The 135,266-nt window shown below is 49.8% G+C and overlaps 14 protein-coding genes across 20 annotated transcripts; 7 read left to right on the forward strand and 7 right to left on the reverse strand.

Moving 5' to 3' along the window:
• Positions 1-396: 396 nt before the first annotated feature.
• Arl2 (ADP ribosylation factor like GTPase 2) lies at positions 397-6,083 on the forward strand. The gene is made up of 5 exons (XM_028855927.2): positions 397-556; positions 2,471-2,581; positions 2,671-2,833; positions 4,199-4,279; positions 5,655-6,083. Exons 1-5 carry the CDS (start codon positions 492-494, stop codon positions 5,787-5,789), a joined length of 555 nt encoding a protein of 184 aa, XP_028711760.1. The 5' UTR covers positions 397-491; the 3' UTR covers positions 5,790-6,083.
• A 2,507-nt stretch (positions 6,084-8,590) lies between these two features.
• Positions 8,591-18,710, forward strand: Snx15 (sorting nexin 15). Its single transcript, XM_028855917.2, has 8 exons — positions 8,591-9,467; positions 13,046-13,081; positions 13,287-13,407; positions 15,072-15,187; positions 15,291-15,438; positions 15,703-15,846; positions 17,470-17,727; positions 18,202-18,710. The coding sequence occupies exons 1-8, from the start codon at positions 9,369-9,371 to the stop codon at positions 18,291-18,293; spliced, it is 1,014 nt and encodes a 337-aa protein (XP_028711750.1). The 5' UTR covers positions 8,591-9,368; the 3' UTR covers positions 18,294-18,710.
• A 135-nt stretch (positions 18,711-18,845) lies between these two features.
• Positions 18,846-23,692, forward strand: Sac3d1 (SAC3 domain containing 1). The gene is given in 3 exon segments (XM_028855916.2): positions 18,846-19,903; positions 23,106-23,225; positions 23,228-23,692. Coding segments are annotated over 3 exon segments (1,308 nt in total). The 5' UTR covers positions 18,846-19,089; the 3' UTR covers positions 23,602-23,692.
• On the reverse strand, positions 23,693-36,510 carry Naaladl1 (N-acetylated alpha-linked acidic dipeptidase like 1). The gene is made up of 18 exons (XM_028855918.2): positions 36,156-36,510; positions 35,903-36,075; positions 35,705-35,826; positions 35,218-35,340; positions 30,768-31,051; positions 30,589-30,693; positions 30,035-30,120; positions 29,797-29,916; positions 27,207-27,292; positions 27,062-27,125; positions 26,913-26,980; positions 26,680-26,771; positions 26,500-26,590; positions 25,010-25,091; positions 24,758-24,931; positions 24,594-24,681; positions 24,398-24,490; positions 23,693-24,168 (listed from the first exon to the last, which is right to left on the reverse strand). Exons 1-18 carry the CDS (start codon positions 36,353-36,355, stop codon positions 23,982-23,984), a joined length of 2,238 nt encoding a protein of 745 aa, XP_028711751.1. The 5' UTR covers positions 36,356-36,510; the 3' UTR covers positions 23,693-23,981.
• Positions 36,511-46,351: 9,841 nt separating this feature from the next.
• Positions 46,352-55,925, reverse strand: LOC119088375. Of its 2 annotated transcripts, none has more exons than XM_037208027.1 (6): positions 55,842-55,925; positions 49,954-50,063; positions 49,505-49,599; positions 49,097-49,195; positions 46,807-46,873; positions 46,352-46,673 (listed from the first exon to the last, which is right to left on the reverse strand). In XM_037208027.1, exons 2-6 carry the CDS (start codon positions 50,011-50,013, stop codon positions 46,365-46,367), a joined length of 630 nt encoding a protein of 209 aa, XP_037063922.1. In that variant the 5' UTR covers positions 50,014-50,063; positions 55,842-55,925; the 3' UTR covers positions 46,352-46,364. The 2 variants fall into 2 exon arrangements, with proteins under 2 accessions (XP_037063922.1, XP_037063918.1); XM_037208023.1 differs by lacking the exon at positions 55,842-55,925 and adding an exon at positions 50,173-50,301.
• LOC114682110 (sororin) lies at positions 54,499-59,493 on the reverse strand. The gene is made up of 6 exons (XM_028855926.2): positions 59,318-59,493; positions 59,024-59,115; positions 58,874-58,939; positions 58,754-58,789; positions 55,842-56,270; positions 54,499-55,710 (listed from the first exon to the last, which is right to left on the reverse strand). Exons 1-6 carry the CDS (start codon positions 59,361-59,363, stop codon positions 55,630-55,632), a joined length of 750 nt encoding a protein of 249 aa, XP_028711759.1. The 5' UTR covers positions 59,364-59,493; the 3' UTR covers positions 54,499-55,629.
• Positions 59,494-59,557: 64 nt separating this feature from the next.
• On the forward strand, positions 59,558-63,405 carry Zfpl1 (zinc finger protein like 1). Of its 5 annotated transcripts, none has more exons than XM_028855935.2 (8): positions 59,558-59,733; positions 60,059-60,168; positions 60,448-60,559; positions 61,719-61,912; positions 62,027-62,099; positions 62,173-62,319; positions 62,406-62,523; positions 62,952-63,405. In XM_028855935.2, the coding sequence occupies exons 2-8, from the start codon at positions 60,067-60,069 to the stop codon at positions 63,136-63,138; spliced, it is 933 nt and encodes a 310-aa protein (XP_028711768.1). In that variant the 5' UTR covers positions 59,558-59,733; positions 60,059-60,066; the 3' UTR covers positions 63,139-63,405. The 5 variants fall into 5 exon arrangements, with proteins under 5 accessions (XP_028711768.1, XP_028711767.1, XP_028711769.1 ...); XM_028855934.2 differs by having other exon boundaries at positions 59,585-59,702; XM_028855936.2 differs by having other exon boundaries at positions 59,646-59,722.
• Tmem262 (transmembrane protein 262) lies at positions 63,378-64,415 on the reverse strand. 2 transcript variants are annotated; one of them, XM_028855939.2, is made up of 3 exons: positions 63,836-64,415; positions 63,667-63,734; positions 63,378-63,536 (listed from the first exon to the last, which is right to left on the reverse strand). In XM_028855939.2, the coding sequence occupies exons 1-3, from the start codon at positions 64,007-64,009 to the stop codon at positions 63,434-63,436; spliced, it is 345 nt and encodes a 114-aa protein (XP_028711772.1). In that variant the 5' UTR covers positions 64,010-64,415; the 3' UTR covers positions 63,378-63,433. The 2 variants fall into 2 exon arrangements, with proteins under 2 accessions (XP_028711772.1, XP_028711771.1); XM_028855938.2 differs by having other exon boundaries at positions 63,635-63,734.
• Positions 64,416-66,790: 2,375 nt separating this feature from the next.
• Vps51 (VPS51 subunit of GARP complex) lies at positions 66,791-81,188 on the forward strand. The gene is made up of 10 exons (XM_028855884.2): positions 66,791-67,087; positions 67,576-67,705; positions 77,057-77,203; positions 77,278-77,497; positions 77,607-78,324; positions 78,697-78,912; positions 79,111-79,329; positions 79,664-79,785; positions 79,873-79,960; positions 80,811-81,188. Exons 1-10 carry the CDS (start codon positions 66,872-66,874, stop codon positions 81,069-81,071), a joined length of 2,337 nt encoding a protein of 778 aa, XP_028711717.1. The 5' UTR covers positions 66,791-66,871; the 3' UTR covers positions 81,072-81,188.
• Positions 81,189-81,284: 96 nt separating this feature from the next.
• On the forward strand, positions 81,285-85,704 carry Tm7sf2 (transmembrane 7 superfamily member 2). The gene is made up of 10 exons (XM_028855886.2): positions 81,285-81,512; positions 81,834-82,030; positions 82,130-82,184; positions 82,454-82,648; positions 82,726-82,829; positions 84,289-84,408; positions 84,498-84,666; positions 84,873-84,953; positions 85,070-85,192; positions 85,371-85,704. Exons 1-10 carry the CDS (start codon positions 81,419-81,421, stop codon positions 85,529-85,531), a joined length of 1,299 nt encoding a protein of 432 aa, XP_028711719.1. The 5' UTR covers positions 81,285-81,418; the 3' UTR covers positions 85,532-85,704.
• Positions 85,705-86,058: 354 nt separating this feature from the next.
• On the reverse strand, positions 86,059-87,410 carry Znhit2 (zinc finger HIT-type containing 2). The gene is given in 2 exon segments (XM_028855885.2): positions 86,059-86,409; positions 86,412-87,410. Coding segments are annotated over 2 exon segments (1,197 nt in total). The 5' UTR covers positions 87,304-87,410; the 3' UTR covers positions 86,059-86,104.
• A 1,356-nt stretch (positions 87,411-88,766) lies between these two features.
• On the reverse strand, positions 88,767-90,594 carry Fau (FAU ubiquitin like and ribosomal protein S30 fusion). Its single transcript, XM_028855889.2, has 5 exons — positions 90,484-90,594; positions 90,159-90,241; positions 89,907-90,051; positions 89,103-89,158; positions 88,767-88,937 (listed from the first exon to the last, which is right to left on the reverse strand). Exons 2-5 carry the CDS (start codon positions 90,231-90,233, stop codon positions 88,812-88,814), a joined length of 402 nt encoding a protein of 133 aa, XP_028711722.1. The 5' UTR covers positions 90,234-90,241; positions 90,484-90,594; the 3' UTR covers positions 88,767-88,811.
• Positions 90,595-90,700: 106 nt separating this feature from the next.
• On the forward strand, positions 90,701-94,201 carry Mrpl49 (mitochondrial ribosomal protein L49). The gene is made up of 4 exons (XM_028855888.2): positions 90,701-90,831; positions 91,412-91,562; positions 93,122-93,246; positions 93,339-94,201. The coding sequence occupies exons 1-4, from the start codon at positions 90,727-90,729 to the stop codon at positions 93,483-93,485; spliced, it is 528 nt and encodes a 175-aa protein (XP_028711721.1). The 5' UTR covers positions 90,701-90,726; the 3' UTR covers positions 93,486-94,201.
• An 824-nt stretch (positions 94,202-95,025) lies between these two features.
• Positions 95,026-100,921, reverse strand: Syvn1 (synoviolin 1). The gene is given in 17 exon segments (XM_028855887.2): positions 95,026-95,195; positions 95,198-95,230; positions 95,302-95,453; positions 96,208-96,394; positions 96,475-96,633; positions 96,721-96,849; positions 97,125-97,288; positions 97,369-97,485; positions 97,581-97,646; positions 97,728-97,827; positions 97,919-98,045; positions 98,676-98,779; positions 99,190-99,238; positions 99,330-99,482; positions 99,569-99,661; positions 99,872-100,020; positions 100,834-100,921. Coding segments are annotated over 16 exon segments (1,839 nt in total). The 5' UTR covers positions 100,004-100,020; positions 100,834-100,921; the 3' UTR covers positions 95,026-95,121.
• Between the last annotated feature and the right edge of the window lie 34,345 nt (positions 100,922-135,266).

The following is a 135,266-nucleotide window of genomic DNA, read 5'->3' on the forward strand; positions in this document are numbered from 1 at the left end:
TTAGGGGGCATCATCCCCCTCGACTGAACGCACAGGGCCATATGCGACAGAGTCCCGCACCAGGATCAACGCGTTTTCGATCACTTGGCAGATGTGAATAATGCAAGTCACAAGATGCGCAGGAATTGGGCCATTATTACGGTCCCCGGCTGGTTCGTCAAACCCTTATGGAACTAGGCTCGAACTCCTGGCTAAGAATCCCTTCGCGGGTTCTCCCTACCCAAACGAGACACAGCTCGAGATGTCAGCTTCGCGTCCGCGTCCCTTTGGGGACTTTGCCCTAGTCTTCCCCAAACCACCAACATCGGAAAGCGAAGGAAGGGTTAACGCGGCAGGCAGCAAATTCGCCGCCGCGCCGCTAGAGGGCGACGCCCCGCACTCAGGCGTCACGTGATAGCGAAGGCGGAACCAAGCCCCGGACTGGCCAATAGGAACCGGGAGCGGGGTCCCGGGACTAGAAGAAACGGCGGCCGGGAGGGGGCGACGGGATCATGGGGCTTCTGACCATTCTGAAGAAGATGAAGCAGAAAGAGCGAGAGCTGCGGCTGCTCATGCTGTATCCTCAGAGCGCCCCAGCGGCCGCGAGGGTGGGTCCGCCGGGTGGGCGGAGCCGGGCGCGAGGGCGCGGCCGCCGTGGGCACCCACGGCCGGTGGTGCGTCACGCACGCGGCGCTACCACTGCTCGGCGCGGGGCCGGGGCGGGCCGTACCACTCTGCGGGCCGGGGGGTTGCGTGCTAACGCCGGCAGTGTGAGCCTGAGGGACGGGCCTGGACTGGGGTCTCCAGTGTCATGGGGAGGCGCGTCGCGCCGGTGGTGACCGGACGTCACGGTCTCTCGGGCTGGCTCGAGCGTGGGCCCCGTTCCTCCCCACCGCTGACCCCCACCGCACCCCTTCGTGTAGGCCCTGGGGGTTCCCTCCGGCTTGGAATCCCAGGGGCGTGAGGACCGCCTAGGCCCCTGCGGTAGGCGTGGACTGGGCTGCAGGTCTAACTGTCACACGCAGGGCCCCTTGCGGACCTTCCATTGCCTTAACTGGCACCTGCATCACCCGCCTTGCGCTGTACCCGGCTGCCTGGACATCTGCGATCCACAAACTGTCAGGGAGAGAGGAGGGAAATTAATATGCACTTAGAATTTTAGACAGTTGTGGGAAAGACAGTCATTAGATTACTATGTATTGATCACCTACTGTGTTAGGGAATGCTGTAAAACAGGGAAACGCAAAGGCCTTCGTTATGGATAACAGAAGAGGAGAAAAAAAGTAATAAAGCCAATAAAATGTGTAGTTTGCTTGAGTAGAGAAGAATGCAGTCCAAAGTGGTCAAAGACCATGCCAAGATAGTAACTATTGGGCAAAGATTTGAGGAAGGTAGAGGTGTCTGGGAAAATTTAGGCAGAGGGCCTAAGATGGGGAGAGTGAGTGGATACAGGGTTCTGCTGGAGCATGGGAAGTGGGAGTTTGCTAATGAGGAAGATACAAGAGAGAAGGAAACATGGAGAGGGGATGCATTGGAAGGCACGGGATAATCAGGGCCAACTTCCAAGGCTAAAGTTGGGCTACAGATGATGAGCTGGTACTCTGCTCACCCCCTTAGCGATGGGGATCTCTGGGCCTGGGTCAGGTGAGCAGGAAGAAGTTCTAAAGCAAAGCCTGTCCCTTCCTCTCACCCCTCAGTTCAGGCTGTGGCTGCTCCAAGTTCTCGCCTGCTGTCCAGCTCACCCAGTCATTTGTTCTCTGCAGTAGAGGCTGTGGATCATTCCAGAAAGAGATGAAGGTGGTTGCCCCCTCTAGATATTTGCACTTTACTAGGTCCCTCAGAAGAGTGGGCCCATCTGTTTTGGTCCTCGAGACCCCACAGAGCCTTATTTGGTACCTAAGCTGAAAGCCACCCCTTACAGGAATGTCTCACTGGTTTCAGGGATCCCACGTACCTAACTTTCTCCTCTCCTACTTTATTCAGTCTTTTTTTTTTTTTTTTCCTTCTTTGAGTATTTTGTCTCTATGTATGTATGTGAACCATGTTGAGCGCCTGGTGCCCATAGAGGTCAGAGGTTGGTTGTGAACCACCATGAGGGTGCTGGGAACTGAACCAAGGTCCTCTGCAAGGGCAGCTATCGCTCTTTACTGATGAGCCATCTCTCCAGCCCCATTATTTAGGGTTTTTGTTTTTTGTTTTTTGCTAGTGTTTAAGTGTCATAAGGGTGAAGACTTGTCCACCAACACCCGAGGGGACTTGGCACATAATAGGCACTAAATATTTGTTGCATAAATTAAGTTACTTTGAGTTGGCTGAGATGATACAATTCCATTTTGATACTTCCACATTTATCTCAAGCCAATTATGGGCCAGGCATAGGCTCAACTTGTTTGAATACACAGTAGGAAAAACTAGTCCCTGAGAAGGTGGTAGTGTGAAGACATGTCCTCGCGAAGAGCTCGGGGATTTCTCCTTAGCCCGTGTGCCCCAGTGGCTTGGACAATGCTGGCAAAACCACCATCCTCAAGAAGTTCAACGGGGAAGATGTGGACACCATCTCCCCAACACTGGGCTTCAACATCAAGACCCTAGAGCACCGGGGGTGAGTAGGGCCACCGCGGGCCACCGTGGGGCTGGGGGAAAGCAGGGAGGGCAGGACCAGCTTGACCTTCATCCCCCCTTCCTCCCCAGGTTCAAGCTGAACATCTGGGATGTGGGTGGCCAGAAGTCTCTGCGCTCCTACTGGAGGAACTACTTTGAGAGCACAGACGGCCTCATCTGGGTGGTGGACAGCGCCGACCGCCAGCGCATGCAGGACTGTCAGCGGGAGCTGCAGAGCCTGCTGGTGGAGGAGGTGTGCCCTGGGCTTCCAAATGCGCCGTGACTGGTCTGGACGCTTGGGGAGGGAGGGGTGAAGTCATTCCTTCACTGGGCCCTGGGCTGAGACCTGGACTCACATCTCTTTGGTTTTACTGACTCACCCCCCTGAGTGAATCTGCAGGAGCTGCCTCAGGACCAGGGCAGGGGCGAAGCTCAGGGAGCCAATGACACTTGCATAGGAATCTTAACTGCGCTGTGTGGCTTTAGGAAGACACATAACCTCCCTGAGCCTCAGCTTCCACATTCCTAAAATTGTAATTAGGCTAATCTTGACATTTGCTGTCTGGACCAAAACACCTTTTTTTTTTGTTTTATTGACACGGAGTTTTACTCTGAATCTCAGGCTGGCCTAAACTGGCTGAGGCTAACCTTGAACTGATGATCCACCGGCCTCTACTTCCCAAATAATAGGATTACTAGTGTGTGCCGCCACACTCCTTCATTATTAGCTATTTGTTTTGGCAAGGTTGATTTTTTTTTTTTTTTTTTGAGGGAGTGGTGAGATCAGGTTTCTCTATGTAGCCCAGGCTGGCTCCATCCTTCTTAACCACCTGAGTACAAGGATTACAGTTGGGCGCCACCAAGCCATGCTCAGGAATTGCTATTATCCTAAGCTACAAGTTTTATTTGAATACTGCCATTTCTCCATTAATGTGCTCTGTCTGTCCCAGGACTTGAGTCACGTTGCCACATTTCAGTTAGTTGAAGGCCAGGGTACTTTTGAGAGGGTGAGAGGGAACTGCTAATGTCTGTGCAGAAACCACAGGAATGCATGGGACTGTCAGACTAACAGACACAGACACACACCACCAGTATGAGTGCAGCCCCGTCTGGAGTACTGAACAAGTCTAGAGAGGTCACCGTTGACAGAGGCTGAGCCAAGGCCAGCCGGGTTAGGCCCAGAAGTTAGATTCCTCTTTGCACACGGAGAGGTTCTGGTTGCAAACCCACCAAGGCGGTTAAGTAGAGAAAGGCCAACAGGGCAGTTCCTGGGAGGACAAGTTAAGGATTCTGTGAACGGGGAGGAGGGCAGGGGGTTCTATCACATGTCCCCCGGCAGCCCTCAGCATGCTTATGCTTTCTGCACAGAGCCAGAGCTACCGAGGGCTCAGGGATCCCTGTGACCAACACCCTCCCCCATCATGGAAGAGATGCCCACCGGGTGGTAGCTTGCATCAGCAGCTCTGTCCACTTTGCCTACCCCACCTGGGGCTCCCCAACAACCATGGAGTCCTGCTCTTGACCCTGCATGCTGACCGCTAACCCCCATGGCTTGGAGAGAAAGGATCAGGCTGTACACTAATCCTCCCACCCCCCAACCTGTGTTCTCTTTCCCCAGCGCCTGGCTGGAGCGACCCTCCTCATCTTTGCAAACAAGCAGGACTTGCCTGGAGCACTGTCCTCTAATGCTATTCAGGAGGTGAGTCAGGCCCTGGTGCAGGCTCATTGAGAAAAACTGAAAGGTCTTTAGTGCTTTATTATTTTTAATTGTGTTTATTTTTGTTTTTTTGAACTGGGTTTCGCAGTCCTAGCAGGCCTCAGACTTACTAGAAGCTGAGGATGCCCAGGAATGTTCATCTTCCTGCCTCCACCTGAAGAGTCCTTGAGATTAAGGTGTGCATGTCAGTTTCTGTAGAGCTAGTGATTGTTCCCAGAGCCTTGTGCATGCTAGGCAAGCACTTCTAACTGAGCCACATCCCTAGGCCCAGTCTTTTTGTTGTTGTTTTGTTTTTCGAGACAGGGTTTCTCTGTATAGTTTTGGTTCCTGTCCTAGATCTTGCTCTGTAGACCAGGCTGGCCTCGAACTCACAGCAATCTGCCTGGCTCTGCCTCCCGAATGCTGGGATTAAAGGTGTATGCCACCACCGCCCGGCAGTCTTTTTTATTTACTTTTGAGACAGGGTTTCTGTAGCCTAGGCTGGCCTGGAACACACTATGTAGGCCAGGCCGGTCTCAAACTCAACAGCAGTCCTCCTGCCTGAAACTTCAAGCATGCACCTCCATGCCTGGCTAATAATTGGTTTTAAAAGCACTTATCAGCCCCTGCTGTGTGGCAAGCCCTAGGCAGGGTACCCGGAATTTGATGATTAATAAGGTAGTGTGGCCCCAGTCTAGGCGAAGGCAGACCTGCAAATAGATCATTTCACAGGGTTCTAGCAGCCAGCCTGCAGTGAGTGCTTCCCACTGCGATGCTCTCTGCATGGATTCACGTTTCATTCTTCCTGTATACAACAATCTCATGAGGCAGAAATGACTGTCACTGCACAAAGCATGCAGGAGACTCAGAGAGGTTAAGTAACCTCCCCAGTGTCACACAGTAGGTAAACAAGCCAAGATTGTTCCCCAGGTTGACCTAGCGCTGGAGTCATAGATGCATCTTGACTGTTACTCTAGCAGGTTTAGAATCTTGATTTTTGTCTGTCTGAGACAGGTTTTGTGTACCCCTGCCTCCACCTCCCGTGAACTGTGTCGTAGGTGTGCACCACCACCGCTGGCTTTAGAATCTTTCTGCCGCCTTTTAACTGGCTAAGTGGTGTGGAAGGTTATGGAGCCTCAGTTTGGATTCCATCCTTGGTAAAATGGACCACATCATCCCTGGATCAGGAGGCCTTAGCAAGAGACAGATGACCTCTGTGGTTCCTGCAAAATGCCTGGCTCCTAGCAGACACTCAGCAGCCCATGTTGAGTTTATGTCACCGAGGGGTGGCACTGGCGTGCAGCTGGAGTTGGCCCCTGGGTGCCTGGGAAAGGACAGGCTAAGGCCTGCTGGTTCCACCAGTCCTTTCTGTCCCCAGGCCCTGGACCTGGCCTCCATCCGCAGCCACCACTGGCGCATCCAGGGCTGCAGTGCCGTCACCGGGGAGGACCTGCTGCCTGGCATCGACTGGCTCCTCGATGACATTTCCAGTCGTGTCTTCACTGCCGACTGAGCTTCCTCAGTGTCCCCAGCTCACTGTCCAGGCCCCTCCCCTCATCAGACACCAGCTTTGGGGGACAGGCGCCAGCCGGCCAGACTAACACTCCCAACCCCGCCGTGATCTGCTGCTGCTACTGCTACCCACTGCTGCTCCCCTCTAGGCCAGGGCTGTCACCCTGGCTTCCAAAGTGGCCTCCAGCTGCCATGCCAAAAGGAAAGGCTGAACTGGGAGGGACTACCTGCTGCTACCAAGGTCCTAGGTGTCGCCTCTGTCCAGCAGTGAGAATAAAACCTTCCTTTCCCAGTTCCTGGCTGCGCCATTTGTATTTCACTGACTTTAGCCCTCCCCTGGATGCTTGAGTCCGGAGGGACAGATCGGGAGAGGTATAACTGATTTTATCAAAGGACCGTGCAGAGCATGGACGCTCAGGACACGGCTAGCTGGTTCCACCTGCAAGAGACCAACCGGCTTCCTGGAGGTTACATTAAAACAGGGAATCAAGGGAAGAGAAGGTTTGAGAAGGAGGGGTTGGCAATTCCCTAGAGGAACACGTGCCTTCATCAATGTAAATTACAAGAAAAACAAGACAAACCAAAACAGACTCGCCCCCCCCCCCCCCCCCCCCCCCCCGCCCAAGCCTGGGGCTCATAGGTGATAGTGTAAATTCAGTTCCTAGCTTGCCAGTGCAACCAGGAAAACTTGTGCAGTGGGCAACGTGCACAGGTCCAGGAGGGTGGGTCAGGCAGAAATTCCTAGCAGAGTGGGATGCTGAGGAGTGGGAGGATGGGCAGCTGCATCACTTGGGGATGACTACAACTAGCAGGACCTCACCTGCCTAGCCAGACTGTCTCCAAGCCGCTGATGCTCTCTACCAATAGCTGCCCACAGCCCAGTGCAGGGCCAGCCCTGTTCAGCAGACTTACGTATCCCTCCCATGGGGCAAGCTGAGCCTCTGGCAAGGGAAGTGGCTGGGACTGACCCCAGTCACCTGGCACCTTCATCCCTCCACCTCTTGTGTAAGTCCAGATTCTGCCATCTTCTGTTGTGTTCTCTAGACTGCTTTCTGTTGTCTGGGGCGGGGTGACAGCATCTTTAGGGGCCCTGAGAAAATGGGGATAATGGTGAAGTCCTGGGAGAGCTAGCTGTATTATTTTTTGTTTAGTCTCTGTGTGATGGGAAAGTGTAGCGCCCATCTGAAGTCTTGGCTAGAGTAGTCTATGAAGCTGGACCATCTCAGCTAGCAGCTTTGAAGTTGTTCTGGATGCAGATTTCGAGGAAACTGCAACAGAGGCATTCTGAGAGGCTGGATTACCTGGGCTACTTGTTTTTATTGGTGTCTGGTTCTTTTTTTCTGAAAACACAAACTTTTAAAGGTAACATATACATCTGCATTAACACAAGTATGGAATGTGCAATGTGCACAAGTCAGCAAAAGATGATTTTTTTTTGTTCTATGTTTGAGCAAGTAAAAGGCATCTGTCAACTTTATAAAGTCTGTTAAGACTGTATAAACAAACCTCTATGCATGCCCTATGAAAAGATGGCATGTAATAATAACTCTTGAGGACTCTGTAGCCAACAAAATTTATGTCTCATCAATCTTGGACCTGTTCCCATGTAGAGGGATCAGCACATACATCACCTCTCCTGTAGGGGTTTTTGTTTTGTTTTGTTTTTCCATGTCTGTAGTCAAGATTTTCAAGAGGTCTCCCCCAGTCAAATCTGATCTTCGTTAAATTTGAAGAGAACCATACTTTTTGTTTCCTGTGGAAACAAAGTCATAACCTCCCCCCCTAACACAACATATTTTCTGACTTCCATTTTGAAATTAAGACATTTAAAAATATATAGGTTGGTTTATTTAGCAGTTTCCATGTCTCTCAAAAGCTATTGTTTTTTTGTACATTAGCATTGAAGAAATTCAAAGTCAACAAAACACCATACAGGATCAGATGTCCTGTGTATTTCTCATGTTTACATGGCTTATTCTTTTTATACTAATTTACTCTCTCTTTAAAGACTTTATTATTTTTAAACTATTTTTTTCTATGACTGTCTATGCCCATTTTTTTCTTACTGTATCTGTTTAAAGGTTTTCTTGATCTGGACTGCTTTACTACATGCCTGCAACATTCTCTAAGCACAAGACAAACCTTAAACAGCCATGCCAGCGGCCATGTGGCTCTGGCAGCTGGCTTTGCTGTGTTCCCTGACAGCCGAGCCTTACAGCCCCAGCTCTTGAGAGGCTGCTGTGTCTGTGATTTGGCTGCTCAAGTGTTCTGCCACACAGCAGGGGCTCCTCTACCGCTTTCTCGGGCTCTGTGTGGATGTTCGAGCCCGACATTGAGTGTGATATGTAGTCAGTTGGACTTTCCTTTAGACCGCTACCTCACAAATAACTACACAGAGACTTACTATAATTATGAAGGCTCTGCCTATAGCTTAGACTTGTTCCTAACTACCTCTTATAACTTAAATTAATCCATTTATATTAATCTATATTCTATCAAGTGGTATTACCTCTCTTCAGTCTTGCACCTCCTGTTTCCTCTCTGTCTCCTGGCTTCTCCCACACCCTAGATTCCTCCTCTTCTTCCTTTCCCTCCCAAGGAATCCCACCTATACCAACTGCCTAGCTATTGGCCGTTCAGGTTTGTATTACACCAATCACAGCAATACATCTTCACACAGGGTACAAATATCCCACAACAGATGCTTACCTGTGATCTCAGCATTTGGGAGGTGGAAGAAGGAGGATCAGAAATTCAAGACTAGCCTCTATTACATAGTGAGTTTAGAGGCCAACCTGGGTACCACCCGCCTCACCCAAATCTAAAGCAGTTATGGGGAATCCAAACAGCTATAAGCATTGTGACCTCAGTGCCTCTGTCACCATCCAACCTTTTCAGCATCAGAAAATGTCAATCATCCAGCCAATCCCGCACAGGGATGCAGGGAACTTGACTTGCCTCTTGCACGTTTTGAACACAATGAAAGTTGGGTGAATTATACCTACTCTTTGGCTGGAACCGGTAGTTCCAGATACTCAGGAAGCTGAGGCAGGAGGATGTGTTCAGCCCAGAAGTTCAGTCTAGGCAACACACTGGAGACCCTGGCTCAAAATAATTCATAAAACAGCCTGAGATGGCGCAAGCCTTTTATCCCATTACTCGGGAGGCAGAGACAGGCAGATGTCTGTAAGTTCAAGGCCTTCCTGGTCAACAGAGTGAGATCCAGGACAGGCACCAAAACTACACCGAGAAACAGGGCAGAAGTTTCAGTGGTCTGTAAGGAGGGTTTATGTCCGGGTGAGATGGGTTCAACCACTTACCAAGATGAGGCCAGTTAGTAAAAACCTCCCCAAACAACCAACCAATTATTTACCTACATCTCTCCGCTTTACCAATGACCTAGAACTTGTCAGACACTCCCTTAACCACGCCCCCAGGCCGAGAACGGCTGTGTCACTTGCGACTAGGTCCCTGGACCCGAAGGAGAAGGGCGCAGGCCCGAGCCTGGCGGCGGCAGCACACCGAACACGCGGAGCGGGGCCGACGTGCAGGAGGAGGAGCTTGCGGCCAGCTCGCTGTCATGTCGCGCCAGGCGAAGGATGACTTCCTGCGGCACTACACAGTCTCCGACCCCAGGACCCACCCCAAGGGCTACACGGAGTACAAAGTGACGGCGCAGGTGAGGTGGGACCCAGCGGGAGACATACCCTTTTAAAAAGCCCGGGACCCAGGTTGTACCTTAAAGGCAAAGAGCTGCTGGGAGGTCGCAGTTTGGCCTACAAAAATGGACTTCCCCTTTAAGAGGAGCCCGAGGCGGAGGACTTGGGTGTCTCACCACCTGGGGGCGGGGCCGGGGGTCATTTTTAAAGCCTGGGGACCACTGTTCCGTCCCGGCCAGGCTTGCATCCCCGCCCTTCTGCTAATTGTATCTTATCTAGATGCTGTCTGCGAATTTCTCAAAGCAAGGAAACTCCGGATTATATTCCTTCTCTAATCGCTTGGAGTAACTTTTGGTTATTAGCTCTGCTTGATACATAAAAGCCCCCTCCACACCTTTTTTTTTTTTCCTTTCTTTGAGACAGAGTCTCTCTACTTATCCCTGACTGTCCTGGAACTCATTATGTAGACCAGGCTGACAGAGTGCTGGGATTAGGCGTGCGCCGCTGTGTCCCACTATAAAAAAGTTTCAAGGAGGTTTTTTTTCTTTTTCATTAAAATATATGTATTTGTGTGGTTTAAAAAAGCTCACGCAATCCAAAAGGACTGAAAAAGTCTCCATCTTCACAACTGTCTCAAGAAGTAAATAAATGCTGAAGTTTGTAACGCTAAAACTTAAAATGAACACATAGAGACATGGAGGAAACTATCAAAATAAATCATCATGAAAGAATGCTTTTAGAATTTTACCCAAGGGCCTGTAACCATGGAGGCCTCTAGCTGCCGGAAGACTGCAGTACGTTTTCTCGTACCCCTTTTCAGCCAGGCAACCGTTTGATCAGTGCACCTGCCTACTGTTAAAGGAAGCAAACACATAAAAGTTGCTCCCAAGGCGATCTAAGTCAGAATCCTAGATGTTGGGGGATTGTGCTTCTGCCCAATAACTTGCTTTGTTCCGTGCCAAAAAAATACAAACAAAACACTGTCTCTAGGAAGATGGCTGGAGGGTAGGAAGCTTTGGAAAGTATTTAGAACCCTTTCATACATGGCTTCCTGTTAGCTTTTTAGACTTAGTCACAATGCAGTCATTACACACGCATATGTTTTTTCTTTTTTTAATACTAGGGATTGAACCCAAGGTCTCCCTTATACTAGACAAGTGCAACACACACACACACACACACACACACACACACACACACACACACACCTCTCCAGTGCTGGAATCATGTGTGCCACCACACCCTGCACCTCCTTGTGTCTTATTTACTTTTTTCTTTTCTTTTCTTTTCTTTTTTTAAGATTTTTTTTTTTTATTTATTATGTATACAGTGTTCTGCCTGCATCTATGCCTGCAGGCCAGAAGAGGGAACCAGACCTCATTACAGATGGTTGTGAGCCACTATGTGGTTGCTGGGAATTGAACTCAGGATCTCAGGAGGAACAGCCAGTGCTCTGAACCTCTGAGCCATCTCTCCAGCCCTACTTTTTTCTTTTCTTTTCTTTTTCTTTCTTTTTTTTTTTTTTTTTTTTTTTTTTTTTTTTTTTTTGGTTTTTTCGAGACAGGGTTTGTCTGTGTAGCTTTGCACCTTTCCTAGAACTCAATTTGGAGACCAGGCTGGCCTCGAACTTGCAGAGATCCACCTGCCTCTGCCTCCTGAGTGCTGGGATTAAAGGCGTTCACCACCACCATCCAGCTCTTTTTTTCTTTTTCTTTTCTTTTCTTTTTTTTTTTTTTCAAGACAGGGTTTCTCTGTGTAACAACAGCCCTGTCTGTCCTGGAACCCACTTTGTAGACCAGGCCTGCCTGTTTCCCAAGTGCTGGGATTAAAGGGCAGACCACATCCGGCTTATTTACTTAAAATTTTAAAAATGTTTTGGTTATTTTTTTTACATGTGTGGGTGTTTTATCCTCATGTCTGTACACTGTGCATGCAGTGCCGGAAGAGGACAGAAGGGGGCAGTGGATCCCTGTGGACCGGATCGACAGGCCATTCCTGCTTCCTCTGCATCCAGCTGGCATCTCCCCCTTTCTTCTTTCCAGAGCTCTCTCTGGAAGTCCTACCTATACCCCCGGCCTAGTATTGGCCATTTAGCTTTTTCTTAAACTAATCACAGTGACATATATTTACACAGTAATCAAATATCTCACAACAAAGAGCCAGGCCTGGTAGTACATGTCTTCACTTCAAGTACTCAAGAGGCAGAAGCAGGCAGATCTCTGTGAGTTTGAAGCAAACCTAATCTATAAAGCAAGTTCTAGGCCTGCCAGAGCTACACAAGGAAACCTTGCCCCTCCTCCAAAAATGACCAACTTAAAAAAACATAAAGTTGCTGGGTGTTGGTGGCACATGCCTTTAATCCCAGCACTTGGGAGGCAGAGGCAGGCGGATCTCTTAAGTTCAAAGCCAGCCTGGTCTGCAGAGTTATTTCCAAGACACCCAGGGTTACACAGGGAAATCCTGACTCAAAAAAAAAAAAAAAAAAAAAAAAAAAAACAAAAAAAAAAAACATAAAGTTGAATATGGGGCTACCTAGACAGATGTTTTTTGTTTTGCTTTGGTTTTTTTTTTTTAAGATTTATTTACATGTTTGTTTGTTTGTTTATTATGTATACAGCATGTATGACTACAGGCCAGGAGAGGGCACCAGATACCATTACAGATGGTTTTGAGCTGTCATGTGGTTGCTGGGAATTGAACTCAGGATCTCTGGAAGAGCAGTCAGTGCTCTTAACCTCTGAGCCATCTCTCCAGCCCTGCTTTGGTTTTTTGTTTGTTTGTTTTGTTTTGTTTTCTCTGAGACAGGGTTTCTTTGTTTACCAGCCCTGGCTGTCCTAGAACTGACTTTGTAGACCAGGCTAGCCTCGATCTCACAGAGATCCATCTGCCTCTGCCTCCTGAGTGCTGGAATTAAAGCTGTGCACCACCACTACCCCTTAAAAAAATCCTGAAAAACCAGGCGTCGATTGCGCACGTCTTTAATCCCAGCACTGGGGAGCCAGAGACAGATGGATCTCTGTGAGTTCTAGGCCAGCCTGGTCTACAGAGTGAGATCCAAGACAGACACCAAAACTACATGGAGAAATCCTGTCTCGAAAAACCAAAAAAAAAAAAAAAAAAAAAAAAAGATGTGCACCACCACAGCCTGACTCCTAGACAGATGTTTAGTATCCTCACATTCCCCAGATGAAGATACACGTGTACAAAATTTTCTCAGGAAGCTGAGGATGTAACTCAGTGGGAGAGTGCTAACCCAGGTCTGAAGAAGTCAATCCTTAGTACCTAAAATAACTGAATCCAGTGGTGTATGCCCATAATCCCAGCACTTGGGAAGCAGTGGTAGAAGCATTAGGAATACAAGGCTATCCTCTGCTACATAGCCAGTTTGAAGCCAGCCTGGGCTATATGAATCCCTGTGTGAAGAAACCAAAAAGAAAACTTGCTCAAAATCTTCAATCCAGGACGCTTTTATTCCAACAGGCACTATGTCCTTTGAAGGACACTAGGAGGACTTTGGGGCTCCCTCAGCTTTTGGGGGGTAATGCAGTGTTGCGTGTTAGTCTCTGGGCTCACCTGGCTCTTACCCTTCCTTTCTCAGTTCATCTCAAAGAAGGACCCAGAGGATATCAAAGAGGTAAGGCTCCTGGGAAAGAGGGACTGTTCCATATACAGAGCCAGCATCAGTAAGGGATGGTTGGTAACTTCCAGGAACCTGCCTTCTTCCCTGGCCTGTGCTGGAGGGGGTATGTGCTGTCCTTCTCAGCCCCTAGGACATACTGAGCATGGGAAAGCCACTTTCCACCCATGCTGGTCCAGGTCAAGTCTCACATACCTCACAGGTGGTAGTCTGGAAGCGATACAGTGACTTCCGTAAGCTACATGGGGACTTGGCCTATACTCACCGCAACCTCTTCCGCCGCCTAGAAGAGTTTCCAGCTTTCCCCCGTGCCCAGGTGTTTGGTGAGTATTGTATCTGAGCCTCTAACCCCAGTGTGCAGGCAGATTTAGGCAAAGGGGACCTGGACTGTTGGGGGCTGGTAAATGTGGTCCTGCACCCTGAACAGACACTTTTGGAAAACTGGATGGGCTTACTGCGATAGTCTCATTGAAATATGGGGAAACCGAGGCTCAGAGCAACCTAGCGCTTATTGTGTGTTGGGCTATTCTCATTCCCATCCAGATGAGGCTCAGCAAGGGAAAGGGCTTTTGTCTGAGCCTTAGTCTGTTTTCTGTTGCAGTAATACAATACCACAGGCTGGATGCCTTAGTTATACAGAACAGAGGCTTGTTCTGACATATGGCTCTGGTCCAAGGTTCAGAGGCCACCTCTGCTGATGGTTCTGTTGCTAGCAGCACACCCAAGGTGACAGGGAGCATCACATGAGTGACAGAAACAAGCTAGTTTTTATAGCAGAGAACCAGGAGTTCATTAACCCATCAATTACAAGAGTTCTCTGACTCATGAATATTTCTTTACAAGGAGGTGAAGAATTGTTGGCAGGTCATGCAAGGCCCATGAGACCATCATGGGGAGCAGGGTGGGGTGCAGGCTGTGCCCCGAGCACAAGAACTGGTAGAGTTAGATTACTCGCATGTAACTTTGGAGCTTTTTGTTGTTTTCTTTTGGTTTTTGTTTGTTTTTGGTTTGGTTGGTTGGTTAGTTGGTTTTTTGAAACAGGGTTTCTCTGTGTAGCCTTGGCTGTCCTGGAGCTTGCTCTGTAGACCAGGCTGGCCTCAAACTCAGAGATCCTGCCTCCCTCTGCCTCAGTGCTGGGATTAAAGATGTGTACTACCACGTCCAGGTTTTTTGGGGTTTTTTGTTTGTTTGTTTGTTTTTTTGAGACAGGGTCTCAGATGTAGCTCGGGTTAGCCTTGACTTTCTGATGATCCTCCCACCTCAGCCTCCCAAGTAGGGGGGTGACAGGTGTGTGGTTATTATGCCCAGCAGTGAAACAGCCTCTTGCTTTGTGACCTTGGGCAAGTCACCTCCCTTCTCTGAACTTTATTTTCCTCCTGATTATATCCAAGCCTCCTCAAATGGCCTTTCTTGCCAGACATGATAGCACATGCCTTTAATTCCAGCACATAGAAGGCAGAGGCAGGTAGATCTCTGTGAGTTTGAGGTCTACATAGCAAGTTCCAGGCCAGCCAGACCTATATAATAAGACATTGTCATTAAAAAAATTTTAAAAAGCCAGGCGGTGATGGCACACACCTTTAATCCAAGCACTCGAGAGGCAGAGCCAGGTGGATCTCTGTGAGTTCGAGGCCAGCCTGGTCTACAAAGCGAGATCCAGGATAGGCACCAAAACTACACTGAGAAACCCTGTCTTAAAAAAACAAAGCAAAAAGCCATGATTTGCCTCCTCCTGTCTATGGTATGATACCCTGAGAACAGGGAGCTTGTTTCTCTCACTAACCTTCTGGAGGCAGCATGAAGCAGGTGCGCATTGCACATGGAGAAGAATAAACAGAGAGGGTGGTGCCTGCAGGAGGAGCCAGAGAAGACTAAGGGGAGAATGGGGAGTCCAGCATTAGCACTTCTCAGGCAGAGCCAGGAATTGTGGGCTTTGGGAGCAGAAGCCCCTGTGGTCATTGCTGCTCTCCTGTCCTGGGGTCTGCAGGTCGATTTGAAGCCTCTGTGATCGAAGAAAGACGCAAGGGTGCAGAGGACTTGCTGCGCTTCACAGTACCCATCCCTGCACTCAACAACAGCCCCCAGCTCAAGGAGTTTTTCCGGGTAAATCTGCCTGCTCTCCCCACCTCCCCAGCACCTGTACAGCTTCCCTCCCTAGCAGCTAAATTCCTGACTCCTCTCCCTTGCTGGCCCTTGTCTTTATCAGGGTGGGGAGGTAACACGGCCCTCTGAGGTATCCAGAGACCTACGCATCCTGCCGCCCCCTCTCATCCCCACACCACCTCCAGATGAGGCCCGGCTACTCCAGCCACTGCCCGCAGAAAGGAGGGGCCAGGAGGAGTTGGATGTGCCAGGTATATCTGGGTCAGGGAAGGGAGTGAGTCCTCCCCAGGAATCTCAGGGTGGGAAGTTCTACCACTCATCTGCAGGGGAACTCTGAACAAGTCATTTTTCTTTTCTGGGCTTCGGTTTGCTAATATGTCAAATAGACCAAGACCTAAGAGTGGCCTTGTCTGTACCCGTGGCTGCTGCTTCAAGGATTAATCAAGACAGAGATTCTGTTTTGAGAGCTGAGAAGCAGTGGATGCAAGCATTAATGTCCCCTGATCTCTCCTCAGCGGATCCCCTACCATCTAGCCCTGCCCAGGAGGCCTTGGATCTTCTCTTCAGCTGTGACAGCACCGAGGAAGCATCCAGCTCCCCAGCCCGAGGGCCCCTCTCTGAGGCTGAACTTGCCCTTTTCGACCCCTACTCCAAAGAGGGTAAGGAGCAGGTGTGGGGCAAGAGGAGCTAAGGGACAGGAAGGGAGTACATGCCGTCTGGGTAGGCCCCTTGGCTGCTGCCCCGAAGCCAGGGGGCAGCCTCCTAAGCCCTCCTCTCTGAGCAGAGTCTGGGTAGCACAGCATCATAGTGTCATTGCTCATGGACCTGCTACGGCTGGCTGTGGTGGCACATGCCCTGCATCCCAGCACTTGAGAGGCAGAAGCAGAGGCAGGAGGAGCTGTATGAATTTGAAGCTGGCATGGTCTACATAACAATCCAGGGAAGGGAGGGCTACAAAATCTCAAAAACAAAACTAAACGAACAGGAAGTGGGGCCTTGTCCTAGTCAAGGGGAACAGTCTAGTCTGGGCCTGAAGAACAGTCAGCACTAGACGACCGCCTATGAGACCCGGGGGCTGTCAGGCAGGCAGGCAGCTTCCCCATACAGGTCAGGGTGCTGACCTCCTACTTGCAAATCCCTAGCAGAGAGACACTGAAGCGTTCTTTATTCTAAAATTCACCAGCTTCACACTGTGAGGACTGGGGACGGGGCTCAGCCGATGCAGCGCTGTGACTGCCCTGGGGACAGGGCTCAGCATGTGACTGCCCTGGGGACGGGACTCAGCGGATGCAGTGCTTGGCTGGCTGCACAGAGCCCTGGGTCAATCTCTAGTGCCACTTCACAGGGTTTCTCTGCGTAGCCCTGGCTGTCCTGGAACTCCCTCTGTAGATCAGGCTGGCCTCGAACTCACAGAGATCCACCTGCCTCTGCCTCGGCCTCTTGAGTGCTGAGACCAGAGGCGTGTACCACTGCCCACCCAGCTTTTATTTCAAACCAAAAATAAGGGCCTTCAAGATGGCCCTGTGGATAAAGGTACTAGCCAACAGCCTGATGACTTGGACTCCCATGGTAGATTCTGGCAGGGTGCCCTCCAACCTACACACACACACACACACACACACACACACACACACACACATATCATGCTATCTTTAACAGGAAAGCTGGATACGGTGGCACACACCTTTGATGCTAGCACTCAAGGAGTCAGAGCATGCAGATCTGTGGATTCAAGATTAGCCTAGGCTACATAGCAAATGATAGAATAGCCAGGTGGTGAGAGCCTGTTGTTACTAAAACACACAAACGAAAAAGGTAAGTGGCACCTGGCTAAGTCCCAGCACTAGAGAGGCAGAGGCAGAGAGACCAGGCCAGTTCAAGTCATGGGCCAGGAAGAGGGCTCAGAGGGTAACAGCAGCTGCCTTGGGAGCCTGGCAACCGGAGTTCATCTCCAGAATCCACCTAGGGTGAAGAAGAAAAAAAAAACCTCCCCGAACTTGTCCTCTGGCCTCTACATGTGCCACAGCACACTCAGGCCTGCCGTCGCTCATGGATGCAACAACAGTAATAAACTAAGCTTTCCAAACAGCTCCTGAGCCAAACCAAGCAAACAGGACACAACTGGTTTGCTCTACTCAAGGGAATTCTGGATTTTCCAAGCTCTGTTCCCGTCCAGTGGGGACAGTTTTGTGTCCTGATGAACAAAATAAGCCGGGGGAGGGGGGCATAACAGACCCTGGGAAAGAAGGCCAGTCCGGCTTGAATCCTCCGTGTTATTACAGAAAGTACAGGCCCCAGCCCCACCCACACCAGTGAGCTGGCAGCCATGGAGGTGCAGTCCAGAAGACTGGACCAGGAGCCCTGGGAGCCAGGGGGCCAGGAGAAGGAAGAGGCAGAGGATGGAGAGCCCGCCCCAGCCTATCTGAGGCAGGCCACAGAGCTCATCACTCAAGCCCTTCAGAGTGAAAACAGTGGCGCCTATGCAGAGGCGCTCCAAGGCTACCGAGACGGGGTGCACATCCTGCTTCAGGGAGTCTCGGGTGAGTGCCTCAGTGAGGAGACCGGAAGTGAAAAGCAACGGGGTTGGGGAGATGGCTGGATGGGTACAGCGCTTGCTATGGGAGCATAAGGAACTGAATTAGAATGCCCAGAACCCACTCAAAGCGGCAAGACGGGAGGCAGAGACAGGAAAGTGCCCGGAAACTCCAGAGCTGGTGAGCCCCGTATTTGTAACAGAACAGTGGAGACCAGATCTCAGACATGGTGGAGGAGGAGACCTGCATCAGAGGTTGACCACTGACCTGCACACGTTCACTCTCACAAATATACAAAATATTTCAAAGAAACAAAGAAGGACCAGGAGCCTTCATGTCTCACAGGTCAGCCAGAGACCTTGGGCCGAATTTTCTTTTTTTAATAGCCTCATAAAATGGGAAAGACACTAGGACCCAGGGCAGGGTGGGGCGCATGCTGGCCAGGGGTTCTGAAGGTAGCCGGCCTTCTGCTCTCTGCAGGTGACCCCTCCCCTGCCCGCCGGGAAGGTGTGAAAAAGAAGGCAGCTGAGTACCTGAGGCGGGCAGAGACCCTCCATGCGCACTTGCCTTGAGGGGTGGACCCTTCCGGGATGTCAGCTCCTGCACTGCCAGCCTCCTCCACTCCTTTCCTTGGGACCCGGCCCTGTTTCCTGCTCTTGTAACCCCTGGGACCATATCTGTTAACTGGATCAAGTATGAGAAGAGCAAAGACTCATCAGCTCTGACCGACCTCTCTGTTTTATGTGAATGGCGTGTGGCCACTAATCTCTCTTCACCCGTCTAGAGCCAGGGTCTGCAGCCTCTACACTCGGCGGCCAGCCCTGGCCCACTGCCTTTTTTTGTAAGGCCCTCAAGCTACAAGGGTTTTTCCTTCTTTTTTTGTTGTTGTTGTTGTTGTTGTTGTTAATGGTTGGAAGGAAAAGGATTCTTTGACCAGTGAAAATTTTATAAAATTTAAATATGTGTGAATAAAAACGAGTCAGAACACATCCAGGTCCGTTTGCTTATTACTGTCTATGGTTGTACCAACTGAGTTGAATAAACTGTGTGTGTCTATGAGTGTGTGGCTCACGCCTTTAATCCCTGTACTCTGAAGGCGGGGCAGGCGGATCTCGTTGAGTTCAGGGTCAGCCAAAGCTATATAAGGAGAGCTGTCTCAAAACAAAACGCTTAGGGAGGCTGTCTCCAGGGAAACGATACAGAACGGCAAGCCCACGGCACTAGTTTCGTGTGTTAAAGAGATAATGGAGAGATACACAAAACAGAGTTAACTATTTTGAGAGCCCCAAATCCAAAAACTGAACTTCACGAAATCCCAGAAGACTTGGAGAGGTGTGGCCTCGTCGCTGGACTACAAAACAGTGCATCATGGGACGGCTTGAAGTGGGAAAAGAACGAGGCCAGGCGCGATGGATTGTGGGAGGCGTTTCGGAAGGCCGCGGCAGCAGGAGCGTTCTAGTATTGGCCGGTCTGGGGAACCACGGGGAGCGGGGGCGGACCCACCAAACCGGGCCCCGCGCCTGTTCCCTGAGCCCAAGGCAGGATGCCGCGCCGCGCGTCCGCTGGCCCGGAGATGCTGAGCCTTCGTCGGCTGCCCACATCCCTGCCATGTCCGGCTGCAAGCTGCCGAGGGGCCTGTGCCCAGACATGTGCCCGGCCGCCGAGCGCTCCCAGCGCGAGCGCGAGCGCCGCCTGCACCGACTGGAGGTAGAGCCGGGCGGACCTGCGAGCGCGCCCCGAGCCGACCCGCGGCGCGCCGTGAAGGAGTACAGCCGGCCGGCGGCAGGCAAGCCCCGGCCCCCGCCCAGCCTGCTGCGGCCGCCGCCGGTGCTCCTGGCCACCGTGCGCTACCTGGCCGGGGAGGTGGCCGGCCGCGCCGACGCGTCGTGCGCAGAGGTGGCGGGCTTCGTGGCCGACCGCCTGCGCGCGGTGCGGCTGGACCTGTCGCTGCAGGGCGTGGGCGACGCGGAGGCGGCGGCGGTGCTGGAGGCCGCGCTGGCCACGCTGCTGGCCGTGGTGGCGCGACTGCGACCCGAAGAGGCGCGCGGAGCCGCGGACGCGGTGCTGCTGCAGACGCAGGTGCAGGAAGGCTTCGGTTCGCTGAGGCGCTGCTACGCGCGGGCCGAGGCTCCGCACCCCCGGCAGGCCGCCTTCCAGGGCCTCTTTCTGCTCTACAATTTGGGTGAGTCGGGTCCCGCGGAGCTGAGCGTGGGGACCTGAGGATTTTGGGGGAGAAGCATTTGTAGCGTCGGCGGCGAAGTGTAGCTTAGGGGTACGGCAGCTTCCATCACTCCGTAATAGCTCCTCCTCGGGAAAGTCGGTTCCTAAGAGCCCTCGAGTCCCGGCGTGGGACCTCAGACCTGTCAGTCCTAAATTGGGCTGTTTTCTCCGTAATAGAGATGGAGGGCGGTGGAATAGTAATGAGAGAGTTGGCCTAGAAAGCGCTTTCCAAACTTTTAAAAACTACTCAGTGGGCTGGCCCATGATTGAATCTGACAGAGTTGCTAAAAGGTCCTTTCTGTGGGTGAATTACTTATCAAAAGAAAATCCGATGGGCGTGGTGACAGGTGCCTTTAATCCCAACTCAGGCAGGCAGATTCTTCGGTAATTTTATATGTGATAACACACACAGAGTGAGATTTTTTCTTTTCTTTTTTCTTTCTTTCTTTCTTTCTTTCTTTCTTTCTTTCTTTCTTTCTTTCTTTCTTTCTTCCTTCCTTCCTTCCTCCTCCCTCCCTCCCTCCCTTTTTCCTCCTTCTTCCTTTTCCTTCCTTCCTTTCCTTCCTTTCCTTTCCTTTCCTTTCTTCCTTTCCTTTCCTTCCTTTCCTTCCTTTCTTCCTTTCCTTTCCCTTTCCTTCCTTTCCTTCCTTTCTTCCTCCCTTTCCTTCCTTTTCCTTTCTTCCTTTTTCCTTCCTTTTTCCTTCCTTTTTCCTTCCTTTTTCCTTCCTTTTCCTTCTTCTTTTCCTTCCTTCCTTCTTTCCTTCTTTCCTTCCTTTCCTTTTTCCTTCCTTTTTCCTTTTTTCCTTCCTTTCCTTCCTTTCCTTCCTTCCTCCTTTCCTTCTTTCCTTCCTTCTTCTTCTTCCTTCCTTTCCTTCCTTCCTTCCTTCCTTCCTTCCTTTTCTTTTTTTGTTTGTTTTTTGAGACAGGGTTTCTCTGTGTAGTTTTGCGCCTTTCCTGGAACTCACTCTGTAGACCAGGCTGGCCTTGAACTCAGAGATCCGCCTGCCTCTGCCTCCTGAGTGCTGGGATTAAAGGTGTGCGCCACCACCGCCCAGCTAAAACCAAAACTTATTATAAACCACAGTCATCCTAGGGTCCCCCTGCTGTGTAGCCTCCCTGGTTCTGTGGGTTGCAGTCTGATTGTTCTTTGCTTTATATCTAGTATCCACTTATGAGTGAGTACATACCATGTTTGTTCTTCTGGGTTTGGGTTACCTCACTCAGGATATTTTCTAGTTCCATCCATTTGCCTGCAAATTTCATGCTGTCATTGTTTTTCTCTGCTGAGTAGTACTCCATTGTGTATATGTACCACATTTTCTTAATCCATTCTTCAGTTGACAGGCATCTAGGCTGTTTCCAGGTTCTGGCTATTACAAATAGTGCTGCTATGAACATAGTTGAGCATGTTTCTTTGTGGTATGATTAAGCATTCTTTGGGTATATACCCGAGTGGTATGGCTGGGTCTTGAGGTAGATCGATTCCCAGTTTTCTGAGAAACCGCCATACTGATTTCCACAGTGGTTGTATCTCAGAGTCGTTTTGATTTGCATTTCTCTGATGATTAAGGATGTCTTTAAATGTCTTTCAGCCATTTGTCTTCTTTTGAGAATTCTCTGTTTAGCTCTTTAGCCCATTTTTTAATTGGATTGTTCGGTATTTTGATGTCTAGTTTCTTGAGTTCTTTATATACTTTGGAGATCAGTCCTCTGTCAGATGTGGGGATGGTGAAGGTCTTTTCCCATCCTGTAGGCTTTTTTCTTATTGACCATGTCTTTTGCCCTACAAAAGCTTCTCAGTTTCAAAAGGTCCCATTTATTAATTGTTGTGCTCAGTGTCTGTGCTGTTGGTGTTATATTTAGGAAGTGATCTCCGGTGCCAATGCGTTCAAGAGTACTTCCTACTTTCTCTTCTATTAAGTTCAGTGTAGCTGGATTTATGTTGAGGTCTTTGATCCACTTGAGTTTTGTGCATGGTGACAGATAGGGATCTATTTTTAATCCTTTATATATTGACATCCAGTTATGACAGCATCATTTGTTGAAGATACTTTCTTTTTTCCATTGTATAGTTTTGGCTTCTTTGTCAAAAATCAGGTGTTCATATGTGCGTGGATTAATGTCAGGGTCTTCAATTCGATTCCATTGGTCTGTATGTCGGTTTTTATACCAGTACCAAGCTGTTTTTATTACTATAGCTCTATAGTAGAGCTTGATGTTAGGGATGGTGATGCCTCCAGAGGTTGCTTTATTATACAGGATTCTTTCATAAAAAGTGGCCCAAGGTTCCAGTGGCCAAGATTTCCTGGAAAGAAGAAGAGTCTTCCTCAAAAAATGACCTTTCCAGATGGAGAAGTAGGAGTGTGGTGAAGAAGCCAGCACCCAAAATCCTTTTGATACTGCAACCCAGACAGTGGGAAAGTCAAGTCAGAAATCTTGGGTCTAGCAGGAGTAGCCTGAGCTCTCTAGGACAGCCTCAGGCAAGCCTGTATTTGGCCTGTGCACTGGCTAGTTTTGTGTGTCCACTTGACACAAACTAGTCATCAGAGAGGAAAGAGCTTAAGTTGAGGAAATGGCTCCATGAGATCCAGCTGTAATGCATTTTCTCAATTAGTGATCAATGGGGGAGGGAGGGCCCAGCCCACTGTGGTGGTCTTGGAAAAAAGAAAGCAGGCTGAGCAAGCCAGTGAGCAGCACCCCAATGGCCCTGTATCACTTCCTGCCTCCAGGATCCTGTCCTGCTGTGTTTCTGTCCTGATTTCCCTTAGTGATGAAACAGCAATTTGAAGGTGTAAGCCAAATGAACTTCCTCCTCTCCAAACTTGTGATTGGTCATGGTATTTTGTCTCAGTAATAGAAACTCAAGACAGCCTGTGTCCTCATCTGTAAATGTAACAATGCCCATTTCCCCCTTGTAAGGATTTAGACTGAAGGAGGTCTGGTATTGTGGCACCTCAAATAGATCAGAGAAGGGACTGGTGTGATGGCTGGATTTGTTGGAAGGAGAGAGGAAGTGGGTTAGCCTCTCTGAGGGAACATGACTGGAGTGGGCAGGTGGGCAGAACCAAGTTCTGGAAAAGAACTGGAGGGGTGGAATATAAGGTGGGTAGGCCTGATCTAAAAGTTACTAAGCATTCTTGTTTCTTTCTGATTCTTGCCCTCAGGATCTGTGGAAGCCCTGCAGGAGGTTCTGCAGCTGCCTGCCGCCCTTCGAGCCTGTCCACCCCTTCAGACTGCCCTGGCCGTTGACGCTGCCTTCCGTGAAGGCAACCATGCCCGGTTGTTCGCCTGCTTCGCACCTTGCCCTTCCTGCAGAGCTGCGCAGTGCAGGGACACATTGGCTCTGCCCGCCGCAAAGCCCTGGCCCGTCTGGCCCGTGCCCTGAGCACTCCCAAAGGACAGACCTTGCCTTTGGACTTCATAGTACACCTTCTGGCCCTGGATGGGCTCCACGAAGCACAGGACCTGTGTCGGGCCCATGGACTGACCTTAGATAAAGACAGAGTTGTATTCCTGAGGGGCCGATACTCTGAGGAAGGACTCCCACCCCCTGGTACCTGCCACCTATTAGTGGGAAGCAAGCTGCAGGGACACACCCTGGAGGAGGTGGTCATGGCAGAGGAAGACAGGGAAATACACAGACCCGGATCTCCAGCTTGAGAGGGCTCTGTCTCCCCCAAGGACTGGACCAGAGCACCTGGGGTTCTTTTTCATGATTCCCAAACAATAAAAGGAACTTGTTTTACAGGAACTTGTTAGACTTCATTTATTTGAGGGTTAAGAGGGGAGAGAGAACATTGAAGAGCAGGGCAAGAAGAAAGACGCTTGGGCAATGGCCTCTACGCTCTACTTTGGGCCCAAGTTTCACCCACTACCATGAGCAGTTGTGTTTAACTGCAAGGATCCCTGGCTGTTGCCTCAAAAGCTTGGGAGTGTTTCCTGGTTTAATCTACTCCTAGCCTCGGCAAAGACTGGGACATGTCCCAGAGAAACAGGTGTGAGATGCAAGATAAGGGAAGAGCCCAAGAGCTAGGGCTGGGTCAGAGGTCATCCACAGGTTCCAGGGTGGCTGCTGCACCCTCCAGGGCCATTACTACAATGCTAAGCTGCCTCTGTACTTCAGCCCACGCTTCAGATCCTGAGTTGGCGTCCTGTGCTCTAGCACAAGCATTGGCCAGACCTGGGAATGTGGGAGCAGAGGCCGTGTTGGGTGCCCAGAGCACGTGACTGTGGAGAAATGACAAGCTGATGGTCAGTGGGAGGTTGGCCTGGAACTCTGCATTGTCCACAGGCAAGCATTAAAGCCCCCTGTCTGGTCTCTGAAAGAAAGGGCTTAGCAGTGCAGGGGGGACCTCGTGCCCAGCCATCAGTGAGTAGCTTGTGCAGTGAAGCAGGAAACCTCTTTGGGTAGATCGTTGCTCCACCCCACCTCCCAGGAGCTTTGGCATAGACTTACCTATAGTATCGGTTCTCTGGGAAAGCCCTTGGGTTCAGGAATGCCCGTTCCAAGAGCATTAGCTGGTCATTGACCATCCGTACCTGCAAGGGGCTGGAGGGCGTGTGGGTCACCCCACAAGCCAGTAGTCTAGCTGCTAGCTTGACGTGTGCCCTTGGTGCCCCCTCCCAGACACCTGCCCACTGCCCATGCTCACTTAGGGCTGTTCTTCTGCAGTGTTGAGATGCGGTGGACCAAGGCTGCAGCTGCTGTCTTAAACTTCTCCACTGCGGCCACCAGGGGACCTGGGTGAGGAACATCTGGCTTAGCTCTGCCTGGGGATACAGGGCTCCCTGAACTTCTTTGTTGGGGTGTGCATACTCAGGCTGATATTATGCTGCTCTAATAGGGTGCCAAGATCCTTTTGGGCAGCCTCCAGGAAGCTGTGTAGTGTCTCACTGTAGTCACTGACGTTGAGGGGCAGGAAGCGGCTGTCACTGAGCCGCAGAAGCACACTCCCAGCAGTCCGGGCCACAGCTTGGTGGCTGCTGAAACCTGTGGAGGGGACGTGAGGCCAGGACTGCATCTTCAGCCCATCCTTCTGTCCTCAGAATGTCCCTGTCCCCTCCTCACCAGGGTCCAGAAACTTCTCCATGTAATCAAACGTGTCAAAAGCCGTGTGGTAGGTAGGGTAGATCCTGGCTGAGGTCTTGCCCTAGAGGAATAAGGAAGAGGAGGGGCTAGGCTTGGGGTGGGAAAGCCACAGTGGGAGCTGTGTCAGCACGGCCTCAGTCCTCATCACATCCAGGATGTGAGCTTCAGAGTTTCCACAAGAGAGAAGGACCTGAGGCTCAGGGACTAACCTGCCTGGTATCTCCCAGATAGGACAGAGGAGGAGCTTGGGGCAGTAGAGTCAGATATGGGGATCCCAGCTCCACCACCCACGGCAGCAGCACTAGTGGGAGAACGGGCCTTAGAGCATCCACTCGAGGTGCAGGCCAGAGGAGCTGCAGCTGCCACCTCAGTCTCCACAGCAGTGTGCGACTCCTCTTAGTTCCCTAGCATTGCTTGATTAGTGCTGACACCCACAAAAGCATTTCCAAACGCAGTTCTGTTAGTCACTGGCATCCTACAACTGATTGACAGTAGTCTTTTCTTCCTCCTGACTAAGAATAACATGACACAACAGAGGATTGTAGAATGAGTAAGATGGAGCATCTTCAAATCGATGCAATCAGCACAAATATCCAGTGAGTATAAACATGCTCAATCTAAGAAAGTTGGTGTGGTAGTTTGAATGTAATTGGCTCCCATAAGCTCATGAGGAGGTGTGGCTTTGTTGGAGTGGGTGTGGCTTGTTGGAGGAAGTATGTCACTGTGGGGATGGGCTTTGAGGTCTATGCCCAAGCTACAGTGACACAATCCTTTCCTGTTGCCTGCAGATCAAGATACAGAACTCTCAGCTCCTTCTCCAGCACCACGTCTGCCTGCATGCCACCATGTCCCACCATGATGGTAACAGACTAAACCCCTGAAACTGTAAGCCACCCCAATTAGACATTTTCCTTTATAAGAGTGTGGTCCTGGTGTCTCTTCACAGCAATAGAAACCCTGACTAAGACAGTTGACCTGTGTTGCCGTGTTAATGGTTAGTTAAAATTGTCGACTTGAGAATCTAGAATCACCTGGGAAGAGTCTCAAGAAGGGATTGTCTAGATCGGGATGGCCTGTGGGCATGTCTGTGGGAGTCCATCTCTACATTCATTGAGGTGGGAGGACCTTACTGGGTAGCACCATTCCCTAGGTCAGGGTGGAGGAACTGAACTGCGCACTAGTAATCATGCATTCACTCATTACTTTCTGCCCTTCACTGTGAATGGGATACATTCTCTGGAGCTCCTGCTGCTGTGACTTCCTGCCAAAATGGACTGTGACTTGGACGAGCCAAAATAACCCTTCCTCCTCAAAGTCGCTTTTGTCAGGGTGTCCGTCACAGAAGCAGGAAACAAAACTAAGACACACAGCTGCTTAGTGAATGAGCTAGAACTAGTCTGTACCAGACCTTCCCCTGAGATTCGATGCAGCAATACTGGGAGGGGAGGGGCATGGCAGACTCTGCTCACCTTGTCATAGGTGTAGGCAAGGTCCATGGAAGAGATGCCCAGGAAGTGGATGAATGAGGCATAGTCACTGCCTGCACCCAGGGTACCCAGGCTAGAGGAGGGAAGAGAATAACATTTGGAGGGTGCTTGATGAACGTGCTGGGCCTGTGGTCCTCCTGCCTTTCTGGTTTGGGGGCTCACCTGGGGACCAGGCCATACACTGGACTGCTGCGGTTGGTATATCGGAGCCAGTTGTCATAGATACTGAGGCTGCTGGGACCTGGTGCACTGATCTGATACAGAGAGAATCATCAGATGGCTCAGGAAACGCAGCCTCCGCAACTGGATGGGGTCCCTGCCAGACTCCAATCTCCAGATCCACTGTGGTCCTGGGCCAGTCCTGCCTACCCCACTGGATCATCACACCCCCATACCTCTTTGGTGGCAGAAAAGATCACGCTTTGTACAGGAGGCGTCCCCTGTGCCCTGAGGGTAGCATTGGCTGTGGGAGGAATCAAGGAGACCTGTTCAGACCCAGCTCCTCCCTTTTCCAGCCCACTGTAGCTGGCAGAACCTCCCCTACCGAACACGGAGATGTCCACATTGATGTAGGCCACTGTGCGCTCCTGCAGCTTGCTGAGGAACTCCTACAGGGTGGGGAACACCCCAGTCTGTTACAGCCCCATCCAAGAACCCCTTCCACCCATTCCCTTGTGGGGTTCACTCACCTCTGTGAATTCCGTAGAGCCAATGAGTCCGAATTCCTCTGCCCCCCAGCTGGCGAAGATGATGGATCTGCGGGGTCGCCAGGTGCCTGGAGAGAAGAGGGCATGAGGAGTCGGAGGGCAGGGTCCTCTGACTTCAGGAGTAGGCTGGGGACATGGAAGGAATGGAGGAGCCAGAAAAGGTGTGCAGCCTGCCGGGCGGCGGTGGCGCACGCCTTTAATCCCAGCACTGGGAGGCAGAGCCAGGTGGATCTCTGTGAGTTCGAGGCCAGCCTGGTCTCCAAAGCGAGATCCTGGACAGGCACCAAAACTACACAGAGAAACCCTGTCTCAAACAAACAAAAGCAAAGGTGTGCATCCTGTGTCAGGGAGACCTAGCATCCTCCTGCCAGCCTTCCAGGAGGAACCTTCTTTCTAGCCTCCCACTCTCAACACACCCTACCCCGGGAACCCCTGGGTCAGGGTCTCTTTTGGCCAGAATGCCCTACCTCCTCTCTGGTTCATGGTAACCTGCTTTGAGGGAATTTGAACCTCTACCCTCAATCTCAAAGCATCCCAGGAAATATTAGTTGATAATACATTGGTATTTGTCCAATGGCTTTATCCCAAACCAACCCTTATAATAGTATCTTTCCATTTCACAGTTGGAGAAACTGAGGCAGAGAGAACTTAAATGATTTGCCCAGGGTCATAGCCAGTAGGCAGCCAAGCCACGTTTAAATCCAGATATCTGCCTCCAGAGGCCTACGATTTGTCCAGGGGCCCACCCTGCCTCCCACAGCATCCTGCAGCCTGGCTTCCATCTCCAGGCTATCTACCCACAGTGTGCTAGCCACACCCAAGGACCCCCTCATCGAGGCCATATTCCCTCAGCTCCACATGCTTCCTGTTTTTTGTCAACTCTGGCTGCGCTGGATTATTTGATCATTCTTGTTGAGTTTTACACTGCTGTTCTCTGTTTTTGTTTTTGTTTTTGTTTGTTTTTTAAATTTTCCGGAGCTGAGGACTGAACCCAGGGCCTTGTGCTTGCTAGGCAAGCGCTCTACCACTGAGCTAAATCCCCACCCCACTGTTGTTCTCTGAAACGGGGTCGTGCTATAGAGTTCAGTCTGTTCTAGAACTACTCTTGTAGCACAGGTTGGTCTTAAACTCACCATCCTCCGGCCTCAGCGTCCCCAGTGTTAAGATCACAGGCATGTGCTACCATGAGAGATCTCATCTTTTTTGTATCAGAGCCTGACTCCAAATTCACTATGTAACTGAGGTTGACTCTGAACTCCTAATTCTCCTGCGTCCACTGGGATCGAAGTGCTGGCATCCAATCCAGGGCCTCTCACAGGCTAGGCAAGCAGTTTGCCAACTGACCTGTAACCCCAACCCTTCACTTACTCATTTACTTGTTGAGATAGTCTCACTCTGTAGACTAGGCCTTGAACTCCTGGCACTCCTCCTGCCTCAGCCCCCTGAGGTCTGGGCTTACAGACATAAGCCACCACATCTAACACTCATCTTTTGGCTTAAGGAGGAAAAATAAACTTTATATATAGTTTGACTGCATCTTTGCAGCTACAAATCCCCACACTTTTTCTTGCCAGAAATGTAGAGCCTGATGGTAAATGCAACAAATGCCAGCATCTTGAAAGACAAGAACAGCTGAGGAGCTGCCTAGAGACGAAAGGGCACACGTGAGACAGACTCCAGGTTCTCCTGTGTGGGAGCCAGGGTATGTGTGTGTGCAGTCCAGGTTAGCTTTGTTTACGGTTCTGGTGTTTTTCACTGTTGTTTTCTCGTTTCCAGAAAGCACATATCTCCACACCATTTCTTAGCATTTCCTGACAATCTGTAGGAGAATCCATTATTTAGATTCTGTCTACTTTGATGTATTAAACTATAATAAATGCATAAGGAAAATATTAGCTATGTCCAAGTAACCCCTGAGTCTTTTGGATGAGGTCTCCGCGGTGGGGGAACTCACCAGGTGGGCTAGACTGGCTGGTCTCGCTCAGAGCTCCAGGGGCCTGCTTGTCTGTCCCCAGCTCATCACTTGACTCCTCAGCTGATCTTGGCTGCGTCTGCCTGACCTCCTGATATTGCTAACAACTCTCCAGTTCATGTCTCAAGTGCCGTTTCCAACCTGGACACAGACACCCTCGACCTCCTTCCTGCTTGCTCCTCTGGGTGCCGCTGTCCCTGGCTGCTCAGCTTCCTTCCTAGCTATGACCCCTTGCCTACCTGAGAATCCACTACCCCTTCCCCTGAGAGACTCTGGTGCTGGAATATGTCACCAGAAGAGTTTGACATGCCTTGAAAGGCATGGCACCCTATGGACAGAGCCTGGGCAGACCATGTTTACAGCCTGTGGGCCTGACTCTACCAGGACACACAGGAGGCTCCTGAAGATGGCTGCATATATCAGTAATCTGTTCCTTGAGCCCTGAGACTCCTTAAGGTAGGGGCTGGTGCCCAGGAACTTATGCCTCCAGGGCTCATGGCCTGGCTCAGGTGAGCCCTGAAGATGGAGGAAACAGAAGAAGCGGGCTAGAAATGACTCTGGGGCTTCTGGGGGAGTGACCAGGAGAGAGGATAGCCTCACCCTTCTTTAGCAAGGTCCCCAGGACTCGGGAGATCTCCAGGAGGACAGCAGTACCACTGCTGGGATCCACCGCTCCATGTACCCAGCTGTCCCGATGGTTTCCATAGATCACATAACGATCTGAAGGGAGGACCAGAGTCAGGGGGACAGAGAAAGGACAGCCGAGGACAGGCAGACCAAGGCAGGCTGCAACCAGGGCAGGACCCAGGGGAGTGGCAGGCTTGGGCCAGGGCCTCACCAGGTTCCACAGCCCCCTGGATGATGCCCAGGACGTTGGAGGAGGGTCTCAGCTCCAGAGTGTTGTGGACACTCACTTTCACCTCACTAGGGAGTGGGATGAAGGATATGATTAGAATTTAAGCCCTCTCCTGTCCCCTTATCAAAGTCAGGAGAAAGTGAGGCCAGGAGAGGTGATGGTAGTCACTTGCCGGGTAGGACCAAGAAAAGCAAAAGTCGTCCCTCTTTTGGTTGGAAGCCTCCTTGGCTTGGGAAGAGGGGACACTTGGTAGCAGGAATGCTCAGATGGGGAAGCTGACATTGGCCAAACGTGCACTGCCCAGGTCCTGGAGCATGTTCAAAGGAGGCAGTGGCTGGAGCGGGAAGTGGGCGGGAGGGGCAGGGAGACCCCGTGGGTTTGGAGGGTCACAGCCCTTTCAGGGAGCTTCCCCCAAAGACCAAGCTGTTCTGGAGAGGGCTGGAGCTGGTCTTGAAGAGGGAAGAAGGAAAGTCAGGCAAGAGGCATCAGGGAGGAAGGGAGTTGGGGGACCTGGAGGGAAGAGAGAAGCCCCTCACCTGTCTGCTGGGAAGCTCCCGTCCTGCTTGAAGCCGGGCCCCAGCTTATAGTCACAGCCCAACTTTCCCTGCCAGGAATCTGGGGCGGAGGCTCCAGTGAGGTTACTGGGGAGGAAGAGAGGCTAAGTTTGGCGTCTGCAGGTATCTGCAGACAGGCAAAGGGCTGGGCACAGGCTCACCAGAGCAGGTCTTTGGCATCCTCAAAGCCAATGGGCTGGGCAGGAATTGGGAGAAATCCTGAGATGTTGTTAAGATCCAGGCGGAAAGTAGAGGGGTGAGCTGGAAGGTAGGGAGTCAGAGGGTCCCCAAAATACTCATAGTAGGAGCCTCTCTCCACACCAGAGGGAGGCAGCCCCCAGGAGTTGGGGAAGGTTTCCGTGGGCAAGCTCTTCCCATCATTGATATCGCCAGGGTCTGTGTACACCAGCACTCCGACCACTCCATGTTTGGCAGCATTAATGGCCTGCAGAAGGCACAGAGGAGGCTGTGTGTAAGTGACAGATGGTGACAGGCATGCCCTAAGCCTCCTCCTGTGCCAGGCTTTTTCTTTTGGGCCACCAACCAGCTCCCAAGTCATGCATGACACAGAGACTTCTTATTAGTTGTGAATGCTCACCCTAGCTTAGGCTCATTTCTGGCTAGGTCTTTTAACTTAACCTGTTTCTGTTCATCTTCATTTTTTTTCCCCCAAGACAGGGTTTCTCTGTGTAGTTTTGGTGCCTGTCCTGGATCTTGCTCTGTAGAATAGGCTGACCTCGAACTCACAGAGATCCTCCTGCCTCTGCCTCCCCAGTGCTGGGATTAAAGGTGTGAGCCACCTTCACCACCCGGAAAATATATGATTACACTTGTTACTCCATCACAGAGGGATCAGATGCCCTCTTCTGGCCACTGAAGGCACCCACACAACACAAACATGCACATAGACACATAAACAAACAAATGTCTGAAGTCCTTTCTCATTGAAAAATAAATAAGTTGGCAGGGATAGACAGAGTACTAGCTGCACCAGACTATGGTGTTGAACGCACTAGGGAGGCAGAGGCAGGTGGATCTCTAAACAAAGCAAGTTACAGGACAACCAAGGCCACACAGAGAAACCCTGTCTGGAAAAACAAAAACAAAACAAAACAAAAGAGCACAGGCTGCTCTTCCAGCACAACCTGGGTTCAGTTTCCTAGCACAAACATGGCGGCTCATAACGGTCCATAACTCCAGTTCCAGGGGATCTAATGCCCTCTCTGGCAGCTGTGGGTACTGCATTTATATTCGGGCAAAACACTCATACACATCAATTAAAATTACAAAAGAAAGTGGAGCTGAGGATATTAGAGGTCTATGGTGCAATGGGAGAAGAAGACATTGTTAAATGGAATTTCAATTTCAATAAAACAAAACAAAGCAGGTGTGGTGGCCCATGCCTTTAATCCCAACGCTCAGATCTCTGTGAGTTCGAGGCCAGACTGGTCTACAAATCCAGTCCCAGGACAGCCAGGGCTGTTACACAGAAAAACCTTGCCCCCCAAAAAAAGAGTAAAGATATATTTTAGTATTTACTTAAATTGTGTCTGTGCGTATGTATCGTATGTCTCTAAGTGGGTATGTGCGCGGGTGCCAGCGCCTGAGGAGGCCAGAGGTGCCCGATCCCATTGGAGCTGGAGTTTCGGGTGGTTGGGAGCCACCTGACCGGGGTCTGGGAACTGAACTCACGCCCTCTGCAAGAGCAGCCTGTACTTTGAGTAGCTGAGTCATCTCCAGAGCCCCTGGAATGTTGGTTTCAAACAACGCTAAGGTGCTGAACATGGACAGTAACGATGGTGCATTGTGGCGGCATTCCTGCTGAGCTCCTGGCCTGCTCCAGAGAGCAGCACCCAGCCCTAACCCTTCCTTTGTTCAACCACACCTTTTGTTTCTCTTATCGCCCTAGGTGAATCTTGTCGGAGAGTCAAGGATCTGAGAGTCCCCCAAGGATCAAAGGCCTGTGCAAAACTTGGTCCAGGAAACCCAGAAAACTGAGGTACCTGTTAATTCAAGTAATTTGCACCTGGCATTTGGTCTCTGGGAGCTCCTTTCTGGTTGCTTTGAAGATAGGAAATTAACTATCTAAACTGTAAAAAAAAAAAAGAGTAAATAAATATGCCCTAGGTGAAGGGAAAAGGGCTGAACCCCCCTACAGCCATGATACGCTAAATCATTCTTTTTTTTTTTTTAATTCTTGTTTTCCGGAGCTGAGGACCGAACCCAGGGCCTTGCGCTTGGCACTCTACCACTGAGCTAAGTCCCCAACCCCTAAATTCATTCTTAAGATGCCCCTGTGTTCTTCATTCCAAGGACCCGCGTGAACCCACACACTCTGTAGTCACCACACAGCTATAGTGCATATCACCAAGGTTCTTAACACACTGTAGACTGAAACTGTGACAGCCAAGCCAGGTATGGTAGCTCACAATTTAATCCTAGCACTCAGAAGGCTGAAGCGGGAGGATCACCTTGAGTTGGAGGTAAGCCTGGGTTACATGGTGAGTTCTAGGCTAGCCTGGGCTGTAGTGTAAGGCCTTTTCTTAATCTTCCCCACACATCATTAAAGAAAAAAAAAAAGGTGAGCATCACACTGAGCATGGTGGTGCACAAGTACAGCCCCAGAACTTGGGAGGCTGAGGCAGGAGGATTGGGAGTTCAAGATTGACCTAAGATACACAGTGAGTTTCAAGCTAGGTTTGGCTACATAATAAGACTCCAAAACAATGAAAAAAACAAGCAAACAAACAAAAAGGAGACTAACAATCGCATAACTTGGTAATTACACAAACCTCTAATACCAGCATGTGGTGGGTGGGGGCAGCAGGGTCAAAAGCTCAGGGTCATCCTTAGCTACACAGTAAATTCAAGGCCAGCCTTTGCTACATGAGAAAAAGAAAATAAACTTTGCTCCCCAAGTTGCTTTTGTCATGGTGTTTATCACAGCAACAGAAACCCTGACTAAGCCAGGCGGTGGTGGCGCAGGCCTTTAAACCCAGCACTCCGGGAGGCAGAGGCAGAAGGATCTCTGTGAGTTCGAGGCCAGCCTGGGCCACCAAGTGAGTTCCAGGAAAGGCGCAAAGCTACACAGAGACACCCTGTCTGGAAAAACCAGAAAGAAAAAAGAAAGAAAGAAAGAAAGAAAAACCAAAAAGGAAAAGAGAAAAAAAAAAAAAAAAAAAAAAAAAAAAAAAAAAAACCCTGACTAGGATGAGATACCTCTCTTGAAGAGCTGGGAAGAGAGCAAACAGCAGCTGTCCCAGCCTCCCTCTCTCTTGTTTCTCTCTCTCTCTCTCTCTCTCTCCCTCTCTCTGTCTGTGAACATGATCACTTTCCACCTTATTTTTGTTTGTTTAGGTTGTTGGTTTTATTTGTTCAGTCCTAGCTGTCTTGGAATTCTCTACAAAGACCAAGTTAAAGTCATACAGATCCTCCTGTCTTTGCTGGGATTAAAGCTGTGTGCCACCACACCTGGCTTTTTAAAAACAAAAAACAAACAAACAAACAAAACCTGAAAAACACTATGTAGACCAGTCTGGCCTGGAACTCACAGAGATCTTTCTACTTCTGCCTCCCTCTTCAGGGATTAAAGGCATGCTCCATTTTCACCTTATTTTTTGAGATAGCCTCTCTCCCTGAAACCTAGAGCTTTCCAATTTGACTAGACTGGCAGCCATCCATGGAGCTCTGTATTGCAGAAAAGAGCCTGTAGGACGTGCCCAGGCCCTAGAGTACACAGTTGGTATCAGCAGACACTAAGTAGACTCGGGGTCTGAGCTCAGCACCCCGAGAAGGAGCAGGCCGTGCCGTAGATGAAATGGAGAGACACAAATATTGCAAGTCTCAGAAGCGTGGCTGGCCCTGAGCAGAGGGGCCTGACTGAGCTCCAGATTGCCTGCCTGCCTTTGTCTCACTGGGTAATCCCCTGGCTGGGGAGGAATTGCCGGTTTTTAAGATGTTAACCTGCTGCTTTCGCAGATCACCAGGTCTCTGAATAAAACCCAACTTAAAGAGTCCAATCCTGGGCAGGGGAGCTGGCCCAGCAGGTAAAGGGGGCTTGCCACCAGGCCTGACACCCCAAGATCAACACCCCGAACATACAGAGTGGAGAGAACTGACTCCTGCAAGTTGTCCTCTGTTCCCACACACAGAAACATTCTTCCCCTCAAATAAATTAAATAAATAAATGAATAAAATGAATAAATAAGTGTAAAAAAAGGTTTAAAAAAGGCTTTCTAGACATCTTTTTAAAATTTGCCAGTTAGCCGGGCAGTGGTGGTACACATCTTTCCTTAGCCCCAGCACTGCGGTGGCAGAGGAGAGCAGATCTCTGTGAGTTCGAGGACTGCCTAGGCTACACAGAGATACCCTGTCTTGAGGGGGAAAATTTTTTAAAAAAGAACTTAAGAGCTTGGGGTTTTGACTCTATTGGCCCTTGGGGGTAGCAGGCGGCATGAGCCGGGCAGGGTATTCAGGGGACCCCAGCCCACATAAGCTCACAGCTCGCCCCTTCCTCTCCTAGCAATGCTTCCTCTCTGCTCTCTTCCCCTTGTTTTTCTGTCCAGCCCTGGCCCTTCTCCACCAGGTCCCTGCATGATGAATGCTACTCACCTTGGCTCCACGCCCCACGCCCCCATAGCGAGTCAGGGCGATGGTGCCTTCAAGTTTGATGCCCCGAGTCTCTAGCTCCTTGAAGTCCTCTTCGGAGCCTCGGTTGGCATAGACGAGGAGGCCCTAATCCCAAAAGGAGAGATCTGTAGGCCAGGCTAGGCCAAAGGCAGGTACAAAGGGGTACAAAGATTGAATAGCAGCAACAAGAACTTTGGTTCTCTTTCCTCCTCACCCAAAGATATGTGTACCCCCAAAATGGCTCCCCTCTTCTTTTTCTAGGTGTCTACACCAGGCTTTAAGCAGGGAGCACTAACTCGTGTTTGTTGAATGATTAACGGAGGATAGGAATAACAGCAGCATGTATAAGGTCAGTGGGGAGGGGGGCTTTGGACGCCACTTGAAGCACTTCTCAGATGCCTCTGCTTTAGATCAGGAAGAGGGGAAACCAAGGAGAACTAGAATATGGTAGTGGGGGATCCAGGCTCACCTTTGGGGTCCCAGGGGGTGCGTAGGCAGCATAAGGTTGCAACACATTGGGCCCCACCTGCTCCCCAGTCAGATTTTTCTCTCCGGGTTGGAAGGAGTGGAAGACCATTCCATTGGGGCCCACTGTGTGAGAAGGCTGGGTCAGCACTGGGCCCAGCAGCAGCCCTCACCACCCGGGCATTCCTGGGCAGGACCTCACCGACTTCCACAATGTTCGGTTGCTCCGGGCTGGGGAAGGAGAGCAGGACCGTATACTCATAGGTCTTGGCTGAGTCCAAGCCAGTCTCAGTATCCCGCCAACGCTCCAGCAGCAGATGCACCAGGGCCTCATCCCGAGGGCTGGAGGCCACATGTGGCTCCTTGGAGAGTTCTCTGCAGGGTGAGCAGGGGAGGGTGGAGTCTGTCAGGGGAGGCCTCTGGCTAACAGGGGCTTGGGAGGACCCACCTCTTACCGAAGGTTCTCTCGGATCCTGCTGGCATCTAGTTGTCCCATTACCAAGTCAAGAATGGCCAGGTCCAGGTCCTGGGAGTCTGAAGTGTTGGGGGCCAGAGGGTCACTTGCTTTGGGGATGGCAAAGTGGCCCAGGATTATCCCCAGCCCCAGGAGGGCGGCAGCGCCAACGGCCACCCCCAGTATTTTCACCCAGTGCATCCTGCGGAAACAGCCCAGCAGCCCTGGCTGGGCTTCCTTATATACGGGTGTCCAGCTGGTTAACCATTACTCACGAGTGGTGCTGTTCTTTTGCCCCTGCGGTGAAGAGCCAGGGAAGATCCTGCAGTACCAGCCAGGAGCTGACACCTGAACCACATTTTGAGTTGTTCACCTGGAAGGGCTCTCTGAAGGAACCAGGACAATTCGGGGACACTACAGCTGGCAAAGGGAAGGGCCCTTCCTGTGGTTCCCCTGCCAAACTGACACCACAGGTCTGGGACATCCAGGGCCCTGCTGGCTGCCCCCCTGGGAACCCTGACATCTTTGAGTCCTCGCTGAGGCCATTCAGTCTCCGACACTGGTGCCTTGATGGCTTGAGCAGACTGTTTTCAAATGATGTCATTTTGCTGGACAAGCTCTGTCATGTTAGACAATTCACTCAGCTTCTCTGAGTCCATTTTCCTCACTAGAAAACCGTGTTGTTGGCTTCATGAAGAAGACGCCCTCTGTGGAGATGTTTACAGCCCAGTGTCAGAGCATGAAAGGAGAGAAAGGCTGGCAGGATTTTCTGTTTCTGCCTCGCAGAAGGTCCTGTTCGTGGGAGGAAGTGGGACTCTTGCAGGGGAGCCTAAACCTTGAAGAATCTAAACCAGGAAGCCCATATCACCCAGGCAAAGCAAGGGTCTCCATCCCCAGAAATGGAATTTACCCATCATCCTTTTTTTTTTTTTTTTTTTTTTTTCCAAAGACAGAATCATATTGTGTAGCCCTGGGTGGCCTACAACTCTGTAGATCAGGCTGGTCTCAAACTCACAGACATCTGCCAGCCTCTCCCACCTCTGCTGGGATTAAAGGGTGCACCCCCATGCTCTGCTCTCATTCATCTATCCGTCCCCCCCACATCCTGCGGCTCATCCAGCCTTCCTCCCATCCACTGGTCTTCCTCATCCATCCTCCCACTTACCCCCTTACTCCCAACCACCTCTGCACCCACCCATTTTCTTATCTGTTTCCTCCTGTGCTTTTACCTTCATTTATCCAGCCCTAAGCTAGCTTCATGGCAGGCCCTGGGGAAGCAAAGTCCAGCGGGAGAGATAGACCGGCTTGATGATTATCAGGGCCCAGACTGTGGCCTTGGGTCTTATCAGAAGATTGTCAATTTGGAGAGCACATATCTTCCTCTGAAGGAACTGGGGGACAGTTGCTAAGGTTAGCTGATAAACTGATCAACAGAGGCTCAGCTGACACCAGGGTACAGACACACCCTGTCCTGAAGTTCTTTGAACATTTGAAGCCACAGGTGGGACACCCCGTCAAGAGCGAGTGTGCAGCTGGGCTTGAGTCTGGTTTGGGTCTCAGAGCATGCATAGTGAACATTTGAGAAATCAACTCAGGCCAGGCTTGATGGTACCTGCAATCACAGCCCTCTGGAGGTGGAAGCAGGGGGACCGGACCGTGAGTTCCAGACCAGCCTAGGAAAGAGTGAGTTTGAGGCCAGCCCTGTGAAAACCTGCCTTTAAAAAAAAGTGTCAGGAAGAAGGCTCCGTCAGCGGAATGCCTCTGTGAAGCATGAGGACCTGAGTTCCATCCCCAGCATCTCAGGACAAGGCTGGGCATGGTGGCTCCCATCTACACCCCAACACCAGGGTTGGGGGGGCAGAAAGGGAATCCTCGGGGTCTTCTGGCCAACCAATACAGCCAAACCAGGGAGCTCCAGGTTCAGTGAAAGAACTGATCTCAAGAAATAAGATGGAGGGACTGGAGATGATTCAGCATGTACAGGACCCAGGTTCAGTTCCCAGAACCCACATGGAGGCTCACAACCAGTCCCCCCAACTCTAGAGGATCTGACACCCTCTTTCAGCCTCTGCAGGCACCAGCATGCACTTGGTACAAAAACATGCATGCAGGCAAAACAGCCATACAAATCAAACAAGTCTTCTGTTTTGTTTTATTTTTTGAGACAGTCTCACTCTGGCTGCCCTGAAACTTGCTCTGTAGACCAGGCTGGCCTCAAACTCAGAGATCCACCTGCCCCTGCCTCTTGAGTGCTGGGACTAAAGGCATGTGCCACATCCACCCAGTTTAAAATAAATAGATCTTTAAAAATAAAGGTGGAGCTGGGCAATAGTAGTACATGCCTTTAATCCCAGCACTTGGAGGTGGAGGCAGGTGGATCTCTGTGAGTTCCAGGACAACCTGGGCAGTTATACAGAGAAACCCTGTCTCAAAATAAATAAATAAATAAATAAACAAGTAAGTAAAGGTAGTAAGGGATAAAGGAAGATACTGACATTGACCTCTGACCTCGGCACACATGCACGAATGTACGCAAACATTCACTGATGCATATACAATACACTGTACTCAAAGGAAAGATGCCGGCTCGGGCTGTTGGAACCCTTTAGTGTCTACACTTCCATAGCCATTCGGACACCTTGGCTGGATGGGCACCACAACCCTGGCTCTGAACATTCCAGGCTGTGGGCACTGGTGGGATTCAGTGCAGAGCTAAAGCACGAGGGCTGCCTCCCTCCCTCCCTCCCTCCGTTCATCGGGGCGGAGCCACTGGGCTCCTTCCCACCCGTTATTCCTTCTCTCCTGGCCCAGCCCGGGACCCTCCAGCCTCTTTGCTTCAGCCACCAACAGTGAAAAAACACCCTGTACCTCTGCTGTGATGTCACGTGACTGGGGGTGTGTCTGACATAGCCTCACCTTTGGGAATGCCCATTTGGACCACAAGCAGCAGCAGGATGGACCTAGCCCCCTTCCCAATGACTTCTCTGAGCACAACCAGAAAACCGTCTGAAGCTTCCGAGGGTCCTCCTTCCTCAAGTCCTAACGAGGTCCTCCCACTGCCCTGGCTGGGCCCACAGGTCTTATACACTCTCCTCTCTGATTTTAAAATACTAGTTATGAAGCAGAGAGCTGGAGAAGCAGTTAAGAGCACTGACTGCTCTTTCAGGGGTCCTGGGTTCAAATCCTAGCACCCACATGGCAGCTCACAACTGTCTGTAACACCAGTTCCAGGGACCCAACACCCTCACACACACATAGATTCAGGCAAAACACCAATGCACATAAAATAAAAATAAATTTTAAAAAACATGGTTTGTTTGTTTGTTGTTGTTTTTAAATACTAGTTATGTGGACCTGGTGTGGAGACGCACACCCTTAGTCTCAGCACTCGGGAGGCAGAGGCAGGCAGATCTCTGAGTTACAGGACAGCAAGGGCTGTTACACAGAGAAACTCTGTCTCAAAAAAAACAAAAACAAAAAAAACAAAACAAAAAACAAGGACTAGAGAGATGGCTCAGAGGTTAAGCGTACTGGCTGCTCTTCCAGAGGTTGGGAGTTCAATTCCCAGCAACCACATGGTGGCTCACAACCATCTGTAATGAGATCTGGTGCCCTCTTCTGGCCTGCAGGAATACATTCAGGCAGAACACTGTCTACATAATAAATAATAAATCTTAATAAATAAGTCTTAAAACAACAACAACAACAAAACTAGGTATTTATATGCATGTGTCCATATCACAGCAAACATACAGAGGTCGGAGGATGGCTTGGTAACAAGTCCCATACCCACTGAGCCATGTGGCCAGCTCTCTTCTCTTAGGCCACACACCTTCTCCCCGCCCAGCTTTCAGTCTCCTGGCTCTGGCCCATCCCTTGTCCTGCCCTCCTAGTACCGTGGCAGAACAAGCAGTCCCATGTCCCCATCTGAGGTCAGCCTCCGCCCTTGGACCTGGACCACTGCCCCTCATAACTCAAGGGTGTGGCTCAGCAAGTCTTACTCCCTCCTACCCCTGTGCATGAACACTCACACACACACAGCTGCAAACATGCTTGTGTATGGGGGGGGGAGGGCAAAACAGCTTGACCACCCAGCTGCCATGACAGGCTTAGAGGCCCAGACACAGCTTCTGGGACAGGCTTATTGACAGGTAACATCCAGATCCAGGAAAAGCCATAAGCTGACCCCACCAAGGAAGGGCCTGCATCTAAGGAGAAACACCTAACATTCCAAACATTCCCATCACACACCTATACCCTAGACAAATGTCAGCCAATCAGGGTCCTGAACTCTGAAAATCCACTCATGCCAACCTCTGCTATGATAAAAACCCACCCTGCCGGGCTCGGGGCTCTCTGCTCTCACCGCTGCGTCACAGAGACCAAGCTCCGAGCTGGAAATAAAGGCTCGCCGGGTGGTGGTGATGGCGCACGCCTTTAATCCCAGCACTCGGGAGGCAGAGCCAGGTGGATCTCTGTGAGTTCGAGGCCAGCCTGGTCTACAGAGTGAGTTCCAGGACAGGCACCAAAGCTACACAGAGAAACCCTGTCTCGAAAAAAAGAAAGAAAGGCTCTTTGATTTTACATATGGCATTCAGTCTCCTTAGTGGTTTTTTTGGGTCCCTGTGATCTGAGCATAACAGTATACATATGCTAAGCAAACACACATACACACCTTATACATACACACACACACACACACACACACACACAAAAAAAAAAAAAAAAAAAAAAAAACCCTGCTTCTCCTAGGCCTCTCTAGAGAGGGCAAAGAATAATCAGAATTCACTAGGATAAGACCGTCACCTTGAATCCTGTGACCCCGACAGGAGCCTGTCGTCAACTGTGCTACCAATGGAGTACATCCAGTCACGGTCCCTCAGCGGCCGTGACTAGGGTGGAAAGCAGGATGAAGCTGGCTCCACACTCACTCAGCGGCTGTCCCGTTTGGTCTCCAGATGGTGCCCACTGGCTCCGCTCTTCATGAAGATGACGCCAGAGGATCAGAGGAGGGTCTGTCAGCCAGCCCAGTGTCTGGAGGACCAAGAAGTCTGGAGGACGGGACATAGTGTTTGGTGGACACCAAAACTTCTTTTGACTACCAGATCCTGGGAAGCCAACCGAGTGTGAACTGAGAGGTCCTCTAAAGCCTCCACGGCTCCTCGGTGGTGGGACTTGGATGTGAAAGAGACTGTTAGGCGGGTACTGCCAGGCCGGCGGCCGCAGGGTCAACAGGATTGCCATCGGGGCTGAGTGTAGAACAACACAACTCTGAAGCCCAGAGCCCTAGGGCCAGGGGAGCTAGGGCCATCTGTACCCCTGTGGCTGTGAGCTAGCTGGAGGCAGCCCGGCAGCCTTGGTAGTACCTAAGAGCCTGCTTTCCTGGGTTCCCAGCCCTGAGGCCTGTCAGAGGGAACAGGTAAGTCAGGTCACAATGATCTGCTCTTGATGGAAGTCCCTACAGTGGGGTACTCCTTCCCTGGAACCCCTCAAACTTTCCGATGTTTCTCTCTCTCTCTCTCTCTCTCTCTCTCTCTCTCTCTCTCTCTCTCTCTCTCTCTTTAAGATTTTATTTATTTATTATGTATACAATGTTCTGTCTGCATGTATGCCTGCATGCCAGAAGAGGGCGCCAAATATCATTACAGATGGCTGTGAGTCACCATGTGGTTGCTAGGAATTGAACTCAGGACCTCTGGAAGAACAGTCAGATGCTCTTAACTGCTGAGCCATCTCTCCACCCCACCCCACCCCATGTTTCCTTAATTAGTTTATTCACTCTGCTTTGAAAGAGAAAGTCAAGCACAGCCCTCAGGCTGGTCTGTTCCTAAGTTCCACCTTGTCCCTTACTAGGCAAGGAAAGTAACTTTTATCTGCATAACCAGTTTGGTTGTGAGTTCTGGAATTTAGTTCCTACCCAACCCAAAAGGAAATTGAGATATGCCAATAACAGCAAGTACAAAAATGATGTTTTGGTCAGAAAAAAGAGGTTTGTTACCTAAAAGTGTGATGGGACAGTGAAATCCTGAGGAAAATGATGTATTGTGGGCCCCTCCTGACTAACCTAGCAAGAGCTTGAAATCATCACCAGAGACAGTTTCTTTTTTATCAGAAACTGGTTCTGGGTCAGAGAGATAGCTCAGCTTGCCACACCAGCCTAGGGACCTGCTTGATTCCTGGAGCCCACGTAAAGGTGGAGAGAGGGAACATCTCCACAGAGGTGTCCTCTGACACCCCAAGCATTGCAGCACACGTGCCTCCCCCTTATTATTAACTACAATTTAAAATTGTGTTTCCTTATTAATGTCAACCAATCTAAGGGTTCAGAACGCTTAGGAGCATTTTATTATCTTGCCCAGTCCTATTGAACTATCTATACTTCAAGATTAAGCCAATCTAAACTGAATAATGTTGTGGACACAGAGGGGCGGGTGTAAGCACTGTGGCTCAGATGGAAAGGGATTCTGCCAATCCGGAGCCAAGGAATTGGGAGCCAAGGAATACCACAGGTCACGGTCAGCAGGGAGCTTGCAGCCCTGTTCTAGGGAAAGGCTTCCCCACTGTAACAGCTCTGCTCCAGAAGAGGAGGGATTCCCCAGGGAAGTCGTTACACTTCTGCTCCGGTTTCCCGGAGTTGTCCGCTCTGCTAGGGGAAGGGTTCCCCATCGAAAGTATTACATCTCAGCTCTGCCCAGGTTGGTCTCTGCTCCGGAGAGAGAAGGTCTCACCTAAACTGCAAGAGATTTACTGGGAAGGAAGATCCAGGAAACAGGGTGCCTCAGCCAGGGTGAAAAGGGGGCAGCCTCAACTGAGGCACAGGGCTTATATAGGGCTTCTTAGGGGCGGAGTTTTTCCAGGAAGATGATTTTCAGATGGGCATTGGTCAGATTTCAGGTCTTGAGCTCGGATTGGCTAGATCTCCTGCTCAGGGATTGGTTGGTTTTCTGCCCAAAGATTAGTTTGTTTTTCCTGCTCAGGGACTCGTTACTTTTCTGCTTAGTTGGTCAGGCGCAGGTTTGACTGGCTTCAGAGCCAAAGTGTGTTTCTTTCGCTGGCCCATTTTGGCATTGGGCTCTAATTTCAGGGCCAGGGCATATTTCTTTCACTGGCTCTGATTCTAGGGCCAAAGTATGTTTCTTTGGCACTGGTTTCAGGGTCAGCATGTATTTCTTTGCTTCTGGGTTCAGGGCTAAAGTGTTTCTTTCACTGGCTCTGGGCTCAGGACCAGGGTGGGTTTCTTTGGCTGGCCGTTTTACCCTACAGTGGGAATAGGCTTTATTACCATAATTTTTCAGCCGGAACCTCCAGCTCACCTGTGCATGGGCCAGAAAGCCCCATTCCTCCTCTCCCTCCCTCTCCAAACCCCATCTGCTCAGAGAGTCTCCAAACAAAGGAAAAGTGCCAAAAAGCCCAGTTCCGCACTCTCGGCCACTACTGCCTCTTCTTCCCCATGCTGCCAGCAGCCCAGACTTCCCGCCTAACTGCTCAGCTTTTGACGATACGGGGCACACACCCAGTTTCTGGCAGGCACCTCATTACCCTTTGTGTCCAACATACAAAGAATCCCTGCTTCACTCTAGGGGTGTGGCTTCTCTGGCCTCCACCTCTGGGACTGGAGAACTTCACCTGTTGTTTTACTTTTTCAATGGGCTTGATCTGGCTTACTGTGTCGGCAGAGAAACCTACTACGGGGGGCAGGAAGACAGAAAACTTATTAATAAGTAGGAAAATTTTTATCTATTGGGGAAATGTTTTAAGAGTTATTTATTCATTATGTATACAGTGATCTACCTGTATGTATGTCTGCAGGCCAGAAGAAGGCATCAGACTTCCTTATAGATGGTTGTGAGTCACCGTGTGGGTGCTGGGAATTGAACTCAGGACCTCTGGAAGAACAGCCAGTGCTCTTAACCTCTGAGCCATCTCTCCAGCCCGGGGAAATGTTTTATACATGATAAATCAGAGTCTCTAATAAATGTGAGGAGAGGTCCTCAAATAGTTAAGTGGATTCATCATTTAACTGCTGGCCAAAGCATCCCTGGCTAACCTCAGTATTGGGTCGTTCCCTTTGGGAAAATGATGATGTACAGCTCTGCCAGTGGTCAAGGTTGGCAGGAAATGGGTGAAGAGGATGCCTGGGACCCTTCCAATCATCAGATAAGAATTGGGTCTCTGAAGAGATGGACTGTTGAATCAAAGGTGTGAGCTCTGCTCAGCCTAAGCTGAGACAGGATCAAAGCACATGTGCCCTCAGCTTGGAACCGCCCCCAGCACTACAAAACAAAGGAGAGAAGAGGGGGCTGGAGCGGCATGTCAGTGGTGAAGCACTGCCTAGCACAGTTGAGGCCCTGGCTTTGATTCCCAATTCTGGGGTTTCCTATCCTTTTACACTTCAGAGGATTTCCAGGCGGTGGTGGCGTACTCCTTTAATCCCAGCACTCAGGAGGCAGAGCCAGGCGGATCTCTGTGAGTTGGAGGCCAGCCTGGTCTACAGAGTGAGTTCCAGGAAAGGTGCAAAGCTACACGGAGAAACCCTGTCTGGAAAAACCAAACAAAGCAAAAAAAAAAAAAAACTTAAGATGATTAGAGAGGAATTCTAGCTCGGGCTCCAAAAATGCACAGGTTATTTGCCTGAAGTGGAGTAGGATGCAACTGACTTTTACCGAAGGCTTTCCTCCCCAGCTGCTACTCATTCCCTACTGTGGTGATATTTTGTGTATGCTTTAACAAATAAAACTTGCCTGGAGATCAGAGTGCAGAGCTAGCCGCTAGTTAACTATAGAAGCCAGGTGATGGTGGCGCACACCTTTAATCCCAGCAGGAGGGAGGTGGAGTCAGGAAATGATATGGCTGGGCAGAAAGGGATATAAGGCGGGAGGAGACAGGAGCTCACCCCTTTCAGGCTGAGGAGTTGGCGAGGTAACAGGTAGCTGTGGCTTGCTCCTTTGTCTCTCTGATCTTTCAGCATTTACCCAGATATCTGGCTCTGGGTTTTTATTATTATGACCAATTAGAATTTACACTATACCCTACTATACGTTTTTCTTTTCTTTCTTTTCTTTTTTTTTTTTTTTTTTTTTTTTTTTTGGTTTTTCGAGACAGGATTTCTCTATGTAACCATCCTAGTTGTCCTGGGACTCACTCTGTAGACCAGGCTGGCCTCCAACTCACAGAGATCCACCTGCCTCTGCCTCCCAAGTGCTGGGATTAAAGGAGTAAGCTGCCGCGGCCGCCGCCACCCCCCCCCCAGTTGCCTGGCTAGTTTGATATTCTCTCTTTCTTGATCTCTCTGCTCTTCTCTGCTTCTCTCACTGTGTTTTCTCTAGACTCTGCTATTCTCCTCTCTCACAGAGAGAGCCCTGACCAGGTCCAGTCTGCTGGCCATGTTCAGTCTACTTTCTCTCTCTACTCTGGACTCTTTCAAGAAATGTCTCTATATTGTAAAATAAAAAATAAAAAAAAGAAATGTCTCTGGCTGTCATTTCCACAGTAAAAACTTCCCCCTTAACCATACCATGGAGCAGTCATATTGTCAGTTTATACAGGTTATCTTTGTTATTTTCTCACAACATAGGTCAGGTTAGCTGGCCTGAGAGCTTCTGGGTCTTTCTGTCTCCACCCCCCACTTCTCAGGAGTGCTGGGATTATACCCACTCATGTTATGCATCCCACTGTTATGTGGATTCTGGGGACTCGAACTCAGGTCCTCCAGCATGTGTGACAAGAGCTTCACTCATTCCAGTCCGCTTTGGAAATTGGGACTTCTCTTCACATACACACAGCTTGTCTCTCTCCCTTTAGGGATTGTGGGTGCCTAGTGAGGCTCCCTAGGCTGGACAAATACTGAGAGGCAAAGCCCTCAGGCAGTCCCAGCCCAGATCTAAATGCATCTCCAGGCCCTGGGGAGTCCCCATCATCTTCCTACTTCCCGCCCCATGGCCTACAAAAGGGGTCGTGACCTGTAGGAGGTCACAGGTGGAAGAAGTCCTTACTGACCTTAGTGTGTTGTATCTGTTCTCTCAGATTACAGCCGTGATGCTCAAGGATGAAGAACAGCCATCCCCTGGCCCACCCTGGACTGACCACAGAACACTCCTTGAGTGAGTCTGGAAGCAGGGCTGGAGTATTAGGAAGGTCCAGAGACCCAGCTCTCCTTGGAGTGGCTGGATTCTACTCTATCCAAGTGACAGGCCCATCTTGGTTCTGCAACTCAGTGGGGATCTTTATTGCTGGGGCTTAAAGAGGGGTTGCCTGATGGAGCAGCCTCCCGAGGAGGTACCCATTCTTTGGTCTCACGCCTGGCCATGGCTGATGACTGTGGGATGGGACGCTCAAGGGAGTAGCGCTGGGTAGAAGCCCTCTTCAGATACCTAAGAGCAAAGGCTTCCTCCTCGGTGTCTTCTGATTTCTCCTGGGTGCCCTCTGCTTTTCCTTGGGAGACATTAGCTATCTCCTGGGTGACTCGAGGGTCCTTTGAAGTGACCAGACTTTCCTCCAGGTTCTGGTACAATGAGGTAGCCTGGGACAAAAGATTGCAGGACCTGAGGTGGGTGGCTGACCAGCAGGACTACCTTCATCCCCAGGGCAAAGGGGTGAGGCTGGGGGCAGGGAGGAGCCAAGGCAAGGCATGGCCCTGGGGCTGGAGGTCTCACCAGGTTTTCTAGCCTCTCTTCAAGGGCCAGGTTGTCCCTGTGGTTACAGTCCAGGGCCTCCTGAAGCCTAGGGTAAAGGAGAGGCCCCCTGAGCCCCATGCTCTCTTCCCAGTCACCCCTTCCACACACACACACACACACACACACACACACACACACACACACACTCCTTGCGTCAGCTCTGGTGGCTAGCGCTCCCTTAGGAGGCTGGACTTACCCACATCACCATTGCAGAGGGAACTATTCCTTCTAGACAACTTGTATCAGCCGCTTTCTCCCTTTTTAACATTTTTGTTTTGTTTTGTTGTTGTTGTCAAGACAGGGTCTTATTATGTAGCCCTGGATGGCCTGGAATGCACTGTGTCAACAAGACTAGACTCAAACACACAGAGAACTGCCTGCCTCAGCCTCCTGGTGCTGGGATTTAAAGTCATGGGCCACCATGCCCAGCATTCTTATCTATTTATTTATTTACTTTTTTAATTATTTATTTTATGTGCATTGGTGTGAGGGTATCAGACAATTACAAACAATTGAACCCGGATCCTCTAGAAGAGCAATCAATGTTCTTAACCACTGAGCAACCTCTTGAGCCTCCCGATGATCTCTGTGAGTTCAAGGTCAGCCTGGTCTACAGAGTTAGATCCAGGACAGGAACCAAAACTACACAGAGAAACTCTGTCTCAGAAAATCAAAAAAAAAAAAAAAAAAGATTTACTTATTTCTGCTGGGCGGTGGTGGTTTAGGCCTTTAATGCCAGCACTCAGGAGGCAGAGGCAGTTCCAGGACACAGCCAGGGCTACACAATGAAACCCTGTCTTGAAAAACAAAAAAATTTTTTTTACTTATTTCTAATTTACACTATGAATGTTTTGCCTGCTTCTGTGCCTGGTGCCCTCAGAGGCCAGAAGAGGGAATCAGATCCTTTGGGACTAGAGCTATAGACAGCTGTGGGTGAGCCTCTATATGGATGCTAGGATCTGAACCAGGTCCTCTGCAAGAGTAGCCAGTGCTCTCAACGGCTGAGCCATATCTCCAGCCTCTCCCCTTTAGTTTTATTCATTGTAAGTAATTAATTACATAAATTTGAGGCAGACTCTCATGTTGCCCAGGCTAGCCTCAAGCTTACTCTAGAGATAAGTTCAGGACAAGATCTTGAACTCATGCCGGGCGGTGGTGGCGCACACCTTTAATCCCAGCACTCGAGAGGCAGAGCCAGGCGGATCTCTGTGAGTTCGAGGCCAGCCTGGTCTACAAAGTGAGTTCCAGGAAAGGCACAAAGCTACACAGGGAAACCCTGTCTCGAAAAAAAAAAAAAAAAAAAAAAAAAAAAAAAAAAAATCTTGAACTCATGATCCTTCTGCTTTCACCCACCACTGCTGAGGTTATGGGCATGTACCACTATACCTAGTTTAGTTTATACAATACTGGGATTGGAATCCCAGTTTCCTGAAAGGCAAAAACTCAACCACCTGAGCTACATCCTCAACCCTTACTTGTTATTTATTTATAACAAGGTCTCAGTAGCCCAGGCTGATGGAGAATTCTCATAGAGAAGATGATGTTGGACCCCCTGGTCTTCCTGCTTCCACTTTCAAATGCCGGGCTTGCTTGTGTGTACCCACACCCAACTCTTCTTTAGCAAGAGACAGGCTGCTTATCACCTGGGCTGGGCCATGAGTCCTCTGAGGTCTCCATGGAGCAGGGCAGAAAGCAGGCCATCCCTTTGAGCTGTATCAGGGCTGGTTCAGGACTCTATGGTTCCAGGTTGGTGAGTTTCTATGAAATCAGCCCTGCCTGAGAACTCTGTGCCAGCAGTGGGTGAGTGGAAACTTGCATTGCTCAGATCCATGGTTAAAGGCACGAAGCAGCGGAGGAAAGGCAAGACGTCCATCCCAGGACCTCTGTGGCCAGGTAGAATTGAGCAGACTCCACGCTCCATTGGCTGACATCACAGAACAGAACCCTCCACAGCCGGCTAGCTATCTAGTTCTTTGACAGTTAAAGGTCAATACACCAGACTCCTGCCACTCAGCCATGGCTGTGGTCGCTAACCAGAGGGGCAGGTCCTGAGCCTGTAGGATAGACACTTCTGCTTGGGAGGTGAGGGCCCTGCTGGCAAGGAGCTTATCTAGGTTGGGACAGAATAAAGACAAAGAGAACACAGGCAGAGGATTCAGGGCAAGTGAAGACCCAAAGCCACAGCAGCAGCCAAAGCCCTCAGCTAAGAACCAGACCTGGCTTCACCATCCTGTCCTGCACACTGGCCCCACATGTCCCCGAAGCTCACCTCTTGCAGTCCCTCTGCAAATTCTGCATCTCCTTTGAAGTCCGCTTAGGGCCCCAGTCATCCCGACCCAGGAACTGTCTCTCCAGTGCTTCCGTGTCCCTGGGGAGGTGAGAGCAGACCTCAGGGGCTGGAGGCCAGTTGTTAGCTCCCAGCCTGGGACCCAGCTCCATCAGTCATGTGTGGGCCTTCCTGCTGTTCAGCACAGGTTTGAATGGTGGTGGTGGTGGTGGTGGTAGGTGGTGGTGGTGGTTGTGTGGTGGTGGTGGAGGTGAGTGGTGGTGGTGGAGGTTGGTGGTGGTGGTGGAGGTGGAGGTGGTGGTGGTGGTGGTGGTGGTGGTGGGTTGTCTTCCACCTCCCTAAGATAATACCCACCCACTCACAGACACACACCCGTTCAGGTAACCTTACGATTCAGCATCTTTGGGCTCAGGGGTGTTCAGGAGTGTGAACAGGAATGCGACAGTGGGTTCTGACTGCTGGTCCGACTTTGGCTCTGAAGATGGCTTTGCAGAGAAGGGGCCTTGGTGACTGACGTGGCATGAGGCGCCAACCCAGGAGCCTAGCCCTTCCTCCTCCCATTGGCCCTTTCCGTTCCTCTGCTTACAGGGATTTGGTCTCTGCCGCCCCTCAGCTTATGGGGAGGTAGGTGTGGAAAGGACAGGGCAAATGAGTTTTCTCCTAGAGGAGGCCCTCCAGCTGGAGAAGGACCCAAGACACCCCAGCAGCAAAAGGAGTGTGAGGATCGGGAATACAGGTCTTGGCCCAGGCTAAGGACGAGTTTCTTAGCCCCCCTCTCTCCCCTGCCTGCTGTCTGAGGGTCGGCAGTAAATGAGGGAGCCCCCAGGGCCTGCTGTCACCTCCACGCTGTGCTCCCTGGAGTTCCCTGGTTCTTCTAGCCGTGGCTCAGCAGGCTTCATTGCCTTGTCAAGGTCTGCATGGAGTGGGCACCCAGTTTGCCTGTGGGAGACTGAGGGAAACAGATCTGCTTGGTGACCCGCTCCCCAGCCTATGTGTCTGCCTTTTCTAACAAGCTTGGTTTTCTTGGCGTAGTAACTGGTCTAGGGAGTGGCCATTACCAGCTCTGTCCAGCAAGTCAGAACCCCTGAGCTAGTGTAGACAGACCATGGTGCGGCCCAGATGGTAAAGCCCTCAGCAAATACGATACAGGATGCTGTGTTGATGGTTAATATTGTCACCATGACAATCAGAATCACCTAGGAGACAAATCTCCTGGCATGTCACTGAAGTTACTACACTGGGTTAACTGAGGGAGGAAGACCCGCCCTAGATATGGATGTCACCATCCCAGGGGCTGGGGGCCTAGACAGAATGAAAAGCAGAAAGAGAACTGAGCACTGGCACTCATCTGGCCCTGCATCACAAACGCAGAAGCAACGTGACCAGACTCCTCAAGCTCCCATTGCCATGACGTTGCCGCCACGATGGAGCGTGTCCTTCCACCGTGAGCCCAAATAACCTTCCTTACTTCAGCTGTTTCGTCAGGTATTTGCCACACGAGGAGAAAAGTGATCAGCACACACAGTTGTCAATTTTTTTTTAAAAAAGTATATTGCCACTGTGCACCTGTGCGTGGCCCGTGTGTGAAGATCGGAAGACTTTGATTTGTAGCAACACACCTGGGTTGTTAGCCTTTTTTTAGAGGCTTTCACCCACGGAGTCATCTCAGGAGCCCACGACCATCTCCAGGGTGTTAATCCAATTACAACCTCAAAGTAAATACTTTAAGCACAGCTGTAGTCTTAGTACTCAGGGGGGTGGAAGGAGGATGAAGACTTTAAGAACAGCCAGGTGGTGGTGGCACATGCCTTTAATCCCAGCCCTGGGGGCAGAGGCAGGTGGATCTCTGAGTTCAAGGCCAGCCTGGTTTACAGAGTGAGTTCCAGGACAGCCAGGGCTACACAGAGAAATCCTGTCTCAAAAACAAAACAAGGTCCTGAGTTCAATTCCCAGCAACCACATGTGGTGGCTCACAACCATCTATAACGGGATCTGATGTCCTTTTCTGGCCTGCAGGAAAACATTCAGGCAGAACACTGTATACAAAATAAATAAATAAATCTTAAAAAAAAATAAAAGTTGAGGCCAACCTGGGCTACAGAGTAAGTTTCAGGAAAGGCGCAAAGCTACACAGAGAAACCCTGTCTCGAAAAACCACAAAAATAGATAAATGAAATAAAAGTTAATTTAAGGCCAGCCTTCAGCTAAATAATGACTTAAAGGCCAGCCTGGGCTATGTGAGACCCTGTATGGAAAAACAATAAAGGGTTACAAATGTCATCTTTTTTTTATTTTTTTATTTTATTTTTTCTTAACATTTATTTTATGTATAGTGTTCTGCCTGCATCTATGCCTGCACACCAGAAGAGGGCACCAGATCTCATTAGGTGGTTGTGAGCCACCATGTGGTTGCTGGGAATTGAACTCAGGACCTCTGGAAGAGCAGCCAGCGCTCTTAACCTCTGACCCATCTCTCCAGCCTGCAAATGTCATCGTTCATTTACTTCTCAATGCCCATCTGACACTAAAAGTAGAAGTATTCTCCACTTGACAAAACTGCAGGATTCCTTTAAATACTGTCCTCCAACAACTGCCCCCAAGCCCAACCCCTGTGCTTTAGTCAGGGGTTGCTTTTTTTTTTTTTTTTTTTTTTTTAAATTAAGGCAGGATTTCTCTGTAACAGCCCTAGCTAGCTGTCCTGGAACTCACTCTGTAGCCCAGGCTGGCCTCAGACTCACAGAGATCTGCCTGCCTCTGCCTCCCGAGTGCTGGAATTAGAGGCGTGTGCCACTACACTCAACATTGTTTTTGCTTTTTTGAAGGGAGTCACCTGACAAAATTCTGCTCACCTGTAGCTTTGGTAAAATTGCCAGGTGAGATACAGGACACATGAATTTCAGGTACTGAATCATTTCCATGTAAGTGGTACTGGAGATCAAACCCAAGGGCCCAAGGGTGTTAGGCAAGCACTCTATCACTAAGCTACAGAGCTACAGCCCCTGGGGGATTTCTTGGCACATAAACACATCCCAAACATGGCAGCACTGCAGGGAACGCACTTACATTCAAAAGGTTTGTGTTTGTTCTTGTCTTTCAGAGTCTGGTGAAGCCTAGGCTGGTCTAGAACTTATCACACAGTGGAGCATGGCCTAGAGCTCCGACTCCTTCCACTTCCCAGTGCAGGGACTTCAGATGTGCAGCTGACTGATCCCTTGTTTTCTACCCCACCTCATTTTCTCATTCAGAAAAGTAGGGGTTCTTTCTTTTTAATATAATTTCAAACTTGTCCCCAATGCTGCATGCTGGAGGAACTTAGCAGTCACTGTATCTGGGGGAGACATCAGAAAGAACAGCTACTTTTTTGAAGTACCTTGACCTTGAAGAATCCTTGTGGAAAACAGTGATTGTTTTCTGTGATTTGTAGAACCGTTTCGCTGAAGGGGCCATTGCAGCCATCCCATGACTTTGGTCACAAGATGCTTCAGGCACACCTGAGGCTCTTGTATTATTGTGTATTGTAAATGATACATAATAAAGGACTAGAGTCATGGGGGCAGGTGATGCTTCCTTTAGTAAGACATGTAAATTAATTAGAGACCTTGGGATGAGGAAATACTTTGTGTAACAATAAATACTCCTGCTGGGCGGTAGTGGCGCACCCTTAACCCCAGCACTTGGGAGGCAGAGCTAGGAGGATCTGGCCAGCCTGGGCTACCAAGTGAGTTCCAGGAAAGGCGCAAAAGCTACACAGAGAAACCCTGTCTCAAAAAAACAAAACAAAACAAAAAAAAAAAAAAAAACAAAAAACAAAACTCCTTTGTACGGTTGTTCAGGGGTTCAGTCCATCAGAGAGGCTGGGCCTTCCTGCTGCCACATAGGTCTTAAAATTTCATCTTGGAGTGCCTTTTTTTTTCAACTGACGGAAGCTACTCACTACACAATGTACCCCAACAGCTGTGCTCTTATCCAGGAATGTTCCCACAAGTTCCCTGTCCACTTTGCCCACTTTCCCTGCTAAGCAAACGTACCTCCCTCAGGTACATGGTGGTGCTGGTATGCTTACTCTGAGGGTGTTTCCTACTCTCAATGTACCATGAGATATCCCATCTATTGGGATGGAAACAGCAGCATTTCCTCAAGTCTGAAGTTACCAGCCACCTGTCTCCTCTCTTTCTATACTGCCATAATGGTGCCCATGAATGTCCTGGCTGATCTCTCAAGACCATTAACACTACAGAGGCCAATGCCAGGTCCTTACAGTGCCATGCCCCAACTGTTTTGTTTTTAGTCATCTCCCTTACCCTCCCTCAAAGACAGGGTTTCTCTGTGTAGCTTTCATGGTCCTGGAACTCCTCTGTAGAGCAGATTGGCCTTGAACTTCGAGATCTACCTACCTCTACCTCCTGAGTGCTGGGATTAAAGGCATGAGCAACCAGATCTGGCTGTTTTTGTTCTTTTTAGACAGGATTCCCCTTGCTCTGGCTGTCCTGGAACTCACTATGTTAAGACCAGGCTGCACCAGGACCACATAGATCTGCCTACCTCTGCTTTCCTGGTGCTAAGATTAAAGGTGTGTGCTAGCACAGGTGGCCAGTGTCTTTTCAATTACAATGATAATGCAGATAAGATACACTCAAGTATGCAACATGATGGTGTGGGCTGAGAAGACGACTTAGTGGGTAAAGGGCTTGCTAAAGCATGAGGACCTGAGTTCAGATTTCTAGCACAAACATTAAAGCCAGATGTAGTGGCATACATCTATAACCCTAGAACCAGAGAAGGGGTGTGAGATAGGCAGATCAGGGGTCCTGTTGGCCTGTCTGGCTGAGATGGCATTCTCGGTTCAGTAAGAGATCTGGAGAAAAAAAAAAGAAAAGAAAAAGGAAAGAGGAAAAAAAAAAAAAAGAGAGATCTTGAGAAAATGTAATGGCCTAGATTTCACCAGAGGATGATCTGGGACACCCACATTTGCACAAGAGGCCTAGGAATCACATCTTTGGTCTTCTTCTCAGAGGTGCCCATAGCTCAGCTGCTGGGTAGCATCTAGGAGGGGCTATTATGCCCGAGCCACAGGCTCCTATGCTGAATAGAGCTTTCGGAAAAGAGAAACAAGAGCTGGAATGTGGCCAATTCCATATACCTCTCTTGGGAAAGAGTGCTTAGCAGCTTTACCCACATCTACATCTTCCCTCCTGGGATGGGGGACTTGGGCCTTCATTCCAGGAAGCCCTAGCTTGGAAGAACAGGGACCAGTCATTTGAGAGAGGCCAGGCTGGCAGCTTGTACAGAGGAACAGGCCTGGGGACACAATCCAAAGACACAGTATTCAGAGCTTCACACCAGTGGCTCTGTCTTCACCAAATAAAAGGCAGTCTACGAACAGGTAGAAAACTCTTACAAGTTTATTTGACATTAAACCTTTTCCCCTGGGCTGCACATTAGTTCCTCAAAGGCAAATGGGTCTGTAGTGCTAGCAATCAGCAGGTTCCACAGGAACCAGTGTGGACAAATTCTTCAGGTGTGCTCCCCTCAAAACCATCCTGGTGTAACAATTCTCATCCTGGTGTTGCAGTTCTCATCCTGGTGTTGCAGTTCTCATTCTGAAGCTTCTCCTCCCATGAACTTGCAAATGCTGGAAGTCCAATAGCCTTTGAAACCGTATCTTCTACCATAATTGAGAGGAGGTGGTAGGCAGGAAACAATTCCGCATGAAGACATCCATTTTTGTTCCCAGCAGCCCCCTGCCTAGGGATGGGCTCATGTGAGTGTGTAATAGCCAAGCTCACAGCAAAAGCTGCAATCAGTGCTACAGCTGTCAGGCTTATGAGAAATAACATCCAGAACGTTCTAAGTGTAGTTGCAGAAGGCCACATCCCAGAGCCGAGACCGCAGTTTACTTTGAAGAAACAGATGTGGGCGAGGAAAAGGTGATCTGAGACCACAAACCTCAAGTTGGTGGCATCTGGAGCCCACACCATGAATTATATCCACTTGCCCTAAGCATCAGTACCTCATTCACCAATGCAGTGTGTCAACAGCAGAACACAGACATGAACAGTTCCTACGTAAGTCACTGGTGTTAAAAACAAACAAACAAACAAAAACCCAAAAAAACCCCCCAAAAACCAATCCTCCTCCTTTCATACCTCCATGTCCAGGAGGACTCTTGCTCAAGGGTTTACCTGTCTCCCCAGCCTGTGAGCTCCCTATCAGACTCTAGAGAACCTCTTGATTGGTTGGTGGCTAGACTCCAAGCCACCAACAGGCAACAGCAGAGGAACAGCCAGAGCTGAGCCTGTTTCTGCGTGCGGCTCAGAGCCAAGGTGCCTTCTCCTCCCCACCACTGGGGAGTGCCGCAGAAAGCCCAGGGTAACTAGTCACAGTATGACAAGGGGCCAGCAACACATTTTCTGGGTAACAAGGCCAATGAAGAGGACCCTAAAAGCACTGCTCTACTCAAAGGGCAACATGTACAAGGAGAGCGGAGAGCCTGGCCAGGTATACCCCACTTTATCTCATTCAATCAGAAGATCAAATTGTTCAGCAGCTTCAAACTCAGCATTCATGGCCATAGCCCACTCATCCAGCTCCGATTTCTGGTGGAAAGAAATGAGGGCACATGAGTGGGGAAAGCAGCCATGCTGGCCAGAGCATGTTACTTCCCCACACCCTCGGGTGGAGTGGAGTCCTGCCCACGCCCCTGTACAGTGCCCACCCCCTCACTCACCAGGATCTCTGGCACCTTCTTCTTTCGCTTCTCTTTCACGACTGGAGGAGAGATTCCAGGAAGCGTCGTGTCTGGAACCCAGGGCTTTGCGGGTACTTTTGGGATCTCAGTTAACTTTGAACACACTACAGGTGAGACTCCAGGCAAGTCTTCAGGTCCCTCAAAGCCAAAGAAGGATCGGCGGCCAGGGGTGGAGGTTGAGGCAGAACTGAGGCTCTCCAGACGACTGTATGATCGCCTGACTTTCTGGGACATATCCAAGGCTCTGGTGTCCAGGTCCTCTCCTTCCACAGAGTTAGAATCAGCATTCTGAGTATACAGCACTGGGGTGCTGGTCGGGGTACCAGGAACACTACAAGTCTTGAAGAGGTCCTCCTTAGTGGGTACCTTGAGAGGAGGGCTGTTTTCTTTTTCCAAGATAAAAGAGACCTATATCAAGACAGGAGAGGGAACCCGTGTCAGCCAGGGAATTCAGGATAGAGACTGCCCACAGATGCAGGATTTCCACTGTTTCTTGTGTATTTACGGTGTTGGGGACGGAACACAGGGCCTTGTGATGCCAGGCAAACGCTGTGCTGAGTGAGGAGCTCCAACCTCAGCCCAGGACAGACTTTAAGTAAAGAACAGTCATAGAGCACATGCCCAGAATACACAAGCCCTGGGTTCTACCGCTACTGTTTGGAAAAAAAGAAACAATCATTGTTATCCCTGAGAAGTTGACTTATGACAAGATTTACTATAGTCACACATTCGCTGCCACTGCCACATGTACCTGGCATATAGCCCCCATCTGCTAGCTGACATAAAGTCCCAGCATACCTAAACTGGCTTGATGCCTCCTAACTGTCCTTTGGCTAATGAGTGACCTGTCCTACACCAGGGAGTGTCTTGGGCTCTGGGAATAGATTAAGGAAAACAAAAGCAGCACTGATACCTCAGCACTTCCCCTGTAGCCCTGAAAACACAATGAGGAAAACGGGGGTGGGGTGGGGTGTTAAAAAGCTTAGCGAGCCGGGCAGTGATTAGTGGTGCACACCTTTAATCACAGCACTGGGGAGGCAGAGACAGGCGGATCTCTGAGTAGAGTACACTGCAATACCATCTCTGTATACACAGACCACCATAAAGGCTTTGACCCAAGGCCAAGGGAGCCACAGCAAAGCTGTCAACCACAAAGCTTAACCTGACATGTAGGTGAGGTTCCTGTGTTGGTTAGTGTACTCCCACTTTCAGTTTAAACGGCTCCTCCTCAGGGAGGCTGTCCTTTTCCTGGGATTCGGAACATTTACAGCTTATTCTATCACAGTGCCTTATTACTTCTAGCACAGCAATACAGCTATCTGAAGTTGGCCGGTTACTGCTTAACTCAGTCATGCCAGCCAGATGGGGGAACTTCTTGAGAATCAGGGGTCACCAGCTGTCTAGCTAACTCTGCCAATGCCCAATATACAGCAGATTCTTGCACACCAGAGGCTCACTGTATTAATGGGCATGAAACTTGGCACCTAGTTTTCTAGAGGCCAAGACCCAGTGAAAGGACAAATCTAGCAACAGTTATGCTCCAATATGTGGTGGCATTGTGTTCCCCAAAATATTCTCCAAATACACTAATACAGGGAAGGAAAGTCATCAAGAGACATTTTAGCTGGGTATGGTTGCACACGTCTTTAATCTAGGCAGAGGCAGGTGGATCTCAGTGAATTGAGGCCAGCCTGGTCTACAGAGTGAGTTCCAGGACAGCCAGGGCTACACAGAGAAACTATCTCAAAAACAAAGAAGTAGGGCCACCCCTGACTACTCCATCCCCATTCTCTGGAGCCACACAGCCACTAAGATCATTTTTTGTTGTTGTTTTTTATTTTGGAGCTGAGGACCGAACCCAGGGCCTTGTGCTTGCTAGGCAAGCGCTCTACCACTGAGCTAAACCCCCAACCCTATTTTTGTTTTTTTTTTAAAGATTTATTTATTATGTATACAGTGTTCTGCCTGGATGTGTCCCTGCAGGCAGAAAGAGGGCACCAGATCTCATTACAGATGGCTGTGAGCCACCATGTGGTTGCTGGGAATTGAAATCAGGACCTCTGGAAGAGCAGTCAGCGCTCTTAATGTCTGAGCCATCTTACTAGCCCTGAGACTTACTCTCAACTGCTGAGCCTTTTTTTTTTAAAAGATTTTTTTTTTGAGACAGGGTTTCTCTGTAACAGCTCTGGATGTCCTGGAACTCACTCTGTAGACCAGGCTGGCCTGGAACTCAGAGAGATTCACCTTCCTCTGCCTCCAGAATGCTGAGATTAATGGTGAGCGCCACCATGGCCCGGCAACCAGAGCCATCTTTGTAGACCCCAAACATAACTCATTCTACAACTATGAATAAACACTGAAAGCAAAACAGACCTTTTGCAAGATAGGATTTTTCTGTGGAGCCCTAGCTGTCCTGGAACTTGATCAGGCTGGCCTAGAACAGAGATCTGCTTACCTCTGCCTCCTGAATGCTGGGCTTAAAGGCGTGTGCCACCAACACAAAACAGTTTTATGGGCTCCTGAGTGCTAGGATTAAAGGTGTTCATCACCACCACCCAGGTATGATGAACAGTAAGGAAATAAGGAAAACAGTAAAAATGATCAGAGCATAAAGAACTAAAAAAAAAAAAAAATAATAATAAGCAGGGCACCTTTAGTCCTAGCCCTCAGGAGGCAGAGACAGGAGGATCTCTGTGAGGATGAGGCCAGCCTGGTCCACAGAAGGAGTTCCAGGTCAGCCAGGGCTACACAGAAAAACCCTGTCTCAAAAAAACAAAACCAAAACAAACAAAAAAATAAAAATAAACTAAAAATGAACATCTGCAGGCAGGAACCAAGAATGGCAAGGCTAACTGGATCCCACACAAATAAGACAATGGAAATCAACTCACCCTAGGACTCCTTCGAAGTGTGTGGACAACCGGGGCCTGTAGAGATAACATCAACCCATCAATCAACAGTTATGCTCAGTTTTGACATCTCACTCCCAAATCCCTCTCTCAGCCCCTCACCTTTACTGTATGGGCCACGATTTTCTTCAAGACGATGGCCTTTCTGGCTGGAGCCGCATGAGGTGTCTGAAAAGGGGGGAGAGGGATTACCAGGAGCTTTACATTTGTTCAAAGCCCTCTAGGTCAGTATCTGAGCAACTCGGAACTCACCTTCGGCCAACTTTCAGGAAAGATGTTCGGGAGATCTGAGCCAGATTTCCGCTGGGACCTCTTCGAAGACTTAGTAAGTGGAGTCCTGGACCCTGGAAAGGAAAACATGGTTAAGGATAAGTAAAACTGTGTTCGAGGAAAAATAAGAACGTAACCAAACGAAACAAGATGCTTGGCGAGTTGGGGAGAGCAGAAGCCCTTTTCCAACTTGCCCTTTGGGGCGTCTTCCACCAGGATCTAAGTTTCGTTCTCCACACCACGCGGCCCTACCGCTCTCCCGCGTCTTCCACTCACCAGACCGCTGGGCTGCCCCTCCGGACCGCGTTCGCCGCTCCGACATGTCTGTGGTCCGGCTCAGTCTCCGCCGCGGTCGTCAGTTCAGCGCGCGCCAAGCGGGAAGTTCGTGCCTGCAAACGTTCAAATCACCCGCCAGGCGAGGGCGGAAGCGGAAGTGATGCAGAGAAGGCCGACCCTTGGACTACCCCTTTTTCGTCCTAGGTATACGTCTTGCGTAAGCAGGGGCGTGGCCTGGTGGCGCCGTGGCGTCATCAACGTGCGCCGCACCCGGAAGAGACGTGGCAGCGGAGGGATAATCAGAGCGGCCGGAGCCGAAGGGAGCAGAGCGTCAGCTACTGGAGTGGGTCGACGCAGTCTCCGGCCTTCCGCGCTTCCCACCACAGTACGCACCCGCGGCGACCGGTATCGCGGAGGTTCTCTGAGACCCAGAATGGGGTCTGCCGGATGGGGGCGGGGTCACGAGGGGGTGGGGTTTGGGGGGCGGGGCTGGTGGTTTTGGAGTTCTTGATGGCGAGGTCTGGTTAGGCGCTGGGTCTCAATGGAATGGGGGGTCGCCTGGGGTGCGGTCTGTGCAGGGGGCGTGGCCTTACCCGTGCTGAAGCAGTAGGCTAGAATTTGGGGTTTGGACTGGTGTGAAACGGGTCTGGGGGATTTGAAAAAAGAAACGGACTGGGTCTGAGAGAACAAAGTGGCAGTCACCAGAACCTGGTTTCCTGATAACTTGGATCCTCTCCCTAGGATCGGTCATGGGACTTTGCAAGTGCCCCAAGAGGAAAGTGACAAACCTGTTTTGCTTCGAACACCGAGTTAACGTCTGCGAGCACTGCCTGGTAGCCAATCACGCCAAGGTGGGGCGTTCAGAACAGTGGTTGAGCAGGGCACTGGGTGGGCAGGCAAGATTGGCTCCTTCCAACTCAGTGAGGGGCCCCGCGCTAGATTGTAAGCTCCACAAGGGCAGGGACTTGGTTTATGATGCTCTCTGCTAAGCCTTCAGTAGGTGCTCAGTAAATATCCATTGACTAAACAGACGAAATGGTGAGTCTGATGAGAACGAGGCAGCTGGGCCTTGGCGTGGCGTGTTCCCTGTGGAGCCGGGCCCCAGCTGTGACCTCTCTCTCCCGCTCCAGTGCATCGTGCAGTCCTACTTGCAGTGGCTACAAGACAGTGACTACAACCCCAACTGCCGCCTGTGCAACACACCCCTGGCCAGTCGGGAGACGACCCGTCTTGTATGCTACGGTGAGGCCTGGGCACTAGAAGGGGTCAGGGCAGCCTGGAGACTGGTTTGCTTTAGCACCCTCCTAGCAGCACGACCATGAGCTCCTCAGACCTGGAGGCCAGAGCCTCAGATCCTGATTCTCTTAGGTACTTCCCTGCTTTGTAAGCCTGGGCGAGCCTTCTCCCCTCCTAAGTCTTAGTGTCTTTCCTTCCTGCTCTGCCAGTCTTGGAGAGCTGGAGATGACTATGACCTGTGGCGGTGAGCAGGATCCATTTTTCTAGAACGTTACTGACTCCAAGACTGAACAGAGAGGAAGCCTCCCATGTTACAGTTAGCTAGAGGGAGTCAGTAGTCACAGCCTGGTGTAAAAGCCTCAGCTTGAGTTTTTCAAGGTACCAGTCCAAAAGGGGAAGCTTTACATGTGTTTCTCCATGAAATTGTGTGTACTCATACACATGCACACTTTGATTAATACTCATGGGAGAGGCATGGATAATGAATGTATATGAACACATGTCCCATGGAATGCATGATAACATGAGGGTGATGGTTTTTGAGTATTAGCTGACATGAATGTACAGACATGTCTTTCTTACACGTGTGACTAGTGTAGGTTGAGGGAATGGCTGTTGGCTTGCTTGTATATTTATAAGCATATGCATATTTCTGCTTCTGGATATATGCATGTATCTGTGTGTATGTCTGGGACGCTTTCCTGAAAGTATTCTTGTATGTAGTGGTTTTTTGAGACTGGGATCTCATGGAGCTGACCTTGAACTCTTGATCCTCCTGCCTCCACCTCCCAAGTGCTACGTTTACAAGCAGCCGCCACCACACCCAGTCTGAAACTATTGTTGTTTAGCCATTAGCCCAAGGAGTGTGATGAGTTCAGGCCCAGAGAAGACTCTTGGAAGGGTAGATGGCATTTTCTTCCCAGCCACACCTCCTTATGGGCTGGCCAAATAGTGATTTAGTACAATGGTGTTAATAAGAAGGCCGAATGAAGCCTTGGGGACCTGGGGTGAGGAGGAAAGGGAATGGCCTGGGTATCCGCATATATGTCCATTCATTCCTGCAATGAGCTGGTGGCGTGCGGGGCTGGGGGAGGCATTGCTGGGCCTAGGCTAAGAGCCCAAAGAGTTGTCTTTCTCATGTCTTTCTTATTTCATGGGTCCGAAGATCTCTTCCACTGGGCTTGCATCAATGAACGTGCTGCCCAGCTACCACGAAACACGGCCCCTGCAGGCTACCAGTGCCCCAGCTGCAATGGCCCCATCTTCCCCTCAGCCAACCTAGCTGGCCCCGTGGCTTCAGCACTGAGAGAGAAGTTAGCCACGGTCAACTGGGCCCGGGCAGGACTGGGCCTCCCTCTGGTGAGAGTCCCCCTGTCTGTCTGGCCATCTGTTTGCCCTGACCCTCACTTGAGCCAGATTGGGTGGGTTGGCAGCAGGAGTGGACAGACTACTAACTTAGATTCCTTTCTCGAGATCGATGAGGTGATAAGCCCAGAGCCTGAGCCTCTCAATTCCTCAGACTTTTCTGACTGGTCCAGCTTCAATGGTAAGTGGTGGCCTCCATCTGCCGCCTGGGCCTTGCTTCCCTGCTCCACTGACAGTTCTCTCTCTGTTCACAGCCACCAGCCCCCCTGTGCAAGAGGGGACAGACACCACCTCTGTTGCTCCAGCGTTCTACAGCCAGGCTCCCCGCCCCTCCCCTTCCCCACACCATCCTGAGCAGCACACGGTTATACACATGGGCAGCACTGAGGCCCTGACACACGGTGAGCTGGGGAGTTTTTTTCCCAGTCAGAGAATAGAAAAAATAGTTTGTCTGAGCCTGTTCATGCTGGTGTTTCTATCCCTATAGCCCCAAGGAAGGTATATGACACACGGGATGATGACCGAACAGCAGGACTCCATGGAGATTGTGATGACGACAAATACCGTCGCCGGCCTGCTCTGGGCTGGCTGGCCCAACTGCTCAGGTACATGGAGACACACAGGATGGGGTACTGGAAAGAACAGGCCCCATGGTGGACAGTTTGATGACAGTGGCTTGGTCTGGGCACTAACAGCATCCAGTGCCAGGGCCGCAGTGAAACTCTGGCTGGGAGGCAGGCTCAGCATGTGTGTCCTTTCCAGGGGCTGTGCCCTTTCCTCTTACAGGGGTTTTGGACTTGGCTCTGAGGCCCGGTCTTGCTGTGACGCCACCTGATTTGTATTGGTTCCCCCCATGTTTAACATGTTCAAGCTTCCAGACAGTTTGTGTCCCACTGGTTCAAGCTTCGTAATAACCCCATGTGATGGCCAGTGCACAGATGGAAATTAAGGCCCAAAGAGAGTGGCTAAGGCTTCTGTCTGTGCCAGGGAAGGGCCCCAGGGCCTGACCTGACTTTTCCCTCATTCTTCTCAGGAGCAGGGCTGGGTCCCGGAAGCGGCCACTAACTCTGCTCCAGCGGGCAGGGCTCCTGCTCCTCCTAGGGCTGCTGGGCTTCCTGGCGCTCCTTGCCCTCATGTCTCGCCTCGGCCGGGCTGCAGCTGACAGTGACCCCAATCTGGACCCCCTCATGAACCCTCACATCCGTGTAGGTCCTTCCTGAGCCCATGCTGTGTCTGGGCCAGCTGAGGACCCAGAGTCCTAGGGAGAGAAGGTCGGGAGGCCTGAGGGCTTGTCTCCGCTCCTCTTCCTCAGTCTTGAGACACTAAGATCCCCTGGACCAAGTCAGTTTGAGGCGGAGGCTACAGGCCAGGTCTGTAGCCCTGTTAGTCAAATTGGTTTTCACTTGCTTGTCCCTGGGTCTCCAGCCTCCTACTTAACCCTCAAAGGAGCAGACAGGTGCAAATAAACAACAGACTTTATTAAAACACCTGAAGCAGCTTTTTCCATCTTCCTTCTCAGCCCTGTCCCCTGTCCCCAGGCCTTAGTGTCTCTCCTCTCGGTAATTGATGGCCAGAAACTCCAGGGACATGCGGTTGAAGAACATGGCTCCATTGAGCACTGGGTAGAGGAGAGAGCCCATCAGCTCAACGTTTCTGTCCCTCCTTGACACGTCTCAGGGTTTCAGAACTCCCCTCCTTGTAGCACGCCCCACTCACTCAGGATGGTCAAAGCAAAGCATCGAAGAAACTTGTCATCGGTCATCTCTGCGTAGAGTGACCCCATGGCAGCCCAGCAGATACTGATCACCTGGGAGAACTGGGAGACGGGTCCAGGAGAGTGACCCCTGACACGGAAGACACTTCGTCAGCCCCCAGCTTTCCCCGCCAGCCCTGAGCACCCCCTCCCCCCAGACCTACTGTCAGGACGACTGTGTACTGGAAGCTCATTCGCTCATAGTTGTGGGTGACACAGAAGTTGTGAACATCACTAGCAAAGACCCCCATGTGTAGGAAGAAGAGCATGAGTGCAGCTACAGTGAGCATTATGCCTGGAGGGAAGAATAACACAGCTATTCGGTCCCGCCACCTCATCCCGCTCAGCCTGGACTCAAGTCAGGCCCAGGCACTGGAGCAAGTGGTCACTGTCCAGGGGCAGCAAAATCCTGCCATTCTAGGGTATTCCAAAGTGAGGAAGGCACTGGAGAGGGCAGGGTTCTAGAACATAGCCTGATTCCAGCACATAGAAGGATGTGTCTGAGTACGAGGCTGTTCCATTGTGGAGTGGTAGGCGAAATGAGCTGAATGGCAGGAGACACCATTCCATCCCCCATACTTCCTGGGCAGCTCAACATTCCCACAGGACACATTGTAGAGGGACTAGGCAAGGGCTCAGAAAGGTGGATGAGCATGTCCCAGTTCTACAGCAAGGTTTTTTTGGTTTTTGTTTATCTTTTCATCACAGGATTTCTTTGTATAGCCTTGGCTGTCCTGGATTTTGCTCTGTAGACCAAGCTGGCCTCAGAGATCCATTTGCCTGTACCTCCTAAGTACTGTGTTTAAAGGTGTGAGCCACTATGCCAAGTTAGTCCACAGCAGGCTTTAGGCAGGTGAGTGATTAGAGCCTACATGAGTAGCTGAAGGCCTTCCCAATGGAGGGAAGGCTTTGGCCTCATCCCAGGCTCTCTAAACTGGAACACTGGAGTTCTTGTCCCTTGTCACCACAGACTTCAATGAGCAGAGATGGGAAATCAATCTAAACTACCTTTTCTTCAGAGAATATTTTGGATGACTACAGACTGATCCCCTACAAATCTGCCTTCCCCCTCCCAGTTCTGGCTACCAGATGTCATAGGGAACCAGAAACAGCAAAATGTAGTTGTCCCTCTGACTGGGCGGTCAGCCTTGTGTATTCCTGTGTTGGCAGTGCTCTTTGTGTCCCTCCCTGTCTCTGTACAGTGCTGGTTTGCCTACTCCCAAGGCTGTGTCCTTTTACAGCATGAAGTACAAGTAAGCTTCTAAAGATTTTATTACATTTAGTTAATACTAATTAACTTAAAGTTGGTTTTGTTTGTTTGAGACAAGGTCTCACTAGGCAGCCCTGGTTCACCCTGGAACCCACTGTATAGACCAGGCTGGCTGATTGGATCAAAGGTGTGTGCCACTATTGCCCAGCCTTGTTTATTTTAGTGTATGTGGTAGGTAGAGTGAGAGTGAGAGTGTCCACATGCCACTGTGCATCTGTGAAGATCAGAGGACAACTTCCAGGAATCCAGTCTTGACTGATGAGTCATCTCTCCAGCCCTTTTTGTTGTTTATTCTGTTTTTTGACAGTTTTCCTGTAGCCTAAGTTGGCCTCAAACTTATTATAAGGATGATCTTGACCCCCTCCTAATCCTTTGCTCATGTATTCTGGGACTCCAGGTAGTTAACACACCACCATGCCTGTTTTTCTTCATTTAATTTTGTTTTTGTTTCTTGAGACAGGGTTTCTCTGTGTAGTTTTGTGCCTTTCCTGGAACTCTCTCTGTAGCCCAGGCTGGCTTCGAACTCACAGAGATCCGCCTGCCTCTGCCTCCCAATTAAAGGCATGCGCCACCACCGCCCGGCTAAATTTTTTTATTTTAATTTTTTTCTGTATTTATGAGCATTTTGCCTGCATATACATGTGTTCCTGGCTCCCTGTGGAGGCCAAAAGAGGGCATCGCATCCCCCAAGACTGGAGTTACGACAGTTGTGAGCCTAGGAACATGAGTCATCAGGAAGAGCAGTGAGTGCTTTTAGTTGCGAAGTCATCTCTCCAGCTCAAATTCATTTTCTTAAATTCTAGCTTCATAGGCTGAAATTTTCATATGTACAGTTTCTAAATAGCCCAGTGAATAAGAAATCAAGAAACTTTGGTCCAAGACCAAATGAATAAATAAATGCTTTAGGTTTTATGGGTCATTTAGTCTGTGACAAAAGCAGCTATAAATGATAAGTCAAAATATGGGTGCTGGACATGGCAGCACACGCCTTTAGTACCAGATCTCTGTGAGTTCCAGGCCAGCCTGGTCTACATAGTGAGTTCCAGGTCATCCAAGGTTACAAAGGGAGACCCTGTCTCAAAAAAAAAAGAAAAGAAAAGAAAGAGAAAAAGAAGACGGTGAAGATTATGTATTGCACTTGTAGTTTGTCCCCCAGCATTCGTGTTGGGCAGCTCCACAAGCTGTGACTACAACTCCAAGGTAATCCAAGGTATCCAAGCCCTCTTCTGACCTCCTCAAGCACCTGCATACACATATTTAAAGACTATAGATATTGAAGCTGGGACAGATGTCACGTAAATTTTAATACCATTTATAATTTTTGTTTGTTTTTTTGAGGCAGGGTTTCTCTGTGTAGCTCTGGTTGCCTGGGACTCGATCTTAGGTAGACCAGGCTGGCCTCAAACTCAGAAATCTACCCGTCCTTGCCTCCCTCCTGCTGGAATTAAGGGCCTGTGCCACCACCACTGGCTTTTTGTTTGTTTGGTTGGTTTTGTTTTGTTTTTTCGAGACTGGGTTTCTCTGCGTAGTTTTGGTGCCTGTCTTGGATCTCGCTCTGTCGATCAGGCTGGCCTCGAACTCACAGAGATCCGCCGATCCGCCTGTCTCTGCCTCGCATGCGCCACCGCCGCCCGATATGTTCCGTAATTTTAATGCCCATTCATTCAGTCAATCTAGGCACATAATACATGAGTCTTTCCTGTGGGGATGCAGGATTGCGACGCTACGACTCGCCCACCTTATAGCATTTTACACAGTCACAGGAACCAGCTTGCCGAAACTTCGCAAGGCGGAACCTTAGTCTCACATGTCCTAGAGCTGCAGAGGAACGTTCCACCTAAAGGACCGTCTGGTTTCAACAACTTGATGGCTCCCGGAAGTGCTTCCTTTCCCCTCCCCAGCCTCACCCCCTTGTGCTGCGGTTGGAGCTATGGCGGCAGCGGCAGCTGTGGGGCCCGGGCCCGGGGACTCCCCAGAAGGACCGGAGGCGGACGCTCCGGAGCGTCGGCGGAAGGCTCACGGGATGCTGAAGCTTTACTACGGCCTGTCGGAAGGGGAGGCGGCGGGACACTCCGCGGGGCCTGACCCTCTAGACCCGACAGATCTCAATGGGGCGCACTTCGACCCGGAAGTTTATCTGGACAAGGTGTGTGTGCGAAGTGGGGCGGGTCCAGACCCCCAAAATGCTGGACCCTAGGTCATGCCCCGGATTTTGTTGATGTAGTGAGGAGAGCGAGAGTTCGTGAATGGAGGCTAGCCCATTCCGAGCAATATGGGCAGATCTGGAGGCTAAGCAAGCCTGGGCCATTTAGGACTGACCTGAGGGGATACGGGGTCCGTGATCTCGATGCTCACGTTCTGATAGGCCCTTGGGGAGCGGGCGTGGCCATGTCCTGACAGGCGCAAGGCTGAGCCTGGGTTGAGTTTAAGCTGAGCCTGAAGACTTTGAAAGCTGACAAATCCCAAATCCGGTCTAATCTAGTAACGTAGATTAGTATGTCACTTATAGATTCCATATCTGGAATTCCTGATAAGGGTGGAATCACGGTTGTATTGCACGAAAGGCCAGCTAACCTAAGGCAAGACAGGGGGACATGAGTGACCCTAACTGAATGCTACTACCTGCTTCTCTAGCTGCGTAGAGAGTGTCCTCTGGCCCAGCTGATGGACAGTGAGACGGACATGGTGCGGCAGATCCGAGCACTAGACAGCGACATGCAGACCCTGGTCTATGAGAACTACAACAAGTTCATCTCAGCTACAGGTGATCCCACTGGGACACACTCCTCAGAGCCTTACATCTCCCCCTGTGCTGGGAAAAACAGGGATTAAAGGAAAGAGAGCCCGATTATAATTCTGTCCCACATTAATCCACTGTCACCTCTGTCCTGGTCTTTGTGGTCAGACTCTTCTGGAAGTGACAGTTACTATGGGAGGGTTGTCCTAACGACCAAAGGGAGGGAGAAGGATAAAATGATGTGAGTTTCCCTGAAGCATGTAGGAAGCACTAAGAAGTTTCAGTAAGCTTTAGTTTTTGTCTTATTTTTTTACAGTTATTTATTTTGTGTGTGTGTGTGTGTGTGTGTGTGTGTGTGTGTGTGTGTGTGTTCATGCATATGTGTCTGCCACAACATTTGTGTAGAGGTCAGAAGACAAGTTGTGGGAGTCGGTTCTCTCCTTCCACCATGTGGGTCCCATGGAGTGAACTCAGGTCATCAGGCTTGGTGACAGGCACATTACCTGCTGCTGAGCCATCTCACAGGCAGTTCAATTTGTTTAATTTTATGAGCTGTAACTTTTGTTTCTGGTCAGTCTGCTTTGAGGGTGGACTTGTCACTCCCTCCCTTTCTTTCTCCGTTCTCATTCTTAAGATTTAATAGTAGTAGTGTTTAATTTTGTGTATGTGTGTGTGTGTGTGTGTGTGTACATATGAGGACATGTGTCCTTGGAGGCCAGAGACCAGAGGTGTCGGATTCCCTGGAGCTGGGGTTACCGTCACCTGTGAGCTGACTGGGTACTCAGTACTGAACTCAGGACTGACATGGTCCTCTATAAGAGCAGCATCCACTCTCCACCACTGAACTGTCTCTCCAGCCTAGGACTAGACAGTGTAGGTCTCATCACAGCACTTCCTGTCTTACTTTCAGGAGATACACTTGAGATTTGTGTAATAACTTTAAAGCACTTGTTCCGGAGGCAGACCGTAGAGAATGCTCACATCTGTGGGGTTGTGTCCCCATAAGTAGTCCTGCTCTCCTAGTGTCGCAATGCCCTCAGTGAGGAGGTGCTTGTCTGTTAATTCTAACCTCAAGATGAAAAGAGAGAGTGATTTCTGTGCTGAGGAATTTTCCATAGGAACTTCGCTAGTATTTTCTCATTTGTTGGAATATGTATAATGTTTGACATTTATCTGTTGCTTAATAGAGATGGCTTGAGGTTGTTTTTTTTTTTTGTTTTTTTTTTTTACTTTTTTCTAAGGAAGGAAAAAAATCATAAAGTAAGTGTTAGGAGAGCTGAGATTGTTAATCTGCAAAGATTAGGCTTGGCAAGATTACAGAGTTTTATGCTGGCACTGGCTACAGATGCCTATAATCCCAGCACTCCAGAAGCTGAGGGAGGAAGGTTGTCATGAATTTGAGGCCAGACTAAGCTATATAGCAATAGATTTGGTGTTGGGTATTTAGCTCAGTGGTAGAGCGCTTGTCTAGCAAGCACAGGGCCCTGGGTTCGGTCCTTAGCTCTGGGAAAAAAACACAACAAAACAAACAAAACAAACAAACAAAAAGCCTGAGCAATAGATTTGAAAAAACAGAATGTGAGGCCTTCCTGGTCTATCTCTGGCTATGAGGATAGGCAGAGCTGTTACACAGAGAAACCCTGTCTCTTAAAAAAAAAAAAAAAAAACAGAAAGAAAGAAAAAGAAACAGAAGAGTGAGTCAGCAGACATGGAGATAGGCCAGTTGAGATTATCCCATATGAAGGATAGAAAGTAAAAAACAAAACAAAGCAAAAAACAAAGAGGGCATAATGAAACACATGCATAATTCCAACAATGAAAAGGTAGAGACAGAAAGTTTAAGGCCAGCCTGGGCTTTAAGAGACCCTGTCTCAAAAACACAACAAAACTCTCAATTAATAGATTGTGTGTGTGTGTGTGTGTGTGTGTGTGTGTGTGTGTGTGTGTGTGTGTAGATGTGTACCAGAATATGGTCTGGGGACATACCTCAACAACAAAATGCTTGCCCAACATGCAGAACATCCTGGATTTGGCCCCTGCTCTTGCTGTTTCAGGTACCCAGTAGGGATGGCTCAGCAGGTTGAGATGCTTGTGGCCATGTCTGACAACCTGAGTTCAGTTCTTGGACCCATGTGGTAGAGCAAGAGATCCACCTCCTTTAGATTGTCCTCGACCTCCACGTGAGTAATGTGGAGTTCATAGGTGCTCACATGCACACCATACCCCTCCCAACAAATAATCATGCAAATGAAAAATAAGCTCATGTAAAGATAGACTACCTCATTATTGATTAAGGAGGTGTGACTTCTCTGACACCCACTGGTATTGCCATAACTACATAAATAACATGTTGGTTGGGATGTGGAGGATGCAGAAGACTGATAAACCAGCAGTGGAGATACACAGCTATACCCCCACTGCCGAAAAGCTTGGCCAGTCCTCAAAAAGCCAAACAGAATTATTACGAGACCAGTAATTCCACTCCTAGGAAAGAATATGTATGTATGTATGTATATATAAACGAGCAGAGTCTATCATCCCTGCACTTTGGAGGCTGAGGCAAGGGGATTGCTGAAGATTCAAGGCTAGCTTAGCATACATATCAAACCCCTGCCTAAAGAAACAGTCAATGACAAAAAAGCCCAGGTGAGGGGCCTGGGAATGGCCCAGTGAGCAGAGTGCTTGTTGGGCAGGCTTGAGGACCTGAGTGCAGAGTCTCAGCGACTGTGTAAAAATGAAAAGCATGCTGGGCGGTGGTGGCGCACACCTTTAATCCCAGCACTTCTAGAGCAGAGGCAGAAGATCTCTGTGACTTTGAGACCATCGTGGTCTATATAGTGAGTTCTGGACCAGCCAGGGCTACATAGTGAGACCTTGTCTCAAAGAACAAACAAAAAGTGTGGCAGTGTACATCTGTAACCCCAGACTGTGTGGAACAGGGTGTGTCCCTGGGGCTTGCTGGATGATCAGCCAGCTGAGCTAAAAGGGCGAGGCCCAGGTCAGTGGGAAACCCTGTCTCTAAGAATGATGCTAGGGATGGTGGGGAGGTGGCTCGGTAGTGAAGCATGCTGGTTCAGAGTCCAGAGTGCTCACCATTACACCATGGAACCAAAACTGAAACATGCTGGTTCTCTCTCAAAGGACTGCAGTTCAGATCCCAGTCAGCTCACAGATGCTTGTACCTCCAGCTTACAGGAGTCTTTCTACCCGTTTGGCCTCTGTGACTGCTGGCACACTTAGGTGCACACCAACACACACACACACACACACACACACACACACACACACACACACACACACAAGATAGGAAATGATTGAAGAAAACACTCATCATCAACCTCTGGCCTTCACATGTATATGCAAGGGTGAGCACACCCACACAGATGTGCATGCATCCATATGCTACACATGCATATGAATGTGCTCATGTGTGTACACACAAAAAATTAAAAAAAAACTGAAAACATGTTTACATGAACTACATTCAGAACTTTTGTAGCCAAAAAGTAGAACCAATACAAATAGCTATCACCAGTGTGAGTGGATAAATAAATGATATAGCCCAACAACAGTGTTCTTCAGCCATAAAAAGATGAGACATACTGATTTATGTTATATGATATAGATAAATCTCAAATATATGTTAAGCAAAAGAAGTCAGATAGGATTGGGTGTGGTGCACACCTTTAATCCCAGCACTCAGGAGGCAGAGGCAGGCGGATCTCTCAGTTCTGAGCTAGCTAAAGCTACTTAGTGAGATGCTTTTTCAAAAGAGGAAAAAAAGAAGTCAGATGAGAAAGGCCATGTGTTGTATTGATTTTCTTATGTTAAATAAACAGAACAGGTAATTCTGTGAAAATAGAAAATAGATTGATGCCTACCGGAGGGTGTGGCAAGATGTGGGGGACTGCCAAGAGAAACAGTAGCTCTTGGGTGTTCATTAATTAGACAGTGGCAGTGTCTTAGTTAGGGTTTTATGCTGTGAAGAGACACCATGACCACGGCAACTGTTATAAAGGAAAACAGTTTCAGAGGTTTAGTACATTATCGTCATGGCGGGAAATATGGTGGCATGCAGGCAGACATGGTGCTGGAGAAGGAGCTGAGAGTTCTATGTCTTGATCCGCAGGCAGCAGAAGGAGACTGTGTCACACTGGGTGTAGCTTGAACCTATTAGACCTGGAAGCCCATCCCCACAGTGACACACTTCCTCCAACAAGGTCACACCTCCTAATAGTGCTACTCCATGGACCAAGCATTCAAACACGAGTCTGTGAGGGGCCATACCTATTCAAACCACAAGTATTGATTGTAAAACCTTGTGACAATGCTAAATGTATTCAAAGCACTGAATTTTATGGTATACCAGTTATTTCCTAGGTAAGAAATAAAAAGCATACAAACAAAAAAGCAACTGGTTTAGGTTTTCTTTTTTTTTTTTTTTTTAATATATTTTATTTTATTCTTTTATGTGCATTTGTGGTTTTGCCATGGGTGTCAGTGTCCCCTGAAACTGGAATTACAGACAGGTGTGAGCTGCCATGTGGGTGCTGGGAATTGAACTCAGGTCCTCTGGAAGAAGAGTCAGCGCTCTTAACCCCTGAGCCATCTCTCCAGCCCCCCCCCCTTTTTTTTTTTTTTTTTTTTTTTTTTCCGAGACAGGGTTTCTCTGTGTAGCTTTGCGCCTTTCCTGGAACTCACTCTGTAGACCAGGCTGGCCTCGAACTCACAGAGATCCGCCTGGCTCTGCCTCCCGAGTGCTGGGATTAAAGGCGTGCGCCACCACCGCCTGGCGGTTTAGGTTTTCTTTTTCTTTTTCTTTTTTTTTTTAAAGATTTATTTATTTTATTATGTATACAGTATTCTGCCTGCATTATGCCTGCAGGCCAGAAGAGGGCACCAGATCTTACTACAGATGGTTGTGAGCCACCATGTGGTTACTGGGAATTGAACTCAGGTCCTCTGGATCAGCAGCCAGTGCTCTTAACCTCTGAGCCATCTCTCCAGCCCGGTTTAGGTTTTCTTAATCAGATTTTCATTCAAAAAATGATAGGTTTCATTATCTTTCTTCATATATTTATCTTTTTTTTTCTTCTTTTTTTAGATAGGGTCTTACTTTGTAGCCCTGGCTTGGAATTCACTCCTCAAACTCACAGAGATCCGCCTGCCTCTGCCTCTTGAGTGCTGAATTAAAGGTGTACATCATCGCTTCTCGGCCTTTTGGCTAAGATCAAGTGTAAAGGTGTACATCACCACCACCACCTCCACCTCTAGCTAATTATGCATCTATCCATGCCAAACCTGGAAAGGCTTCAGTATTATACCTAGAAAAACTTCCTGCCCCTACCGCAGGCAGGCAAAGAAGTCTGCCTTTTTAAAAAATGAATGAGTTAACAAAGAGATGCGTTTCATTATTGCATTTTCATTCATCTTTAGTCTTTGGTTTTGTCCATTCCCCTCCCCCACTGGTTTCTCCATCTTCCCTGGAACCTCCTGCTTCCCCTTGGTGCCCTCAAATAGTCTTCCTTTCTGCATTCAGGTCACATCTGTTCCATCATCCTCTCTCCTCCAGCCCACTCCACACCTTAGACCTCTTCATCTCCTCTCATGGTCTCTGTACTTTCCTGACCATACACCAGCCCGCCTCCAAACTGAAGTGTGGACACAAAGCTTTGTTCGTTTGCTGTGCTGTTGTTTTGGGGTCTTGGGGATTGAACTTGGGCCCTCATGCTTGCTAGGCAAGCACCTAACTACTGAGCTACAGCCCCAGCCCACAAAAAAATCTTTGACAGTAATTCCTCTGAAAAATCAATAGGCTTCCAAGCCAGCCAGGGCTACACAGTGAGACCTTGTCTCACAAACATAACAAAAAACAAAAACTTAACTCATAATATGGATGCTACCAAGGGAACACATCCACACAGAGTGGGGAGCCAGGCCGGAAAGGAGCATGGCAGTGGCTGGGATGTACTGAGGCAGAAGAGTTATCTAGCATGAGTGAGGAGGCCCCATGGTCGCGATCCAGCCTTGCCAAAGGAGTCTTTCTTACCAAACGCTGTGGACACTTTGTGTTTGTTTGGACATGGGATAGCTTTATTTCCAGTCTGAAGGTTTCCAGGACTGTGAAGTCAGCAGCAATGATGGAATCTCAGTATCTCTTTTTCTTTCTTTTCTTTTTTCTTCCTTTCTTTTTTTGTCTTTTCAGACAAGGTTTCTCTGACTTAACTGGAACTTGCTTTGTAGACCTTGAATTCACAGAGTTCCACCTGCCTCTGCCTCCCCAGTGCTGGGACTAAAGGCGTGCGCCACCACCAACCGACTGGCTGTGTTTGGGTGGTGGTGGTGTTTTTTTTTGAGACAGTGTCTTACTATGTAGTCCTGACTAGCCTGGGCCTTTAACTGGCACCAGTGTTTTACAGGAACTTCTCAGGCTGATGCTGTAGGGCTGGGTTGTCTTAAGACAGCCCCTCCCCCAGCTCTGCTGCTCAGGTGTAACTTACATCTTGCGTCTTTATTTTATAATCACCTTCCTTGATGTGGAACCATAAACTCAATCAGAATGGTAAGGACTAAGGATGTGACACAGTGGCAGAGCACTAGCCTGGCATGTGAGAGGCCCTGTGTGTGTGTGAAGGGGACAGTGTGAATGCTTTTGCTTCATATTGTGCAACTCATGTAACAAGTTCACTATTGGTGACCAACTTCTTTGTGAAAAAATATTTCAAAATCCCTTAATTGCATTGTGAGTGTTAGCTTTGTAGGTTTTTGGTTTTGTTCTTTGTTTTGGTTATTTAAAAAAAATAATTTGTGTGTGTGTTTGTGTGTATGTGCCTGAGTGTATGTATGTCCATGTACTGCATGCATGTAGTACCTGCAGAGGCCAGAAGAGGTATCAGATCCTTGGAATTAGAGTTACAGCTGGTTGTGAGTTGCCATGTGGGTGCTGGAAATTAAAACCAGAGCAAAGCTACACAGAGAAACCCTGTCTCGAAAAATCAAAACAAAACAAAACAAACAACAACAAAAAAGCCAGGTCCTTTGTAGGAGCCGTGGCGCTCTTACTGCTGAGCCGTCTCCTAGGCCCCATGGTCCTTCATGTTTAAAATCAAAAGTAGGTGTGAAGGCCAGCAATAGTGGCGCACGCCTTTAACCCCAGAACTTGGGAAGCAGAGGCAGGAGGATCTCAGTGAGTTCAAGGCCTGGTCTACAAAGTGAGTTCCAGGTCAGAACTACGTAAGTGAGGCCCTGACTCCAAAAAAACAAAAACAAAAAAATAGGTGTTAAACTGGATGTGGTGCTTGAATGTAATTCTAGCACTTGGAGAGCAAACACAGGCAGTTCCTCTCTGTCCTTCTGGACCTATACATTTGAGCCATCTTCCACTCTGTTTCACTCGAGATAATGTCCCAATTCCTAACAGTTGAACGTTTACCTCCTGAAGAGGCCAAGTTGGATGCCAAAATTCTGGTGCAATTATGGTAACGTCCACACCTGTGTCTACCAGACCAGACAACAAAACACCACCTATTTTTATTGTTAATTTTGGTCTTTGTTCATTAATAGAAGTTTGCCAGAAAATTTTCTTTATGTTTTTTCCTGAATTTTCTATTCTCTCTGTTTCATCATCCCGACCAGCATGACTTATTCCAATAGGCATTTGGTTATTTAGTTGCTCTGAGTAGGGGTTTCCTCTACAACTGCAGGAAAGGTTTGAACTGGGTTTGCTATGGGGGCCTGCCTGAGGCCCCTCTGGGAGTTTCCTGAAGCCTGAGGCAAAGGATTACCTTGCCTGTCCCTTGTTGATCTACATTTGTTGGTCCAGTGTTTTCCCTTACCACAGTACACTGGAGCCTTTCCTGGTCTACATAGCAAGTTACAGGCCAGCCAGGGCTACATAGGGAGACCGTGTCTGAAAAAGCCAGAATAGAAATAGATGTTAAGCTTGGGTTAGGGGTGTGGATAGAGTGGGTGGTGGGGTACAGAGAGAGCAGGGGAGCAGGGCTTGTGGCTGAGGTTTTAGATAGGGCAGTGCCTGGTGATGGTCAAGAGACCTGGACCAGAGGAGGCAGAGGTAAGAAAAGGTGGAATAGGTAGGCGTGGTGGTGCACGCCTTTAGTCCCAGCACTCAGAGGCAGAGGCAGGTGGATCTCTGGAGTTCGAGGCCAGCCTAGTCTACAGAGTGAGATCCAGGACAGGCTGCAAAACTACACAGAGAAACCCTGTCTCAAAAAATAAAAAATAAAATGGGATTTGAAGAGAGGAGACATAGAGCATTATGGGGCCAGGCCCTGAGGCATTTGGAAGGAAAAACAGCCTCCTTATACAGATTTCAGTCTGGGTGAAAGAGAGAAAGGGAAAAGGAGAGGAACTTTAGAGAAGATACTCCGTGCTCTACAAGTTCAGTGAAAATCTGGGCCATTTGGGAAGGAGGTCTGAGTGGGCAAGTTTATTGCCTGCCCTCTATGTGCAGAGGGCATCCCAGGGGTGAGCAGACAGGTGGTCCCTGCCTTTGCAGAGCTTTTTATTGTTTTTGTTTTGTTTTTCAAGACAGGGTTTCTCTGTGTAGCCCTGGCTGTCCTAGAACTCACTCTGTAGACCAGGCTAGCCTGAAAATCACAGAGATCTTCCTGCCTCTGCTTCCCAAGTGCTGGGATTAAAAGTGTGCTCATAGCTTATGTTCTATGGAATCAAAAGTTCTGGCCAGTACCAAGTGTCTCTGGTTGTTGTTGGGATCTGCATACCGTCCGATGGGAGAGATTGATACCAGAATGCTGTTCCTGGGTTTACTTCTAAGGGTTTTCAAAGAGTAGTTCTGTGCATCCTTCATCCTGAGAGGATCAAGACAGAGAAGGTGAAGTAGGAGTTTATTCTCCATTTGCCTAGCCGGGGTGGGTGCTGGTTTTCCACATTTGGAGTCCTAGTCAATACCTCCAAGATTATATATGAAAGGACAAAAATAGGGAGCCAAGAGGAACATGCAGCAGCCTCCACTAGGCTAAGTAGTCCTGGAGCCCTGAGGTATTCACATGCAGCTTCAGGTCTGGTGGGTACAGATTGGGGCCAGGGACCAGTTCCCTTCCAGAACAAAATGAGACAAAAAGGGGAAATGGAGAGCAAGTTTGGACAAAGTAGAGTCAGTCAGGATAGTGACTGGGTGCTTTTGATTTATTTATTTATTTTTAAAACACTTTCCCTCACCTTCTTCCCTTTGCACCAGGGATGGGGTGAGCAGAGCTTGTTGAACCATGCCATTAACCCCCTTGCCCACACATGCAGTGGCCAAGACCCAAGCCGTTTCAGGCAGACCACTGGTATCAGTGAGAGCTGCACCTCTTGCCTTGGTCATTTCCATTTCGCTGTCGGCGCTTGCCTTTCTAGACACCATTCGGAAAATGAAGAATGATTTCAGGAAGATGGAAGACGAGATGGACCGGCTGGCTACCAACATGGCAGTGATCACCAACTTCAGTGCACGCATCAGCGCCACGCTGCAGGACCGACACGAGCGCATCACCAAGCTAGCAGGTGGGCTCTGGACTGGCCAGGCCCTGCAGCCAGCCACCTGAGCTCTGCAGCTCACATGCCTTTCTGTCCCCTAGGGGTGCATGCTCTGCTGCGGAAGCTGCAGTTCCTTTTTGAGCTGCCTTCGCGCCTCACCAAGTGTGTGGAGCTGGGTGCCTATGGGCAGGCAGTGCGCTACCAGGGTCGCGCCAGGGCCGTGCTGCAACAGTACCAGCACTTGCCCTCCTTCCGGGCCATCCAGGATGACTGCCAGGTCATCACAGCCCGCTTGGCCCAGCAGCTGCGGCAGCGCTTCAGGTGTGGTTTCCGGGCCTGGTTCTTGCCCTCCAGTCCCGTCAAGAGTGCCCCCACATTTTGTCTCCCCTGCACCCCGCCCTGTGTCTTTACTGCATCTCCGTCCCCACAGGGAAGGTTGCTCGGGTGCCCCAGAGCAGGCTGAGTGTGTGGAGCTGCTGCTGGCCCTGGGTGAGCCGGCCGAGGAGCTGTGTGAGGAGTTCCTGGCACATGCCCGGGGCCGGCTGGAGGAAGAACTGAGCAGCCTGGAGACTGAGCTGGGGCCCTCCCCACCAGCGCCCGACGTGTTAGAGTTCACCGACCGTGGTGGCAGTGGCTTCGTGGGTGGCCTCTGCCAGGTGGCAGCAGCCTACCAGGAGCTGTTTGCCGCTCAGGGCCCCACTGGTGCAGAGAAGCTGGCAGCCTTCGCGCGGGAGCTGGGCGGCCGCTATTTTGGCCTGGTGGAGCGGCGGCTGGCACAGGAGCAGGGCGGCAGTGATAACTCACTGCTGGTACGGGCCTTAGATCGCTTCCACCGGCGCCTGCTGGCACCCGGGGCCCTGTTAGCCGCTGCTGGGCTTTCAGAGTCAGCCACGGAGATTGTGGAGCGAGTGGCCCGAGAGCGTCTGAGCCACCATCTGCAGGGTTTGAGGGCTGCCTTCCTGAGCTGCCTGACGGATGTGCGCCAGGCCCTGGCGGCACCTCGCCTGGCTGGGAAGGAGGGCCCCAGCCTGGCTGAGTTGCTGGCCAATGTGGCCAGCTCCATTCTGAGCCACATCAAGGCCTCTCTGGCCTCTGTGCATCTTTTTACCGCCAAGGAGGTGTCCTTCTCCAACAAGCCCTACTTCCGGGTACGTCTGTCTTTTGTCTATTGGTTGTTCATTCTGCCGACTGGCCCTCTGTCACCCTTTTACTAGTGCTTGGGGAACTGAGGACAAGTCACCAGCCCCCACACAATCCTTTCCCAGGCGCTCTGGATATGGATTTACGTCCTCAGGAGGCAGTCTGGAGGAGAAAATGCTATGCAGCTGGGCTAAAGATAGAAGGGTACCAGGGACCTTCCCCCGCCAGCCCCACCACCCTCAAGGCAGAGAGGCAGGATGAGGCTGTTCTTTGGAGGAGGGTTAAGGCAAAGGGCGAGGAGGAGCCCCATGCTCTGGCTTTGCTGACCCTCTCCTGCCTACGAGAGAGGACTGGTTGTGGATCTGGACCTCCTTTCACAGGGCGAGTTCTGCAGCCAGGGAGTCCGTGAGGGCCTCATCGTGGGTTTCATCCGCTCAATGTGCCAGACAGCCCAGAGCTTCTGTGACAGCCCCGGAGAAAAGGGAGGCGCCTCACCCCCTGCCCTGCTGCTGCTGCTGTCGCGCCTCTGCCTGGATTATGAGACGGCCACCATCTCCTACATCCTCACGCTCACGGATGAGCAGTTTCTGGTGCAGGTGAAGTGTCTCAGGAGGGAAAGGGAGCTAATGGTGGGAGCACAGGAGGCTGGATGTCTTCTTGTTGCCAGAACCAGACTGGCCGTCTACACTCCTCCCAACCTCCATCTTTCCCAAGATTTGCTCACTTCCAAATGGCAGTGGCTTCTGATCTGACCCTAGTACCTACAACCATTGTCCTCTGCTTTCCTGGCTTAGGACCAGTCTCCAGTCACACCTGTGAGCACACTGTGTGCGGAGGCCAGAGAGACGGCCCGGCGACTGCTGACCCACTATGTGAAGGTGCAGGGCCTAGTCATATCCCAGATGCTACGCAAGAGTGTGGAGACGCGGGACTGGCTCAGTACCCTGGAGCCCCGGAACGTGCGTGCCGTCATGAAGCGCGTGGTAGAGGACACCACAGCTATTGACGTACAGGTGCTGCCTTAGGCCGGCTGGTGGAGCCCTGATGCATGCTGGGCCCTGGATAACAGCTCTCCAGGACCAAGCAAAAGGGGCCTAACTGTACCGATCTTGTGCCACTAGATCCCCATTCCATTCCTCCGGGAATGTGGAGGCCCAGAGTCACCCAGAAAGTTGGAGCAGGGGTGGGCTGAAAATTCGGTTTCAAACTCATTCTTGCCCTGCCTTTGTTCCACTCCCTTGATTGTATGAGTGGTGACCATACCTATGATTCTCCGACTATTAGGTAAGGGAATTTTCCGTTCCTAGTGCCCCATGCTCCCCTTGCAGCACCTCTTTTCACCACCAGGTGGGGCTCCTGTATGAAGAGGGTGTCCGCAAAGCCCAGAGCAGTGATTCCAGCAAAAGGACCTTCTCTGTGTACAGCAGCTCTCGGCAGCAGGGCCGCTACGCGCCTAGCTACACACCCAGGTCAGGCTGGGCGGGAACCTCCCTGAGACAGACAAAAGAGGGGGGTGTGTGAAGTGGGCTCTGACTTCTCTCCCCTCCACCTTCCAGTGCTCCGATGGACACAAACCTCTTGAGCAATATTCAGAAGCTGTTCTCTGAACGCATCGATGTGTTCAGCCCTGTGGAATTCAACAAGGTCTGAAGCACCTTCTCGCCTAGATCCCATAACCATCTAGGGAGCCCTAGGACCCCATCTAAGCTTGACTGGCACTCTGACCATCCAGTCTCTGTCTCTAGGGCATCTAGGTAGTTCAGAGAAAAGCCACCTTGTCGCTCCAGCCCGGATGTGACTCTTGCTGTTTGTCATTAAATTCAGTAGATTTCTGTCCCTCTGTAGAACTCAGGGTTCAAAGGTTGAGGTGAAATTCTGCTCACTCAGAGACGCTGAATAGCAAGTAGCTAACCTCCTCTCCTAGCATGTGTCTCTCCATAAAACCAGGCGTCATTCTTCTCAGCACTGAAGAAGCCCAGCTACACATGGTTCCGTGCCCTACCACTTCCTGTCAGGTAGATGCTGACTCAGCCTCCTGACCCCAGGTTAATTTTATTTAATCAAACAAATGTAACACATCTTTGCATCATTAAATATTCCACAGCATAGGCGAATGTAACACATCTTAAATTAATATTCTGCAACAGACTTCAAGTATTCTTTGCTCTCACTCTTGTCTCCAAAACAGTCCTGAGTCTTCAGGGGTTCTCAGTCACTTACTGATGTCTGCCTCACTGTGGCCCAAGCTCAGGGACCGCTTTCATCCATTTCTGCTTCGTAGTCAGCTATGACTGCTGCCCCCATCTCTGATCTTTCCTGTGGCTTCTCTGCCCCTGCCCCTCCTGGTGGCCAAAGTAGATTATTCCCTCCTTACCTAGGCCCTGGAAAGTTCTGACTTCCTTCGTATTCCCTGGCCTCTGCTCAGAAGTTAGGTGTATGTCCCTCCCCCAAAGCCTACAGCCACTGAGCGGCATCCCTCTGTGCCCACTTGCAGGTGTCGGTGCTGACTGGCATCATCAAGATTAGCCTGAAGACGCTCCTGGAGTGTGTGCGGCTGCGGACCTTCGGGCGCTTCGGGCTGCAGCAGGTGCAGGTGGACTGCCACTTCCTGCAGCTCTACCTGTGGCGCTTTGTGGCCGACGAGGAGCTCGTGCACCTGCTGCTAGACGAAGTGGTAGCCTCGGCTGCCCTGCGCTGTCCAGACCCAGTGCCCATGGAACCCAGTGTTGTCGAGGTCATCTGTGAGCGCGGCTAGGCCCTGCCGAAGCCGCCACGGGGCAGCCCCATCGCCCTGTCCTGTCCTCACAGTGCCCTGTCCTCACCCCGCTGGCGGGTGTCTGGACCCGTTTAATAAACTTGTGTGGCCGCCTCCTCCCTCTTGCCTGAAGGGGCGGGACCTGCAAGGGGTGGGGTTCTGATGTCGAAGCTCGTGAGGCGACAGCGCGGCCCCGCCTCCCAGCGTTGATTGGCTGCTGTGCTGGGCCCAGGATGGGCAGGGGGCGCGTCCATTTAAAGATTGCTGGACGAGAGCAGCAGCTGTCTCACCTCAATGTCCACACAGAAGCTTAGCCAGGCCATCAGGATGGGGCCGGATATGTTCCCATGATATTTTGTGAACCATCGCTCCCCGGCAAAGCAGAGATCATGACTTCTCGTGAGGCCTCCCAGGCCCCACTGGAATTCGGGGGGCCATTGGGTAAATGGGAAGATTGGGTGTGGAAGCTGGGCCGATGCTACTTACGGAAAAGCTAGAAGGCTTTTGGGAAATTTGGAGGCAGAAAGATCGGGGTGCGCGGGTGGCAGAGTGTCTGCAGGAGAGGATGGACGGATGCTGGCAGCTGTACACAGGGGGTTTCTGGAATGGGAGACAGTTGGAAGAGCAGGAGGATGGTCTTTGGGAGGACTAAGATGAAAATTAAGGTAGGAGTATGGCGCTGGGAACCTGCTAAGCAGGCAGGTGACCCAAGGTGCCTGTGGACTTGGGAGAGCGGTCACGCGACACTGGCTCTCTCCCCAGGCGTCACAGCGATGATGGTCCTGCTGCCTGCCACCATGTTCCATCTGCTCCTGGCGGCCCGATCGGGCCCGGCGCGGCTCCTGGGCCCACCCGCTTACCTGCCTGGGCTGGAGGAGCTGTGGAGTCCATGGGCTCTGTTGCTATTGTTCATGTGGCTCGGCCTACAGGTGGCGCTCTACCTGCTGCCTGCGCGCAAGGTGTGCGTTCTGTTTTAACACTGGGGAGGAGGGGACAGAGAGGGCTCGACCAGGGGGAAGGCCTCCCCAACCCTTACAAGACCTTCCCTATACTCGTAGGTGGCCGAAGGGCTGGAACTAAAGGACAAGAGTCGCCTGCGCTACCCTATTAATGGTGCCTGGGGCTTCCCCTCCCCATCACTGAATCTGAGTTACATGGGTTGGGGTGGGTTCCAAGTCCAGCGGGAGTTGCGTGGACTAGTTCTGATGACACACTCCCCTATGGGAATCTCTGTGTGTGTGTGTGTGTGTGTGTGTGTGTGTGTGTGTGTGTGTGTGTCGCGCGCGCGCGCGCGCGTGTGTAAGTATGAAACCCCCGGGCTTACCCTGTGCTGTGGTAGCTGTGGATAGATGCAATCCCAGAACTCACTCTGTGTGGTTCAGGCTTCCAGGCTCTGGTGCTAACAGCCCTGTTGGTGGGGCTGGGGTTGCCAGCTGGGCTGCCCCTGGGGGCACTCCCTGAGATGCTCCTGCCCTTGGCCTTCGCGACCACCCTCACCAGCTTCATCTTCAGCCTCCTTCTCTATGCGAAGGCTTTGGCAGCTCCCGATTCGGCCCTGGCACCTGGAGGAAACTCAGGTGAGAAGGGTCCCAGTGAGGTAGGGGTGAGGCAGACGGGATGCCTGCCTGTGCCTTCACTCTCATTATCCCCCCAGGAAATTCCGTTTACGATTTCTTTCTGGGACGGGAGCTGAACCCTCGCCTTGGTTCCTTTGACTTCAAATATTTCTGTGAGCTGAGACCTGGCCTCATCGGCTGGGTATGCTGGGCATGCTGGGCGTGAGCGTTTAACTATGCTGGTCTTGGGCCAAGTGAAGGGTAGGGTGGGCTAGCATTGTTGGGCGGACAGCAGTCATCATTCATTCACTTGCCAATATGTTGCTCTGCCATGGAAGTCACCCAGTGGGGTCTTAATACCAAATCTTACCAAAAAAAAAAAAAAAAAAAAAATAGGTAGAGAGCATTTGGCTACCACACACAAAGCCCTTGATTCCAACCCAGCACTACAAAACTAAATATATACAGCATGACAGTGACAGCAGATTCTTGGGGGGTGAGGGCAAAGCAGGCAGGGAGCTGGGAGAGCACATGAAGCTTTGGACGCAGGGGTCAGATACAAAACGGACTCCAAAGACAATGACCAAGCACTGAAGGGAGGGCCAGGCAGCTGGGTGCCTCCAGTGGACTGTCGGATTTAACAACTTGCCTGCCATTGGTGGCCTTGACCACACACCAGCTGTTCTTGGGTTAGGATCATACATACACGGACGGTGGTGGGGATTCCAGAGAGACTCGGGCAAGGCCCTGTTTTCACCTTGCAGATCTTACGCAGAGGCAGGAGCCAAGATCCCTCTATGAATCTGAGTTGGGTTTGGTTTGGTTTTGAAACAGGTCTCACTAGGATAGCCCAGGCTAGTCTCAAAATCCAGACCTTTTCTGCTTCTCTCAGCTACAGCTCAGTACAGTCACTGTAATCCACCAGGCCTGGTCCCACCACAGACCTGGAGACTGACCTGCCCACATACACACCAGACTCTGAGGTTACTTTCTCACTGGAGAAACGGTGGAATGAAGTGTTCTTCTAAAATTACTGTGAGGGCTGGGGTGGTGGCACACACCTTTAATGCCAGCGCTGGGAGGCAGCGGCATGCAGATCTCTGTGAGTTCCAGGCCAATCAAGGCTACTTAGTGAGACTACCCCTCTAGCTCCCCCCACACACAGGGTTTCTCTGTGTCACAGTTCTGGGTGTCCTGGAACACACTCTGGCTTCAAACACAGAGATCTGCCTGCCCCTGCCTCCCGAGTGCCTTTTTTTTTTTTTTTTTTTTTTTAATTAGAGGCACCCTTAATGAAAGTCCACGTCAGTGTTACTGAAGAAGCTACACTACCCAGTCCACTGGGGCTATTAAAAGGAGGGCGCAAGTGCAGGTTCACAACAAGCTAATCCTTAGCTCTGCAGGCATTGTATAATTCTTTAAACAGCAGCCCAAGGCAGGGCCCTTATCCCCATTTTTCACATGGCAGTGGACAGTGAGCTTTATCAGGGATACACACTCGGCACCGGTGGCAAAGCTCAGATTCAAAAGCGGGAGTTCTAAGTATAGGCAGTTTCGACCTGCGTCCATTCAACATGTGAACTGACGGCTGAGAGAAGGGGAGAGGTTGACGCTGTCCCTGCTCCCACCGGAGCCGATGGCCCTGTCCCCAACCCCCTCAGGTCTTCATTAACCTGGCCCTGCTGGTGCGAGAGGCAGAGCTGCGGGGGAGTCCTTCCCTGGCCATGTGGCTGGTCAATGGCTTCCAGTTGCTGTATGTGGGTGATGCCCTCTGGTATGAGGTGAGGCTGGATTGGGCAGGGGAAGCAAGCAAGGGATCCTGAGGATGTCATCTGGACTAAGCTGGTGTGTCTGGGTCCTGTCCCTGCAGGAGTCTGTCCTCACCACCATGGACATAATACACGATGGATTTGGCTTCATGTTGGTCTTTGGAGACCTAGCCTGGGTACCCTTTACCTACAGCCTGCAGACCCAGTTCCTGCTGCACCATCCACAGCCTCTGGGGCTGCCCATGGCCTCGCTCATCTGCCTCATTAAGGGTCAGTAGGAGGGCCTTAATCCCCACCCCTTTCATTCACCCTTGATTCACTACCCATCAGGTACGGTCTCAGGCTTTGATGCTCCTCCAAAGCGGGAGCTGGCTCCTGAGTGTCCTAACAGAGCCTGGGATTTGGACAGGCTTGTGGTCAGGGCTAGGCTGAAGGCTTGAACTTCCACCTCACTACCTGATCATACTTTCCCTCAGCTATTGGCTACTACATCTTCCGTGGAGCTAACTCCCAGAAAAACACATTCAGGAAGAATCCTTCTGACCCAAGTGTGGCTGGTAAGCTGCTTCTGCTGGAGACCTGGGGGGGGGGGGGGGATGAAGGGGCGGGGCTTTGTGGTTGGAGATGAGGGGCGGGGCTTTGTGGTTCCCTGTTTCATTGGCTCTTTCTCCAGGTCTCGAAACCATCCCTACAGCCACAGGGCGGCACCTGCTGGTATCTGGGTGGTGGGGTATGGTTCGTCACCCCAACTACCTGGGAGACCTCATCATGGCTCTGGCCTGGTCCTTGCCCTGTGGTGAGTAGGTTTGGGGATGATCAGGTGTGGTGACAGGAGGCTCAGTCTCGTGTGCCTGGTAGAAGGAATACTCAGTGGCTGGAGATGGACCTAGTGCCCCACTGTGCACCCTGGGCCTTTGACTGATGAACCTGACACCTTGTGTGCCTTTAGATGAGAAAGCCCCCCTTCCCCACAGGGGTATCCCACCTGCTACCTTACTTCTACCTCCTCTACTTCACTGCGTTGCTGGTGCACCGGGAGGCGCGAGATGAGCAGCAGTGTCTCCGGAAGTATGGCCGTGCCTGGCAGGAATACTGCAAGCGTGTGCCTTACCGAATCATACCCTATATCTACTGAAGCAGACCCATCTAACCAGCTCAGGCCTGAACACACCTGGGGCGAAGGGCGCACCCCAGTCTACTCGGCAGGGACGACCAGCCTCAGAGAAGAGGTTTGAAGCCAAGAAGAGGGAGCCACTGCTCCCATATGAAGTATTTTCCCTGTTGGATAAATGTTTTCAACCTTGTGTTTCTCTTCTGTCCTGGGGTCAGTGATTTGAGGGGTAGAGGTGGAGGCCTAGCTGACTAGGGAAAGCTGAAAAGTAGTTTGTGGGTCCAGAGTCTGACAGGGTGGAACAACTGATTTCTCTCAGAAATGGGCACTTTGGGCCTGGGGGTGTGGCTAAGTTAGAGTGCTTGCTTAGCATGCACGAAGCCTTTGATCTTCAGCTCTGCATGAATTAGCAAGGGGACGAACACCTGTAATCCTAGTAGTCAAGGTGGAGGCAGGCTCAGAAGTTCAAGGTCACCCTCAGCTACACAGTAACTTCCAGGGAAGTCTAGAATAGGGCACTGTCTTTGAGGAAAAGAAAGGTACTGCCAAAATCTGGGCAGACCAGTGACATCTTTATTAATGACACGGACACCCAGCTCAGCCCGGGAGTTCCTCAATGAGAGTCCTTGGAGCAGGTGGGACCGGGCCCCCCCAAAGCCGCTCCAGCTCCCCAGTAAGGGTTGCCATCTCCTCGGCTGTGACAGCATGGGCTCGGTGGGCGCTGGCACAGTCTAGAGCCAGTGGTGTGAGGGCAGCCTCGTTTTCGTTGGCCCAGGCCAGCAGGAACTGGCACTTCTTCCGAGCCCGGTAGAGGCGATTTCGCTCCTCGCTGATCACGGCCTGTTTCCGGGCTCTGCCCAAGGTCTGCGCCAGGTGCCCCAGTGCTGTCAGCGTGTAGCCTTCTGGTTGACAGGACCCTCGCCCAGCAGAATACGAGCAACCTCTTGCATGGCACCCCGCGTACCCAGGGGCCCGGGTGGATGTTCGCCCGCTTCCAGCACGTGGGCTGCGGCCTGCAGGGCTTCCTCCGTAGAGTCGAAGACTTGCTGGGCGCCCAGGGCTCCGGAAACACCAAGCAGCGTGGCACAGAAATCGGAGAGCAGGGCGTCGTCGTCCCCTCCGTGATACAGGGCTAGAGTGTGGGCGTAGGCGAACAGCACGTTGGGCAGCTGGAAGCGCACGAGTGGCGAAGCCGGGCTGCGGCTCAGGCTGGCCAGCGCCGGGATACGGCTGGGCACCGCGGGCGGCGCCGCGGCCGCGGAGTCTTCAGCAAGCGGCACCGCGGCGGCCGCATCATCCAGAGATTCGGGCGCCGTCCGCTCAGAGGTGGACTCCGGCTCTGAACGATCCCGGCCCGGGGCACCATCCAACTCCTCCAGAAAACGCGGGCCACCCCCGCGGCCCCACCACCAGGGCCGCCACGGGGGCAGAAGGCGCCCAGCTTCGCCACGGCTCAGCAGCCGCTCGAACGCCGCCTTCTCAGCCGGCGCCAAGCGTTCCCAGAGTCCAGAAAGGCCGCTCGGCCGCGGGCCCGGCCTCAGGCCTAGTTCCTCAGGCTCATCCTCGGCCTCGCGTTGTTCGCGGAGCCGGCGTAGTGCGCCCGCCAGACGGCTGGGCGAGGCGCTCCGGCCGCGGAGCTCCCGCAGCACCTGGTCGCGGTAGAAGTCTTCCGCGCAGGAGCCATGTGCCCGGTAGCAGCGCAGCGAGCAGTAGGGCGCGTTGCAGCGCGGACAGGTGTAGCGCGCCGGCAGCGCTTCCCCGCCTGGGCAGAAGCCGCAGAGCCCAGCGGGCTCCATGGCAACTGGCGCCGCGTGTCGGGCACCACACAGCGGCTGCAGCTCCGCCACTTCCGGCGCTTCTTCGGTTACTTCCGCCTTTGTGCGTGGGGCGACGTAGGCTCCTTTCGGCCCATTCCCGAGGCTTCTCGGTAACTTTCGTCTTCTGAGTAGCCCTTTGAGCATGTGCAGAAGAACCGAGCTCCTCCCAGCACGGTGGCTCGCTGAGTTCCATAGCATTATGTAGCTGAGCCCAGCTTGGTCCCTGTGGTTTTACCAAATTATGTAAAAATAAACTACCTTTTAAACAAAACCAACAATCCAACCAACAACAAAAAAATCCAGAGTCTTAGCCGGGCGTAGCGACGCGCCTTCAATCCTAGCACCAGATCAGCAGAGGCAGGCTGATTTCTGTGAGTTCGAAGTCTACATGGTGAGTTCCAGGATAGAGCTACGTAGTGAGACCCGGTCTTGAAAAACAAAAAACCCCGAAACTAAAAACAGTAGTAATAATAATAATAATAAAACCCCACAAAAATCAAATCATAAACCATGCATGGTAACGAATCTTAAGATACCACATCAACACATCAAAATGAAGCGAGCCTGGGGCTACATGAGACCCTATTTCAACAAAATAATAAACAAATGGGCAGACCGCCTCCACAGTTCAATTCCTATTGTTTTTTTCCCCCGAGACAGGGTTTGTGTAGCCTTGGCTCTCCCGCAACTAGCTCTGTAGACCAGGCTGGCCTGGAACTCAGAATCAGCCTGCCTCTGCCTCCCAGAGCTGGGATTAACGGTATGGGCCACATAGCTGGGCAGTGGTGGCCCACGCCTTTAATCCCAGCATTCATGAGTTTGAAGCCAGCCTTGTCTACAGATCGGAGTTCCAGGACAGGATCCAAAGCTACACAGAGAAACCCCATCTTGAAAAACAAAAAAAGAGGTTATGTGCAACTATGCCTGGCTCACAGCTAGTTTCCTACTTTTCCTCTAGAAAGAGCCTGAGTTGGGGATGAGTTCTGGATTTGATCCTTGAGCACTACTCAAACCAGCTGTGGTAGTCTAATAGCATTTAGGAGGCTGGGGAAGAAAGGTTACTGAGTTCAAACCCAGCCGTGGCTTCAGTTTGATACTTTGAGACTCAAAATAAAAACCAAGTATGCTGGGCGGTGGTGGCGCACGCCTGTAATCCCAGCACTCGGGAGGCAGAGGCAGGCGGATCTCTGTGAGTTCGAGGCCAGCCTGGTCTACAGAGTGAGTTCCAGGAAAGGTGCAAAGCTACAGAGAAACCCTGTCTGGAAAAACCAACCAACCAAACAAACAAAAAACCCCCAAGCCCAAGTACTTGCTTTCAAATCCTAACAGAGTGCCATCCCTAGAACACTGATTCTCATTTACCCTTTCTAATGACCAAGAGGCACTTCACTAGCCTAAAAGTTTCTTCCTACAGCCTCATAAATGAAGAGAGCAGTAACAAGTCTGGGCAAAGTGGTTTTATTTAGAGTGCCAGAATCACATAGGACTTAGGAATTAGCATTGGGGCCCTTCTTCTTGCCAAAGGTGGGCACGACATTGACAAAGCGACGGTTGTACTGCATTCGCCGCTTGGCACGGCCTGTCTTCTTCTTCTTTTTCTCCTGTTTGGCGACCTGGGAAAGGGAAGCGATCATAAGACCCTGGTTGACCTCTCCCATGCCTGGCATCCTTCCCACCAGTACCCCTCCAGGAAGGAGAATGCAAACAGGAAGAAAAGGCCTTGACTTTGCTGCAATAGGAAAAACAAAGTCCAAATATCAATTTTGGCACTCACTCACCTTAGGAGTTTGACCTCTCACTTTTCCAGCACGTGCCAGAGAACCATGAACTTTACCTGTTGGAGTGGGAGAAAGGAAGCAGCTAAGCAACTCACCGCCCTGCCCAGCACAACCCTTACTCTTGAGGCCAACAAGGAATGAGACAACAGTTGCCGAGATTGGAGATGGGGTCACCAGGTTGGTTCCCACTTCAGTCACTGTGGCCAGCTTACTCAGTGCTGAGGCTTGAGGCATACTAACGCAAGGACTCTACATCCTTAGTTAAAATTGTACACATAAAACAAAGACAGGAGCACCCTGAGAACCCAGTAAATCGGATTCTGGTTATTATTGTTCTTTTTTTTTTTTTTTCCTGACAGGGTTTCTCTGTGTAGCCCTGGCTGTCCATGAACTTGCTCTGTACACATGTCCTTAAACTCACAGAGACCTGCCTGCCTGTCTCCCAAGTGCTACCTTGCCACTCTGGATTTTGATTTTAGTAGGGACAACGAGAATCAGTCTGGCTAGACTGCAGTACCATTATGAAATAAAGACCGGCCGGGCGCACGCCTTTAATCCCAGCACTCGGGAGGCATAGGCAGGCGGATCTCTGTGAGTTTGAGGCCAGCCTGGGCTACCAAGTGAGTTCCAGAAAAGATGCAAAGCTACACGGAGACGGAGAAACCCTGTCTCGAAAAACCAAAAAAAAAAAAAAAGAAAAGAAATAAAGACCCTAGAAGACACAAGTGTATTGCCACAGCAGTACGCTGACACATGTTGTAACTACACACATTCCATTAGTTCACGGTGAAAAAAAGCAGTCACCTCCCAGCATGCGGCCAGCTACTTCCAGAGTGGTCAGGGCCTCTACACCACACTGGCCTAGGGTGGCCTCATCCTCCAGCGGCGAGCCAGCCAGAAGCACGACTTGATCTTCCGGGGCAATGCCTTCCAGTGAGGACACATGAGCCTACAATCAAAAAAGAGAAACAATGTCTGGAAGCAAACAAGTTTTCCCTGCGTATCTTGGGATAAAGGAGCACAATTAGGTGGAATAAAAGAGCATTGCACACTTACTTTGATCTGGGCGACCGTTTCTTGGCCGGTCACCTCAAGGGTGTGTAGTTCCTGGGCGCGGACAAAGAGCTGCATGTTGGCGACTGAAAAAAGAAGGGCTTCTTGAGAGACGGGAAGAAGCGTCCCGGAAGACCGAGCAGGGGATGGGAAGCGGGGCAGGAGACTGGCCGTGGCACATGCGGAAGGTCGGGCTCGCCAGGGACCTGACTGAGGTCGGGAGGCGAGGCCGCAGATCACGGGAGGCCCCGTGACCTCCCCGCACCTTCGGAGCCCGCAGATGGCCTGCTCCCGAGCGCTACAGGTCCCGCAGAACCCCGAGGCTTACCTAACCCGCGGACGCCGAAGCTGCCTCCGCGAAGATGGAGTCAAGAAAGAGGAAGAAGCGGGAGCGCGCACGTCCTCACCGCCTGTCGCGTGTTACGTCACTGTTGCGCGACCGCGCGGGTCGCTCGTATTTGTACCGCTCCCCCACCCCCGCCGTCATAGCCTAACGCACTACGCAGGCGTTCTTTCCCTGTGGGCGGGGCGCGCAGGGGGCGGGGCGCGTCCCAGCAGGTTGCGCGCGCAGATGGCGCTCGCTGTTGGTCAATCCAAGATGGCGGCCGCCGTGATCCGAACCTGTCTGCGGGACTGGGGTCGCCGCGTCCGGTGGAGCAACGGGCTGCGGCAGCTGGTGAGAGTTCGGAGCTGAGAGCAAAGGCTGTGTGTGAGCCTCACTGTTACTCATGACAACCCTGAATGCCGCATTCCCTCACGTGGCCTTGGTTTTCCTGTATACGCGGCGTGACACTTGTCTCGAGAGTAGATGCAGGGTGGAGAGGGCAGGTGGCAGAGCCGGGGTAGTCTGGGTTTTGGAATGTGGCTGCCGCATAGCTCGAGTTAGTTAGCACCGAGAGCAGCTGCACGTCCTCGCTCGGTGCCTGGTCGGTTCAAGCACCCTAGTCGGAGCTAAAGAATTTCAAACACCACGTTCAGGAAAAATGCTTAAGAATACTGTATTGATTCGTCTTATGGTTAATTGGCTTTTCAGGAATGTGGACATGTTTGTCATTTGAGTCTTGGAGAAATCTTGGAATTCAGACTGTTGGAACTGCTTTTCCAGTCCCCCCTGGTACCTTACACTCTGGAAGAGTCTGGCGCTTTTCCAGCTTAGGTCTTTTACTTGTGCCGTTCTTTCTGCCTGGTTCGTTGCCTACTAAAGTCCTTCTGTGTTGTGTGAACTAATGGAAGTATGGTTTTTTGTTTTGCCTTAGAGCCAAATCCAGGGTCCTCCTGATAACCCCAGCTTTGTGGAGTCTGTGGATGAATACCAGTTTGTGGAGCGCCTGTTCCCCCCTACCAAAATCCCAGAGCCACCAAAGCATAAACATTATCCCACTCCTAGTGGCTGGCAGCCTCCCAGAGGTGAGCTGAGTGATGGGATAGTTTGAAGTCTGCGAGGAGGAAGGTCCTTTGCCCCAGCTGAGGCTTTGAACTTCCCAGTGGGTTTAGGAGTGCTGTTGAGATGGAGGATTAGTGTTGTCTCCTCCTCCAGGGATGGGCCCAAGAATAGAACCCTATTTTACTGGGGTGAAGTCTTCTCTTGTGGTGAGAAAGAAGACCATGTGTTTGAATTTCTGTCCTTCCAGGCCAGCTGACTGCGTACAATAGAGAATGCAGCTTAGCACAAAGGCAGTCCTGGTTTGAATTTGGTTTTGCCCTTCATTATTGGTGTGATTTTATTAGTCGGTCATTTAACTTCTTCTAACCTCAAATTCAGCAAAATGGGTGTATAATCTGTTCGGCATATAAAGTAAAACCTTTAGTACTGAGTCCATTGTGTGATCATGTTTATAAAATCTCTGGCACCCAACGTGGGGCTCGAACTCACAACCCTGCGATTAAGAGTCCGATGCTCTACCGACTGAGCTAGCGGGGCTGCCTACCAGATGTTTATAAAATCCCATTGCCATTACAAAGTTTAGGCCAGCTGGAGCTCCAGGCTCAAACCAAACAACCAAACCAAAAGAACCCCTTTAACTCCCACCCTCTTTTGTTACGTAAGTTGTCACCCTCACTGGGTCAGTGAGAAAGGAGAGAGTAGTGCAGAGATGGTTTCCCCAAAGATCTAGGGAGATATACTGTAATAAATTGTTTGTGTTTTGTTTGTTTTTGAGACAGGGTTTCTCTGTGTAGCTTTGGCTGTCCTGGAACTTGCTCTGTAGACTAGGCTGGCCTTTAATTCAGAGATCCACCTGTCTCTGCCTCCCTAGTGCTGGGATTAAAGGTGTGGGCCCCAAACTCAGAGATTCACTAGTTTCCCTCTGCTGGGATTAAAGAAATGTGCCACCATATCTGACTTTTATTTTCTTTTTCTGGATAAGGTTTCTCTGTGTAACAGGCTTGGCTGTCCTGGGACTCAATTTGTTGACCAGGCTGGCCTCAAAACTCAGTGATCCCCCTGCCTCTGCCTACCAAATGCTGGAATTAAAGGCGTGTACTGCCACACCTGGCTTCTGACTTTTCTTTTTGAGACAGTGTCTAAGATAGCCCAGACTAGCCTTGAACTACCTATATATTCTAGGCATGAACAGTCATGCCTAGCTCTTCATTTCTTTTTGAGCACTTAAATGGTAGCAGGCCTAGGTGGGGCCTTATAGCACTAAGGTGAAAATTCAGTCCTAACTATAAACTGAAGGACAGAGGAGATGCCCTGACTTGAAGTCTGGAGGTAGTTTTTGTCCAGTAGGATTTAATGTAGCCAGGTGCAGCAAGCCTGAAATCCTTGTACTTGGGAGGTAGAAGCAGAAGGATTAGGAATTCAGGGTCATCCTTAGCTACATGAGTTTGAGGCTAGCCTAGGATTCAGGAGACCTTATCTGTCTCAAAGCAAAAATGAAAACCTTGCCGCAACCCCTTGTGAGGGGAAGGTCCTTGGCTGAGGCCTAGGATAAGCTGGCTTCCTATACCGTACCCCTTTACAGATCCCCCTCCCAACTTGCCCTACTTTGTTCGGCGATCCCGGATGCATAACATCCCGGTCTACAAAGACATCACACATGGCAACCGACAGATGACTGTGATCCGGAAGGTGGAAGGGGACATCTGGGTAAGTGGCTTGGGTCTATTTCTGATCCTTCCAGGGTCGAAGGGGAGGAGCCCTGGGATTAGAAACTGTTGACTGGAGTTATCTTTCCCCAGGCTCTACAGAAGGATGTGGAAGAATTTCTGAGCCCACAGCTGGGAAAGACACCTGTCACCCAGGTTAATGAGGTGACAGGTACACTTCGAATCAAGGGCTACTTTGATGAGCAGCTTAAAGCCTGGCTTCTTGAGAAAGGCTTCTGAGGCCTGATGATCAGTCCATGGCAGTGCCCTCCACAGACTGGCATCCAGAGAGGAAGTGGATTTGGAGTCTCTGGAATGGGATCCAGAGCACAGGGTTCTTAAGTCAGCCATTCTGGAAACAACCCATCAGGGACGTGCATCCTTGGCCTTCTGCAGCCTTTGCTATAAGCCAGACTGGGCTTAGTGGTGAATATGGAAAACAACATAGACAACACAGGACAATGACATGGACTGGAATGGACAAGACAGACAAAAATATCTTAGGTTCTGAGTGCTGTAATAGGTAGGGTTGGGGACATCAGCCTGCTGTCCTGGAATCAGCTATGTTGAGGTTTGAAGACAAGAAAACGAAGGCTTTTCACTCCTGCTGTCCCTTCCCTTATCAGCCACTTGTCCAACTCCACCATTAAACTGGTTAGCAGTGTTCAGATCCTGGCCACCCTGCTTGACTTCAGACCGAAGGTAGAAGAGATACCAACCTCCCAGCACTCAGGTTTTCCACGTGTAAGATGAAAGTGTGTCTAGTTAAATACCTTGGCATCTGCATTCCAGGAGACCATGGACCGTAAGTCTACGGGCTAGGCAAGGGAAAGGATCCCTGCCCTAAGTTACAAGCCCCACCAGTCATTAATGCAAGTTTTTATTTGGCTGTATATACAATTTAAGCTATTAAAATTTGTACAATATTTACAAATTAAATAATCATCTGAAACTGTCTCCAGAAACTCCTGTAACACAAAACCAAAAGGAAGAAAGACAGAAGCAGCTAGGCCTTGGCTCCATGGTCCCTGCCTGGCCCAGAGCCTGTTCTAAACTAGAAAGTCCAGGTACCTAGCCTCACACCTGTTCCTTCTTCCTGGGGTCAAGCATTCAAATCAAAAAGACAAAATTTAAGCCCAAAGCCTCTAGGTACAGAAATCGTTCCAGTCCTGAACTCAAGTCCCACAGGTGGGAGGTGGCCTGCCTCGGGTTCTGGGAGCAGTGGTTCAGGAGCAGCACACACCCTCAGCCAGGCCCACCAGGCAGTGGCTGCTGGGTGAGATGGGAAAGAGCCTGGGGAGGGGCAGGACAGGGTCCCTCGGTGCTGCCCGCCTGTCCCCCACCCCCAGGCACTCCTTTCCCTGAGTTGTGTGGTTGCCAGTAAGACATGGAAATGCCACAGGGCTTGGGGGCACAGCCACCATCACAAGGGGGTTCTGAGAAGATGGGAAGAGGGGGGAGACTGGTCGCAGTCTTGGCAGGGGGAGGGGGAGGTCCTGGTCTGTCTTCAGCCCCTCTGGGTTTGCACACTTGGGAACAGAAGCTAATACTGTTCGGCACTGCAGCATGGCCCCACTCTCAAGCAGGGCTTGGCGGGGCTTCACCTTCTCCCAGGGGTGCAGCCTCTATGTTCAGGGACCCAGCAGAAGACAGCAGAAGTGGTAGAGGAAGGTGAGAACTGAACGACATCCCGTGGCTGCCAGGGCCGTCGGGAACGGATCAACTGGGAACCCAGCCACTTCTCGGCCTCAGAGATCCTGCCACTTCCTTCTCAGCCGGGGGTTACTACTCCCTGATGCAGACAGAGGGAGCTGGCACTTGGTGGCAGGACATATTCCAGAGAGCCACTCGAGAGCAGGGCCAGGTCTGGGCAGTGTCAGTGGGCAACAGGGGACTCCAGCTTTTGCAGGCGACGCCGGCGCAGTTCTGCAGCATCAGGCTCTCCATCCTCGGAAGCTCCTCCGCAGCGCCCACTGACTCAGGAGCTGGACAGAGAAGTCAGAAGTGGAACCCAGAGAATCCTTCATCCTCACCCCTCAGGGTTAATCACACCTACCTGGAGGCTTTTCAGCTTCAGGGACTGGTGGGGAGGGTCCTGGGGATGGGGTAGGGACCTCAGAGCTGGGGACGCTGGTGGAGGGGGCAGCAGACACCACTGGAGAGGCAGTCTCTTCAGTGGGGTTGACGGAAGTAGCTGGCCTGGGGGGCCTGGCAAGAGAAGGGACAAAAGAGGCCTAACCTGGGCATCTCGGGCTGGACAGATTTTCCTTCCAAACCCCACCACCCCCACCACAAGCCTTGCAGGGCAAGCTCTAAGGCAAGCTGTCTTGAATTCTTGTGAGAAGCAGATGTAAGTGAACACATGTGGATTCGAGTCTCAGGTGATTCAGCCCACGGACTGTAAATCACTTGCAGGTAGAGACAGAAACAGCTGACCCATCTCAGGTTCGCTTCAGTCTCCACTTAGAGTTGGGCACCTTAGAGGGGGTTTACTGGGTAAGTTGGAGTGCTCAGCCTTGGACTACAGCTACCTGCCAGCCCTTTGCACATGTCACCTATGACTGAGAATGTGGTTTCTATTCCAATGTAAAGCACGTCTTCAAGCAAGCAAGCGATGATGAGACTAGCACTTGAACCTGGCTTGAAGCGACTTTCTATAATCTGCTCCCTCAGTGTCAGGAGTATGTGAGGTAACGAGCTGTAGCAGCAAGTGTCAGGAATCATTTGAGTTTAGAAAAACGTGAATAACTTTCACAGTCCGCTCACTAGTAAACACTGACTCCACAGCTCTGGATGCACTTCTTGAATGGAGGATGAAAGCACTAGGCATGACCAAGAGCTCCTGGGCATGCCTGGAGATGGGTGGCCTGAGGCAGCAGAATGTATTACAGGGTACAAGGAAGACAAACGTCAAAGCTACAAGGGACCTTCTTTGAGCTCTACTAGAATCTGGCATGCATACCCCAAGGAGGCCAGCACAGTGAGGTACTGGTTGATCTGCAGCATGGCGGCGTCCAGCAGCGTGTGTATGTTGCGCAGACTCTGCAGCCGGGCCTCCAGGTGTTGCCGCTCATGGCCCTCCAGCGCCCGTAGCTCCTCTGGGGTCAGACCGGCAAAGCCCGCGGGGGGCACAGGCATTGGCGGGAAGGCTGGCAGGAGGCAGAGGTCAAGCTGAGCTACCTGGGCCTGACCTCTTTACCCTGAACATCCCAGAGAGTAGCCAACTTACCAAAAGGTGGGGGCAGGGGCATACCCATCCAAGGAGGAGGGAAGGGGAAGCCAGGAGCAGGGCCAGCCTCTGGGCCAGGGGCAGAGCCAGATGCTGGGGCAGGAGCACTGGTACCAGCAGCCGTGGTGGTGGCGGCTGTTCCACTGGGCCGAGAAACAGCTGGCAAAGCACAGGACGAAAGTCAGTCTCTGGGTCTCTGGACGTGACTCTGCCACTCCCAGCTGCCTGAGCATGCAAAAGGCTCACCTGCACTGGTGGACGGAGGAGCTGCAGCCTCTCCTGAGCTTGGGGGAGGTGGGACAGGTGGAAAGGGGCCCATTGGGGGCCACAGTGGGAACATGCCTGGAGGAAAAGGAGGCAGGAGGCCCTGGGGAACTGCAGAGAGAAAATGGTAGTTGAGAGGAGGGAGGAGCTGACAGTTCCCACTCCCAAGCCAGATGTTTGGCTACTGGGAGCTGCCCTCCATTCCTGCGGACCCCTGAGCTTAGCACTGGTCATCTATCTACTCATCTTCTCACCCCTTCCTGCCCAGAATGAGCTTCTGGAGGGCAGACATTTGGGATTCCCAAGCATTGTTGATACCTAGCCCAGGGCAAGTACCTTAAGGCAGGGAAGGTCCTCTGAGGTCAAATGAAGGAAGGACCACTTACAGTTGGGAGGCTGTGGCAGCAGTGGTGGAGGATGAGGCGCAGGGGGTGGTCCTTGGTCAGCAGGCTCAGGGGGTGGTGGTGCCTGGGCTGGCAACGATGCCCGCAGGACATCCATACGGCAGGTCGGACAGGTCTGCTGCCGCTGGAACCAGGAGCGCAGGCAGCTGGGAGTAAGACCAGACAGGGGTGAGCAGGTCCTCGTGAGCCTGTGCCCACGACGCAGGCCCCCCAGACCCTCTCCCACCTGGTATGGAAGATGTGGTTGCAGGGCAGTCTCTTAGCGCCTGTCACCATTTCTTCCCGGCAGATGATACAGACATTATCCATTGCCTGAAGCTCCTCGGGGGTGGCGTCTGGATACCTGGATAAGATGGCAGAGAACATGTCAGGACCAGATCTTGGAGCAAAGGGGTCTAGGACAGCGTTTGGGAGGGTAGCCAGGATAAACCCACTTACAGTGTGTTCATGTTGCGGATGGCCCGGCGAGACATGATGGCATCTGTCACAGCTTTCTTGAACTGCCTAAGGAGACAAGTCAGTGAGTGTAGGAAGACAGATGGGAGAAGTCAGTCCGGGACAGTGAAGGGACAAGGCTGGACTCACCTCATAGCCAGGTACATGGGCCTAATGGCAAAGAGTGGGAAGGTGTGCACCTTGATCATGATGGTCATGAAGGCCATGTACAGCAGGACTTTGATGAAACCTGGGGAGGAAAGGCAGAGCACAGCTGGCCACAGAGCTGGCAGGCACACGGGATGCCAGTGTGGCTCAGGAGAGGCCCAGGCTCCTGTCACCTGTGAACAGCTCCGTGTAGAGCATGTATACAGCCTTATTGTCCCAGGGGTTCTCGCTCTGGAGGTCCACGGAGTGCAGCACATACTTGATGAAGATGGTGAGCACCATGGTCATCAGAATGGCATACTGGAGGGAGGGACACGAGACAAATGTAAGCACCTGCTTCCCCTCCCTCTAGCCAGGCCTAGGCTTCAGTATGGCAGGTACAGTGGCACCAACCCAGGCTTTGGACATAGATGGGGCCCTCCTAGCCTATCACTAAACAATTGGCTCAACCTCTGTTTGCTCATTGGTAAAACGAAGCAACTGTCATCTACAACAACGTAGTTTGGTTGATTATGAGATGTAACTCATGCATACAGTACAAGGCCTGGCATGTGGTAAATACTCGGCAAATGTGAGCTGGAACACGTCTCCTGGGTGATCCACCCAGCAATTTCCTCCTGTCTATCCATAGCCAGCTGTGGCACCAGCCTCCAGGAAGCCTTCCTTGGTAAGGTGCCCAGGTCAGGGGTCCTCTATACCGGCGACCTCTTTTGTGCCCTTCTGCAGTCCCTTACGAGTGCATGAGGGCAGGCAGGACTATGAGGGCTGCTCTCTGGTGGCCAGTACAGGGTGTGTGTGTGTGTGTGTGTGTGTGTGTGTGTGTGTGTGTGTGTGTACACAGCAGGTGCCCAGGAAGCACTTGTAGGATTGCTCACAGCACAAGCAGTACCACCTCAGCTTTGTCCCCCCAAACTCTCAAACAAGTTTTACCTCAAAGCCAAACACCAGCTGCACAGAAGCCCCCCGGGTCAGAATGCTATGATAAGCGTGGCTGACGAAGAGGAAGTCCAGGATACCCAGGAGGAACATAAGAGCTGTGGAGACCCCCAGATGGAGGGAAGTGAGGTTAGCACAGGCCTGACAGGCACTTCCTGCTCTAGGACAGCCCCACCCCCATGGCCATCACGGCCATCGATGCAGCCATCTACTCAGATGTGTACACCAAGTGGAATCAGCCCTCGGGGAACTGCTTTTGCCCAGGCAGAGTGTTGGGGCAACCCAGGCCCAAGGGAAAAGGCAGAGAGCTGAGGGCCCAGGCAGTTGAGAAGCTCTGGAGTGGAACAGGACAGACTATGCAAATTAACTTCTTAAATTATCTTTCCTGTACAGCTGTCCCACAGGGCAGCAAGGCTCTGGGGTACTGCTCACAGGTTTTGACTTTCCCGTTTACTCCTTGGTGGCGTCCCCCCCCTAAGCAGCCCCCCTCTTCACGAGGCCCACTTACAGACAATGCGGCAGTGAAAGAGCCAGGAGATGTTGGGGCTGCGTTCCATCTGAGGCAGAGCAGAGAGGGCCCCGTCAAGATGGTCGGGGTCACCCCATGCCCCAATCCACCAGCATGCCCATCAGCCGCTCCCAACTCACAAAGTCCACACGGTCTTCAGCCAACCAGTGAAAACATTTGAGGAAGAGAAGGAGAGTAAAGAGCGCCACAAAGCGAGGACTGAAGTCATCCCGAAACACAGTGAAGGCCAAACAAGTCTCAGTGACAGCATACCAGGACCGCTCCAAAAGGTGCTGTGGGTGGAGCAGGGGATGATATGGAACCCAGTCATTGTTTGCCCGGCTCTGGACCCTGTCCTTCGGGGCCAACCACATATTACCTCCATCTCCGCCGCCCTCAGCTGCCCAAAGAACACCTTGCCCATCACTTTGCCCAAGAGGAAGACAAGGACAAAGGCCTGGATGTACAGGACCTAAGAGTGGGGAAAAGCCACAGTTTGAGGTCATTTTCTGCTTTCCACTGCTCATCATTCTGACATGTTCCCAAGTCTTATCATAGATTATTCCAAGTTAAGCAGCCAATGGCTACGTCTCCCTACTATGACATGCAGCCCTGCCTCTGCCCCACATAGACTCCTCCTTCCCTCCCTGGACAGTCCTCCCTCACTGAGTCCTGAACTCACTGCCATGCTGGGGCTGGACTTGGTCAGATACACCACAGTGGGGTAGAACTGGTGTTTGAGGTAGTAGGCATGAGCCACCACTGCCCCGGTCAACGCCAGGCTGGCCGCCATCATTACTGCGGTGCGGAACATTGCCCTGGCCCAGAGACCTGCACAAGGAAAATGACATTTGCGATGTCCATATTGTGCAAACCTGGTATAGTCCCTGGTAGCGTCATTGTAGGAGTGAACTCTCACTTCACCCTGACAGCCATGAGATTCAGAACAGCATATACTCCCCATTTCACAACCGAGAAACCAAGACTCATAAGGGTTAAAGGCTCACACTGATGCAAGGCCTGGAACTTGGGTTAGTCTCGTTTAAAAATCTAGGGCTCTTTCCACGCTGCCTGCCAAGCCGCCTCCTCTAGGGAGTCAACGAGGCAAAGCAGCGATGTTGGGAGGAGGGGGGCTCCTACAGCTGACCCTCTGTAGGAGCTGGGACGACAGGCTTTAGAGGCGGGAACGTGGGGCCCGGCTGGGAGAAGGCGAGGCGCAGAGGGCACAGCCCGGGAGGCGGCACGGCCGGTGACAGCTGTGCCAGGGTGGTCAGCGTAGACGCGCGCCCAGCGGGGTACGTCAGTCTGGAACCCTGGCACCCCCTTCCCAGCCCCCCGAGCAGTGTCCACTCCGAGTGCCGGAGAAACGGCCGACCAGCAGGGTGCAGAGGCGGGATCGAGAGCCCCCGGGGTCGCCTCGAAGCCGCACACCTGTGAGCGCTAGGAGTTGCAAACGTCGCAGGCGGGGCCCGGCCTCTAGAACGGTGGCCGCGCTGCCGCCTGAGGTCTACAGCCATCTGACAGGCCGAAAACTGGCGGCGGAACGCAGGGGGGCGGGCTGATCTCAGTGACCCCAAAGGGCATGGTCCTGGTCCCCGACCCCCTACCCCAACCGCAACCTGGACCAGACTTGGGCCCACTCACCAGGAGCCCAGTGCCGCGAGCCCGCTCAATCACCGCGACTGCGGCAGCCGCTCCGGTTAACAACACTCCCCACCCCCTGCGAACCGGAACTTCGGGGGTAAGACACCTCACTTCCGGCGGCGCGGGGCGCGGCGGAGCGGACCGTACCAAGTGCGCTTTGCGCGCAGCGACCTCGCCGGTGCTTCCAGGGCCCATGCGCACGCAGCCGGGACGAGCAAGAGATGTGGCGCGTGGTCGCGACCAAAGAGGTCTGCCGCTACCACACTTGTTAGTCACCGTAGTAGGGTCGCCACTCTAAACCCCGCCAGGACTCCAGCTGTCAAAATGCCTGGAAGATGGGGCATTCGGCGGGCCGTGCCATGTGGAGGGGGGAGAGGAACGAGCAAGAGCCTGGCTTTAGTTCAGACATAAAAGAAATAAAATGTGCCAGCGCCTCATTCCAGGGACAGGTGCGACACGGTAAGAAGTAAAGTGCTTCCTGGGAAAACTGCATGCAGAAAACAGAGGTGTCTTCCTAGGTCACCTCCCCCAACGCAGGTTGGGTAGGAGTGAGTTGGGTCCCGTGGCTACCGCTGATTGGTTGCGATAAAGTTACGCGGACCAATGAGAAAAAGGAAGAAAAAATTCTGGCCTATAGGAAGAGAAGAGCAGGTGAGTGGTTGCTAGGGTCAGTAGGCAGGGTTGCTCTGGGCTCTGTCCTACCGCCAACGGAGAAAGCGCGGTTCAGAGGCAGGGGGATCCCTATCCTGCCTCGGGGAACGCTTCCCGCGCCCACAAAGGGAGCAGCTCTCAGGTGTGGCCGGGCTGACACGAAGCAGAGCTCCAGTTCTTTCGAGGTTTGGCTGGAGACTTCTGTGCCGAGAGGTTGACTTCAGTACCCCAAGCGCTCCGTCAGCGTGCCTGCTCGTTCGTTCCTGGGTGGTAGCCGTCGCTGTTTTCGTTTGTTAGGGCTCAGGCAATCACTACAGTCGCCAACAGAATGGAGACCTAAAGCGTCTACCTTGTGCCCTGAATTTTTTTCTTGCCGGCCCATAAAACCGTTCGTTACCTAAGTTTGTCAGCTAGGGGGTGCTCCTCCCGCTTTTTAAGGCGGACTCACTGCAGATTCAGAGTCCTAACGTCCTAGGAGTCTTTCGGATCCGTCTGCCCCTGAGCCCCAGAGCTCTTGGTCTCAGTCATCTTCCCTACTGTCCGCTTACCTTACCACGGTGGTTCTCAGCCTTCCTAATGTTACGACCCTTTAATACAGTTCCTCATGTTGTGGTGACCCCAACCATAACATGATTTCAGTGCTGCTTCATAACTATAATTTTGCTGTTATGAATTATAATATTTAATATGCGATGCATCATAAAGGTCTCGACCCACAAGTTGAGAACCTCTGACTGGTTCAATTTGTAACAAGTCCTAAATTAGCTCTCTATGCCCTCCCCAATAAGCTTTCTATGACCTTCTGCTGGCTACCCCAATCTAGAGACTCAGCCTTCCCATTCTTCTATTCTCTTTTCTTTCTTTCTTCCTCCCTCCCTTCCTTCCTTCCTTTCTATTTCTTCCTTCCTTTCTTCCTCCCTTCCTTTCTTTCCTTTTTTTTTTTTCCCCGAGACAGAGTTCTCTGTGTAGCCCTGGCTGGTTCGATTCAGTTTTGGAAATAGTTTAGTGGAGCGGAGAGCACAGTGGCCAACGCCTGTAATCCCAGATGTTGGGAGGCTGAGGCAGGAAGATGACTAAATTGGAGGCCAGCCTGGGTCTATAGAGTGAGAGCCTATCTCAGAAACAAATGAGGGCCATCGGATGGCTTGAGTGTTAAGACAATTGCTGCCTATTGTCTGGAGTCCAGTCCCCAGGGACCCGTACAGTGGAGGGAGAGAACTCTGACCTCTACAACCCTTTTAAACTATTTGCTGCTTGAGTTTATCAGCTAGGGGCGCGCTTCCCATGTGTATGAGCAAACGCACACATAAATAGAATTTTAAAACAGTGCCAGGCGACGCAGTACAGCCTGGAATTCCAACTCCCCTTAGAAGCTGAAGCAGGGCAATCAAACCTTCAAGGCCTGCCTGGGCAACATAATATTAGTGAATTACCTAAACACTGGGAGGTAAGAAATGCTACTGGCCGGGCAGTGGCAGCACACACCGTTAATCCCAGCACTCAGGAGGTAGAAGCAGGTGGATCTCTGAGTTGAAGTCCAGTCTGGGCTACAGAGCCAGATCCAGGACAGCCTGGGCTACACAGAGAAACCCTGTTACAAAAAAACAAAAGGAGGAAAGAAAGACTACCAGGGAGCTGGGAAGAAGATCCGGCAAGTAAAATGTGCATGCCATGCAAGCTTGAGGACCTGAGTTCAGATCCTTAGAACCGATGTAAAAAGCAGGCTGTAGTCACAAGCCTGGAGTCCTTGTACTGTGGGAAGACAGGCAGGATCTCTGGGTTTACTGGGTGCCGGCCTTGCCCCGGGTTCAAGACAGATCTCAAGAGAATGAGTTGGAGAGTGAGAGTGTAAGACACCCGATGTTCTCCCCTGGCCTCCGTGTGCTCACATGGACACGTGCACTTATACTGCACAAATAAAACTAAAGAAAAGTGAAAGGGGGTATCAGGGTGGGGGGTGTGGTAATGAGCGAGGAAGGTAGGCTAAGCTTCATTGAGGAGGTAAGACTTGAGGAAAGACCTGCAAACCCAGAGGATGTCCGGGTAGAGCTCCAGGTGCAGGTACAGAGATTCTGATTTGTGGAAGGCGGCAGGTGTGGCTAGAGAGGAGCTCGTGAAGAGTGGGTAACAGATGAGGGGCTGGTCCAGGGTCAGGTCTCGGTGGACATCATGGGCCTTTATTCTGAGTAGCATGAGGACCCACTGGAGGGTGTCAGGGGTAAGACATTTTGACATGTTTTTTTTGGGGGGGGGGGGGGGGGAGGGAGATTCTGAGACAGGTTTTCCCTGTGTAACAGTCCTGGCTGTCCTGGAACTCACTCTGTAGACCAGGCTGGCCTTGAACTCATGAGATCCACCTGCCTCTGCCTCCCAAGTGCTGGGGTTAAAGGCATGCGCCACCACTGCCCGGCTTGACTTAGGTTTAAAGGGATCTCTCCAGAGCCTGTGTTGGAATAGAGCATGGTGGGGTGGCAGGCAAGAGTGGGAGCCATTAGGAGGTTTTGCAGTCATTAGGCGAGAGAGGAAGTCCTTTTACCTCAGCATGTGTAGGCTCACATTTTCTTTGCCATCTTCTCCACCACTGCCCTAATACAGACCATCATCTCCTCGTGCCCGGCCAGATGGAGCAGTCTCGTCCCTGTCCTTGGTTTGTTGTACTTGTACTACCTCTCCTGGGGCGATGCACGGGGTGCCTGCCCATCCCAGATGGGGCAGCAACAGAGCAAAGAAATGATTCCTACCCAGTCCGGTTTGAACCAGAGTTTATTGAGGTTAATTACGGGAGCACAGGTGGGGTATGACTGGAGCCCAGGCAGCTCCATCACTGAAAAGCCCACCCAGCATGGGTGGTAGCCCTCAAAAGCTGCAGCCCAGGAGCTGAGATGCCGAAATTGTCTGTGAACTTCAAACTAGCTTACACAGACCCTGAGCTCAAAACGGGAACCATAGTGGTTTTTGTTTTTTAGTTTTGTTTTGTTTTGTTTTAAATAGCAACAAATAGATTTCTGAGTAAAGAATAATACCAGTGCTGAAGGGCATGTCAGGTGGCTCAGTGGTTAAGAGCACTCACTGCATCTGCAGGAGACCAGAGTTCAGATTGCAACACCCACAGCGTGGCTCACAACCACCCATAACTACAGTTCTAGGAGATCCAATGCCCTTTTTCTGGCCCCTAAGGGCATCGTGCATGTATGTAGTATACACCCACACACACAGGCACACATGCACTCGCACAGGCAAAACATCCACACAGGTAAAATGAGTGTGTGTGTGTGTGTGTGTGTGTGTGTGTGTGTGTGTGTGTGTGTTTTCAAGACAAGGTCTCACTATGTAGCTCTGGTTGGTGTGGAACAAGATCTGTAAACCAAGCTGGTCTCAGACTCAGATCGGCCTGCCTCTGCTTCCCAGGTATTGAGATTAAAAGCATGTGCCACCATGCCTGGCAAAAAATAAATATTTTTTTTAAAGGTAAAAATGTGCTAGGTAGTGGAGGCAGATGCAGGTAGATCTCCAGGAGTTCGAGGCCATTCTGGTCTACAGAGCAAGTTCCAGGACAGCCAGGGCTATATAGAGAAACCCTATCTGGAAAAACCAAAGCCAAAACCAAACAGTAAGAATGTAAGGTAATCACACAGACAACAATCCTAAATATTCACTGAAAAACAGAACTTGGGATTGGAGATTTGGCTCAGTGGTAGAGCACTTGCTAGCAAGTGCGCCTGGGTTCAGTCCTCAGCTCTGGAAAAAAAAGAAGAAGAAAAAAAAAAAGAAGAAGAAGAAAAAGAAAAACAGAACTTCAAACTCACAAAAGCAAAATGTGACTGAACTTCCAGGTAAAACATAACAATCTTATATAAGTGATTTAATATAAAAAAAACAATCAGAAAACATAGAAATAGAGGCTATATATATATGATCCTGATGACTGTGCTTATAATAAATTTCGTTTTCTCATTATTGATGGATAAAACATGAATATGAAAAGTGACAGCTGATCAGCTCTAATAGGTGTGACAGTTGATTGCTTATAGTTTGGGAGGTCCTAGGAACGTGGGACTCATGCTTGGTAGCTAGCACACCATTGACTATTCTATACTCAGTGCCCCGAACCGACGATACTAGCTGTGTACATCTATATAGTTTATTCATATCTTTAATGTGTACAATAGATCATCTTTATTAGTTTCGTGCTTTGGTAGGTTTGTTTTATCTGCCTGTATGCGTGCCATCTTTTGGTTGGTTGGTTGGAACAAGTTTTCACTCTGTGGCCCAGCCTGGAACTTTCTCTGTAGCTCAGTCTGCCCTTGACTTGCAGAATCCCCTTAACTCAGTTTCTTTCTTCAGCTACAACACAGGCCAGAGTACAAGGTGTACATTCTGTTTTCCTTAAGTGCATGTGGGACATTTACCGAGATAAACCATATTCTGCACAGAAAATGACTTAATGTATTACATTTATAACTCCCAGCACTTGGGTGGCTGAGGCAGGCAGATCTCTGTGAGGTCAAGGCCAGCCTGGCCTACATAGTGATTTCACAGACAGCCAGTGAGGCCTTGTCTCAAAAGAAAAGGAAGGAAGGAAGGGGAAGGAAGGAAGGAAGGAAGGAGAGGGAGAGAGGAGGGAAGGAGGGAAGGAGAGAGGGAGGGAGAAAGAAAAATTAAGGAAATAAATGGATCCTTTGAGAATATTAATATAATCAATAAATCCTACCTAGGATTGATCAGGAAAAGAGACAAAAGACAACTTACCAGTATCAGAACAGATGGGTTTTTTTCCTTGTATTTTTTTGAGACAGGGTTTCTATGTGCAGCCTTGGCTATCCTGGAATTCACTCTGTAGAGCAGACTGGCATTGACCTCGCAGAGAACTGCCTGCCTCTGCTTCTGAGTGCTGGGATTAAAGGTGTGTGTCACCACCACCTGGCCTAGGTGCTTATTTTATAGCCGAGGCTGACCTATAACTAATATGTAGCCTAGCATCAAATTGGCATCAGATTGGAACAGCTCTGACTGTAATTCCTGCACTAGGAAGGCAAAGGCAGAATGATCTCTGAGTTCAAGTTCAGGGCCACATAGTGAGCTCCTGGCCAGCCTGAAATGCAGTGTGAAGCCCTGTTTCAACTGCCCTCTCCTCTTCCTCACACCTCCCCCCCAAAAAAAAAAAACCCATAACAATGATCAACTTTAAATTAAACTCTTTTGCTATTCAAAAAAAAATTTTATAGGGGCCAGGGGGATGGCTCTGTAAGGCAAGTATTTGTCATACAAGCATTCAAATCTTGTTCAGATCTGCAGCTTGTCTGCCTGTGATCACAGCTCTGGGTAGGAAGAGACAGGAAGATTAGGAGTTCAGGGCAAGCCTGAGCTACCTGGGCTCCTAACAAAACAAAAGCTAGTGGTGGATGTGGCTCAGTAGAATGCTTATCGAGTGTACATGCAGCCCTGAATTCAAGCTCTGCTTCATAAACCAGGTGTGATGGTGCATAATAATAGCCCCTTCATTAGGGTGGCGGAGGCAGGAGAATCAGACCGTCAGGGTCAGGCTGAGCTAGCTACATGAGACTTTCTCTCTTAGTTGCTCTTTTCAAGACAGTTTCTCTGTGTAGCCATGTAGCCCTGTGAGATGTGTCACTGTGACTGGTTTAATAAAGAGCTGAGCCGGGCGGTGGTGGCGCACGCCTTTAATCCAGCACTGGAGCAAGGAGGCGGATCTCTGTGAGTTCGAGCCAGCTGTCTAAAGTGAGTTCCAGGAAAGGCGCAAAGCTACACAAAGAAACCCTGTCTCGAAAAACCAAAAAAAAAAAAAAAAATAAAGAGCTGAATGGCCAATAGCTGGGCAGGAAGAGTTTAGGCTGGACACTTCTAGGAGGCAGAGAGGTCTTGGGGAAAGAAAGGCAGAGTTGCCAGCCGGATGGGATGTGGAGGAAACAGGACATGCTAGAGGAGAAGTAAACACCACGAGCCACAGGACAGCATGTAGATTAATAGGAATAGGTTAATTTAAGTTATAAGGGCTAATTAGAAACAAGCTTAAGCCAAGGCCGAGCTTTCATAATTAATGATAAGTCTCTGTGTCATGATTTGGGGGCTGGCAGTCCAAAAAAAGGCTGCTACATTTAATTTTTATTGTGATTAAACACTATGACCAAAAGCAAAAGGGTTTATTTGGCTTACATGTCCTCATCACAGTCCATAATGACAAGAAGTCAGAGCAAGAACCTGAAGCAGTGGCCATGAAGGAGTGCTGTCAACTAGAGCCTTCCAGGCTTATGTTCAGCTACATTTCTCACACCTTCTGGACCCACGTGCCCAAAGGTGGTGCTGCCCATGGTGGGCTCTCACATCAGTCCTCACTCCAGAAAATGCCTCTAGCTGGGAGCACATCTTTGATCCAGCACTCGGGAGGCCAAGTAAGGTGGATCTCTTTGGGTTTGAGGTCAGCAGAGCCAGGAAAATCTTTAAGCTTGTGGGTCAGCTAGCCAGAATAGTTACCACGGCAGAAACAGCGAGACCCTGTCTCAATAAGGTGGAAAGAGAGAGCTCACTCCCCAAAGTTATCCACTAAACTTCCCACATTTGTTGTGGCACAAAAGCACCTGTGTGTGCCCACCCCATACACACACACACTAAGAAGTATTTATCTTTTTAAATGTATGTGTCTGTGTGTGTGCCTGTGTGTATTTATGTGTGCAGGTGCCCAAAGAGTTCAGAGGTGTTAGATCCCATGGAGCTGGAGTCACAGCTAATTGTGAGCCATCTGATATGGATGCTGGGACCTGAACTCCAGTCCTTTAGAAAAGCAGTATGAGCTCTTAACTGAAGGACCATTTCTCCAGCCCAATAAAAAGGGGGAAAAATAAGTTTTAAAAACAAAGGATTGACTGGGCGGTGGTAACACACACCTTTAATCCTAGCACTCAGGAGGCAGAGCCAGGCGGATCTCTGTGAGTTTGAGGCCAGCCTGGTCTACAGACTGAGATCCAGGACAGGCACCAAAACTGCACAGAGAAACCCTGTTTCGAAAAACAAAAAACAAAACAAAAACCCACAAAGGATTGTTAGCCAGGCCATGGTGGCATACGCCTTTAATCCCAGCACTTGGGAGGCAAAGGCAGGCTGATCTCTGGGTTTAGGCCAGCCTGATCTACAAAGCAAGTTCCATGACAACCAGAGCTGTTACATCGAGAAACCCTGTCTCTTAAAAAAAAAAAAAAAAAAAGGATTGTTGACATAATCCACCATATGCTTAAGATAGTTTGTTTTATGACAATCATCTGACTTGTCTCCCTTGGCCAGTCCCTGATCCTGGGGGCTGGGCAGATGGGTGTGTAGGGGGTGTGAATGGATATTTGGATAGACAGCAAGTGGATAATGAAATAAATTGCCTGGAGTCTAACATAATCAGGAACTAGAGGTCAGTAGCTTTCTGTAGATGAGGAGAATGTCTGCTAGGATTGTTAGAATTTCCTGGGCAGGGGTCCTGCCAGATCTTCTAGAGCTACTTGGAGTTGCAAGTCACAGGAGGAGCACATGCAGCTGTTCTAGGGAAGACAAGAACTAAACTGAATGTGGTGTAATCTCAACACTCAGGAGCCAGAAACAGAAAGATCCAGAGTCTGAGGCTAGCCTGGGCTACATAGCAAGATCCTGTCCCAAACAAACAACAAAACCACATGCTTAAATAAACATCATTGGCAATGCAAGATCTGGAGCCTCCATAGTACAGAGCCTCCAGAGAAAGTCACACTGGATCGGCCAGAACCAATCCCCCAGCAGTTCCAGGGTGTCTCACCTAACTGAAATTGGATGAGATGTAGAAGTCAGGGTTTTAACCTCTCCAGCTCTCCAGGACAGAAGCTAGGAGGGGCTGGGACACAGAGAGCAACAGCTCTCACCTTTTAAAAGGGTTCCTGTGAGGAGGAGAGAAAGATAAGAAACTTAGATATCGAAGAGGAGAAAGACAGAAACACAGGATAGCTTCAGAAGGACCTGGATCAAAACCCAATGGTTCTAGGCATTTATTCAAAAGGGCTTTTTATAACAATGCCAAGGGGTGAGGCAAAAGACCTCTCCCTTCCTATATCGAAGCATACCACACAGCCAAGTGCAGACCCTTCCGAAAACCTGGTAACCACATCTGTGGTCAAATCATCCCCTTATGCAGCTCTGCTGGGTAAAGCAAGCTCAGATTCTTGGACCCCAGGTAAGTTCTTACTAGGAAACCTCTGTGAGTCTCTACTCCCCCTTCTTAATATATATTAAAGGGCCCTCAGACCCCTCAGATAGACTGTGCCTGCTTTAGGTCGTCCTTCTGTAATCAGCCTTACCCATCCTTGAGATGTTCTTTTCAGAAGGGTACTCCGTCTTAGGTTGGCAACTAGCAAGAAAGACTTTACCCATTCCTGGCTACCAGCCTCTGGCAGGGGGAAGTATAGAGCTTAACTCAACTCTGACTCAGGTCCCTACTAAGAGCTTACAGGTAGTTGGAACAACCACAGCAATCCCTATGGCTGCCACACCCCCCAGGTAAGGAGTAGAGGATAACCAAGATGGAATGTCCTTTTTGGATGGGTCTAAGATGTCTGTAACAGCCTTAGTGCCAAGCCCTCTTTAAAATCAATAAACTTTTTTTTTTTTTTTTTTTTTTTTTTTTTTTTTTTTTTTTTTTTTTGAGACAGGGTTTCTCTGTGTAGCTTTGTGCCTTTCCTGGAACTCACTTGGTAGCCCAGGCTGGCCTCGAACTCACAGAGATCCGCCTGGCTCTGCCTCCCGAGTGCTGGGATTAAAGGCGTGCGCCACCAATGCCCGGCCTTAAAATCAATAAACTCTTGATGCAACCATATCAAATAAATCAATTAACTCCTGATGCAATTGCATCAAAATTAATGACTCCCTTAGCTTCACAAACATGGTTCATTAATATCAACATAATTCTAGTATAAATATTACTATATATTTAGAACTAGCATGAATAAAACTATATATATTTACAGTTTTTTTTTTTTTTTTTGGTTTTTTTGAGACAGGGTTTCTCTGTGTAGCTTTGTGCCTTTTATGGACCTCACTTGGTAACCCAGGCTGGCCTTGAACTCACAGAGATCCGCCTGCCTCTGCCTCCCAAGTGCTGGAATTAAAGGCGTGTGCCACCACCACCTGGCCTTTTTTTTCTTTCAAGACAGGGTTTCTCTGTGTAGTTTTGGTGCCTGTCCTGCATCTTGCTCTATAGACCAGGTAGGCCTTTAAGTCACAGAGATCTGCCTGGCTCTGCCTCCAGAGTGGTGGAATTAAAGGCATGCACCACTGCCCCCTGACTATATTTACAATTCTTACAAACTTACAATCTCTATAGGACTATTTACACTTTACAGACTTTAGCAAACATTCAAAAGAGATCTCTTAACAGAACTATTTACATTTTCTTCCAACAAGACAGAGGGTACGTGAATCATGAGTCACCACAGTTAAGATTGTAGGTGAATTCAAAACTATTCCATTTCTGATGTTCAAAGTTCAAAAAAGTCAGTTCTAATAACAGTCTTAATGTTCCCCTGAAAGTTTGAAATCAGAGCCTAATTCATCAGCAGCTCTGAAGTCTTTTTATCCAGTTCCTTGGGCTGTGGATAAACAATGGAGGTGATGCTGATGCCCCCCCCAAATCACCTTCCCTCCCAGCTGTCCCAGAGCTAGTCAAGGCACACCACCATGGTGGAAGTGCGCCCAGCAACAGGTCACTAGCCAGTGGGTGGTCCCTTTACCCAAATTCATTGCGGCTCCCCTCAATGCAACAATTCAACTAAGTTCAAACAAACAGCTCTGAAGTTTCCTCTCAGCCACAGAGGCACTTTCAGTTAGCTTTCCCTAAGCAAAAACTGCTCCAGGGTAACAGCTGCTAGCTGGCTGGAGAAGAGTCCTTTCAAAAGAGACTTTCTTACAGCCAGCAAACAGAAACCGCGTGGCTTTAGCTGCTAGCTCTGTTCAGGCTTTTACAATTCCAGTGCTGAGGCCCAAGCACTCACCCCAGGCTCTCAAGGTTCTACCCTCTGCTATGAGTCATGGCTCTCAAGCAGCCCTGGCTCCTGGAGGTTTTTGCACCAGGACAATTATGCATGTCTTGGCTATTCTGATAGATGACCTCCCAGGTGAGTCTAATTCCGCCTACAGAAGGAAGGTGAGTACCCTTCTGAGAAGGAGAGACCTGAAGAGCTTCCAGTTTTTTTGAGAAAGAAAAATGACTTAGTTTTTCCAAGCACCTTCAGTTCCTCCCTTGTCTCATCCCAAGATTTCTGGCCAAGAGGGTAGTGACCCTGGTTGAACAATGTTGTAAAGGTGTTCTCATCTAGTGGCCGCTCTGGCAGAGCTCAGGGTTCTGTTCTGTCTGTATCCACCTTGGAAAATTCTCCCCTGCTGCTCAGAACTTAGATTTAAGCTGTCCCAAATTAATGCCCACAGGTCAAAAGCTTCCATAGGAATCTTTTCTGGCACATTTCCTCATAATATTGTTGCGTTTTGATTCCAATTCTCCCCCAGGAGTCTGCATCCAGAGTCCCATAGTCCAAAAACTGAAGACACAGCTCCTCTCCGAACTCCAAGAACCTCTGCACTTGTTGCAATTCTACCTTAACTCCCCCAGTTTTCAGACTTTCTTTTTTTTTTTTTTTTTTTTTTTTTGGTTTTTCGAGACAGGGTTTCTCTGTGTAGCTTTGCGCCTTTCCTGGAGCTCACTTGGTAGCCCAGGCTGGCCTCGAACTCACAGAGATCCGCCTGGCTCTGCCTCCCGAGTGCTGGGATTAAAGGCGTGCGCCACCAACGCCCGGCCCCAGACTTTCTACAAGTGAATATACAAACATCTGCTTACTATTTCCCTGCCCCATTTCGGCTTTTCTTTCTCAGACTGCTAAATCCACAGTAGCTGCTTGTTCCTGGATGCTGTTTTCAGGTCCAGCACTAGGGAAATTCTACTCTTACCCTAAATTCCTTCCTGTTAAGTCTATACAATATCCGTATACCTAGCAATATATATATATATTGGTTTTTCGAGACAGGGTTTCTCTGTGTAGTTTTGTGCCTTTCCTGGAACTCACTCTGTAGACCAGGCTGGCCTCGAACTCACAGAGATCCACCTGCCTCTGCCTCCCAAGTGCTGGGATTAAAGGTGTGCGCCACCACCGCCTGGCAAGATATTTTTTTTTAAGATTTATTTATTATGTATACAGTGTTTTGCCTACATGCATGCCTGCAGGCCAGAAGAGGGCAGCAGATCTCATTATAGGTGGTTGTGAGCTGCTATATGGTTGCTGGGAATTGAACTCATGACCTCTGGAAGAGCAGATGGTGCTCTTAACCTCTGAGCCATCTCTCCAGCCCCACCTAGCCCTATATTTTTTTACCTAGTTTTATAGATAGAAATTGAGAGAGAGAGAGAGACACTAAACAGAGAGAGATACTAGCTGCAGCCTAACTTTTCTATATACAGATTTTGCTCCCAAAGAATAAAATACCACCGACTTAACCTTAATACAAAACTGGACATGTCCAGCTGCTTCCATGGCGCTTCCTCCCCCACCTACTTCCTCTGCACCCAAGTCCCTAGTTCTGGTGACATCTGTGGGAGGCCAGCTCCCACCTTTTAAAGGGTTCCTGTGAGGAGGAGAGAGGAATAAGAAACTTTTAGATAGAAAGATAGCAGAGAGGAGACAGACAGAAACACAGGATAGCTTCAGGAGGACCTGGATCAAAACCCAATGGTCTTAGGCATTTATTCAAAAGGGCTTTTTATAACAATGCAAAGGGGCAGGGCAAAAGACCTCCCTCTTGCTAGATCAAAGCACCCTGCACAGCCAAGTGCAGACCCTTCCAAACACCTGGTAACCATGCCCGTGGTCAAATCATCCCCTTATGCAGCCCTGCTGGGTAAAGCAAGCTCAGATTCTCAGACCCTGTTTGCGTTCTCACTAGGAAACCTCTGTGGTCTCTACACAACTGACTTTTCCATGTTGCTCTAACAGAGGCTTCTGTGACTGGCCATGTGGAGATCTGCATGGCCTGCTTCTAGTGTCCCCTGTCCCTAGCCATGCTCTTTGTATCATGGTCAAACATGGTCTACTTTGTCCACATCCCCAAACTCCACTTCCCTTTCAGTCTGATTGACTTCTCTGAGCCACTCCCTATCCAGAGTGCAGTAGCTGGCCTGCCTTCTCCCATTGGTCTGGGAAACCCTTCATGTACAGCCACAGGCATTTCCAGCATCAGGCTTGAACTCCACAGAATGAGTCCATGTGCTCGGCATTTGACCCAGTGCAAACACAGGCCTGTATGACCAGAAGAATCACTTCTGTGTGTGACCTCCCAAGGGCAGAGCTCAGAACAATAAAAAACCTCTTCTACTTGCTGTACACAGACGGGTCGCAGACTGGCGTCTTGTGCTCAGGCTGTGTGCCGGGCACAGTTTTAATCCTCATGCCAATCTCATGACCAGGCACCATCATTAGGCCTGTTTCATAGGTCAGGAAACTAAGGCATGGAGATTAAGCAATTTGCTCAGGTTTGCCCAGCTGCCAGGGAAAGGGGCAAGACTCAGTGGCACAGCACTTGCCTAGCAAGTGTAAGACCCCGGATTCCATCCCCAGCATCACAAAGGAAGTAACAATAAAGCTGAGAGTGGGGACTAGAGAGATGGCCCCTCCATGAAGGGCATTCGGCTGCTCTCCCAGAAGACCTGGGTTTGGCTCCTGCACACATAGAATGCCTTACAACTATCCATAACTCTAGTTCCAGAACTGCCCTCTTCTGACCTCCAAAAGCACCAGGCATGTCCACAGAGCGCAAATATCCATACGGGCAAAATATTGATACCCAAACAAGATAAATAAATAATTTTAGAGCCTCAAAATATAAATGTAAGGGTTGTGGATATAGCTGAATTGATGGAGGGCTTTCCTAGCACACATACATTCCCAGCATAGTATAAACCAGGTGTAGTGTGATGGTACATACTAGTAATCCCAGCACCCAGGAAGTGGAACCAAGAGAATCAGCAGTTCAAAGTCATCCTCGGATACAAAGAAAGCTCAATGCCAATCTGTGTTAATTGAGACCCTGTCTCAAAAAAAAAAAAAAAAAAAAAAAAAAGAAGCCCAAGAAATAGCTTAGTGACAGGCGGTGGTGGCACAGGCCTTTAATCCCAGCACTCGGGAGACAGAGGGAGGGGGAATCTCTGTGAGTTTGAGGCCAGCCTGGTCTACAGAGTGAGTTCCAGGACAGCCAGAGCTGTTTCACAGAGAGAACCTGTCTTAAATACCCCCCCCCCCCCCCCCCCCCCGAAAAATAGCTTAGTAAATAAAGGCATTTGCCACCAAGGCTGAGAAGCTTTTTGATTCTTGGGACCCACATGGTGGAAGGAGAGAACTCACTCCCACAAGTTATCCTCTGCCCTCCCCGTGACACACACACACACACACACACACACAAAATAAATAAACACATAACAAAGATAAAAGCACAGCACCAGTGAGAAGCCCGGCAGGTTAAGGTGCTTGCCGGCAGGCCGACTCAGGTGGAAGGAGAGAACCCATTCCTGCAAGTTGTCCTCTGACCTCCTTGTGTGCTAGGGCAGCCCAGGCCCTCCACGTTCATGCACAGGTATGCACACACAAACAAACAGATAAAATGTAATCAAAACAAAGCAAATAAAAACACAATAAGCTGGGTGTGGCATCACACACCTGTAGTCTGAACTCTCAGGCAGGAGAGGTGGGAGGGTCACTTCTAGGTCATCTTTAGCCATATAGTGACTTGGAGGTCAACCTATATGAAACCTGTCTCCTTGCCAAAATGACACAAATGACAGCAAAACAAAATGATAAATGTGATAGAGTGTGTGTAGTTCAGTGGGAGAGCACTTGCCCAGCATACAGCAGGATCTGGGCTCAGTCTCCAGACCACATGTCTAAGTAAATGTAAGCAAGGTGGCCCATGGCCCCGTTCAAACCTGCCCTTTGCCATGTGATGATTTTCTCTATCCAAAAGACAGAAACTTAGCTGATTCCAGCCTTGTGCTGGAAAGTGGTGGAACTGGGTTGCTGTCTACTTCTCTGGTGCTACAGGGACCTTCTTAAGGGCCTCCTACAAGTTCCTCAGGCCTGTGGCAGTATCTTGGAGCCAAATCATTCCCAGAAGTTTCTGGGCAGAGCCAGGGAACAGCCATTTCAGGCACCCAGCAGGTTGCCTATGCTTGAGGTCATTGGGCCCGAGTGTCCGTGGACGGCAGAGCAGGGAAAGGAGACTCATGTATTTCCCGAGTAGCAGACAAGTAGGCCAGCTGGCCCAGCAGGTCTGGCATCCGTGAAAGGAAGCAGAATAGGGTGTGCACAGTGACAGAGCTTGTGATGTGCCAGACAAGGGGCAGAGGTGGTGGAGAGGACAGGACACAATGCTGAGCGAGAAGACATCTGCCCTCATTCACGAGACTTTTTTTCTTTTCATTTTCATTTTTTTCTTTTTTTTGGGGGGGGGGCGGGGGCTGTTGTTTGTTTGGTTGGTTTTTTGAGGCAGGGTTTCTCTGTGCAGCCCCTAGTGAACTAGAACTTGCTCTGTAGACCAGGCTGGCCTCTCGTGAGACATCCTACTTGTGTAAGATATTTAAACATCTGCCCCAGCCTCCTCATTCTTCCTTTCTTTTCTTTTTTTTTAATAATTATTATTTTTTTAGATTTATTTATTATGTATACAGCATATATGACTACAGGTCAGAAGAGGGCACCAGATCTCATTACAGATGGTTGTGAGCCACCATGTGGTTGCTGGGAATTGAACTCAGGACCTCTGGAAGAGCAGTCAGTGCTCTTAACCTCTGAGCCATCTCTCCAGCCCGGTTTAATTTTTTTTTTTTTTTTTTTAAAGTTTTATGTATTATTTATTTAATTATTATGTATACAGCAATTATCCCTGCAGGCCAGCAGAGGGCACCAGATCTCATTACAGATGGTTGTGAGCCAACATGTGGTGGCTGGGAATTGAACTCAGGACCTCTGGAAGCACAGCCCATGCTCTTACCCTCTGAGCCATCTCTCCAGCCCCTCATTCTTCCTTTCTGAGTGGGCAGTGTCTCTCCTCCCATTCATTCCCTGGTTTATTCACCCAACCTCATTCACAGAGTGCCCACAGAACCCCAGGCTTTGCTGTATGGAAAAAACTCATTGGCTAATAAGTAGAAAAACAAAACAAAGAAACCTGCCTTAGAGATAGAGAGATGGCTTGCAGGGCAAAAACACGTATTCCTTTCTCTCCTGGAAGACCCGGGTGTGGCTCCCAGCATCCATATGGTGGCTCACAATCATCTGTAACTCCAGTTCCAGGGTACCTGACACCCTCTTCTGGCCTCTACAGGCACTGTACACATGGCAGGCGTGTGAGCAGATAAACTCTCATGCACATAAAATCAAATAATGACAATAAACCTGGCATTCATTGAATTTATGGTCTATAAAAGACAAAGAAATCAGCTGGGAAGTACACAGAAAAGCAAAGACTAAATGCTAAGGGGAGAGGAGCTAGGCCAGGCCGGGAGGAACAGGAAGCAGTTAAAGGAAAGCAGGACTGTCATGGTGGTGCAAGCCCTCAGTGCCAGCATTTGGGAGTTCTCTGTGAGTTGGGCCAGCCTAGTCTACATAGTGAGTTCCAGCTCAGACAGAGCTATGGAGGGAAACCCTGTCTCAACAAACACACAAACAAATGAAGGAAAGCAATTCCATCTCAGCGGGAGGGAAGACAGAGGATGGGGGTAAACCCAGGAGCAGGGCAAGGCGGGCTGAGAGGCTTGGTGAGCATTTGCCCCAGAAAGCAGGATGACTGAGCTGGGATGTAGCTCAGTTGGTACAGTGCTTACTTAGCAAGCACGAAGCTGAGAGTTAACCCTCAGCATTACATAACTTGGGCGTGGTGGTACACGCCTATCAATCCCAGCATTTAGGAAAGGGACACTGGAAAATCAGGAGACATCCTTGGCTTCATAGCAAGTTTGAGGATAACCTGAGCTACCTATCAAACAAAACAAAAATACCAAGCCCAGAGGAAGCACAGTTACTGCTCGAATACATTGCTGGCTGCTTAGAGGTCACAGTCTGCCATAGCCTAGCAGCCTTCTCTCTAAGCTTGGCAGTTTGGAAACTTCCTCCCTCCAACAAGGCTTCCTGCTTTCTGCCTATCCTTATCTGGAGAAGGCCTGGAAGACTGACTTTATCCAAAATCTGTCTCTAAACCAGATGCCTGATTCATCTTAGTTTGACCCTTGACTCAGATCCCTGCTAAGAAGACGTGCTAGCTCTACTACAGGACCCTACTGCCACAGACTTTAGCCTTGTGATAGGAGCATGCCACTTAATGCAAATTAGGGTTGGTCCCCAGGCTCCCCAATCCTAAATATTTCTTATACTCTGGAATAAAATTGAGTTGATTTACTGGTCTGTCTCCTGGAGGCCTCCCTCAGTCTGTGTTCATGAGTCACATACAAAGTTTCTGTCCCCCCCTCTTCTGCCCCTTTCCCCTCTCAACCTGGTGGCCAACGGGCTGAGAGGGAAGAGGACCCCCACAGGTACAATCCAATGATCACACAAATAGTCCTGGTTAAACTAAATGGGTATGTACATGTGTATGTGTGTGGGTACTCACAGGGGTCAAAGGACAACTTGTAAGGGTCAATACTCTCCTTCCACCATGTGGGGCCCAAGTATCAAACTTAGGTTGCCAGGTTTCGTGTCTGGCGCCCTTACCTGCTGAGCCATTTTTTTTTTCTTTTAAAAAGAAATCTATTTGGGGGTAGAAAGATGAATCAGTCAGTAGTCAAGGGCACTGCCTGATCTTCCAGAGGACCCTATGGTGATATTTTATTTGTACTGAAATGTGATTTTACTTGTATGTTAATAAATAAAGTTGCCTGGGGGTCAGAGCTAGTAGTAAGCCATAGCAGAAGCTGGGCAGTGGTGATGCACGCCTTTAATCCCAACACTTGGGAGGCAGAGCTAGGCAGATCTCTGTGTGTTCAAGGATACAGCCAGCATGGAGACACACGCCTTTAATCTCAACACCAACCATAGAAGACCTGGAGGTCTGTATAAATGGGCAGTGACGAGGAGGTCATGTGGTTGGATTTACAACCAATGAGAAGGCAGAACAGAAAGTCTATATAAAGACAGACACACAGGAAGTAGCTCACTTGCAGAGAGGTAGGACAGCAGCGGCAGTGAAGGGTAAGAAAGGGTTTCCTAGCTCTTAACTACTGCTCTGACCTCTTGGGCTTTCATCTCTGCATTGGCTCTGTTTCTTATTTAATAAGATGGTTACATCTACAGGACCCAAATTTGATTCTCAGCACCTGCATGGGAGTTCACAACTGTAACTCCAGTCCTAGGGGATCCAGCATCCTTTTCTGGCCTCCAAGAGCATCAACCATACATATGGTACACATACATGCATGTAGGCAAAGCATTCATATATAGCCAGTCAGTGGTGGCACACCCCTTTAATCCCAGCACTCAGGAGGCAGAGGCAGGCAGATCTCTGTGAGTTCGAGGTCAGCCTGGGCTACAGAATGAGTTCCAGGAAAGACTCCAAGGCCACACAGAGAAACCCTGTCTCAAACAAACAAACAAAAAAAACAAACAAAAACAAAAAACATTCATACATATAGAATAAAATAATACAAAAGGTTTATTTTTTATATGGTTGTTATATCCACATGTATGTGTGCACCATGTGAAGCTAGAAAAGGGTGCCAGATCCCCTGGGACTGGAATTAGAACCAGTGAGACACCAGGTGGGTGCTGAAACCCTCTGTAGGAGCAATCAGTGCTCTTAACCACTCAGCCATCTCTCTAGCTCTTCTCCAAAGTCTTTTAATGCTAACATCTTATACACAAAGGACAATTATCAAAACCAAGAACTTTACTTTGATTTTAAAAATTAGCTAGGGGGCTGGAGAGATGGCTCAGGTTAAGAACACTGGCTGCTCTTGCAGGGAACAGGGACTTCGATTCCCAGAGCCCATAAATGTATCCCTCATCCTTCTGGAGGCCAGAAGTCCAGAGTCAAGATGCTGACAAGGTCACATGCTTTCTTGCAGGGTCTATGGTCTCCTTCCACTCTTGGCTTGCTGCTGTGTCTCGCCAGTCTCCTCCTTGGCAGTCACTCAGGATGTTTCTATGTGTGCTGTTGTCTTTACTCAGGCTCTCTCTGCTTATTCCTGTCTTTTCTCTTCCTATAAGGACTCCATACTGGATTCCGACTCACACTTATTAAGATGAATATGAGAAAGAGAAGGGGAGAGAAAGATGAATAAAGCCAGATGTGATGGTCCATGCCTTTAAACTGAGCACTCAGGAGGCAGAGGCAGGAGGATCTCTGTGAGTTCCAGTTATAGGCCAGTCAAGGTTACATAGTGAAACCCTGTCTCAAAAAAAGAAAAGAAAAGAAAAGAAATGATTGTGTCTTGATTTGATTGGCATTTTCAAAGGCCCCAGTCCCAATAACATCATGTTCACCGTCGTGAGGATAAGGACCTCAACACATCTTCCAGGAACATAATTTAGCCAACAACGGACAGTAGGTACACAGAAGCAAGTTCACAAACTCGTTGTTCTGGATTATGTTTGTAATCCCAGCATTCGGAGGCTGGAGCAGGTGGACTGCCATGTGTTCATGATCAGCCTGAGCTATGGAGTTTCAAGCTAGTCTGGACTACAGAATGAGCCCCTGTCCCAAAAAAAAACAAACTAAACCGAGTGTGGTGGAACATGCCTTCAATCCCAGCACACAGGAGGCAGAGGCTAGCCTGGTCTACAAAGCAAGTTCCAGGATAGACAGGGCTGTTGCACAAAGAAACTCTGTTTCAGGAAAAAAAAAATTAAACCAAGCAAACAGAACAAAAACTCATGTTCAACATCATTATCCAACAGAAAAAAGTCTTCTACCATGTGAGTCCTAGAGATCAAGCTCTGGTCTTCAGGTTTGATGGCTGATGCCTTAACCTGCTAACGACCTTGCTGATCCTATTCATTTATTTATCCAAATGATTTATTTGTGGTGATATTTTGTTGTATTCTAGTACAATTTGCCTGAAGATCAGAGGACAAAGCCAGCCACAGAGTTAGCTACCCTGGACTACATGAGATTAATCCAGTTTAAAAGAGAAACAGCCAAGCAGTGGTGGCACGCACCTTTAATCCCAGGACTTGGGAGTCACATGACTTTAATCCCAGCACTAGGAAGGTTGAGACAGGAAGTGATATGGCTGGGCAGAGAAAGGAATGTAAGGCGGGAGGAAACAGGAATTAGGCCTTTCGGCTGAGGACTCAGGAGCATACTGAGGAGCTGGCGAGGTGAGAAGTGGCTGTGGTTTGTTTCCTCTGACCTTTCAGAATTTACCCCAATATCTGGCTTCGGGTTTTTATTATAAAACCATTCAGGATTCATGCAACTTTTATTTATTTGTTTGTTTGTTTGTTCAGGCAAGGTCTAACTATGTAGCTCAGGCTGACCCTTCAAATCAGATCCTCCTGCTTCAGCCTCCCAAGTGCTAGGATTATAGCTTTACCACAATGTTCAATACTAAGATTCTTTTTTGTTTGTTTTGTTTTGTTTTTCAGAACAAAGTTTCTCTGTGTAGTCCTGGAACTTGCTCTGTAGACCAGGCTGTCCTGGAACTCACAGAGATCCACCTGCCTCTGCCTCCCTAGAGCTGGGATTAGTGGTGTGGATCCCAAACTCAAAGATCCATCATCTTTCTTTGCTGGGATTAAAGGAACTGTGCCACCATGTGCAGCTAGAGAGTTTTCTCTCTGGGTTCACCAAACCCCGGCAGTCCGACAGCCCATTTATAAAATAAACACACAGATGCTTATATTATTTAAATTGTTTGGCCTAATGGCTCAGGCTTCTTGTTAACTGTTCTAATATCTTAAATTAACCCATTTCTACTAATCTATACTTTGCCACGTGGCTCGTGGCTTACTGGTACCTTACACCTTCCTTATCATGATGGCAGCTGTCAGTGTCTCTCTCTCTCTCTCTGCCTTCCTGTTCTCTCAATTCTCCTCTCTGTTAGTGCCGCCTATACTTCCTGCCTGGCTACTGGCCAATCAGCGTTTAATTTATTAACCAACCAGAGCAACACATTTGACATACAGAACATCCCACAACAACCATGTCTTAATGTGATTACATCGCTAGCAATCCATGGAATCAACTTAATGATCAAAGGAATTTATTTGGGGGTAATAAACTCACAGCCATAGGAGATTTGTCATAGGGTTCAGGAAAGCTGAACTATGTACTATGTCCCATGCTGAACAACTTGGTCCAAGATCTCAGCATCCAAAACTATGAGGTAGCCAAGAAAGAGGGCGTAGGTGCATCCCAGGTCTTAAGGGTCCCTGGTGGCCATGCCTCAGGGCAGGTACCCCAAGGTCATAGGCAAATTTAACAGGTACAGCTGCCTCACTAGGGGTGGTACTTCAGGGCATGGCTCAAACAGCTGCCACTACAAAGTCTGACTTTTTTTTCTAGACAGGGTTTCACTGTGTAGCTCTGACTGTCCTAGATCTGACTGCCTGTGCCTCCCAAGTGCTGAGATGAAAGGTGTGTGCCATCACCACCACCTAACTTACTGCTAAGACTCTTGAAATGACAAGATTGGGAAGATTAATGGTTTGAGGCAGGAATAGATGCTCATGTGTCTCTAAAAAGAGTTTCTCTGGGATGACTGTCTTGATTGAAATGCTGGTTACAGGGATCTATGCAATAACAAAAAAAAAAAAAATCTTAGAAGTAGGCCTGCCATGGTTCCAGACACCTGTAATCACAGCACTGGAGAGGACGAAGCAGGAGGACTGAGAGTTGGGGCTAGCCTGAGCTACACAGTGAGACCCTGACTCAAAAACAAAAACAAGTTGGGAGCGATGGCACACACCTTTGCTGTGGATATTGTTCTATATAAATAAAACACTGATGGCCAATGACCAGGCAGGAGGTAGGTGGGACAAGGAGAGAGGAGAATTCTGGGAAGCGGAAGGCTGAGGGAGAGACTGCAGCCACCGCCAGGACAAGCAGCATGTAGAGACTCTGGTAAGCCACCAGCCACGTGGCAAGGTATAGATTTATAGAAATGGGTTAATTTAAGATAAAAGAACAGTTAGCAAGAAGCCTGCCACAGCCATACAGTTTATAAGTGATATAAGCGTCTGAGTGATTATTTTATAAGTGGATTGTGGGACTGCGGGCTTGGGAACCTGGAGAGAAGCCCTCCAGCAACAAATGGCGCCCAACGGCTCGAGTTTCCACCTTAAACCTGAGAATATTTAATAACCAATTCTAAACAGAGCCAAAACCAGGTTCCTGCTTCTTGTCTCATACGGGCAGCTAGATACGGCAAAACGCAAGTTTGGACACTGGCGGGTTCCTGGCGGGTGCGTTTGACCGGCAGTATAGCGAAAATGAGGCATCTACCAGCGGCAAATTAAGCTGTGTGGTAGATTTAGTCTTTACTAGTGTTTAAAAAAAAAAAAAAAAAGAGGTTTCTGGCTACACGCTGCTTTGATAAAAGCTTAGACCCACTATTTCTGAGACTTGATGACTCCCAGAGCTGGCGGAAAACGTACCACTGCCATGTTGGGAAGCTGAAGTGGCGGAGCCAGCAGCCACAGCACCGTTTCAGGCTTACAATGGTACAGTTTAAAGCAATAGGCTCAAGGCTCAAGGTAATATAAAACATAAGCCACATAAAGATGGCTACCACACAGAGAATCTGATTATGTTCTCTTTGATATTCGTAATTAAAGAAAAACATTTGATTACAAAAGCTGTTGAGTTATGCCAAAATGTATATTTTAAAGGTACCTGACTTCAAAATTTGGATATAAGGATATGTTACTTTGGAAAAGAGGTTCTGCTTTTGTTTCCACAGAAAGCCAGAGGCTGTGGACTTGTTCCAGATTAAGATACATCAGGTTTCACCAGCCAAGACCCCCTGAAAGGACTCCGATGACACCATGGCCCAGATGATCCAACATCCAGATCGGTTTCAAGGCAACTGGTTCACACAATACAGCCTCACGGACTACCCCATAGGTCTAAAATTTTCTTTGCGTCCCCATAAGATACAGCGCCCCCTCCAGCAGGAAGTAGTAAGAGATGCTACGCCCAAATTCCCAAATATACCAAGCTGGCTTTAGAGGTGGAATTGGCTCACTCCCCTCTAAACCCAGACATATTGCTTTAAAAAAAAAAATGATTAAGGGATTCTTGTGTCCCAAATCAGAAGAGCCCTCTGGTGTGGGACAGAGAAAAACCAATATTTTTATTTAAAACAGGTTGATTATAAATGTGATCTCTTTCTAAAAAAGAAAAGGGATATGATATATAGGAGGATATGGAGATGATAAGATAAAAGGGTAGATTAATGAACCTACTTTTAAAGAACAACTTGTTTAAAAATGTTTTACATTGGTATAGATTTTAGTTTATGTTTAAAATGTTTTACATTGGTATAAATTTTAGTTCATTGATACAAACTTGAAGTTAATTTTGTTATACTGTATATATATATATATTTCTATTCTTGTTTGAGGTATTATGTTTATATAACTCATTTAAAATTGTAATGGATAATTAAAAAATAGATTAATAATTAGTCATCTATGATAATCATATCTGTAGCCATGTTAGTTAAGTCTTCTAGGTATACATAGATATATTTCAGATAGATAGGTAATCTTCAAACACTTCATAGACCTGAAGAATATGGCATTTAAATAACTTAGAATTCTGTTGACGTGAGACACAATTGCTCCTGGCTGCACCAATTTGATCCCGAGAGAATGTTGGGCTTCTAAGACATTTCCATTTGGAAGTTTGTCTTTTGGCACAAAATGGCCTACTGGGCAAAGAACTGCCCTTGCCTTGATGGCTGACAATACAAATGCAATGCTGTCCTTTCTGGACAAGCGGGACACAAGGAAAGCAACTACTGTACTCTGCCAAGACAGGGTAAGATGGTCTCTTAAAATTCCTGCTTCTAAAAATGGTCTGTCAGATACTCTAGGCCTGTAGCCAATTTGAATGCACCAACAATGCTGAGAAACATCAGGTGACTGTCCAGGCTGCCAGCTGTCTTGGTCTACTCTTGCAAGATTCCCGAAGTTGCTTACATCCGTCTACCATTTCTCAGGTACCATTATGTTCCTTCTCAGGTCTTTGATGTGGTTGAAAACTAGATAGTTGTAATTTCCTCAGTTATGATAAAAGATAAGTTAGATATAAAACCTTAAACTCACAAATATAAGATAGATAGGACATCTTCTTTAATATTGTAACTATAATTCTTGCTCGGTAATTGTTTTGTTATATGTAATTTTACCATGTTAAAGTTAAAACCTTCCTTTTTAAAAAAAAGAAAAAAGGGGAAGTGCTGTGGATATTGTTCTATATAAATAAAACACTGATGGCCAATGACCAGGCAGGAGGTAGGTGGGACAAGGAGAGAGGAGAATTCTGGGAAGCGGAAGGCTGAGGGAGAGACTGCAGCCACCGCCAGGACAAGCAGCATGTAGAGACTCTGGTAAGCCACCAGCCACGTGGCAAGGTATAGATTTATAGAAATGGGTTAATTTAAGATAAAAGAGCAGTTAGCAAGAAGCCTGCCACGGCCATACAGTTTATAAGTGATATAAGCGTCTGAGTGATTATTTTATAAGTGGATTGTGGGACTGCGGGGCTTGGGGAACCTGGAGAGAAGCCCTCCAGCAACACACCTTCATTCCAGATCTTGGGAGGTAGAGGAAGCAGATCTTCATTAGTTATAGGCTTGTCTCTGCCTCCTGAGTGCTGGGATGAAAGGCTTCACCACTATGCCAGCTGACTTGTATTTAAAAAAAAAAAAAAAAAGATAAGCAGATGTCACAATAGGTAATGAGAACCTGAGCTGAAATCCCTAACACCCATGCAAAAAGCTGGCATGGCCATGCTGTCTCCCATAAGCCTAGCACTGAAGAGAGCAGATCCAGACAATTCCCATGGCTTGCTGGCCTAGCGCCAGCATCAGTGAGAGACCTTGTCTCACAGGAATAAAACAGAGTGGTAGGGCAGGATAACACACACACACACACACACACACACACACTCATAGAAACAAAATAAAAATATATATTTAAGACCCAAAAGACTTGTAGAATATAGAACACAAACCAAACCAAACACAAAAACAAAATGAAGGTGAGGGTCCACATTAACTCAGAGTCCGAGTGATGAACCAGGCTCCATTTTACACATCAGCTTCCTGTGGTATAAGATGTCACTCCAGGGCTGGAGAGATGACTCAGAGGTTAAGAGCACTGATTGTTCTTCCAGAAGACCTGGGTTCAATTCCCAGCACCCACATGATGGCTCACAACTATATATAACTCCAGTTCCAGGGGATCTGATGGGCTCATGCACATGATGTACGAACATATAAACAGACAAGACACTCATATACATTAAAAAAAAAAGATGTCGCTCCAAAGGAAGTGGGAGAAGGTGATATGGATATATTCTTCACTTTTTTTTTCAAGACAGGGTTTCTCTGTGTAGTTTTGGTGCCTGTTCTGGATCTTGCTCTGTAGACCAAGCTGGCCTCGAACTCACAGAGATCGAACTGGCTCTGCCTCCTGAGTGCTGGAATTAAAGGTGTGTGCTACCGCTGCTCGGCTTATTCTTCACATTTTTAAGTTAACATTTGTGTGAGTCTAAAATCTTTCCAACATGCTTAGCAGGTGAGGGTGCTTGTTGTGTTGCTGACCACCTGAATTCAATTCCCAGGGCCCACACAATGGAGAGAAGCAACCCTCCACTAAACAAATTTAAATATGTAATTAACAGACATTTTAGGTATTGGCCTGCACCAACAGAAAGAGGCTATCACGTATGTGCTGCAGCCTGCCAGGCCTGTGGAGAGTCTTGCTGACCCTTACCCATATTTATGGTGAGCAAGATACAGGATGAACACAGTCTAGGGGCTCACTCAGTTTTACTAAGCACCTTCTCTGTGTCAGGCTCTTCTATTAAATGTGTGTATACACATGCACATGTACCGTGGTGTGTGTGTGTGTGTGTGTGTGTGTGTGTGTGTGTACTAACACATATGCCACATGGTGTGTATGTGGAGGTCAGAGGATGACTTGCAGGAATCACTTTTCTCTCCTTCCGTCATGTGGGTCCTGGGCTTGAACTCAGATTGCTAGGCTTGGCAGTAAATGCCTTTACCTGCTAAAACAGAAGCTGCAGGCCCTATACCAGGCTTTGTCTAGAAACAGCCATGGATTAGACAGCCAGATCCCAGGATCACCAGCTGACCCTCTGTGGAGGCTGGGCCTGACAGCCAGGTAGACAGTTGGTTCTCCACTTACTGGCTGTGTGGTTAGCAGAAAGTTATTTAACCTCTATGGTTAAAAAAAAAAAAAATCAAAACTATTGAGAACAGACGACTCTAAAGTGTTCAGTCCTAAAGAAGACACAACCCTTCTAGAACTCAGGGAACCTGGAGGAGGAGAGGGTTAAAAGAACGTCAGGATCCAGAGCATGGGAGCGTGGTGAGACACTTTCCGGACATGATACAGCAGTTGCACACAGGAACCCAAGGCAGTGGTGGTTGCTTGCACAAGACTAGACCCATTCATATTTCATCATGGGGCCTGGAGAGATGGCTCAGCAGTTAAGAGCACTTGTTGCTCTTTCAGAAGATCCAGATTCCACGGGCCAACCTCTCCCTCCTGACCTCTGCAGGCACCAGGCAAACACGTGGCACCCACACATGCACAAAACACTCATACACACAAAAATAAAAGAAGTAAAGCTGCGAAAAATTGATTTTAGTTTCATCGTGGATGGGGAGAGGTTCATGAGGCCCCACCCCCTCCATGAAGCTACAGATAGGTAACGGTTGCTGGGAAGAGGGAGCCACAGTCCTCAGTGGTGTGGAATGGTGAGTTGCCTGTAGTCATCCACCCTCATGCAAGCAACCCTAAGTAAGGGAAGGGGGCACACACAAAAGACACGAAAGTAGGAGCAGGGTTTGCTGTGAACAAGGGGGTCTATGAATAGGGCAGAGGATGGGGGTCATGGGGGCATGTGATTAAGGTGCAATATATATGTATGAAATTGTGAATGAATAAAGAAAACATAAAAAACTCACTTTTCTTTCAGTGATAGTTTTTGTTTGTTGGTTGGTTTGTTTTTTGAGACAGGGTTTCTCTGTGAAACAGTCCTAGCTGTCCTGGAACTCACTATGTAAACCAGGCTGGACTCAAACTCACAGACATCCACCTGCCTCTGCCTCCTGAGTGCTGAGATTAAAGGTGTGTGCCACCACCTCCTGGCTGTATGTGTGTTTTAAAAGTTATTTATTTTATGTATATGGGTATTTTGCCTGCATGAATGTCTGTGCACCACACACATGCCTAGTCCTGGTGGAGGCCAGAAAAAGTTGTCTAGTCTCTTGGAACAGTAGTGAGCCACCATGTGGGTGCTGGGAATTGAACCCAGTTCCTCCAGAAGAGCAGCCAGTGTCCTTAAACGCTGAGCCATCTCTCTAGCCCATTTGTTTGTTTGTTGTGTGTGTTTATTAATTTAATTTTTTCATTTATTTTACATCCTGATCGCAGTTTCCCCTCCCTCCTCTCCTCCCATTCCTCCTCCTCCCCCCGCGCCCCCCACCCCTGCTGCCTCCCCTCTACAAGCACACCCCCATCCACTCCTCCTCCATCTCCGTTCAGAAAGGGGCAGGACTCCCATTGGCATCAACAAAGCATGGCAGAACCAAGCTCCTCCCCCTGCATCAAGGCTGGTTCCCAAAAGCCAGCTCAAATGCCAGGTCCTGATCCCACTGCTAGGAGCCTCCCTCACAAACAGAAGATCTCATTCATGTCTTGAATACCAGGCTGGCCTCCAACTCCATACATAGCCTAGAGTGGTCTTGAGTTTCTGATCCCTCTGCCTCCACCTCCCCAGCAGTGGGATCATAAACATGCAGTACCACACTTGGCTATTTACACATTTAGTTATTTATTGGGAGCGGGATCTCACTATGTAGCCCAGGCTGGCCTCATATCCAGCCAATCTTCTTGCCTCACCTTCCTGAGTACTGAGTTTTTCTTATTAATTCCTTTGTTTACTTGCTTATTTGTGTGTCGTCCTCCCCCCCCCCTAACCTTGAATTCCTGATCCTCCTGCCGCCACCTCTGAAATGCAGGGCTCATGTGCCTGCATCGCTGTTAAACCCAAAGCTTAAAACCCAAAAGGTCAGAAGGATCGTGAGGCCCCGTTTTCACGGTCTGTATTTGTACTGAAAATCAAGATCAAGCGAGCTTTTGCCCTTCTGCTCCACGGGAGGTTTCTGTCCTCCCTGAGCTCACCTTAGGACTTCTACCTTATCTTTTCTTCCCTGCAGCAAAAAAAAAAAAAAAAAAAAAAAAAAAAAAAAAAAAAGTCTTGTGAATGAATGAACCTAGCTGCTAGTGCTTCCTCCCCAGCGGCTCATTCTGATCCTCTTCCCCTGCAGAACCTCCTGCTTATGGTTCTGGTCTACTTGCTAAGGGCTAACCTGAAGTTCAGCACTGTACACACAGCAGCCTCTTTCCGGTGCTGTGAGTGTGAGTGTGTGTGTGTGGGGGGGGCAAGACCATACCCAGCCTCTAGCCCTTGATCTCATTCCTTTCCAGTGACTTGGGAGAGGATGTGGAGGAGCCTAAATGTGGGATCTCACAATGGGCCCTGGGGGAAGCGTGGTGTTCTCTAGTGGGAGAGTTCTTGGGCCGTAAGGATTCTCTGCAGGCTCAGGTAGGCTTCTGAGCTGCGATGAGCTATGAGGCGGTGAGACGGTGAGGTTGGGCTGACTGCCCAGGGTGTGGAAGGCTGAGCCTCCACAGCCTGTTCACAGTCCGCTTGCTCTTCTCGGGTCATGGCTGAGGAGACAGCCGATGGGCCTGCAACCTTGTCCGCACCAAGAACTGCTCTCAAGTCAGGAACCCCTCCCCTCTGGGTCCAGCCGCTGGCCTCTCCCCGCCATCCGAGGGCCACCGTTCTCACTACCAAAATGGTTCCTCAGTGGTCAGAAACCTCTGGGGTGATGGTCTTGTACCCTCAGATGGGACTGGAGCCAGTCACCTGCACCCTCTGAGTTAGGGGACGGAAGCTGCAGGGAGTGCGTTCAGGTTAGTACTAGGTGGGGGGAAGGGGCGTGTGGGCTGGGTCCAGCTCTGCCTCTTCCTAGCTTTTGGGGCTTGGCGGGTTTCCCAGTGCCCTTCCAGTTCCATCGTGTCCCTTGTCCCATCTCCCCCACCCCTCACTTCCCCTGGCCGCTGACAGGGCCAAGAGCTGCCTGCTGGCTTTCCGGTTAAGCCACATTCTGTCACCCGCTGTGTCTGAACTCCTGCCTGTGGGCCGCAGGCTGGCAGTGCTGACCCTACCCCTGACTCTCCTCTTCACACGAAACCCATCCCACTCGAGCCTCAGCCCCCAGAACAAGCTTGTGTCTGATGAATACCCGCTGCTCCGGCCCTGGCTTGGTTTCTTAGCCCCAGGTGTGCGGGGAACCAGCAGGTGTCAGGCGGTAAAAGCACAGACAGTGCCCGCTCTGCCCCTTCCATCCAGGGGCCAGTTGCTGTCATCCTGAGCTTAGACCCCCTTCTGTGACATCCCTCCGCTGTGGATGTAGAGGGAACTGAAGGAGCAGAAGTGTCCTGTCAGAATCTATTGGAAGAGCTCATGTGGAAAACAGCTCTAGCGCCTGTCTAGAAATAGTTTTAGGGTTAGGACTGTTTATTAATGAGATATTGTGGCTGAGGGTGTAGCTCAGTTGGAAGAGTGCTTGCTTTGAATATGTAAGAGCTTGGGGCTTGATCCTCAGCACTGCAGAAGGAAGCAGGAAACTGAGGGAGACATGGTGGCCAGACAAAGTGGTACACACCTGTAATTCTAGTGTTCGGGAGGCAGAGGCAGGAGGATCAAGAGTTCACCATCATCCTCTGGTACATAATGAACCTGAGAACAGCCTGGCTTATAAGAGACCCAAACAAAGAAATGAGACATGGTTCCTTCCTGGGACTGCAGTCAAATGTCCTGTATTAATTATTATAATACAGCCCCACCCCAAAGACATAATTGAGAACCCAAAAGAGTGAATGTCCATGCTGGGGGTGTAAGCTCAATGGTTGAGCCCATACTGCATTACAGGCTCAACCCTCAGAACCTCCGAAACTAACCCCAAAGTAGATTTATGGTTAATGGAGAGGGAAAGGCTTCCTAGAGGAGGCGACATTTAAACACTCATGGAAAGACAGTCCCATGCCAGGTGTGGTGACAAGGCTGTGCCAGGGGTGGCTTCCAAGACAGGAGCAGAGGCAGGACAGCTTGGAGGCTGGGACACCAGAAGCGAAGATGAGGACCACAAAGTGTTTCTGCTTGCCTCTCCCTCCCCCTCCCTTCCTCCTTCCTCCTCCCCCTCCTTCCCTCCTCCTCCCTCCCTCTCTCCCTCTTTCTCCCTCCTTTCATCTTCTTTTTTTGTTTTGAGACAAGAATCTTGCTATGCCCGCACTTGCCTAAAACTCATTGTATAGCCCAGGCTGGCCTTAATTTACATCAATCCTCCTGCTGCAGCCTGCCAAGTGCTGGGATTACAGGCTTGTGAGATCACATGGGTGTGTGTATATGTGTGTGTATTACTAGGGCTGAACCCAGGACCTTGTGCATGCTAGGCATGCCCTCTTACTGCTGATTTACACACTGGGCTCCACTAGTACATTTTGAAAGGTCCTCCTACTTCAGCCCCCAGCAATTTTGTTAACTTAGAAACAGTGACAGTTTTTTTTTGGTTTTTGACTTTTTTCTTTTATTTGTTTGTTTTTGAGACAGGGTTTCTCTGTGTAGTTTTGGTGCCTGTCTTGGATCTCACTCTGTAGACCAGGTTGGCCTCGAACTCACAGAGATCTGCCTGGCTCTGCCTCCCAAGTGCTGGTATAAGTGGCAGTTTTTTTAAGTTTAAAATTGTTATCTATTATTATTGTGTGGGTGGATGATAGTGTGTGTGTGTGTGTGTGTGTGTGTGTGTGTGTGTGTGTGTGTTACCGAGTTCATGTGGAGGTCAGAGGACGACTTTCAGGAGTTGGTTCTCTTGTACCATTGGTTCCGGAATTCAAAGACATTATAAGCCTTTTACAGCAAGTGCTTTTACACAATGGCCCATCTCAATGGCCCCTCATGAGTTTCTTATGGCCTCCTCTAGGGGGAAAATATATATATTTTCAGTCCTATATATGTGTATGTGTATGTGAGTGTCAGATATGTATGTGTATGGTATACATATATTGGCTTCTGACTCTGTTCCCAACACAACTCCTAAAACCCACATCATTTTCTATGTCATAGAATTTGTCCTTCCCAGAAGTCCTTGAATTATTCATGAGGAAAGCATGTGGAATTCATGCTAATGAGGTAACAGGGCCAGGGCTGCTCATTATTAGAAGGATCCATCTGGGACCAGAGACGTTACTCAGCAGTTCAAGTGCTCTTGCTCAGAAATTGTGAGGACCAGGGTTTAAATTCTTGAAACCCACATACATGGTGGGTGAGCCTGGTGGCTTGCCTGTAATTCCAGCTTTGGAAGAAGGGGTGGAATCCCCAAAGCAAGTTGCCTAGCAAGACTATCCAACCATCTGGTGGGTTCTGGGTTTGATAGAGACTCTGCCTCAATGGATAAGATGGAAAAGATTGAGAAGGATTCCGTATATCAACCTCTGGCCTCTGCGTGCACACATGCACACACCTGTACATACACACACACTTACACATACCTACATGCATGCAAACATGCACACCACACATGTATGCGAATGTGAAAAGAAAGATCCATCTAGAGAGTAGGCACTCAGGAGTATGAAAATAGGGATGGATAGACAGACAGATAGATAGATATGTATGTATGTGTATCTGACATACATGTATGTATATATATATGTATATATATATGATTATATATATTTAGGGTTTTTTTTCTACAAGTCATAAGAGACTTTCGTGAGGGGACAGCAAGGTGGTCTACTGGGAAAAGCACTTGCTACACTAGGTTTACAATGAGTTTGAGATCTGGAAGGAGACCAACTGGAAATTGTTCTCTGACCTCCACACAAGCTCCATAAGACACACATTGTCATCCACACATACACCACAGATACACAGATACACACAAATACACAGAACAATAATAAATACAATTTTAACTTAACACTAAACACATGACTGACCATACTGGGAGGGGAGAGACCGACCGTTCTGTCCCCCACCACGCCTCACCCTGCCCTGCATGGCTCTGCTCTTTGGCTGTCACTGAGCACTTTCCTTCTTTTTTTTTCGAGACAGGGTTTCTCTGTGTAGCTTTGCGCCTGTCCTGGATCTTGCTCTGTAGACCAGGCTGGCCTCAAACTCACAGAGATCCGCCTAGCTCTGCCTCCCGAGTGCTGGGATTAAAGGAGTGTACCACCGCCCGGCTGCAGTTTCCTTCTTGCTTAGTTGGAAGCATGGCGCTCTTGCCACATTCCCTGATCTAGAGAAGGGCTGCAAGAATCCCTTGATTTGTAGAAATCCAGTGTCTCAGGGTTTCTACCACTGTGATAAACACTATAACCAAAGCAACTTAGGAAGGACAGGGTTTACACTCCCTGTCACCTCCTGCCAGTGCTCCAGGGGTGGCACTGCCAACAGTGAGCTGAGCCCTCCCACCTCAGTCCTCAATCAAGACGATCCCACAGACTGGCCCCCAGGACAGTCTGATGGAGGCTGCTTCTTCTCCTCCTCCTGCTCCTGGTCCTGCTCCTCCTGCTCCTCACACCTCAGTCCTTAATCAAGACGATCCCACAGACTGGCCCCCAGGACAGTCTGATGGAGGCTGCTTCTTCTCCTCCTCCTCCTCCTTCTCCTCCTCCTTCCTTCTCTTTTTGTTTTTTTTAAGACAGGGTTTCTCTGTGTAACAGCTCTGGCTGTTCTGGAACTCTCCCTCTGTAGACTAGGCTGGCCTCAAAATCACGTAGATCCGCCTGCCTCTCCTGGGATTAAGGGCGTGTGCCGCCACTGCCTGGCTGATGGAAGCATTTTCTTAGTTAAGATATTCTCTTCCCAGATGTGTCTAGTGACAGAAACAACCAGCACAAACAGACAGACATGAGTCTCTTGAGCACCCTGGCTGGCCTCGAACTCACAGAGATCCCTGCTCTGCTCCGAGTGCTGGGATTAAAGGCGTGCGCCACCACCGCCCGGCTATTTGTGAAGGAGCCTTTAACCTGTGTGCGCTACACTAACTCTGAAAGTTAATGGCGAAAGAGTGGCACCTCTAAAACATTTTTACATCCACTCATTGTGTGTGAATCGCACATGTACCACCAATATGCACGTGGAAATCAGAGACAACTGCTAGGGGTCGGGTCTCTCCTCTGCTACGTGTGCCGGGGTCAAATCGGGTGGCTAGGGTTGGGAGCTGGTGCCTTTACTCACTGAGCCTGCTCACAGGGCCACACCCTCTTCTTATAAAGCCCAGACCTCACTGTTGTGGTAGCACAAGCCTGTGATCCCAGCACTTGGAGGTAGGAGGATCTGGAGTTCAAGGTCAGCCTGGGCTCATAGGATGGAGAGATGACTCAGCAGTTAAGAGCACTCACTGGCTGCTCTTCCAGAGGACCCTGGCTAGAATCCCACACCCACATGACAGCTCATTAACTATCTGTAACCACAGTTTGAGGGGATCCAATGCCTTTGTTTTGACCTCCTCAGGCACTAGACATGTGAGTGATACACAGACATATAGGCAGGCAAAGCACCTAAACACATAAAAAATAGAATATATTTTATTTTAACTTTTTTTTTTTTGAGACAGGATTTCTCTGTATAGCCCTGGCTATCCTGAAACTAACTCTATAGACCAAGCTAGCCTCCAATTTAGAGATCCACCTGCCTCTGCCTCCCAAGTGTTAAGGATTAAAGGCATGTGCCACAACTGCCTGGCTCTGAAAAAAGCTGGGTAATAGTGGCACACACCTTTAGGTCCAGCATTCAGGAGGCAGTGGCAGGTAGATATCCATGTTCAAGGCCAGCCTGCACTACAGAGCAAGTTCCAGGACAGCCTGGACTTCATAGAAAGAACTTGTGTCAACAAACAAGGCAAAAAAGTAAAAACCTATCACGTGTGCAGTGAGGTGGTCCTTCTGTATGCTCTAAATATGTGTTGCCCTCACTGGTTGATAAAAAAGTTGTTTGACCAATGGCAAGATAGAATAAGGTTAGTGGGACAATCAAACTGAAGATGGAGCTGAAGGGCAGAGTCTGGGCAGCTGCAGTCCAGCCGCCAGTGAAACAAGATGCCAGAGAACCAGTTAGCCACAGGCCATGTGACAATGTATAGATTAATGGATATGGTTAATTTAAATGTAAGAGCTAGTTAGTAACAAGCCTGAGCCATCAGCCAAACATTTATAATTAATAAAATCTCTGTGTAGTAATTTGGGAAGTGACCACTGGGTATAAATGGACATATGGGACAGAAAGCTCCACCTCCATTTACACATGTGGCCCTAGGTGGAGGTCAGAGGAAAAGGTGTGAGTCAGTTATCTCCTTCTACTATGTGGATTCCAGGAATTGAGCTCAGGCTCTCAGGTTTGGTGGCAGGTGCCTTTACCTACTTAGGTGATCTCACTGTTACTACCTCCCTTTGAGACAG

The sequence above is a fragment of the Peromyscus leucopus genome, chromosome 1 (assembly GCF_004664715.2).
Source record: "Peromyscus leucopus breed LL Stock chromosome 1, UCI_PerLeu_2.1, whole genome shotgun sequence".
Lineage (NCBI taxonomy): Eukaryota > Metazoa > Chordata > Mammalia > Rodentia > Cricetidae > Peromyscus > Peromyscus leucopus.

What these genes read in the sequence shown, in the direction of transcription:
- Arl2 (XM_028855927.2), top strand. Translation starts at nt 492, where the DNA reads ATGGGGCTTCTGACCATTCTGAAGAAGATGAAGCAGAAAGAGCGAGAG. An exon ending in AAGACCCTAGAGCACCGGGG is followed by an intron (nt 2,582 to 2,670) that starts GTGAGTAGGGCC and finishes CTTCCTCCCCAG; the next exon opens with GTTCAAGCTGAACATCTGGG. An exon ending in CCTCTAATGCTATTCAGGAG is followed by an intron (nt 4,280 to 5,654) that starts GTGAGTCAGGCC and finishes TTCTGTCCCCAG; the next exon opens with GCCCTGGACCTGGCCTCCAT.
- Snx15 (XM_028855917.2), top strand. Translation starts at nt 9,369, where the DNA reads ATGTCGCGCCAGGCGAAGGATGACTTCCTGCGGCACTACACAGTCTCC. An exon ending in AGTACAAAGTGACGGCGCAG is followed by an intron (nt 9,468 to 13,045) that starts GTGAGGTGGGAC and finishes TTCCTTTCTCAG; the next exon opens with TTCATCTCAAAGAAGGACCC. An exon ending in AGCTCAAGGAGTTTTTCCGG is followed by an intron (nt 15,188 to 15,290) that starts GTAAATCTGCCT and finishes TGTCTTTATCAG; the next exon opens with GGTGGGGAGGTAACACGGCC.
- Naaladl1 (XM_028855918.2), bottom strand. Translation starts at nt 36,355, where the DNA reads ATGCACTGGGTGAAAATACTGGGGGTGGCCGTTGGCGCTGCCGCCCTC. An exon ending in ACCGAACATTGTGGAAGTCG is followed by an intron (nt 35,827 to 35,902) that starts GTGAGGTCCTGC and finishes CTTCTCACACAG; the next exon opens with TGGGCCCCAATGGAATGGTC. An exon ending in GCAGCATAATATCAGCCTGA is followed by an intron (nt 24,682 to 24,757) that starts GTATGCACACCC and finishes TTCCTCACCCAG; the next exon opens with GTCCCCTGGTGGCCGCAGTG.
- LOC119088375 (XM_037208027.1), bottom strand. Translation starts at nt 50,013, where the DNA reads ATGAAGCCTGCTGAGCCACGGCTAGAAGAACCAGGGAACTCCAGGGAG. An exon ending in GAGCCCAAAGATGCTGAATC is followed by an intron (nt 49,196 to 49,504) that starts GTAAGGTTACCT and finishes TCACCTCCCCAG; the next exon opens with GGACACGGAAGCACTGGAGA. An exon ending in AAGAGAGGCTAGAAAACCTG is followed by an intron (nt 46,674 to 46,806) that starts GTGAGACCTCCA and finishes CTTTTGTCCCAG; the next exon opens with GCTACCTCATTGTACCAGAA.
- LOC114682110 (XM_028855926.2), bottom strand. Translation starts at nt 59,363, where the DNA reads ATGTCGGAGCGGCGAACGCGGTCCGGAGGGGCAGCCCAGCGGTCTG. An exon ending in AGGGGCAGCCCAGCGGTCTG is followed by an intron (nt 59,116 to 59,317) that starts GTGAGTGGAAGA and finishes TTTCCTTTCCAG; the next exon opens with GGTCCAGGACTCCACTTACT. An exon ending in AGAAGGTGCCAGAGATCCTG is followed by an intron (nt 55,711 to 55,841) that starts GTGAGTGAGGGG and finishes TCTTTCCACCAG; the next exon opens with AAATCGGAGCTGGATGAGTG.
- Zfpl1 (XM_028855935.2), top strand. Translation starts at nt 60,067, where the DNA reads ATGGGACTTTGCAAGTGCCCCAAGAGGAAAGTGACAAACCTGTTTTGC. An exon ending in CAGGACTGGGCCTCCCTCTG is followed by an intron (nt 61,913 to 62,026) that starts GTGAGAGTCCCC and finishes TCCTTTCTCGAG; the next exon opens with ATCGATGAGGTGATAAGCCC. An exon ending in TGGCTGGCCCAACTGCTCAG is followed by an intron (nt 62,524 to 62,951) that starts GTACATGGAGAC and finishes CATTCTTCTCAG; the next exon opens with GAGCAGGGCTGGGTCCCGGA.
- Tmem262 (XM_028855938.2), bottom strand. Translation starts at nt 64,009, where the DNA reads ATGAGGTGGCGGGACCGAATAGCTGTGTTATTCTTCCCTCCAGGCATA. An exon ending in AGTACACAGTCGTCCTGACA is followed by an intron (nt 63,735 to 63,835) that starts GTAGGTCTGGGG and finishes CCCGTCTCCCAG; the next exon opens with TTCTCCCAGGTGATCAGTAT. An exon ending in CTTTGCTTTGACCATCCTGA is followed by an intron (nt 63,537 to 63,634) that starts GTGAGTGGGGCG and finishes TCCTCTACCCAG; the next exon opens with TGCTCAATGGAGCCATGTTC.
- Vps51 (XM_028855884.2), top strand. Translation starts at nt 66,872, where the DNA reads ATGGCGGCAGCGGCAGCTGTGGGGCCCGGGCCCGGGGACTCCCCAGAA. An exon ending in CGGAAGTTTATCTGGACAAG is followed by an intron (nt 67,088 to 67,575) that starts GTGTGTGTGCGA and finishes CTGCTTCTCTAG; the next exon opens with CTGCGTAGAGAGTGTCCTCT. An exon ending in GCCCTGTGGAATTCAACAAG is followed by an intron (nt 79,961 to 80,810) that starts GTCTGAAGCACC and finishes GCCCACTTGCAG; the next exon opens with GTGTCGGTGCTGACTGGCAT.
- Tm7sf2 (XM_028855886.2), top strand. Translation starts at nt 81,419, where the DNA reads ATGATATTTTGTGAACCATCGCTCCCCGGCAAAGCAGAGATCATGACT. An exon ending in GGAATTCGGGGGGCCATTGG is followed by an intron (nt 81,513 to 81,833) that starts GTAAATGGGAAG and finishes CTCTCTCCCCAG; the next exon opens with GCGTCACAGCGATGATGGTC. An exon ending in ACCTGCTGCCTGCGCGCAAG is followed by an intron (nt 82,031 to 82,129) that starts GTGTGCGTTCTG and finishes CTATACTCGTAG; the next exon opens with GTGGCCGAAGGGCTGGAACT.
- Fau (XM_028855889.2), bottom strand. Translation starts at nt 90,233, where the DNA reads ATGCAGCTCTTTGTCCGCGCCCAGGAACTACACACCCTTGAGGTGACC. An exon ending in AAACGGTCGCCCAGATCAAA is followed by an intron (nt 90,052 to 90,158) that starts GTAAGTGTGCAA and finishes TTTTGATTGTAG; the next exon opens with GCTCATGTGTCCTCACTGGA. An exon ending in TGAGAGGTCAAACTCCTAAG is followed by an intron (nt 88,938 to 89,102) that starts GTGAGTGAGTGC and finishes TCCCTTTCCCAG; the next exon opens with GTCGCCAAACAGGAGAAAAA.
- Mrpl49 (XM_028855888.2), top strand. Translation starts at nt 90,727, where the DNA reads ATGGCGCTCGCTGTTGGTCAATCCAAGATGGCGGCCGCCGTGATCCGA. An exon ending in GCAACGGGCTGCGGCAGCTG is followed by an intron (nt 90,832 to 91,411) that starts GTGAGAGTTCGG and finishes GTTTTGCCTTAG; the next exon opens with AGCCAAATCCAGGGTCCTCC. An exon ending in TGGCTGGCAGCCTCCCAGAG is followed by an intron (nt 91,563 to 93,121) that starts GTGAGCTGAGTG and finishes ACCCCTTTACAG; the next exon opens with ATCCCCCTCCCAACTTGCCC.